At 37.6% G+C, this 132981-nt stretch overlaps 15 protein-coding genes and 4 long non-coding RNA genes across 28 annotated transcripts; 12 read left to right on the top strand and 7 right to left on the bottom strand.

The window, feature by feature from the left end:
* Nucleotides 1–1668: 1668 nt before the first annotated feature.
* LOC126615090 (uncharacterized) lies at nucleotides 1669–2972 on the bottom strand. The gene is made up of 2 exons (XR_007620650.1): nucleotides 2235–2972; nucleotides 1669–2039 (listed from the first exon to the last, which is right to left on the bottom strand). It is a non-coding gene; the product is annotated as an uncharacterized LOC126615090 (long non-coding RNA).
* A 5887-nt stretch (nucleotides 2973–8859) lies between these two features.
* LOC126616161 (uncharacterized) lies at nucleotides 8860–17062 on the top strand. Of its 5 annotated transcripts, none has more exons than XM_050284170.1 (10): nucleotides 8860–9172; nucleotides 9677–9751; nucleotides 10635–11189; nucleotides 11503–11607; nucleotides 11702–11787; nucleotides 12581–13002; nucleotides 13474–13649; nucleotides 13842–13924; nucleotides 15315–15448; nucleotides 16237–17062. In XM_050284170.1, exons 3-10 carry the CDS (start codon nucleotides 10824–10826, stop codon nucleotides 16728–16730), a joined length of 1866 nt encoding a protein of 621 aa, XP_050140127.1. In that variant the 5' UTR covers nucleotides 8860–9172; nucleotides 9677–9751; nucleotides 10635–10823; the 3' UTR covers nucleotides 16731–17062. The 5 variants fall into 5 exon arrangements, with proteins under 5 accessions (XP_050140127.1, XP_050140130.1, XP_050140132.1 ...); XM_050284171.1 differs by lacking the exon at nucleotides 8860–9172 and adding an exon at nucleotides 9192–9253; XM_050284173.1 differs by lacking the exon at nucleotides 9677–9751.
* A 2321-nt stretch (nucleotides 17063–19383) lies between these two features.
* Nucleotides 19384–21369, top strand: LOC126615263 (ras-related protein RABA1f-like). The gene is made up of 2 exons (XM_050283075.1): nucleotides 19384–19857; nucleotides 20593–21369. Exons 1-2 carry the CDS (start codon nucleotides 19640–19642, stop codon nucleotides 21023–21025), a joined length of 651 nt encoding a protein of 216 aa, XP_050139032.1. The 5' UTR covers nucleotides 19384–19639; the 3' UTR covers nucleotides 21026–21369.
* An 850-nt stretch (nucleotides 21370–22219) lies between these two features.
* On the bottom strand, nucleotides 22220–27444 carry LOC126615262 (probable E3 ubiquitin-protein ligase ZFP1). 2 transcript variants are annotated; one of them, XM_050283074.1, is made up of 8 exons: nucleotides 27272–27444; nucleotides 27014–27073; nucleotides 26218–26415; nucleotides 24282–25163; nucleotides 23374–23768; nucleotides 23121–23213; nucleotides 22739–22906; nucleotides 22220–22626 (listed from the first exon to the last, which is right to left on the bottom strand). In XM_050283074.1, the coding sequence occupies exons 4-8, from the start codon at nucleotides 25126–25128 to the stop codon at nucleotides 22480–22482; spliced, it is 1650 nt and encodes a 549-aa protein (XP_050139031.1). In that variant the 5' UTR covers nucleotides 25129–25163; nucleotides 26218–26415; nucleotides 27014–27073; nucleotides 27272–27444; the 3' UTR covers nucleotides 22220–22479. The 2 variants fall into 2 exon arrangements, with proteins under 2 accessions (XP_050139031.1, XP_050139030.1); XM_050283073.1 differs by lacking the exon at nucleotides 26218–26415.
* An 8309-nt stretch (nucleotides 27445–35753) lies between these two features.
* On the bottom strand, nucleotides 35754–42362 carry LOC126615772 (uncharacterized). The gene is made up of 8 exons (XM_050283670.1): nucleotides 42144–42362; nucleotides 40903–40940; nucleotides 38201–38269; nucleotides 37990–38073; nucleotides 37876–37910; nucleotides 36877–36962; nucleotides 36136–36201; nucleotides 35754–35998 (listed from the first exon to the last, which is right to left on the bottom strand). The coding sequence occupies exons 1-8, from the start codon at nucleotides 42208–42210 to the stop codon at nucleotides 35964–35966; spliced, it is 480 nt and encodes a 159-aa protein (XP_050139627.1). The 5' UTR covers nucleotides 42211–42362; the 3' UTR covers nucleotides 35754–35963.
* A 2618-nt stretch (nucleotides 42363–44980) lies between these two features.
* On the top strand, nucleotides 44981–48249 carry LOC126617157 (uncharacterized; the record flags this gene model as incomplete). The annotated part of the gene is made up of 8 exons (XM_050285198.1): nucleotides 44981–45170; nucleotides 45266–45353; nucleotides 46105–46186; nucleotides 46308–46416; nucleotides 46605–46693; nucleotides 46767–46831; nucleotides 46922–47003; nucleotides 47742–48249. Coding segments are annotated over 8 exons (876 nt in total), but the record flags the coding sequence as incomplete, so codon positions are not given.
* Nucleotides 48250–49267: 1018 nt separating this feature from the next.
* On the top strand, nucleotides 49268–51427 carry LOC126615681 (transcription elongation factor 1 homolog). Of its 2 annotated transcripts, none has more exons than XM_050283552.1 (5): nucleotides 49268–49370; nucleotides 50054–50185; nucleotides 50468–50538; nucleotides 50985–51006; nucleotides 51122–51427. In XM_050283552.1, exons 2-5 carry the CDS (start codon nucleotides 50073–50075, stop codon nucleotides 51180–51182), a joined length of 267 nt encoding a protein of 88 aa, XP_050139509.1. In that variant the 5' UTR covers nucleotides 49268–49370; nucleotides 50054–50072; the 3' UTR covers nucleotides 51183–51427. The 2 variants fall into 2 exon arrangements, with proteins under 2 accessions (XP_050139509.1, XP_050139510.1); XM_050283553.1 differs by having other exon boundaries at nucleotides 49272–49370; nucleotides 50059–50185.
* Nucleotides 51428–52481: 1054 nt separating this feature from the next.
* LOC126615680 (protein SAWADEE HOMEODOMAIN HOMOLOG 2-like) lies at nucleotides 52482–58928 on the top strand. Of its 3 annotated transcripts, XM_050283549.1 has the most exons (10): nucleotides 52482–52704; nucleotides 54793–54878; nucleotides 54956–55001; nucleotides 55147–55309; nucleotides 57122–57197; nucleotides 57327–57378; nucleotides 57556–57699; nucleotides 57831–57950; nucleotides 58208–58312; nucleotides 58402–58928. In XM_050283549.1, exons 1-10 carry the CDS (start codon nucleotides 52651–52653, stop codon nucleotides 58759–58761), a joined length of 1206 nt encoding a protein of 401 aa, XP_050139506.1. In that variant the 5' UTR covers nucleotides 52482–52650; the 3' UTR covers nucleotides 58762–58928. The 3 variants fall into 3 exon arrangements, with proteins under 3 accessions (XP_050139506.1, XP_050139507.1, XP_050139508.1); XM_050283550.1 differs by lacking the exon at nucleotides 58208–58312 and having other exon boundaries at nucleotides 52483–52704; nucleotides 58390–58928; XM_050283551.1 differs by lacking the exon at nucleotides 58208–58312 and having other exon boundaries at nucleotides 52486–52704.
* Nucleotides 58929–59415: 487 nt separating this feature from the next.
* LOC126614292 (uncharacterized) lies at nucleotides 59416–63584 on the top strand. Its single transcript, XM_050281874.1, has 7 exons — nucleotides 59416–59816; nucleotides 60569–60796; nucleotides 61575–61648; nucleotides 62159–62318; nucleotides 62452–62571; nucleotides 62682–62790; nucleotides 63101–63584. The coding sequence occupies exons 1-7, from the start codon at nucleotides 59589–59591 to the stop codon at nucleotides 63280–63282; spliced, it is 1101 nt and encodes a 366-aa protein (XP_050137831.1). The 5' UTR covers nucleotides 59416–59588; the 3' UTR covers nucleotides 63283–63584.
* A 6542-nt stretch (nucleotides 63585–70126) lies between these two features.
* LOC126616230 (uncharacterized) lies at nucleotides 70127–72700 on the top strand. The gene has a single exon (XM_050284245.1). It carries the CDS (start codon nucleotides 70320–70322, stop codon nucleotides 72534–72536), a length of 2217 nt encoding a protein of 738 aa, XP_050140202.1. The 5' UTR covers nucleotides 70127–70319; the 3' UTR covers nucleotides 72537–72700.
* Nucleotides 72701–73895: 1195 nt separating this feature from the next.
* LOC126614600 (uncharacterized) lies at nucleotides 73896–74998 on the top strand. The gene is made up of 5 exons (XR_007620452.1): nucleotides 73896–74116; nucleotides 74309–74369; nucleotides 74486–74574; nucleotides 74755–74872; nucleotides 74978–74998. It is a non-coding gene; the product is annotated as an uncharacterized LOC126614600 (long non-coding RNA).
* A 1-nt stretch (nucleotide 74999) lies between these two features.
* Nucleotides 75000–75949, top strand: LOC126614601 (uncharacterized). The gene is made up of 2 exons (XR_007620453.1): nucleotides 75000–75102; nucleotides 75494–75949. It is a non-coding gene; the product is annotated as an uncharacterized LOC126614601 (long non-coding RNA).
* A 15002-nt stretch (nucleotides 75950–90951) lies between these two features.
* On the top strand, nucleotides 90952–91935 carry LOC126615325 (uncharacterized). The gene is made up of 2 exons (XM_050283143.1): nucleotides 90952–91119; nucleotides 91273–91935. Exons 1-2 carry the CDS (start codon nucleotides 90952–90954, stop codon nucleotides 91918–91920), a joined length of 816 nt encoding a protein of 271 aa, XP_050139100.1. The 3' UTR covers nucleotides 91921–91935.
* Nucleotides 91757–101295, bottom strand: LOC126615324 (uncharacterized). 2 transcript variants are annotated; one of them, XM_050283142.1, is made up of 5 exons: nucleotides 100747–101295; nucleotides 100076–100294; nucleotides 92726–92751; nucleotides 92509–92642; nucleotides 91757–91888 (listed from the first exon to the last, which is right to left on the bottom strand). In XM_050283142.1, the coding sequence occupies exons 1-5, from the start codon at nucleotides 101134–101136 to the stop codon at nucleotides 91869–91871; spliced, it is 789 nt and encodes a 262-aa protein (XP_050139099.1). In that variant the 5' UTR covers nucleotides 101137–101295; the 3' UTR covers nucleotides 91757–91868. The 2 variants fall into 2 exon arrangements, with proteins under 2 accessions (XP_050139099.1, XP_050139098.1); XM_050283141.1 differs by lacking the exon at nucleotides 91757–91888 and having other exon boundaries at nucleotides 92246–92642; nucleotides 100747–101294.
* Nucleotides 97134–98196, top strand: LOC126615327 (uncharacterized). Its single transcript, XR_007620768.1, has 2 exons — nucleotides 97134–97377; nucleotides 97953–98196. It is a non-coding gene; the product is annotated as an uncharacterized LOC126615327 (long non-coding RNA).
* An 813-nt stretch (nucleotides 101296–102108) lies between the features above and the next one.
* Nucleotides 102109–103680, bottom strand: LOC126615323 (uncharacterized). Its single transcript, XM_050283140.1, has 2 exons — nucleotides 103064–103680; nucleotides 102109–102830 (listed from the first exon to the last, which is right to left on the bottom strand). The coding sequence occupies exons 1-2, from the start codon at nucleotides 103595–103597 to the stop codon at nucleotides 102402–102404; spliced, it is 963 nt and encodes a 320-aa protein (XP_050139097.1). The 5' UTR covers nucleotides 103598–103680; the 3' UTR covers nucleotides 102109–102401.
* Nucleotides 103681–105895: 2215 nt separating this feature from the next.
* Nucleotides 105896–107493, top strand: LOC126615322 (UDP-glycosyltransferase 79B6-like). The gene has a single exon (XM_050283139.1). It carries the CDS (start codon nucleotides 106013–106015, stop codon nucleotides 107393–107395), a length of 1383 nt encoding a protein of 460 aa, XP_050139096.1. The 5' UTR covers nucleotides 105896–106012; the 3' UTR covers nucleotides 107396–107493.
* Nucleotides 107494–107944: 451 nt separating this feature from the next.
* LOC126615326 (E3 SUMO-protein ligase MMS21-like) lies at nucleotides 107945–111081 on the bottom strand. The gene is made up of 7 exons (XM_050283144.1): nucleotides 110870–111081; nucleotides 110707–110778; nucleotides 110336–110446; nucleotides 110127–110237; nucleotides 108730–108869; nucleotides 108426–108505; nucleotides 107945–108340 (listed from the first exon to the last, which is right to left on the bottom strand). Exons 1-7 carry the CDS (start codon nucleotides 110957–110959, stop codon nucleotides 108207–108209), a joined length of 738 nt encoding a protein of 245 aa, XP_050139101.1. The 5' UTR covers nucleotides 110960–111081; the 3' UTR covers nucleotides 107945–108206.
* A 6075-nt stretch (nucleotides 111082–117156) lies between these two features.
* Nucleotides 117157–117883, bottom strand: LOC126616726 (homeobox-leucine zipper protein ATHB-52-like). The gene has a single exon (XM_050284818.1). The coding sequence runs from the start codon at nucleotides 117798–117800 to the stop codon at nucleotides 117291–117293; it is 510 nt and encodes a 169-aa protein (XP_050140775.1). The 5' UTR covers nucleotides 117801–117883; the 3' UTR covers nucleotides 117157–117290.
* Nucleotides 117884–132981: the final 15098 nt, after the last annotated feature.

Here is a 132981-nt window from a genome sequence, read left to right as displayed (position 1 = left end):
ACAGTGCTTTCAAAAGAAGTAGCTTATTAAAAAATCCGGAACATTAAATATGTTTGGTAAAATAAAAAAAAAATTGTTTTTTACAAAAGTACAATTTTTGCCCCTGCATTATTGTCTTTGACAATTATTATATTACATTAAATACTATATTTTTTTAGGTATTTAACATATTCAAAGCAATTTATATAAAAGTTTACCAAATACTCATACGCTGTTTTTTTATTATTATTAAAATCACTTTTAAAAATGTTGATGCACAAAATCAATGGGGACTTTGGTACAACAGAAAATGTTAAGTTTGTGACATTCGCTAGATTGCTCCGGTCACTAGTGTGGATAAGTATGTAAATGGATAGAGACAGGGAAGCAAACACAAGATGTACATGGTTCACCCAGATTGGCTACGTCTACAGAGTATATGAGTTCTCATTAATTATGAAGGGTTTACACAAGTACATAGGTTCAAGCTCTCCTTTTGTGAGTACTAGAGAATGATTTAGTACAAATGACATTATGACATATTGTGGGAGAATGATCTCCTTTTATAGAAGAGGATTTCTAGCTTTGTTCTAACATTGACACGTGTCGTGTTGTGATTGGCTTCCGATGTTGACACGTGTCGCGCTATGATTGGCTTCTGATGTCGACACGTGTCGCCCTGTGATTGGCATCCTGGTTGAAGGGAAACTCTTCTGGGTCCTTGACGGTATAACGTTGACCGGTGCTCGGTAGTTTTGGGATTGGTCAAGTATGGTACAAACAAAAAAAAACTTTACCGAACACTTAACAATTTTATTTTAAAAATGTTTATTCTCATAGCACAACAAAAGTTTTTTTTAAAAAAGCACAGCAATACCAAACTAGCCCTTAATGAAGTAAAGATATCACAAATCTGCGGTAGCAATATTAAACTTGGGACTATTGATCTACTGGGTTCTACTCCCGGTGGCGAAAAATCTCTAAAAAAAAAATTAATTATCAGTATATGCCACACACAAAATGACACATCCCAACCGAGATCAAGGCATGTTGGCCGTCACGTGAGAGTGACGTAGCCATGTGCACAGTGCAGAATCAATAATGATAAGAAATATGTGAATAATTAAAAACCGAATTACTAGAGTGCACTACTAAACAGGAAGTGATAGGAGTTAGTTACAAAAGTAAATACTCCTAATCAGAGCATAATAAGTCTAGGTGCAATCCAGTAGGACAAGTACTAGTTATACAGTACCATAAGATGTCCTACAAGAATTTAGATATGTCAGAACCGCCGAAGTCCTCGCACTCAGCAACTGCAAACTTATCTAAAACATGAAGGGGGTACAAAACAGAAAACGTGAGTGGGCAAAAACAAATGTTTTACAGAACCATTTCATTTATCAACATATCTAACCTCTCGCTTTAAAACATGTATAATTTTTCCCATAATCATGATACAAGCATATACATAAATATATATGTAATTATATCAATTCAATTCATGCTTCACATAATCACATTCATATGTAAGTCATGCCAAGATATAACAGAGTAAGCAATTCAGGTAAGAATAATTCCATAGAAATATAACATGATAGCCGAAACCCTTGCAATAGTCTGTACGGCTGAATTTGTTTATACCATATTTAGGGCCTCGTATTTAGATCTCGTACAAATACTCGGAGAACTTAAATGTAATTATGTGATAAAGGAATAGGCAAATATGTAATAAGTGAGGAGTCCTTATTCTATAAAATGACCCATTACCTTCACAATTAGGGGAGGCCAATTCTTAGGCCTTCTCACCCCCTCTCAAAGCTCTCACTCTCAGAGTTATCTCTCTCCCTCTCAGAAATACAATATCAGTGTGAACGTAACCCAAATCTTAGGGTGAACCACGATACATCTTGTGTTATTTACATTTCTTGCAGATTCACAGTCGGATTTACGTTGTTCCAAGACCTCCGGTTTTGTGCATCAACATTTGACGCCATATGTGGGAATCAATACGAAAAGTTGTGTCGGTTCTCTTTCATTTTTTCACCTCCACTGTGAATCTGCAAAATCACAAAAAACTCATAAACCCAGTAACCTTTCTCTCCCTCTCCCTTCAGTCGTAGTCAGTACTAGCATATTTTCCAATCTAAATCCATACTTGGGGGTCAAAGAAATCAAAACCCCAAAACCAATTGAGAGAAATATAGAGAAAGAAAGAAAGAGAGAGTGAGAATGATGAAGTCCAACCCCTCAACCTTGGTCAAGCTTTTACTGATAGGATGTCTTTTAGTTGTTTGCGTTGCAGAAGATTTTGATTTCTTCTACTTTGTCCAGCAGTAACCCAAATCATATTGTGACACAAAGACAAGTTGCAGTTCTCCAACAACAGGGAAGCCTGCAGCTGATTTCGGCATTCATAGGCTTTGGCCGAATTACAATGACAGCTCATATCCCTCCAACTGCGATCCTAGCAACCCTTGTGATCAATCTGAGATTTCAGATCTAAGAAGCAGCACGCAAAAAGAATGGCCCTGACTCGTTGATTCATGAGTGTCAGGGAGACAACCTCTGAGTAATAGCTTCCTCATCCATGGCCACGCTCGCAAGGACCCTTTCTCGCTATCTACAAAGTAAAGTCCCAGACTTTACTCTCCATGCGCTTCTACACCACCGGTGCCTCCTCCTCCAGCAGCGACAGCTCTGACTGAGACGAGTCCAACCCTCTCAACACGGAGGCAGAGTCAGCCCAGGGCGACGCCCCCCACAGCCGTCTCCGTCCGCGTTTTCCAAGATCTGTTCCCATCTTAGGCAACAGTCGAGTCTCAGAGATTCTGTCAGATGGATCCAAATGCAGAGCTCCACAGATATTCAACTTCGTTCTTATTTGGAAAAGTTCAACTGGCCAATATCATTGTTGATATGATGGATTGGAAGAGACAAGCGAGTCCGGTGTACTTGCGACAGTGGAGCGGATGCTCCAGCAGCATAGGCTTTTCGCCAATGCACCCTCAGTCCCGGCTCAATCCATTGACCACCGGAATCTCCACCATCAAATGAAATTAAAACTTTGCCGCTAAAGCTGCTGCTTGATGGCTAGCTCAGGTCATGGCTTCTCAGTCCATCGCCGCCCGATGAACACCACACAATCCTCTATTTTAATCTCTGACACAAGGAAAAAAAACCCAGTTCGAATTTGGATCGGGAAAGTGTGCGTCCTTGAAAGACACAGTAAAACGCTAAGATCGCACTCTTGAAAATGGCAGATCGTCATCCCAAACCCTCATCACACTAGTAACACAGCTCCCGTCGTCTTCCTTCTCTTTCTTCCAAATCACCGACTTCCAAATATGGCTGAGGTGGCGAAGGTTCTGTACATAGTGGTGGTGGACGGTGGGGACAAGACAGAGAAAGGGAATGAGGCATTTCAGTATACTCGTCCTGCTTTGGCAAAGCTGTCTGCAACTCATGGGTTGCAAGCCCCACCACGCTTTCTAGCCACACACCCCGATAAAGTAGGATACAAATAGAGGAGCATCTTTGTGCTTCTCAGTCGTTGGATCCATAACCAAGCTGACCAGATTCACCATACTTGCTTTCTTGCTTCAAGGAGTATCTTCTTTACAGGGTGGTAGCCATGTGAAATCACATTCTAAAGGCCCAGAGGATATATCTACTTGAGTTGTGAAATGGGTTAGGAAACAAAAGCAGAAAACAAAAACGAAAGCAAAGCGAAAGAAATCGAGAAAAAAACAGAAAGCAAAAACAAGGAATAAACATCCCACCAGAATGATGTGATTTACTTTTCTTATTTTTGAATGATGTAAATTATTTTTCTTATCTTTCGGAAACATCTGTATAAACCCTATCAGAGGGTAATAATAAAATTTAAAAAAAAAAAGGCAAAGCCCAAAAATATATGGGCTGGCATGTTGTGGAGGGCGAAGGCCCATAAGCCCAAAATAGCTCTAACCAGGTGATCAAAAGTACGCCCAGTACTCCACAATTATTCGGTAACCTGCCCCTATTACCACCAACCAGGTGATCAAAAGTACGCCCAATGCTCCACACTTATTAGACAACCTGCCGCTTTTACCACCAACCAGGTGATGAAATGTACAACCCGTGGTGATGAAATGAACAACTCGTACTCTAATATCATTTGGCAACTAGCCATTCATGCCACCAACCAGGTGATGAAATGTACAACCCGTACTCTCCTTCATGCCACCAACCAGGTGATTAAAAGCACGTCCAGTACTCCAAATTATACATGAGCATTACTCATGTCATTCATACATAAACATTCATGAGCATCACTCATGTTAACATTCATGAGCATCACTCATGTCAGTCAACATAAAAATTCATGAGCATCACTCATGTCAATCAGCTTCAAAAGCTTCATTTACAGAACTCTAGCTTCAAAAGCTTCATTTATAAAGCTCTAGCTTTAAAAGCTTCATTTATAGAGCTCTAACTTCAAAAGCTTCATTTACAAAAGCTCCAACTTCAAAAGCTTCATTTGCAGAGCTCTAGCTTCAAAGCTTCACTTGCAAAGCTTCACTTACAAAGCTTTAGTGCAGGGTATACAAATACCGCTTCCGAACAACCGCCATTTCGGCTCATACATGGATTCAATTTAAAGTCTCCAGCCAACAGACTCTATTGACCGAAGACTTGGGGAACTACATTATGTACCATATATTGGGCCTCATGAAAAATACTTGGGGGACCTAGCCCATCACTTATGTATTGAGGAACGAGCTCTTATTCTATAAAAGGGACTCCCTCACCACCATTAGAAAGCATCGCCGCCTACTGAGCAACCGTCTCGCCGCGAGCATCAACTCTAACCCATCATTTATGTATTAAGGAGCGATCCCTTATTCTATAAAAGGGACTCCCTCACCTTCAACGCCACAAGCCGAGCCAACCAAGACAACATAAGCCACGAGCTGAGCAGCCTCGCAACATGTGCTACTTCTAGTTGAGCATCATTTTAGATTGAGCACCGCCTCATATCGAACATCAGTTAAAGACAACATCTAGTTACTTCGGCCCACACATGGACTGAATTTCAAGTCTCTAGCCAAAAGACTCTATTGACTGAAGACTTGGGGGACTACTGTTTATACCATATTTAGGGCATCGTATTTAGATCTCGTACAAATACTCGGAGGACTTAAATGTAATTATGTGAAAAGGAATGGGCAAATATGTAATAAGTGGGGAGTCCTTATTCTTTAGAGGACCCCTCACCCTCACAATTAGCGAAGGCCAATTCCTAGGCCCTCTCACCCCCTCTCAAAGCTTTAACTCTCAGAGTTCTCTCTCTCTCTCTCTCTCAGAAATACAATATCAGTGTGGACGTAGCTCAAACCTTGGGGTGAACCACGATACATCTTGTGTTATTTACATTTCTTGCATATTCACGGTCGGATTTACGTTGTTCCAAGACATCTGGTTTTGTGCATCAACAGAATTTATAGCTCAAAAGTCAATTCTAGCCGGAGTCACTACAATGACCTATACGACAATATACTGCACAATAGTCGGAACCAAATGAAAAGGTCTGTACGACAATAATATGTGTAATATAATCATACTCAATACTATTCTCACATAATAGTTGGGCAATAAATTGCTAGTTACTTACGAGTCGGAACCATAAATAAGGTCTGTACGAGAATATTGTGCACCTAAATTGGATCTAATATGAGCATATGGTGCGGAAGGTGACATAATAAACAGGCATATACCATAACTCTGACTAAATCACAATCACCATAAATGCAGTTTTATGAGCTCAACATTATTCAATCACATATCACATTATCGACAATTCACATAACCAAATATAACTTACCTGAGCTTACCTGAGCATCCACAGCACCATATTTATATATATATATATATATAAAGCATCACATACCAATTCATATATGAATTATAAACTTATATGCATGGCATTTATGGCATACTATCATTTAAACATATATTTCTGGGAAAATATCAAGTATATAATACATAAACCAAAAGCCCACTCACTGGTATGTCAAAGGGTCGTAGCCTTCGAGTCGTCCTTGGATACGCTCGTCATCGGGATAAGTCTTACCTATATGCGAATTAACTATAAAAATGTTATTTTAGAGCACATAGACAAAACTAGCTAATAACTTATCATACAATGCTCAATTTTGGTATTTGAATATACCACAGTGACCTACACAACCTCAGGATCATCCCGAAATTTTTAGAATAATTTTTGAACCCCTCACGAGCCGTCACGCGCCGGCACATGCCAGGCACACTAACGCCGTCAGTTAACGCCGTCAGGAATATTCCGTCAAATCCTAGCATATACCGTTAGCATATTCCGTCAAAACTGACGGAATATTCTCTGTCTTCTCCGGCGAGTCGCCGGTCGCCGGTGACTTCGCCGGTTTCTGGAAATTTACATAATTCGTCCTAACTTCTTCATTTTTGCACCATTTTCAACATAATTGGTACCATTTTAAAGATCTCAACAAGACAAACAAAACTATACCTGCCTCGACTTCCAACTCGTCAGAAATTCGCCGGAAAAAGCCTAGACAATTCCGGCCAAATTTGAAACTCTTCGTTCTCATGATTCCAACGTCCAATTTCTTTAAACAAAGAACTCCGAGCTTCGTAAGAACCTCCTTAAGCTCCCTATGAGCATGAAATTCCCTGAAACCAACATATTTATGTCCACATGAACAATGCTAAATTTTTAGGTTACGGGTTCTAGGTTTTTCGAAGTATTCACATCCAAACAAGGGTACTAATAAACTCAGGAGGTTACAGTGAGCAAGAATCTTACCTTTAAAGCTTCGATCCGTGCCTGGAATGGAGAGTTCGAAGGTTGTCTGTACAGGAAAGAAGAGAGAAAGAGTCTGAGAGATGAGAGAGCACGGGAGAGAAGAGAGAGAAGGAGGTTTGTGTGTGTGAGAGTTCCATGTAGGTCACCAACCAACCAAGGAAATAACATCTAAGTCTCAATATGTCACACATACACATTACAATTTCCCCATCCAAGGATAAAACTATCATTTTACATCACCGATAAATGAATTTCGGGACGGGCTGTGACACAAAGTGTGAAACATTTTTTACTTTTGTTTTTTAAATTGAAAGAAAGAGGAAGAGAGTGAAAGCGAACTTGGGAGAGGGGAGCGGGGGAGAGATGTTTGTTTTTTATTTTTATTTATTTTTAATTGGAGATGATACAATCAGTAAAGTAAAAAAAAGCAAAATTTTATTTTGTGAAATTATGTTACTGTTCTTATTTTTTTTTTGTTATGATAGAAGACAAAAATATTTTTTCACCCTCTTTTAATTAATAAAGATGGTTTCATTAATATTATAGCTCGTTTACTAATCTGTAATCAGAATTGAATTGAGGAAAAGTTGAAATGAGGTGGAATCAGAATCATATTCATGTTAACTAAAATTTCTTGGAATCGAAATAGAAATCATATTTATCCATATAACTTGTTTACTAAAACACGTGAATCGGAATGAAAACCAATATGATTACCAAAATGCCCATGTTCTAAGTAATTCTTTTTGTATTTTTAGTATAAAAAAAAATTATTTTTAAAACTTTTTGAGAAAGCTTAACTTTTTATTGTATGGTTGTTTTTTTTTTCTTTCTATTTGCTGAAAATATATTTGGTGGTTAAGCTTAATAAACCCATATGTCCCCAATCTCCCAATAATTCTTCTGACTCGGTTACTAATCTGTAATAAAAAAAAGAGGAATTGAATTGAGGGGGAATTGGAATGGTGAAGACTTAGAATCGAATTCCTGTTAAAGTTATTTACTTTAATGTCCTAGAATCGGAGTTGAAATGATATAAGTTGTTTACCAGTTCATTTGAATCGGAATGAAAATTAATATGATTACTAAAATACCCTTAATCTAAATAATAGAAAAATTCATAACTTTTTAATGCAATTTCACATTAGGGTTGGGAAATTTTGCCATAAACCGATTCACCGGCCGAACCATACCGGTCGGCTCATAATGGTATGATATAGTTTTGGCATTTTTTCATAATCGGTTGGCATTTTACCGAACCGACAATTAATGGTATGACTTTGGTATATGCCGATGGTATGACATACCTACCAATATATATTTATATATATATATATATTTTTTTTTATTTAGATATTTTAGGTATTTTTTACATGCTTGTGACTCCTCAGTTTTAGGATTTAGAAAATAAATGACTCCTTAGTTTTAGGGTTTAAAAAATATATGTATATGTATATAATTCATGCCACAATAAATATAGAAAATATTGTTAACAAAATTGATAGCATGATGATTACTGATACTATATATACACGTACATATATATTATTTTGAATGTATATGCGTTGCTTATGTTTAGGATGGAGTCTAGCCAATCAACCGCTAGTGCACAACATGAATTAACTCAAAATGAACCACACAATGCAACTGAACAAGCACCCAAATTTGAAAATCAAATTGAGCCCTTGGAATTGGAAGATAGCGAGGAAAAAGTGGAAACCACCGGTTGTGCCATTTACCAACCGAACCAGCCAATAATTTTAGCTGAACCAATTTTTGGCAACCACAAGAAGACGGTTGACTAATGGTAACTGATTTTCGGTAATTATGTATATGTGGCCGACAGGTGGCACAAAGAATTTGGCATGGTTTGCCAACCGAACCCAGCCCTATTTCACACACACACACATATATATGTAGTTTTATTACAATCTTAACAATTCTGGCTTTCAAAAAAAAAAAAAATCTTAACAATTCCCATATATTTATTTTTAATAAAACTTGAACTTTTTTTTATTTCTTCAATAGTAAAAACCTAATTCAACAAGGAAAAGAAGTAAAAAACTCGAAAAAAAAAAAAGGGTTCGGGAACCTCTACGGTTCCACCACAAATCTCTCTGCTCTCCCTGTCTGCATCCGTATACTGTTTTTGCGATCATCCTCAAGCGCCAACTCTTGCCCATCCTGACCTTGCCCGGTTCTATCGGTCTGAAGATCTCCTTTTGGCGGTAAATCATGAGCTCCTTGCCTGCGGCCATTCTCGGATTTCTCAACCATTCGCCGGCCGCTCAATGCTTTATGTTATGCTCTCTGTGAAAACGTCTGCAATCAAAATTCGATCCGCAGTGGGTAAGTCTTTTTCTTTTATCTCAATGCTTTATGTTATGCTCTCTGTGAAAACGTCTGCAATCAAAATTCGATCCGCAGTGGGTAAGTCTTTTTCTTTTATCTATACTCATCTGCATCTCTCTTTCCCCATCTGAATTTGGATCTGTGGTGTCCGGAATTTGTTTGTAGAACTGTTGGGGTTGGTTGGTGATAGGTCTTGGCAGTCTGGGACGTGGTGCGGTCGTCTGCGTTGGTTAAGGGTGGGGATGGGTGTGTGTTTTGGGTGGTTGAATCGTGGGAGGCAGATGGGAGGGGCAGGGCAATTTCGGTAGAGAAGTTTGATTCCGGATGTTGGCTTTCTTCCGGAATTCAATTATTTTTACACGACAAACCTTCCTCCCGATATCTTCCTGCCTGGTCGTCCTGTTCTTTTCCAATTAAAAATCTTCTGCGAATTCTCCTCACCAAGCAGCCACTTTGCTCCAGATCTTTCAAATTGAAATTCCTTTCCTTCAACCTTTGCAGGTTGAATTTCACATCAACAGCATCACCCTATAACCTAGGAGCTTTGTTCGGATTCAAGCTTTCCTAACCATCAAGGTTAGTCTGAAACGATTCCTACCCTATTGACCTATTGCATGTCAAAATCTGCTTCAAATTTGTGATTTAATATAATTGGGCTTTAGAAATTTTTTTCATGATTTTGTCTAATCCAATTTAACGATTAGAAATTTCGCATGGGGACTGCAAAATAGATTCTTTTTAATCTGAATTTAGAAAATTATATTCGAATTTGTTTTACATCTGATTCGGTTGGATTTAGGGGTTGTGTTTTAGTGTTTCCTGGCCTGAGTTGTATATAAAGAAAAAAAAAGTGATTTTTTTTTGTATGGCAAAGAGTTCATCATGAGCAAATAAAACATATGATAGTGACACCACCACTGCATTCAAAATAAACGAGTCTGATAATATCAAGATGCGGAGTCCTCTTGCATTCATATAATTACATTTGTGAGCTGCTTTTCTGGGTTTTTGTTGGTTTTGTTTGCTTATCTGGTATATTCATGAAGAGTGACACCGCCACGAACATTTTCAATTTATACCTGAAAAACGTAATACTTGAGCCAATCTAACCATTTATTTTGAGCACATCACCTGAGCAAAATAATAAAGCATTTTACAGTGGGGTTTTCTCGAGTTAATTTTTGTTGGCATGTTGTTGTTCGTTGATTAATAAATGTGATTGTTTTTGGCATTTTATGACAAAGAAGAAGAATAGTATGTATACTATAACATTACGAGTGTAACTTTTTGATATATTGTTCATTACGAAACAAAGAAGAATAGGAAGAAAGTGTAATATATGATCTCTAACTATCCAACTTTGTTCCAAGCAATATTGTTTGGTGAAATAGTTGTGTTAAGATATTGGAGAAAATTAAAAATATTTAAAATTCATTGTGAGGTGATTCTCATTTTCCAGGTGAAATCCGGATAACAATTCTGAAGATCAATGGTGCCACAAGTGGCATTTGAAGCAGGACATTAATTGTTCAAAAGAGGCCAACAAAACTCCAAGCAGCCCAATTCTAAAAATCCCAAAACCCTCCCGACTTAAATCCTCTGTTTTTTTTTTGGCGACTTGGAACTCTCACTCTGCATCGCTGCCACCATGGCTGACACGCTCTCACCAGACCCCGAACTCTACTCACCACAACCGCACCAAAACACTCCAAACAGTCCAAGCAAACCGAACAGCCGTAAAAGAAAGTCCACCGACGACGATGAAGCTCACCCCGCAGTGCCTCCCCACGTTCAAAAACTCCTCAAACGAATCGTTTTGTCCCTCAGCAAGCCCTCCTATCTCCTCGGTGTCGGCTCCACAAGACCCCGAGCCGAGCATCGCGCCCGGCTCACCAAGCTTCTGCAGAAGCTCATCAAGCAGCGCAACTGGGTCGAAGCCAGCGGAGCCCTGAGCGTGTTGTTGGAAGGCAGCCGAAAAGATAGGTCGCCGGTGAACAACAGGTTCAAGTATCGGGTAATGAGATTAAAGTTTGAAGCTTTCTAGCTTTAATTGGTGTTCGAAATCGAATAGTAGTTAATTAAAAGAGATAATTAAAAATTTTATTGAAAAACACTTTGAAAGCTCAATTAGAAAAATAAAAATAAAAATCCGTCATTTATCCACTTGTCATGCTCTAATTGAATTCTTAGGTGGGTTTGTTCTCATAAAGTATTGAATTTGAAGTGCTTTTATCGAGGGCGAAATAGCCCATTGAATAATTTGATTTTTTTAGAATAACCCTTTAGCAGTGATAATTTTATTGTTGGTTTTTGGTAATGTGTTCTAGGTTCTGATGGAAATGCTTGGGCATTTGGATTCCAATGCTCATAAGGTTATGGAAGCTTATGCTGTTTGGGAGGGCAGGAATGCAATGTCAGGTTACTCGCCTGAGGTTTGTTTTATATTCGCTATCATTTTACCTGGCTTATGCATTTAATTTCGGTATATGTTATACTGATTACTCGTACTTTCTTTTTGTTGAGCAGTACCGGTATGCGCTTCAATTGGAGCGTATTACTTTGTTGATTACTGAAGGAAATTACGATGAGCATGCCCATCACTCTACCGTGATGTATGTATGATTCTTATATTTTTGCTGCTTGGCAGCTTTCTGCATATGGTAGCAATTTCTGTACTGTTATCCTGTTGAATGCTGTTTCTGCTAGTTCATCATTCACAACATTGAATCAGGAAACCCATGTGTTATATATTTGAGTAATGCTGACATTTGCCTTGCATTTTTATGACTTCTCAAGAAATTTTTGGCCCTTCTTTATCTTTACTCAATAGAGGCAATGAATAGAACAAGCAATTTTTTACCAGGGTATCATCCATCCCTTTGACTTATGATTCTCTTGTTTCCTTTTGACAACGTGTCGTCTGTGTCCAAATTTTTTAAAGTTACATGTTGAGTTTGCTACTTTTAGAAATAATTTTCTGATATCTAAGTTTTCTCTCTCTTTTTTTTAATTGTACTTGAACTTGTTATGTAAGTAGGGAAATGTATACTGTTTTTTTGTGTCCCCACTATGTCATGCTCTATTTCTAGAATTTTATTTTCCTGTCTGTGTTGTGTCTCTTTGCGTCTCACATCTGTAATTCATTTTCATGTAGTTTTTATATCCTTGATATTTGTTATAGGTGGACTTTCTCTGCCACTTTTATTTGGCTAAGTACAGACTCTAACAAACAAAAGACAAAATTGGCTTGTTGGTTAGCAGAAATGAGTCTTTAATTTTCCGTATTAGTTTTGAATTACCTTTTCCTTTTTTTATCTGATTTAGGCTGCAAATATGGCGGCTTTTAAGAGATGCCATATGCAAGACATCACCTAATCAATTATATTTGTTTTTTTTTTTTTCCAGTCTCACGCAATTAAAGGAGTTTGGAAATGAACCACTGTTAATGATGATTGTAGGATTGGCATACCAGCAACTGTGGTATCCCAATCTTCCAAATGAAATGAAATGGAGGGAGTCTGACCAGTTTTACACTGCGAGGGAATCAAATGAACTACTTCCACACTCAGAGGGGCATTATGCAGGTAATACTCATGAGGCTGGTACTGGCATTCAATGTGGTTCAGAGACCTCTGTAATGAATGATAAAGTATCATATATTGGTGATGGTGGCATACATAGAGATATATCTATTGGGGTTGATGACATGGAGATAGAAAATTCTCAACCAAACTTTGGGACCCAAAGTTTCTATGCAGACCCTGATGAAGATACAGAAAATGAAAATGATGGCGAAATGCAGTATGCTCCCGTTTTTGAAGCCCTTGGTGAGTAACCAGTTTCCTGCATTCTCTCATTGATGTTATGTGTTAGGCTTTCAATCATTGAATTTCTTTCTTTGTATAAGGAAATATAAACATTGTCCCTTATCTCATCCATATTCATGATGAAGAGCTTCTGTAAATGCAGTTGCTATAAAGGGGAAGGTATAAGTTTTATAATCTAGTTCCAGCTTATTTAAATTAGAACAGTTCAAAATAGTAAATGCGTTGTTTAGTCTGCTAGTCTTGACTACAATTACCAGATACTGGTTGTAACCAGAATGCGTCCATTACTCAACATATTGTGTGTGCGTGTTTGTAGTACACATCTGTTACTTTTACTAACAATTAACAAATCATTGTTTCCATTCACTCTGTATTTTCTTAGGTGTTTATTAACTTCCTAAGTATATTTTTGTTCTATTCGTTACTGTGGACATATATGATATATACCTGATTTATCATTCATTATTTCAGAGGGCTTGGAATCTCTGTTACTTCCCATACGATTGCCAGAATCTACAGATAGGGAGGATTTCATGACTTCACAGACTACAATTTTTAATGACACTTTTAGGAATGCAGTGAAGTATTTAAGGCTAGCTCTTCACTCCACGCCCCCAGTTTTGCAGGCCTTGCTTCCTTTGGTACAGGTAAAAATTTGTTCTAGTAAAGTAAGAACATTATCTTAATATGATTTTTATAAAATTATAGCTGCTAATGTTATGGCAACCCTATTATAATTTTTTATTAATGTACTTAAGTACCAAGTGATATAGTTGTAACTTATGGTACCCTGCCAAAACTCAAGTACTCTCTTCTCAGACTTTTTCTTTTTGTGGCAGCTGTTGCTGATTGGAGGTCAAGTAAAAGAAGCCCTAAATGAGATTGAAAACTGCTGTAGTCCAAATACTGCACTGCCAATTCGGTACTGATTTCTTTGGCAAATTTCTTTTTATCTCTGATTGTGAATGTGAATTGAATATATAAGTTAGAAAGCGCACCAGATGAATGGAAATGAAAATGAAATTCTACTAGATTGATTCTAGAAAACATGGGATAAAAGGTGAAATGATATTTTACCTTATAGGATTTGACTGTAATGATTGCTGCAGTGGCGGTTGGTCATAGTAGTGAAGTTGGAGGTGGTGATATGAGTAATATGTTGATAAATGAGTAATTGGTGCTAACTTGTCACTAGGATGAAGAAGTTGAATGAAATAACAATGACAGCACCGGAAGAGAGTGATTGCAAGAAATTGAAAATAAAATCAAGGAGCTTTACAAAAATCAAGGGCAGAAATGTCTCTTTGTCTAGGAATAAGTCACACTTTATTTGGAAAACAGCATTTACAATCTCAAAATAATGTTTTCTTCAAAGAAGAAAAACGGAGTAAGCATACTTATTTGACTCCGGACTGGTTTCCTGGTCTTTGTCAATTAGTTGGGTAATGGTTTTCTAAGTTAAGAAACTGGCGGCAAGCTGGTTCAGAGTTAGTCTGGTGAGACAAGTCGGGTAGATCTGTTTTTCTGAACAGCGCTAAAAGGTCAACATTGGCTTCACTACCGCAGCTTTGGTAGAAACTAGATCCTAGGAATTCCTTCTTCAAAAGTCTGACAATTACTAACAGTTGTGTTGTTAAAATGATGGCTTTTCAGGCGATGCTTGTTTTTTTCTGCTATGAGACACTTTATTAACATGTTATCGTTTAAGTAATCTTGTTCTTGAGCATTATAACTTATCTTGAATTTTGGTTAGATCAGTTGAAACAAAATATGCTGTCTGCGGACAGCAGTTGTAAAACAAATGACCATGTATTAGAGTCTGAACTTTCTGGACATTTTTTTTTTTTTTTTTTTTTGCAATTTTTACCATTCAACATTTTGATAGTTCTGCATGTGAAAGTTCCTATATTGGACCATCATAGGTGAAGTTGGATCTCTTTTTGTCAATAACTAATGACGTAGGGTAGTGTATGGTTGTTGAACTGAACTTTGAATGGATGGAATCATGATTACAAGAAAGACATCGCTATCAACCATCCTTATGATGGAGTGACATTGTATAGCAATGCTCATTTGTGGTTTTGGTTTTGGTCAACCAAACCTGGAGTATTCTTATGGAATATGGATGCACATTCTATTCCAAGGTTCATTCCAATAATTCAAATACTACCTCATTTCTTAATATTGGCTTAACTTTTTGTTGCTTTAGTTCTGTTTGTGAGATGTGGATTTATTTCTCATGCTAGTTATTGCTCTATGGTCTTGTCACCAATCACACGACAGTAAAGATTTAATGCGTACACGTTGGGCAGATTAAGGGCTACACTTTTGGAGCAATTTGATCGTTACAACAGCGCCCTTCTTTCTACCTGTTTTGAGGATGTCTTAAAGAACGATCCAACCTGTTACGATTCATTGGCAAAACTTGTTCAACTGCATCAAAATGGTACGTGATTTTTCTCAGCTTGTTCATATATGCCCATTATTCTTGCAAACAGACATAACACTAACATTACATGCTGATCATGTAATTACTATATATATTTCACATTCATGTAATTAGAAAAGATATATCATATGAGGAGCGATCTTATAAATTCATGGGTTCTAACTTCTCTCTAGCTAAGTTAACGGAGCATATCAAGAATTCTTCAGTTCTCTTAAGTCAGACAATTCTCTTAAAGAAATAAACCTAAAGAATAAAATCTCTCAAGATGCAAAACCCCTTATCGGGGGTTTAGAAATTTTTGAAGTTACTTTGAGGATTGACATGACTACATCTCCTTAGCTAGAACTTATCGTTTTACTAGTAAAAGGTTTTTGTAGAACAGATAATTTTCTTTGTTGCTGTTCCAATTGTTAAAATCCATTTGAACCTGTCTAATCCCACTTTTCACTTTGAATCCTGGAAATCCTTTTGTGTGTGTCTGGCTTTGGTCTTTTTGGGCTATATATTTTTAGGAATTAATACACCTCTTCTTGTTTATGTAGTTTATCTCATTCTTTTGAAAAGACACTGATTAACTTTATTTTGACACTCGCGAACAAAATAGTTTGTATGAACTTTTTATAATTTAAGAGAAACTATTGTTTCAAATCTTTATATTTTCAAAAATTGCATGGTTGTAGAAGCAGCTAACATTTGGAAGTCCTTTATAACAAGAATTTGAGCTGAAATTTTGATTTTTATAAATTATTAGCGGTTTCTTATTGCTTTCTTATGACATTTTGCAGATGAATATAGTCCCGAGAGTCTACTGGAAATGATAGCATTGCATCTTGATGCAACCTATGCAGACTACAACACCTGGAGAGAGTTTGCTTTATGTTTCCTGAAGCTTTCTCAGTATGACGAGGACCGAATGTCCGTGTGGCTGAATGGAAATGAAGGGGAACATAAAGAACACTACTCCGTTTGTTTCAATAGGACCCCCAAAATGTTTATAGAGGGAAAATCTGGAGAGGGTTGGAGATTTCGCTGCAGATGGTGGCGTACACGTCATTTCAGCCACCAGACGCTAACCTCAGAGATTGCAACGGGTGATTTGCAGCTCTTAACTTACAAGGCAGCGTGCGCGGTGCATATGTACGGGTCAGAGTTTTCGTACTTTGTGGATGCTTATGCCTGTTTAGCAAGAGAAAATGAGAGGGATTTGCTCATGTTTTTGCAGACCAACATTCAAAATTCAGTTAGAATACAATCAAACTTTGAACAGAGAAGTAGATGAGTTTGTGGAGACAAAGCATGATCATATTTGTAACTCTTTTGTTTCCTTACATCTCAAGCAATCAAAATCAATATATATCATCTGTAGGACTAGAAAGATGAGACCACGGGACACAGGTTCAAGGTTGAAAGGAGTAGAGGTAGACCTAGGAAGACTTTAGAAGAGACTAAGAAAAAACTTAAGAGTATTTGGATTTAATAGAAGATGTGGCATAAAATCAAGCACAATGACGTTTTAAGATTTATATAATTGATTTCACTTAGTGGGAAAATGTTTTGTCGTTATTGTAATTATTTATATTATTGAAATCGAAAAGTGCATTGAATCTCCTAGTTGGGCCTGAAAATTGGAAGTCAGGACTTGAAAATTGGAATGATTTCAAAATCCACGTTGTTTTAGTACATGGCTGGAAGTCAAAAATGGATTTTTCAAATATTTATTTCATGCAAAGCATGGAAACGTTGTGAAAATTATGATCTCATTTCTTTCTTTTGAGAAAATTATGATCTCATTTCTAAGTGAAGAGTTGTTATTGTCGTTCTAAAAATCTCTACAATATAAAACCAAACCTTTTTGGTCAATACGTTTTGTTTAACTTTTATTCTTGTAAATTAGAAAAACGTAATACCAAAAATAGCATTAATGTAAATGCTGTTAGGGCTCAAAAATTGCACGGGAAGGTCCAAGCACGTTAAACGTGCATTGCTTTGTACGGTCTTAATGCCTCATGCAAATCTCAATTATATTATACCAATTATCGAAAAAATTAATAGTTAGGCGAGATTTTACACAAGATTTAATTAGTTATCATGTCATACCAAACAAGAAAATATATCACGGCATGACGAACACATTTGTTTAAGTCTAACGCATATCAAGCTCACATGACCCAAGACATGTGGTTTCACGAACTTGCTAGAACGGTTGAGGTGTGGAAAGTTACAGAGCTCCACAAGATCCATGAAAACTCTTCGACAATGGAGACTTTAGTGTACTTACGAGCACCACCGTCCAAGCCCATTACTAGAGTGATCCCACGCAGGGTAATGAAATGAGATAATTTCCGATACTTTATTTTAGTAGTGCACTATCCATGACAATAACCTAACTCCACAACTCTACAACAACCTATCCACCCAAGACATATATCTTCTCCTTTCCTGCACCAAGACATATGTTTCCCGTGAACGTATTCATGTTGCAACTCATCTCACCCTTTTATCCATAGGTTACTAAAAAGATTATCTTTCACCCTTTTAACCATTGGAAATAAGTTATTTTCGCACCTCCTATTATCCATAGAAAAGTTCCAATCTACCTATTTACCCGTTTGAAATAAGTAGTTTCCGGCACACCCTTTTACCACCAGATATTAAAGAAAAAAATAAGAAAAATTAGAGGGGGGAGAGGTCAAACTTTTGTGTTTTTGTATTGTAAAAATATAAGAGAGAGCCTTCACCCTCTATAAAAACAAGCTAATATTACATCAATAAGGGGGCGTGGGGAACCTAAGAGGGTTTAGTCTAATGGTCAGGCCCTTGGTTTGTTACCAAGAGGTTTGGGGTTCGACACCTCTCAAGGTACCCACCTAGCAATGGCTAGAGTTTCTTGCCTACCAAATGTTGTGGGGTCAGGCGGGTGGCCTAGTGAGTAGTCGGGTCAAAGACCCGGAGACACTAGATGCAAAAAAAAAAAAAGAAAAAAAAAAGGGGGGCGTGGGGAAGACCCCATAAAACTCAACCACCATGGCCAAACTCATCCGTCGTTAAAATCTCTTAGAAACCTTCATGCTAAACTTAAGCCTAGTCAACACCAAAGCATTGTCTCATTTGATAAACTTGTGGACCTTTAGCTCCCGCACTTTAAGCTCTCATGCCAAACCATTTTCGACGTTAATTAACCACCTTAAGGAAGCACGCAAGTCAACAACCACCGTAAGAACTTCGACCAACACTGAAAACATTTCAACGGAAGATCAACCCAAAATTTGGTGATTTTGGGGTGAGTTTTTTTTTTTTTTCTTTTAATGGGTGTTGCTGATATGTTGAAAGAATGATGAAAAGGCTAATTTGTCTTAAATTTTAAAAGAAGCATGGATGGAATCAGATACTGGGGGTCAACAGGCCAATTTCGAAAAGTTAAGATCTTTTTTTTTTTTTTTTTTTTTTTTACAAACATTAATAGTGGGTTAAATTGTTAAATTGTTAAATGTTAGAAAGAGAAATCTATGGATGCATATGCAGGTTTGCTTTCCACAGCTACAGGCCATATGAAAGAAATGGGTAATTTTAAGGGATCAAATATTTTAAATCAAATGATGTAGTTATCGATGATTGAGTTATTAATAAAAGGCTAATTAAGGTATTTATTTTTTATCAATTGCACATTATTTGATTTGTAAATTTGATTTAAAATTTTAATTTTTCTATCATTATTCAAAAGAAAAATATAATTCTTGGTTGAATGGCAGTTTAGCCCATCATTTTATCGGAGGCAGATTGTATGCCCTTCCATTATCATGTCCCTCTCATCCCTTCTTACGTTGTGCGGTTACGGTTAAGTCACGTTAATATTTTATATTAATTTTTTTATAAAAATAATAAGATATATTGACATGGGTTAATCGTCATCGCATAAATAGGAGGAGAGGGAAAGGAGATCGTAAGAAGAGGCAGACGGTCTGCCTCCCATTTTATGACCACCAGCACCAGCAGAAAACTCATAAAGTTGATGTCCTTCCCTTTTCAGTTTTCACTCAATCCCTCCTCCCTTGGTTCCATGTCTCCGAGTCCGAGTCGCTCTTCCAATTGAATAAATCGGCGACCCAATTCGGATTCGACCCGGAAAACCAGAACCAACCCAACCCAACCACCGAGTCAATTTTCAATTTGTGAGGGAGGAGGGCAGCCATGGCATACAGGACTGACGATGACTACGACTATCTGTTCAAGGTGGTGCTGATTGGCGACTCCGGCGTCGGAAAATCGAACCTTTTGTCGAGATTCACGCGCAACGAGTTCAGCCTCGAGTCGAAGTCGACGATCGGCGTCGAGTTCGCCACTCGGAGTATCCACGTTGATGAGAAGATCGTCAAGGCCCAGATTTGGGACACCGCTGGCCAAGAAAGGTTTTTAACATTTTCGCCGAATTCAAAATTCGATCATTTCAATCCGTTTGTATGTTTTGTTGTTCTTGTTATGGGATTTGGGTAACTGGGTGATTGAGTGCTGAGAAAATGCGGGAAAATGTGGGAAAACGGGTAATTGGGTGCTGAGAAAATGTGGGAAAACTGAAGGGAATGTTTAGAGTTTTTCGTTCGCCATACGAGTCGAGATCTGTCGATGAATTGGGTTTTTGTTTTTGTTTTCGCGTTATTGTTGCAATGCTGAACAGAATCTGATATTGCTGTGAGATCACTGCTGACTTTGAACATGTTTAGTTCTGCTTGGTTCATTGCAGAAGGACTGCTGGACATTATAAGTAGGTTATTGGTAAGTGTAAAATGTCGCCTGTGCCGGCGGATGTAAATTCAACAAGGGATTCCAATGTGGCTCTATGAATGGTGTGTTTTTGGAAATGGTATCGGTACTGAATATTCATTGCTTTCCTTATGCGAAGCGGATATGGTCTTTATATGGTCTTTAGTTTGTGCTGCAGGAGTTTTTCGGTAGCAGATTAGAAATTTGAGATATAGTTAGGTTGCAGGGCAGTTAAAACTTTGTTTATTTGATGTTGGTCTTGGTTGTGATTTGAGATATAGTGGGAAAAGGCTTTGTTGTTGTTGATGTTGGTCTTGGTTGTGATTTACGAGTGATGATTGCCTGAATGTTTAAGTTTTGAGTATTTATTTCTTTTGGTGAAGGTACCGTGCAATTACAAGTGCATACTACCGAGGAGCTGTTGGTGCTTTGCTTGTCTATGACGCCACCCGGCATGTGACATTTGAGAATGTTGAAAGATGGTTGAAGGAGCTACGGGATCACACAGACTCCAATATCGTGATAATGCTAGTGGGCAACAAGGCTGATCTGCGTCACCTTCGTGCTGTCTCTGTTGAGGATGCCAAGGCCTTCGCTGAGAGGGAAAACACCTTCTTTATGGAGACATCAGCACTCGAGTCTATGAACGTTGAAAATGCCTTCACTGAAGTCCTAACACAAATATACCATGTAGTCAGCCGGAAAGCACTAGAGGTAGGAGATGATCCTGCAGCATTGCCCAAGGGACAGACCATAAATGTCGGAAACAAGGATGACGTTTCTGCTGTTAAGAAAGCTGGTTGCTGTTCTGCCTAATAGTGAGGGCGATAGGTCAAGCTTAAGGGTGTCGTCTTCTCATTTTGCTGCCCCTAAAGTTTCAGGATTTGTTCCTGTCAACTCATGGAGTTTGTCATGAACTTTTTACTGTATGGTATTGCCTGAGTTTTTTAGGGTTGGCTTATAGTTTTGGAGTCAAAAGAAATGTCACAGCTTCCGTCTTATGTCAATTTTTTGATTAATTTACCTACGGCCCTCTCGCAAAATCTCGTGCTTCATCTTTTGTTGGTACTTTTGTTTGTTCTAGTTTAGGGTACAGTATCTGGATAATTTTTTTTGTATCGGATGGATGCTTAGTTAAATGTATGATGAATTTAGCGTTCCTTTTATGGCTCAATTAAGGGTGCAGTTTTCTCGCCACCCTCGACGGTAGTAATGCTCACTACCCTATTTGTTATTCTTGGATGAGTTTAAATTTTGAAATTTTTGTCTATCTATCTACACCACAGAACTTGAAATTTAAACTCATCTAGAAAAAGGTGGTAAGCATCACAGCAAAATAATCTCCCATTCAAGTAAATTGCCAATCGAGAAGGTTTTACACCATGACACGAGGCGGATTAAGGGATTCCGAAGTTTTACACCACAACACACATCTAAGTTCATCCAAAAAGATTTTTTCGAGTAAAAGCCAATTCTACCCTTGCCATCACGTCGATGTCGGTGTCAGTCTGTGTCGGAGTCGTCGACCAGCCTGACACCGGCCTCCTCCATCTCTCTAAAGTTGACAAGGACTCTCCCCTCTCGTTTTCCTCCTCTCCAGTTTGAATGTTCAAGATTTCATCTTTGTAGAGAGAAGAAAAAAGTAGAGAAGGAAAAAAGATGTGAGAGGAGCGGAGGGAGGGGAGAGAATCTCCATCGCTCTCAAGCACTCAAAGTAGGGTAGCACTCCCATTTGAGGGGTCGTTTGATATCATAGGGAACGTAGTGAAGAAGCTCAATTCCTATTCACAACTGAACTCAGGAAAGGAAGGAGAGAGAGAGAGAGAGAGAGAGAGAGAGAGAGAGAGAGAGAGGGTGGGATCGTATATAGTTGACGCAGCTTGGGATCAATAACGAACAATTACCAAAGACATTAAATTGTCACTCCAAACATAATCATAATTCAGCGTCGATCATTTTCGTCGACAAAGATGAATTATTGAAAAAATAAACAAATAGTTGACACCAATGAACAAGAACGTTGCTTAATTACCGAGAGTAAAACAGCAGGACGCAGAATTATAAAATAAAATAATGGTTTTGAAAAGAAAGTCTGTACAAGTTTGATAGATACATGACCAATGTTTTGGAAAGCCAACAAATAAACGAGCTGGATGGTAACAGTTGGTCGATATATATATTTTATATGCCGCTGCATATACAAAAATATATAACAAAATAAAGTTAGTTGAAAGAGCAAAGAGTCCTTTGTCATTCAACTGTCACACCTCCTATACATTCTTCTTCCCTGTGTTCAACGCTTCGGATTTGCAGATGGGGCAGACATTTTTCACAAGCAACCACTTCTTCAAGCAACTTGCATGGTACTCGTGTCCGCAGCGGAGAATTCCTATCTTCTCGCGGTTCTTATAATTATCCTGTAAAATTGCAAATGCAACGACGGTGAATAGATCAGCAAGGTCAAATCTTAAACGGTGAATACTGTCGAGATAAGAAAATATGTCGTAATTGGAATGAGTTTTATGGTACCTGGCATATGATGCAGGAATCGGCTTCCTTCTCTGGGGATCCAGCATCTTCGAGGTTTAAATTAATGGAAGATGATAAATAAGACCTTGACTTTAGTTGTTTTCTAATGGTATCCTCTGACAACCCAGTGCTTACATGGCCAATCTGCTCCCCCAATGCAAGAAGCTCCTGCAATTGAAAGTGGAGTTTTCAGGTTAAAACTTTGCTGAAGCAGCATAACTATTGGAATAACAGAATAACAGTGGTAGGAACATAAATATGTCTGAGAATCCATCGGTACAACTAAGGAACTCTTTTTATCTTTTGCTAATCTGCATGATTCAGTTATACCTTGATGTATCCATACGAACAAGTAGGTAACAATGGAACTACTTCAATTTACCTCATATGACATGTCCTCTATGTCCAACCGCATATCTCTGTGCTGGTCCATAAAGCTGCCATAAAAGTTTGGAACATCTACTATGACACCTTCCTATAAAAAAGCACCAAAAAGGTTAAGCCAAATATAATCTGAAACGTAGCTGGTAAATACTAAATAATTACACCATATACTTCCAAATAACAGCAAACAATATATATATATATATAGAGAGAGAGAGAGAGAGAAAGCGAGCGAGAGAGAGAAAGATTACATCAGCCTGAAGAACTCTGAAGTGGGGAAGGTTCTGGTGTCTTAAAGCTGCCTCGGGAATAACTCCTTGGTGTGGCCTGTATATCCTAAAGCCATTCGAGGGAATAGATCCTGGTTGCCTACGACCAATCTCCAAACCATTCTGAGAAGGATTCATGGTGCTGCGTGAGGAACTTGCAGGTAATCTATATGAAGCTGCTGTGGCACCCTGGGGGTTAAAATTAAGGTTGTGGCCTCTTAATCCTTGCATGGGTGGTGCTACGTGCTGATTATGATGGCGGTGGTTGAGCGGAGGAGGATGCCGGAGAATAGAGGAACTTCTGTTGCTAGATGAATCATGATATCTTTGCATACCCATGTTCCCGCTGTCCATAGAACCTACTGTGACATTACCCCCTGAGAGAATGAGCCACAGAGAGAACGAGCTCCAATTAATACATAAAAACCGATCATTAAATCAAGACACATACATGTGTTTCCTTTATTTGGTCATATGTTGTAACAGAAACAGAGTTTCCACAGAAAATAGGCATAATACCGAGAGCAAGTACTCGGATGGAAACTGATCAGATTTAATGTTCAAAATTGTGAAACTATGTTCTTTCCAGAAAATAAATAAATAAATACGGAAACAAAATTTTGAAAATTTCCTACAAAAAATATAAGCTTCTGCTTTTAATGCATAGGAGCAAATTGCAAGAGCAACTGAAACACCTTTCTGACATTAAATGACCTACGTAGAGATACAAATAGGAATCCAATTATTGTCGTACCCAGTGCACAAGGCTCCCGCTTTACGCAGGGTCTGGGAGAGGTGAATGTCGGCTAGCCTTACCCCCATTTATGGAGAGGCTGCTCCCAAAAATAGGAATCCAATTATAAGAGAAGAAAATACAAACAAGTACTGACCGTGCATAAAAGGAATAGTAGGAACTTGATTCCAGGATGAAGAGCTTCCATCTCCACTGTTACCACTTAAATGTTGGTCTAACCAGAGAGTTCCAGCTGGCTGAAAGCGCTGACCTGCATAATTTGCTTGATTCAGATGGTTATGGTCATGTGTCATAACAGAATCAAGCCCAGTTGTAGCTGATCTGTTCCTCATACTACTCTGAGGTCCTGCTTCCATAATTGGTGGATTCCCAGTTCCTGCATACTGAGGCAAGGCATAATTTACAGCATCCATTACAGCAACTCCATCAGGATTCCTCATATTCAAAGGAGGCACTGAAGAACTAGGGGTTGCAGAGGCATTAAAGTATTGAAAATTCCCTGGTAGGCCTTCAGGGTTTTTTCTCTTGTACGGACCTCTAGGATCATCCATTATGTGACTATTTCTATTATACTCATCTGCAGAAATTCCAAGGACTCCATAATGGCTAGAAGATGGTGAAGGATCAGAAGCCCCGTGACTTAGAGGAACAGGTAACACCCCAGTACTAGATGAAGGGGTCATGTATGAATAGTAATAGTTGGCTGGAGTTGCAACACCCAAATCAACATTATGTTGATGATGCTGAACACTGTACTGGGTCATCCTGTAGAATGCGGCATTATCATAACGCTCCGGTAAATGTTGGGCATCCAAACTAGTAGTGCTCCCTGAAGCTGTTACCATTGTGTGAACATTGTGCTGTTGGATACTAGAAGCGCCCCCAAAATGGACAGAGGGTGGGGGGCAGAGATAATCTTCCCCTTGTTGACTCATTTCCAAATCAATCATCTGACTAGGGCATAGCATATTTCTTTGCCCCATTGAAGTCACAAATAATCCCTTCCCAGCCAAAGTATCTACAAAAATCAGTCAGATGAAAAGTTAGGAGATTATAGAACATGGAACAAGTCAATAACAAAAATTTTGATATATATAGTCTACCCGCTCCATGGGGAGCAAGGAGTTCCAGGGTTAACCAATTTTTTAGGTCCACTTCAAATTGTAATTCAATTATCCAAACCGTAATTTTTTTGTGTGTCCATTTAAGGATCATCCCTGCCAAAAATAATCCAAACACATAATCATTTAACCATTACTATTATTTTAGTGTTATAGATGATCCAGTGTCCATCTAGCTGGAAAGTTGGTTGGCCGTAGAATTCATCACTCCCCGTGGAGCAGGTGAACAGGTCTACATGTTATACCCTCCAACCTTCGAACTTTAGCTCTTAATTTCTTTGCTATCCTTTACAAATGATTTAGTTATATATACAAATATTTGAAAAATAGAAATATGGTCATATAGTCTTCTAGAGTAGGAAGTTCAAGTCTTGTAACTAAGAACAATCAAGGTCACTGTTAATCAAAAAAAAAAACCATGAATGGTTCCGTACTATATCTAAATCAACCTCCCAAAAATTTGTACTCCAAATGCACAATTCAACATAGAAAGTCAGGCAAAAGATTAGTTCATGCAGCCAATGACATGATCACATTGACCACAAATACTTCAGGGGTGGAAGGAAAGCATAAAGAAAACCCTCAGCCAGGAAGAACTATCTTTAAAAAAATAGCTCTTTTCATCCACCCTACGAGATAATGTGAACTGTTTAGGTTTCTTCCGACACACAATGGAAAATCCAATTATCCTGTATCTTTCACTCTTTTAAAAGGTAAAGACAATCATGAATCCCAAATGAAACATGATGACAGATAAGCATACTTCACAAAACCAATACTCACTACTTCTCATTCTACTACTCTCTACCACAAGTTTGTAACCTTAAAAGATACAAAGCACACCCAACACCAAACAAAGGGGAAAGCACAGGTTTCACGGTTATAAACTCTTTTTAAGAAAATGTATAGTTGAATATATTTCAGTAATAAATATGACACCAGAAGCTCCACCTTTAAGAATTTACTTCCAACAGTCAAGGCTTTTTAGGAGAAAAGTTCACTCTTCCAAATTTATACCAACAATATTGCCTCCACATCATATCCGGTAAACCATACAAAGAAGTCTTATCCATGACTTTGTCGAAACAAACTCCATATGTAACCACTGTCAGACCAAGTAAAAAACTTCCCCGTTATGGATTAACCCATCTGCAAAAGAATCCCACTCCATCATACATGTTAAGTGTAGCATTGATCTCATCGTCACAAACCATCCGTTCTTTTTCAACTCTAACCTAGGATCTTTATACTCACCTCACCCTTCCCATGCCACTTGAGATAAGGTTCATGTGAGTAAACAATACACTCCAAATCAATATAGTCGGCAGCTACGTGCGAATAATCATAATTATGAGATTCTATGAGCTACGAAAATAATAAGAATGAGTCGTATATTGACAAACCTCGTGAAGAAAGAAAATCAAGCAACAGAAAATACAGTACCACCATACAATCTAACATTAACATTAAAAAAAAGTAACATGCAGATGATAACTTCAACAAACTTGGTGTTGGTTCCATAAATTCGTGTTCTATAAATATTTATAATTTATAAGTTACCCACTATTTTAGCTCATCCAGTTTAAAGGGGGGCAATTATATGTAACATATATCTAAATTTTAAGTTTTTAATGGTTTCTTTGACTTTCCTAAGAAAATCAGAAGAACCCAAATTTATTTTAATAAAAAACAAATAAATTCCACAAACTCTAAGAAATAAATTTAACACAAGTACAAGATTACGTACCTTATTATCATAAACAAAGGGATTACATTCGAAGAACCACCGAATTTCTTCAAAAAGTTCCTGCAAAGGAAAAAAAAAACCCAATTCAATAACAAGATTAAACAAACGAAATCATCCAAATTGTAATCGGAAAGAGCGAAAAATCCTAGAGGTCAAATTAAACGCTAACGGCCATAAAAGCTTCAAAATTTTCAGCAAGAAAAGATAAAATCGTGAAAAAGTTTGAGAATTTCAGAGACATCGGCGTAGAAAATAAACCTCGCCGAAACGAAAACCGATCAAAGCAAAGCGAGATCAAGAGGGTCCTCCCAGATAGAGATCAGAGAGAGAGAGATTGGGTTTTCAATATAATTGACAGAGAGAGAGAGAGAATTGAAATTCTGGGTGTTCTTCTTTATATCCAGGATAGAAGGAATATTTATTTTATATACGGTTTTATGGCTCTGAATTCCTAATTCTGACCGTTTATAATTTAAGTTTTCAAAAAGGAATTTTTATTTTTTATTTATTTATTTTTGTTGTTTTTGTTTCCAGTTTTCCTTCGGTTATTATTTTAAAATCCAGTTATGACGTGAAAAATATGGTGATGACGGTGTGCATGCTTAGGTGGTTCTGTTTTTATTAACTAATTAGGTTTATTAAAATCTAATTATTTTATTGGTTTTCCTAATTGAATTTGTATTTTTTTAATGGAGATTTTTACTTACTCGATAACAACCTCAGTTTTCCGTTTCTTGAAGGCAAGTTACACACACTTGACCTGTTAACAAACTCATGCATTCAATTTTGCACCCTTGTCTTTTTTTTTCTTTTTAAAAAAAAACGATATTATCTACATTAAAATAATGGACTTAGCCTCACAATGAGTTAGCAATAATATGATTCAAATTCACTCTTGGTGAGAATCGAGCGTAAGACCTCTCACTTGTCTTTTCATTCATTTTCAATAATATATATATAATTTGCATTTTTATACATATTTTTAAGTATTTTAGAAAAATATAAATAAATACAAAATTAAATATATTAAATTTTCAAAAAGGGTCAATTTTTTCAAAGTACTTTTTTAATTAAATAAATACTTACTATACTTATTCCATATTTTACTAACTTAGAATATTTTGAAACTAGTTTGTATTTGATTTTGTGATGCCAATATCTTGAAATCAAGGGAAGATTTTATTAGTTGATTTTTGTCATTTGCTATTGCGTTTGTCTATAAAAAATTTTGTTCAATAGTCCAACCTACTTAGTAGTACGAAAAATAGATAATTATGTCTGCCAATAAAGATAAACTACCATAACATGAATAGTCGCACCAAGGTATCAAATTGATCATAAATATTTATTGTCTTTGCATCTTGTAATTGAACCTAAGAGATCCGCTAACTGAATAGAAAAGCTACGACTAGACCAAAAATCAGTTAGAAACAAGTTATCTCATATACGAGTGCAATTTACATTTATATTATAAAATATTTTCTTAAAGATAAACTAGCCTCCATGCACTCGCTCACACGCGTGCAGAAGATATTTTTTGAATCACGACGTGTTACACTTGATTTACATGTTTTAAATGTATTTATTAATGTAGATGGAAATAAATAATAAATACATTTAATAAAAGTGGTTTTTTAACTAATCAAAGCAACTGAATCCATATTAATAAAAGCGATCTTTCAATTTTCATCTACATTTTATTGAATTTACATTAAGATTAAAAAAAATATTTAATAAACAACTGATTGCTAGCCCATTGTGAGGCTAAACACACTTCATTCCCTTAGTATAGATAACATCGTTTGTTAAAACAAATCATTTGACAACTAATTGAATCACATTATTATGCACGTGCGAGAGACTTTTTTTTTACAACTGTCACTACGCACCTCTTAAGTGTTTAAAATTTGAGAAATAATATTTAATAAACAACCACGTGCAAAAGGTATTTTTTAAATCACAGCGCGCTAAGCGCGATTTAGACATTTTAAATATATTTATATGCATGAATTGCTTCAATATTTTTTTATTTCGTTATTTTCTTTTTTTATCACCGGTGTTACGCATCTCTTAAGATGTTTTGAACATAACAATCATGATTTTTCTTAATTTTTTATTATATTTTTATTCCCCATCACGTGAGCACTATCAACTTTATCATTTGTTTATTCTTCTCTCTCTTCCCTTTCATTTTTTTATTCTTTTCTCTCTCTATCCATTTATATTTATATTATATTTTATGATGACTAAATTACCAACTTACCCCTTGCATGATTTGATATATTATTTTGGGTAGGTTTTGAATTTTTTGTTGGCGGAGGGGCAGTTTGGTCCAATTATTTTTGTCAAAGTGAGTGATACCAAAAATTTTGTTGCATGCGTGACCCTAAAGCCATTGTTCATCGCACTGCTCGCTTTATATATTACTAGCCTTCATGCAGGCGCTCACGTGGGTGCAAAAGATATTTTTTGAATCACGGCATGCTACTCGCGACTTATATATTTTAAATGTATTTATATGCATAAATTGACAACTCCTATAGCATGAGGCCTTTTGGGAACTCACTGACTTTGGGTTCCATCGGAACTCTGAAGTTAAGCGAGTTCGAGCGAGAACAATCTTAGGATGGGTGATCTACTGGGAAGTTCTTGTCTGAGTTCACATAAACAAAACCGTGAAAGTGTGGTCGGGACCCAAAGCGGACAATATTGTGCTATGGCGGAGTCGAGACCGGGATGTGACAGAATAGTATCAAAGCTACTCTGCCGTTTGGTGCGAGTGTGCCGACGAGGACGTCGAGCCCCTAAGGGAGTGGATTGTAACATCTCACATCAACCAACGGAGAGGGAGTGATGTGCCTTATATGTACATGCTCACCTCCTATAGCACGAGGTCTTTTAGGAACTCATTGGCTTCGGGTTCCATCGAATCTCCAAAGTTAAGCGAGTTTGGACGAGAGCAATCCTAAGATTGGTGACCCACTGGAAAGTTCTCGTTTGAGTTTCCAGAAACAAAACCGTGAGCGCGTGGCCGGGATCCAAAGCGGACAATATCATGCTACGGCAAAGTCGAGACTGGATGTGACACCTCTCTCTTAGTGTAGATAATATCGTTGGTTAAAAAAATAATCATTTGATAGCTTATTTAATCACATTGTTATCTGTGTGCAAAAAAACTTTTTTTATAACCGGCATTACACGTCTCTTAAAATGTATTGAATGTGTTTAAAAATAAAGAAATTGAATCACATTATTGGTAACTTATTGTTAGGTACTAATAAAAAAAACACCAAAAAGTAAATTATTAAAGAAATACTGTTAAAATGACGAAAATGTCCTACCTTATTTGATTTATTATTTTGGAATGCTTTTGAATTTTTTTATTTCAGTGGCATTTTTATCCAAATATTATGGTGACATCAAATCACTATTTACCTTTTCTATTCTCTTTATATATAATAGATAGGTAGATGCATAGTGCAATCAGAACATATAATCTTACATATATTTAAATAATTTTGGAGTAAAATTCTTTCCGACGTGACAAGACAAGTACTATTTTTTCTCCTCTTGTGTGCATAGTTGACAGCTCCCACCACCACCACCCATGGTATTGAACTATGGTCGCATATCCACATGTCAACAAAAGACAATGGACATCAATTCAACAAAATGATGTAATCCTTCAAATGACGAATGAGAATTCTCTTCGGATCCTCTTTACGAGGATTTTGAAAATTCTCAAATTGTGTCTGTTTATCGTATATTATATAGTTAGTTTTCGTCAAGTATTATTCATGTTTAATTTTAAATAAAAGCATTTAAAATAATTTCTGATCACATGATGTACAATGAACAAACACGATTTGAGGATCTTAGAATCCTCATTCTCATATGACATCGAATTAAGAAGACGGATCACCTTTTGAGAGTGGCATTAGGAATATTTAGGGCCTGTTTGAAATTACTTTTAAAATAGCTGAACGTGTCTTTTATGAAAATGTTTTTAGATTAATCTTTAGTTAAAATGAAAGTGAATTCTGAAAAAAAAAAATTAAAGTGCTTCCTACAAGAAACACGTAAATGATGTTTTTTTCCAGAAATTACTTTAAGTGCTTTTGAAACTCAAAAACATTTTATCTAAATAAAAAAAAAACGTTTTCACACATTTTAATAGCACTTCTAAACTAATCATTTGATTCACACTTCAATCAATCCCACATGGCCTAAAATAATCACTAATTACTTTTTCTTTAATTAATTTTGTTTTAACAAAAACAATGTTAAAACATTAAATCATGGGTGACTCAGTAGTTGAAGACGAATTTCAAGTCCTTATTCTTACGGTATGTCCTAGGTTCGATTCCTGCCACTGATGAATCGCACGATGGTGGCCAAGAGGAAGATGAAATGCCTCTATGAATCTTCTCAGCTTCCGAAAAAGTAAACTGTCGTGGCAAACCAATTGGTCCCTTCTAAAAAAAAATTTAATCATGAATACTTTGGTAACCAATAAAACCCACTTCCAACTCATTAACTAATACAAAATATGTAGAATTGTTGACCTAATCATCCACGAAAAGAGACGGAAACTTAAAAACAAAAACGTTATTGTTGTGCTTCTTATTCTCTATAAGTCATCCTCTTCACCAAGCCGCCGTTTTGGTTTTTAGGTCAGAAGTGTGTGATCCTATTTTACTTTCAATTTTGGTCAGAGCTCAGAAACGTGCTTTGAAATCATAAATCGTTAAGGTTTTTGACTCCCCTTATCACAACTTTTTTCTAATGTGGTATGCAAAAAAATCAGAGAGAGATATGAGAATAAATTAGAGGATACAGATACATCGTCATGTGACATCGTATGTTAATGAAATAATAATACGTGAACAAAAATGTATACATATTTTTATTTCATTGACACGAAATGTTACTGTAAATGTATACAGAATGTCACATCATTCAAAAATTTCAACAAAGATTACAAGATAAGAAAGAAATTGAAGGTTCAAAACGAAGAATATTCCTCACAATTTTTCATACGGAAATAAATTGCTGCTATTGTCATGTGGTCCATTCTCTTTTGTCATGTGGGCTCATTAAGCTTAAACTTCTTTATATCTTGTTCTTTGGTTATAATTAAGGGAAATAATTTTCGCACTCAAATTCTTTCATGCGTTACTTTTTTTTCTGTAGCTTTTGGAGGGACTAAACGAAAAAAGAACAAAGCAACAAAAATATTAAAGGGTTTGCAGAAGAAAAGTCTGTACAATTATTTTCCTGATGTTGGAGTATTAAACTATGAATTTTATGACACGTCTACTATTTTTTTAGTACAACGGTATATTTTACACTAATGGAATGAGAGAGTCGGCTAAACTACACAATAGACAACCTAATTTGGTATCGAATTCGTCATCCATGAGATTCGAATCTAAGACCTTTCAATTACAAGTGAAGATGAATACTAACAGATCGTAGTACTGAATGATTATGACATGTTTACTTAACATGAATGGAAAAAAATAATGAATTGGAGAATTTTGGAATGCGGGAAGTAAGGAAAGAAAATTAGATCAAGCAGTCCCCTCAATTGACCTTAATCACAGTTTTCAAATATTTGATTATGAAATTTAAAGGAAACCTCACACTTTCTCTAACTCCATGTGCATTAGCAAACACAGAAAACGTTAGAAGACGAAGACATGTTTATTTACGTGGTATGGAGATGAGAAAAATGCATATTGTACGACAATACTCTGAACTGATTCTAAACATCTATATTTTAGTAAACACGAGAAACTCAAGAATGAGAATGATTCCAAAACCTACTAAACCTGTTATTCATGTCATCTTTAAATTAAATCAACAACCCCATTTATAAAGATATGATTAGACTCTTTGCATAATTTGATGAAACCACCACAATTACCCCACCAATTATACTCTACTAAGATATATGATTAATTTCTAAAGATCTGTTTGATATTCAAGTATTTTTAAACTCAAAAATAACTTTCAAGTTTTAGGCTTTGAATATTTGTTTGGTAGAATTATGTAAAAAAAAAAAAAAAAAAAAAACCTAAACTCAAATATCAAAAATGAATTTTTAGAGTTTTTAAACTCATACCCAATACTTTTTTCTCTCCAAATATTTGATGCGCTCTGTTTTTTTATATTTCTTTCTCTCTACTCCAACACTTCTCTCCTATTTCTTTCTCCTTTTTTTTCTCTTTATCCTCCTCTCATTCGATGCTCTCTTTGTCTTTCCTACGATATTCTCTCTCTCTCCACTTTTTCCCATCTCTCTTTGGATTTCTATGTCCAATTGATGTTACCGATTCCATTGTGAGATGAATTTTTTTTTTTATTGTTAAATTTTAAAAACAATTTTGAATCTCATACCAAATAAGTTTTTGAATCTTAAAAAACGAATTTGAATCACATTATTACTAGCTCATTGTGTCCACCCCCTCCTCGAGTATAGATAATATCGTTTGTTAAAAAAAATATATATATTCTTAAGTGATGTTCTTAAAAAATATTTTAAGAAATAATAAATTTATTTTAATAGGATACCAAACCTGCCCTAAACCCTCTAAATTTAAATAGATTATTTTTAATCCAAACCATCTTTAGGAATTAGCTTTAAGTGGTGAAAGAGTCAAATAATGAATTAAAAATCATGATTAATCAAGTTTACCAAAACAGAACAAAAAAATCATGATTAATCAAGAGTCTGATTACCTCTACTTTAAGTTTAACCATACACAGAAAGAACACTAGAATTCCTGTCTTTTCTTTTCTCTTCCTTTCTTAGGCAGCCTAACTACTCCAAAATTTAATTATTATAATCATGTCATGAAATTTGGGTTTAAGAGTTGCATCCAAACCCATAACACTGTTCATACGATTTTTGAAGATTTTTTTTAATCCAAAATGGTCCAATCGATTGGTACTACTCGTTATTTTGGTCATTGACAATGAAAATTGATAGACATAGAGCTCGTTTGGATATGCTTTTACAATGATTGAAAGCGCTTTTGATGAAACAATGACTGAAAGCGCTTTTGATGAAAATGTTTTAAAAACTTATCCTTAGTAAAAATGCAAGTAAATCCTGAAAAAGCACTTTAAGTGTTTTTGGAACCCAAAAAGATTTTTTCTAAAAGCGCTTTCAATCATTTTAAAAGCACATCCAAACAAGCTCATAGTCTATGAGTTTGTTAACTGTAAATTATTTTAGTCATTCCGTAAAAAATTTGTCAAATATCATCGTTAAATTGTCATATGAAAGACCTCATGATCACCTTTTTAAGATTATTTGTGTCAAACCAACTCATCTACTTAACGAGAATATTGACAGATTTTTTTAAGAACCAAAGATTCACAGTAAACAAAATCAGGACTAATTCTATTGATTTTCATTGTCAAAGATTGAAGTGAGGAGTCATGTCAATTTCAATGACCATTTTAGCTAAAAAAAAATTTTTTAACTGCAATAAGTTATACATACTACATACCTATATATATATATATATATATATATATATATATATATATATATATATATATATATATATTATTAAATTAAACATAATTGTTCAATCCATGTTGGACCCTAACAAAGTATAACGTTCCACCAAAATCTTCACTAACACCTTACTAAACACAATTGAGGCTAATTATACTGATGAAAAACAAAATATAACAAGTTTCTTGTTTGTTTTTATAGATGCAATATTGACGAGGGAGAGTCAAATATGAGGTCTCAAGTGCACGAGTCAATGCTCTTAATCAGTTGGAGACAACTATAATACAACCTAAAAAAAAAAAAAAAACAGAGTAGCTAAGTCGTGATCTAGTGCTATATATCTTCTTAATGCTAGAAGAGGTTCTAAGTTTGAAATCGTCCTGTCAATCAAAGAAACAAAAAACAAAAGCATTTGCTTTCAATTTCCAACTTTCTAATTTCTAATTTCCAACTTTCAAAAAACAAAAACAAAAGCACAAACACATTCTAAAATTTGAGAGACATTCATTCATTCATTCATAAATATAATGGTTTTGAAAGGTTTGTGGATCATGCAGCCACTGAAGCCAAAACATACCAAATCAGAGATTAAGGTATCTTCCATCTTCCTTCTCCAGCCTGAAATTTGCTTAAACAGTGGTTTAGGACCAGATTCTTTCACCCTCCATAACTGAAAATCGAAGATCGAAATATATGGTGCCTGTTGAAAACCCTAGGACCACGACTTCTATGCTTTCCATTTCAATCATTTACAAGCTCACTTATCCTAAACCTCATAGATTCTTTGTTCTCACATTTGTTTAGAAAAAGAACCACCATGGCATTGATTGAAACTTAGGTTAAAAGGTTGGAGGGTCCAGAGAGAGATGTCCGGACTGCACTACTGGGTAATCCTGACTTATATCCATTAGATTGGCAAGTAAACAAAAATAGTATTTTCTCAATTCAACCATGACCGTTCCTTTCCCGTAGTCTGGATTATTGAAGAAAACTGGGCTATCAAAATACTCACTTGTAAACTGAAAGGAGCATTAGGTACCTGAAACAGCAAGTTTGCTTTGAACAACTCACCAACACAATTTCTGCAAGGCAAAAGATACAGTGAAGAGTGAGTTGAACAAGAAATAATCACAAGGGCTACTCCTTGTGTGCTCAACTCAACCTCAACCAAAACCTGTATAGCGATTATTTCGATGTCAAAAGTTTAGATGACCAAAAATGTTTTCTTTTCCCCAAACCAGGTTCCCAATAAATACGAACAAATTCCATACCCTGAACAAATACACTAGTAATGTGAAATAAGAAAGTGAAACTTTGGTAATTTGAGTTAGCTTGGGATACAGATAATACGGATAAAAAGGTCAAACATTAAAAAGAAAGCAGCCCAATTCAATTACTTGACATCTCCATAACTTTATTTCACTTGCGTCCCTCGCCTTTTTTCTGCTCTTTAGCTGAAAAAATCATAGACCATTTTCGGTAAGGAGAAAAAGAAAAAGGATTCTTGAGATTTCGAACAATTAGACAATGAAAGGCAGAGGAGTATCACAAACGGGAACAAAAAGAATAATGTTGAATCAGGGGTACACACCAGCCTTTTCCTCCTCTCGCTTCTTAGCAGCCTCAGCCCTTTGTTGGCGAATCATGGCTAAGCGTTCTGCAAGTACAATTTAAATTAAAGAATGAAAGAATGGCAACAGAGACGATGTACATGAAAATAAACTACTGGCCCAAATAGATATACAGGGTCAGACCATATTGTCAAGTGACACATGCACAAAATAAAGGTAGCAAACGTATTGAGAAATTATCCCTATATCCTGAATCTTGATGCCAGAAAACCATAATGGATAGCAAATATGGAAAATGGAGCAATTTGAGGACATTCATCTTCATAATAACCAAAAGCATTTAGAACCCAGCTGGGTTACACGATCAGATCGATACTCAACACCACCAAACTACACTGTAAGACTGTAAGTCAGCGAAAACATAGACAAAAATTCCAAAACCCTTACAAAGTTCCAGAAACAGAAGTTTCAGAGGGCTAGCAACACACAGTGGTCTCCCATATAATCTCTAATACTCACTAAAACTGGTAAACACAAGACCTCACCACCTCAGTTGAACAATCTATTCACCAATAAGTGGACTAACATATCAGCAAGGAAATATAAATACTAGATAAAATACGACTTTTCCAGCAAAATATCTTAACCCCTGTTTTGTGTATGCTAATTTAGAAAATTTAGTTGGCATATCATTGCATGCCTAATATAATTCAACTCAACTGCCAAAATGAGGCTAGAATTTGGTCAATTTCCCACATTACCTAAATCCTTTTTTGCTTGTTCTGTTTTTCCCTGTTCCTGCAACCTCATGTACCGCTCATGAGCCTTTTGCTTCTCTATCTCCTCTCTGCAACGGATGGACATTAAGTTGACGCAATATTTAACCTTGGATCACTCAAATATTTGACTCCAAGGACAACCAAATTGAAAATATTGATCATGAGCTTTCGAAAAATCAATTGTATGGAAATACAAAAACTGCAGCTAATAATTTCGTGATCTCAAGGAGGATCAACCATCAAAAGTACTATTGGGAAGCATAAAACTATGAGAATAACATCCAGTACCAATAATTACCAAAGCACACGAAATGACAAGCAGAATGCCAAAGCATGAGCCATAACATGACAAACATATTTCAATTCTTAAAATGAAAAATAAATTCACATTATCCACCATTTTCCTAAATCCTTTCAACAAAACATAACTTTTGACAAAACTATTATTTTGTCCAAGAGTGCGACTGGTGAATATAATCTACAAAACAAATTATAATTTACCCCTCTAAAGTTCATTTTTGACAAATTATGTATAAAATTCCACTTCCCCCATGGTTCAGAACACTTAAAACAAAGTGATGAGTTAAATGTTTTAAGGGCTTGATCAAAAGCTTCATACGCTGAACAAATTCTGGTGGTCTCTTTTGCCTGTGTGACATGAACACTAAAGCTAGAAACTGGAGAAAAAAAAAACCAGGTCAGCCTAGATAATGTAGGATACTTCTGGTGCTTAGAGATAGAACCAGATGCTACTATTAAAGCCTCATGCTCAACTGACAGTCGTATGAAAGATGAATTAATAACCATATATATTTGATATTAAAGAGTAATAAATATGTGAAAAGAAAACTGAAGAAAAATGGGATAGAAGAATCATCAATGAGGAAGCAAGATTTTGTTTCACAATTTAGGCACTGCTTAGATACTTGGCACGGAACTTGTTCCATATTGAATGTACAGGAGGTGAGGAACATTGCATACCTTTCACGCCTTGAGAGTTCAGTCGTTTTCTCAATCTGCAACAAGGATAACAGAAAATAATTACTATAATGAGTTCATACTGCAAATATGTAAAAATTCTCTTCACCACCTTACATCGACATTTTTAGCCTTCACATTCTTTGGTTTTACTAGATTGGGATTCTCAATTTCAATAATTCCCTGAGTGCCTTTCCGTTTCTGTTAACACAGCCAAAATTGCAGTAAGGTACAAGTAGGAACTAATAAGAAACACAGATGCTTCCAAATCAACAATGGAATAGTTCAATATAAAGAAGAATGTAATAGAAATAATGAGTATACTGACTTCGGATTCTTCCTGTTCTTCTTCTGATTCCTCTTCAGACTCTACTTCTTCCTTCTCTTCGGCTTCTTCCTGAGAATATCAAAGAAATATACCTTTAGGGCGTGTTTGTTTGACCTTCTTAGGGGTCATTGGACTAGCCTACATTAAGTGTTTGTCCAATCCGGTGTTTGTTGTCCACACTGGACTAGTTTTAATGACATTAACGGGGACTCGCCCCGACTGAACGCTTCGCTAAACGTTCTTAGCAAGGCCCATCGATTTCGAGCGGACTGCTAATCCCGTTCTCTCCCCCGCCGTTGATCCCTCGTCGTCTCCTTTCTCCTTCGCCCCTTCACCCTCTCCGTTCTCCTTCGCACCTTCGCCCACTCCCTTGGGCCTTCACTATCCCACCCAAAAGCCTAATCTCAGACCTCAAACAAAAATTGAAAAACAATCCACTGACTCCCTTCCTTTCTTCTTCGTTCAATTCACACACACACACTCTCTCTCAGCAAAATCGCCATGGTTGTGGCTTTTGAGCACCGCACACAAGCTGCACAATCCTCCACCATTCACGAAGCAATCTCAGCCCACGACTCTTGAGCATTCACGAAGCAATCTCAGCCTTTCCGAATCCACCGCTGCTAAATCCTCACTATCCTTCCCCGTGTCGTCTCTGAACCAGGACAAGCTCGCCAAGATCGCCGCAGTTACCAAAAAATGGTGAGAGCTTCTCCTTTTTTAGCTTACAGTTTTCAATTTCTCCACTTGAATTTGATTTTGATGTGGTATGATTGTGAATTCATGACCAATGAGAAAGAAATTCATTACCAAGGGAATGAAAATATAGTCATTGCTGATTGTGAATTCAATTGATCAATGGGCATGTGCAGAAGGGTGATTTGGAAAGTGCCCAGGAGGTGTTTGATGAAATGTCTGAGAGAACTATGGCTAAGTTTGGCTGAGGCTTGCTAAGTGTGATTGAGGCTGAATTTTGAGATAAATTATCGTGATTGTGATTGTGACTGGGTTTTGAATAATTTTTTGTGGAGTCAATTTTTTAGGCTTCCAGGAAAGTACGGTCAATAGATGTTGCTTGCATAATTGTTTTGTGTATTTTTATATTTTCCAGAATTTGAAACTGAGATATAAGTGTAATATGTTGTTTGAATTTGGAGTTTGGAAACTTGTTAAGGAATTACTTGGAATACTCCTATTGCTGGAAAAGTTCAAAATGGGCATCCTTAGGGAGTGTTGGATAAATATATTATGATGAAAATTGTTGGAGTTAGGCATGATAAGGTCAAATTTGGTTGAAATTTTGATGTTGGTTGATATAGCATAGGTTATTTATATTTTTTATTTTAAGCTAGTCCAGCTTAGTCCCTGAAATTAGTTCAGTCCAAGATAGTCTGATGCAACAAACGCACCCTTAATACCCAGCAATAGCACAAAACTTAAAGTCACCCATATGCGAGAGAAAGAGGGAGAAACAGTAACAGATGGGGCAAGGTAGATATAATCAACACAGCCACTATATAGCTCAATCATACGTTGCAAACAATGATATCAATGACACAAAAAAGTTCTCTTTCTTAAAATGGTAATCAAGCAAAATTACTACATGAAACTATCTATACCCATGTTATTTTAGCTAATATCTAACCATAGTATACTGATTTGCTTCTTTCAAAGTACTCTTACATGAATTGTTGGAAAGTAATCTCATATTTGGAAACTAAGCACTTAATAGTTTCCTACATTCATGGCCCACCATGTCATTCTTACTTTAAGTTTAATGTGTGTGTTTCACGGGATCAAAGACTGAAGGTCCTACTCCCAATGCCAGCCTACAATAGAAGCAAATCAAGAGAACTTATTGACTGTTTAGAGCTCGACCCCAAAAGGAGGAAAACTATAATATGCTACTCCATGAGCAATTTATATTAAGAATTCTTTTTTATTTATAAAGAAGAATATGATTTTGGTAAAATTTTCAAATTTAAGCATGTAGCTTACTAATTGTTGCAACTTCAGGACAATGAAATAATTTTGTCAATTTCTTCGACAAACTCGTTATGGCCAGATGTGAGCTTTACAGGAACCAAAATCAGAATTCGGCCTTATTTATATGAGATTCATATTAGGGACATATCTCTTATGGGTTTTCGGTCAATGGGCTGACAGCAGTCCTTAAAAAGAATGCAGCAGTCCATAACTTCCAAAGGGAGACATGCCCAAGAGGGCAAAGAAAACTTTGTTTCACATGGTAATCCTTTGAAACATGTAATGCTTAGAGGCATCCACAACAGATGCAGTCCTATTGCCTTTGGTTGGTTCAGCCATGATTCATAAGATTCTTATCAGCCAGAAAGTTTGGGTTACAGAACAACTTGATTCTGTGACTTCTGCTAAAATAACATCTTTTGATACAATGACAGATATGAAACATGATTAAGTCAATATACATGTCTTCAGTGCATTAGTTTAACATTCCAATTCCATGTAGTCTCATCAATGCAAACTCTGCATAATGAGCACCTATACACTTTACATGCATCTGTTCTGTGTACGTATGCATGTTCAAACAAAATACTATAAAAGCCTATTGAAACCCTCGTCTCTAAATTTGAGAATCATGACGGCAGCTTGAAAAGTGCGATGTCTTCAATTAAATCATATGGGAAAAGTGTAATACAAAGGGACAAGGGACAGATTATTACCCTTTTAAAACCACGTGGACGGGCAGAGGAACCAGCAACTGCAATCATGTGAAGTATAGACACAAAGGCAAGCTGAGTCAAACATAGCAGATGAAAGTTCAAAAGCATTTGAAACAACTTTACCAATTATAAATATAATTTGACATTAAGAAAAATGTCTGAGACTTAAGTGAAACCGATATTGTTAACATCACCCAAATATACAAACTCACAAATCGTTAACTTCATACAGTCTTCACGAGTACAACTGGTAAACTCGTAATACAACTAAAATATCATAAACAACAAACCTTGATTATTGATAAAAAATTAAATAAAATATAATAAAAAATCTAAATTCTTTTTTCTCATATAAACCGATAAAGCCATCCAAGAGAAACATGAGTAGAATTAACATAGTGGAGGGAAACATTCTTTCCTAGTCTGACATATACTTTAACTCAATCAACAGTTAAACTTCATATATTCTTTAATTTGGTGTAAATTTCAAAATTGTCCGTACAAACTCATGGATTTTTCAAGCAAAAGTAGTGGGGAAGTGAAATTTGACTGAGAATGTTTTCACAGGATAACCTCAAGAGGGATTCATCATTCATGCACCAACCCTAACTAGGAATTAATTACCCATAGATTCACTTATCCAATTAACAATCCCAAGTTTCAGGCGAACACGAGTGATACTCTAGCTTATATTGCAAATTCCAAGGCAAATCATTACCAATAAGCTAGAAGCAACCACTTTGAACAAGTTATCATGTTCTATTTCTTACGACAGTTATCCAATTTACTGGTCCAGATTCCAAACATTAAGCCGAGTGAAAACAAAAAGAACACGCATGCCGAAATCAACAAAATAGTCTTCAAGCCAACCCACTACCAATAAGCTAGAAGCAACCACTTAGAACAAGTTTTCGTTTTCGTTTTCTTACAGAGGTTATCCAATAAACTACTCCTCCTAAGCTGAACTATGGAATGACCAAAATATTCTTCAAAAAAAGAAACAAACTTTCACGAAAAAATTACGAGCTTTTCAAATTTACAATAAGAATTGCCTAGCCGAAATTCCACGCTAAAAATAACTAAAATGTTCACAAATCAATCTAGATCTAAAAATTAGCACAAACAACTGAGACCCTGTGCATACACATGCCCATACACATAGATATACATATAAAATCACGACGGTCAATTGTTTGAACCACATGGAGAAACAGATAGAGAAAGAGGGAGATGATTAATACCCATCTCTTCGTGAGTGGAGAACTGGCGGCGGCCGGTGGGCTTGCCCTTGAACTTTCCTCTTCCCATTTTCTCGATTAAACTTGCAGAGACAGAGAGAAGAAGAAAGCTAGGGATTAGAGAAAGGGTTTGTCCGAGTATTTATACCTGCTGCAGGAGGCAGCTGCTTTTTGGGTTTTGCATCTTTTGCACTTGAAACCTTCTGTCTCTCTGCCTTTGTGGGTGCTTGTCTGTGTGTCACTAATTTTACCCATTAAAATGGACTGCATAATTAATTACATACATTCATAATTTGATAATTTAACTTGCCATCCTTTCTTATTGGTCTCGAGGTCGGTGGCAATTCATTTCGATTTTTTGTCTTTATATAATTGCTTACATTTTTTGTTTATGTTCGTTATTTGATCTGTTAATTAGAGCTTTTATAGTTGTGGTCGCTCTTTCGTTCTATTGATGAAATTTTTTTTCTGCTCAATCTCTTATACTATAGCGACGACCGTTGTCTAGACATTAGAATGTAGTTTTTGTGATTTGTGTGCTTGTCCTTAATTTGGATCCAAAGCTAGTTAAATACTATATTGTGGATTTTACTAGGGTGAAAATGATGTTATGTAGGTTGCCACAACACCAACACCATATTCTCTTTTGCTATAATGCCATTGGGTTTATCCTTATTCATATTTAGGGTATTACTAGAAAGACCACATTTTTAGACGACAATTCTAAATTACTTGACGTGTCATTTGGTGCAGCATGTCAATTCGTTTAATTTTTTTTTTATTAATTTTGAGAGAGAATTAAAACACTTGAACTAAAAAATAAATAATTCAACCCTTAGGTCTTTCCCACCGTCTCAACCTTGACAAACAACCCTCGGCAGCAAACACCACCAGCCAACCTCTCCCTTTCTTTTTATTTAATTTACTAGGATAAAAGTTTGAAACTTTTACATAATTTAGGAGAGGGAGTTTTGAACCTAAGATACATAGATAGAAACATAACCTCTCTCTCCACTCTTTAACTTTCACCTATTTGTTTTTCTGGTACATCCAAATCTCGTCACTAGAGAAAGATGACTTTATTTCATGGGTATGTGTCCAAAATGACCATTGAAATGACATAACTCTTCACTATGATCTCTAAAACGCAATATTAATAAAAATAATAATTGAGATTATCCATCATCAATCATTTTGGTCTATGTAAAACTCCCCATCTTTGCCATGCAGTGTGCATATGCTTCCAAAGGTGCCAATAGATCCTTCTAATATTTGTCTTTACCGCAACAATTCAATTTCTTTTAATTTTGTCAAGAAATTAATAAAGTTATTCTCCTTCTTTTCTTTGTTGCTATTCGTAGAAAATGAGCTATTGTTCCCCAAAAGCATATTACTCAATGTTTATGGCAAGTTGGGTGGTGCAAGTCAAAGTAAATGTCAATGTCAAGAATAATTATAAATTGAGGGAATATATCTGGGATATGGAATCTTTACTTTTCTTATGTCCCATTGTTTTTGAACCACATATTCCCTTAAAAGTTTCCATCTTTTTTTTTTTTTTTTTTTTTTTTTTTTTTTTTTACAAATGAGATTTCAAATTCTGAATTTCCAGCATATTCATACTCATAACTAAATATTATATTTTGTTCAAACTAGATGCGTGCTTGTCACGTGAACATAGTTCTATCACATTCAAGGGTAAATACGACCTTTCACCTTTCACCAACAGCAAGGGCATAGATGGAGGGAAGACATGAACGAATGAAATTGGGGATGCTAAGCTAAGGGCATGTTTACTTACAAGGAATAAAGTGGGAAGGAGTTTGTATCATTCTTATTAATGTGTTTACTAACAACGAAAAATGAAAGAGTAGGTGGGGTTCCATATGTTTAGAATATGACATAACTGAAAAATAAAGGTATTTCATTAACATAGGGAGTTGGTTATCCAATTCTACTAATTTCTCGTTTCATCTCATACTTACTCATTATCATTCACATACCAAGTAAGTAATATGTCCTAAAATAAAAGTGTGGGTAGAAATTCATAGTGAATTAAAATTATAAATCCAAGTGGTGAATTGCCTGACAGTTAGAGCCATTTTCTTCAGCTCACTGCTTTCAAAGTTCAATCTTTCCTCCTCTCCCCCCTTAATGTGAATTTGTGTAGAATATCTTAACTAAAAAAATTGTAAAATTTAGAATTTGTCCTTGAACTTGCACCCAAGTTTAGAATTTGTCCTAAACTAAAATTCCGTTAATTTATGTGTCTGTTTATCTATCTCTTGACTCGAAATGAGAGCAGGATTGAAAAAGAATCTTAGTGTCTAGGGTTGGGTTAGGAGGGTCTCTTAACGTCTTATTTTTTCTTTTCATAAGAGGTATTTCACAAAGACTTGCCATGGTATGGAAGAAGAGAGGAACAAGCACAAGAGGAGAGTACAATACAACGAAGAGTTGTATGTTGCGTTCAGGAATGATGAATTGTTCTCAAAAAGAAATCTATTGATTATCTCCCAATTACTTGGACCGTAGGTGCAATGACTTACTAAATTGTGCACTATTTATGTATATTCACTATACATATTTTAAAATTTAAACTCATCTAACAATAATAAATAAGGTGCTGAGATCTATATTTATGCCACACCACATGAACAGAATTTTTTCCACATACGTTAACAACTAGAACCAATAGCACACATTTTGTTAAATTTAGGGATGTAAATTAATGGAATTTTAATTCAGAGATGAATTATAAACTCGGGTTCGAGTTCGACGACGTATTCTAAATTTCACTCTTAAAAAATTATAAATCGGATATATAAGAAAACGACTAAAAATGCGATGTCGTTATTTTTTTCTCGCATCGCATACTTGTGTTTCCCGGCGGCGGCAGCAGCAGCAGCAGAAGAAAGAAGATGAAAAAGAACCCTAAACAGCAGCAGCAGCTTCAACTGAACCCCAACTGGGCTCAGCTCCAACAGAAGCTCAAGAGTCATGGCTCAACAACAACAACAACAATCTTAGGTACCTAACATAAAAAAAGCACTTCCCTTTTTCTTGGGTTTTCTGAAAACAGCATAAAAGCAAAGATTTTTAATTTTTGAGAATTTGATTATCAGGGAAGCGGAAAGAGAGGCTGGATGTGGAGTTGAATGACGATTCTCCATCTCGTATCAATCCTCTCGATCCAGTTAATGATGATTCCAGGTGATTATTTGAACGTGTTTATGCTTTGATGGTGTGTTTGGTTGCTGAGAAAATGCAGGAAAACATAAAAGAACAGAACTTTCAACTGTTTTTTAGGTGTTTATTTGGGTTTTGTTTAAATGTGAATTCCGCGGACAACTAATGTTTTTGGGTTGGTTGGGACTTGGGAGGTGCAATTTTCTTCTTTTTGTTTAGGAAAATAGTGGAATTGTTTCGGATTGTCTTTGCAATCACCCGTTTAATCGCACTTGGTGTGATGGCAAGTGCCTTCGCCCATGAGCGGTAGGTCTCGGGTTCGAGACTTGGGAGCAGCCTCTCCATAAAATGGGGGTAAGGCTAGCCAACATTCACCTCTCCCAGACCCTGCGTAAAGCGGGAGCCTTGTGCATTGGGTGCGACCTTTTTTTTTTTCATCTCCATTAGACTTTTAGAGAGATCTCGAAAGCTATACCTTTTAGTTTCGTTATCATCTTAAATGGCAAAATCTCATTGACATAGAATGGAATCCTATTTGTGAAATTTTGAACCGCGCAAGGGTTTTAATTTTAGGATAATGGTAGGGAACATTTAATCTTTTGTTTCTCTCTATCCTTTCATCGGAAAATAGACATGTTTACTAGAATGAAACTGCAAGTAACTACATCACGAATTTGATATTGGTTTCCTATGTGCAAAATCTAGAGGCTCCTTTCGTTTCTCTAACTTTAAGTGGTCATAGCACTGAACTTACGAGGTATGCACCATTTGACAGCTTGACAGATGAAGTAGCCATGGATTGTGAAATGGTTGGTGTCGGTCAAGGAAACAAAAGCGCCCTTGGACGCATTACGCTGGTATTTATTTGTTCCTTTTCTTTCACTCCTCTTTTTCTGTCATGTTGTAGTTGGTATTATCTTATGCTTGGTATTTTAAATTGTTAGAATCACTGATTTCTGATGTACGGATTTTTGGCAGGTAAATAAGTGGGGAAATGTTGTATATGATGAATTTGTTCGCCCAGTAGAACGCGTTGTTGATTTTCGTACTCAAATAAGTGGCATTCGTCCCCGAGACTTGAGAAAAGGTTGACTTTTGTTTGTATTTATGCTGCAATTTGTAATATACTGAATGCAGATGTTTTTCACTAAAACTCGTGTTTGAAATTATAAATTGTTGGCATCCTTCTTAAATGGATATTTTATGTTAGCATCTTTGTTACAGTGATAGAAAATCATTCTTATAGAACGTCTCATGCATCTTTGTTATCTACAGCAAAGGATTTTCGAATTGTTCAGAAAAAAGTGGCAGAGTTGATTAAAGGGAGAATTCTCGTGGGCCATGCATTGCGCAATGATCTTAAGGTATCTGGCCTTCTAATATAGTGTTGTAGAGAATAATGTCTGATTCTTTCATCTGATAATTTGACTTAAACAGGCATTGCTTTTAAGTCATCCCAAGGGGGACATCAGGGATACATTAGAGTATGAACCTTTTATGAGGTAATTTTTTCTTTCATTAAAAATTAAAATTGGCCAATCGTCTTGAACTACTATGAGGTGTCTTCATGATATCTGTGGTTGGTGAAGCAGGGGGGAAGGGTCTAGAAGGGCGCTTCGGCATCTTGCAGCAGAGTTTCTTGATGTGAAGATCCAAAATGGAGAGCACTGCCCTGTTAGTATTTTGATTCTTTATTGATGATTATTGACCGTTTTCTTAATACAGTTCACAGAAATTTGTTTTCTTATTGCAATATCCTTACAACATCTTAAGCATTAGGATATCGATTTTAAAACCTCCATGGAATTGTGACAAGGCTTATCAGAATTCAAAGGGGACAATGCTATACAACCCAACCTCTTGTCCCAACATTTCCTTCCCAACTTAGATGACATGCTCATGTTGGGTTTTGGCCAATTGTTCTTTTAATTCAATTGTGTAGAATGAGTTAGCATTTTCATACCATTTGAGCAGAGACAGATACTTTCATCTCAAATGAAACTCGATTTTCCTGCAAATTGCTACGGCCAGGTATCTCATTTAGTGCCACGAGCTATTGGGTGGTCCAAGGAAAAGTTGATGAATGCATGATCCTTGAAAATTTTGATATTCATTTCTATCTTATATATAATTACATTCCTTTTAAAATTTAGTTTCCTTCAAAAAATAACTCATATTATTACCTGTTTTGGGTGCCATAGTGGCTGTAGTTTATTCTTCGTTCTTGATGTATTTCAGGGTTTATATTCATTAATTTCTCATGCGAGAGATACAGTTTCTTCCTGAGATTTAAAATGAATTATTCATGTCTTGCTTGTTGCTGCATATTATTTTTCATAACAGCTTTTCACGAACTTAGAACGTTGCAAATGATGTAGGAATACTTTTGTCTAACTCAGGATGTTGTTTCAGATTGAAGATGCTCGTGCTGCAATGGTGCTTTATCAGAAAAACAGAAAAGCATGGGAAAAGATGGTTAAAGATCAAATTAAGCTCAAACAAAAGCAGAAAAAACGCAAGCCCAAAAAGAAGCGGACGGAGGGAGATGATTTGGAAACGGACCATGCAGAACCAGCATCCTAGTTATTGACTTTGTGTTTACAAAGCAAGCTGGGTATGCAAACTAAGCTCAATTCACAAGGCACAGACCCCATATGGTCAGAATGAAGAACAAAATCGACGGATTACGAGACACAAATTCCTTCATCAAACAGAGCTACTCTGGTCTCACGACGTCTTGGTTGTTAACTTTCCAATTGGTCAAAAAAATTTGTTCCATCGCCTTTTTTCTCCATCGTGGAAAACTTCCATTGTTGTCAGCTGAATTATTTGTATGCACAATTTTGACCCCTTAAACTGATTTATTGGTGAAACATTGATCAGTTAAGTCTTCATCAAAGGAAATGATTGCAAGGTAGAATTGCGGACAGCCCCCGTTCTGTTACTTTTGTAGAACTTTCGGGATGCTACGGTGGTGATCGTATACCAAACCAATCACGTAGTGCAACTTGAGAAAGTTATTAATGAAGCACTTAAATTATTGAGGAGCAAATCCAACTATACACCAAAAATAAAACCAGCAGAGTGATTTGGAGCAATATGTGCATCCCAACTCTGATAAGGATCCTCACCGGATCCTGATGATATTTTAATCGTAAATCGTGCGGTTAATTTTCGTCAAGTACTATTTATATTCAATTTTAAATAAAAAAATTTAAAAAAATTTCTGACAGCATGATCAATGATGATGGGCACGATTAGAGGATTCTGACCTACTCTAGTTTGGAAACCCATGCCCTACTCAAGGTATGCTTTTAACGTTTTTATTTTTATTTTTATTTTTTTTGAGAAACCAAAATAACATTACTAGAGGGAAAAATCCCGGGAACACCCAAGACCCCCTAGAGTCAAATAAAAAAGCATCAGAAGTAGCTTGAGGTGCACATCCCACCCAGACATGAAAATTCTCTAAACCACGTTCACAGGAGGTGATGACATCAACTACAAAATTAGCTTCCCTAAAAATATGATTCCAAGAAATAGATTCAAAAGAAGAGGCCAACCATTTAATGTCTTCAATGATAACCTAATATGCCAAGGAATGCTGCACTTTCCCAAGATTGCCTCAATGACAATCTTCGAATCCCCTTCAATCTTGACCTTCTTTAAACCTCGAGATTGTGCCATCTGAAGAGCATCCCTAGCGGCCAAAGCCTCAACAGTGATTGTGTTATGACCCAACTTCCTTGACCCCTTCACAAGAGATCGACCGTGATGATTTCTAATAATAAAACCTGCCGAAGCAGAGGTACCTACAACAGGTATGCTTTTAACGTTGAACAACCTAATTTATACAGGACAATATATTATTAGAAATATTTGGCTTTCTCTTTAAAAATAAAAAGTATTTCTTACGTGGCAAAAGCCGCAAGCGTATGCCTATATAAATAGAAACCAGCCCTTATTTTTTCCGCAGGAAATAAATATAGCGTGTTTTGTGGTGCAATCATACGATTCAGCAGTGCGTCGTCTCACTCCCAGGTACCAATCTTTCTTTCTCCCTCCTCAAAATCCGTTCTAGGGTTCGTAATTTTAGGGTTTCTTTAATTCAATTCACACATAATTCTCAGCTGCTGTCAAAATTTGGGGTCTTTTCTTCCTTCATCGTTTCTTAATTTCCCCTTCTCTGACTTCAATTTTATTTCTTTCACTGTAAATTTTCTAGGTTTCTTCACCCCCTTTAGAGTTTTTCTATTTTTATTTCGTGTAGTGCGAAATTTGTGATTTGGGTAGCATGTTTTCTGCTGTAAAAATTCGTTCTTGATATAAATTAACAAGAAGCACTTCTCTTTCAATTCAAATTTTCAATGGTGTTTGGTGATTAAGTCTTGTTTGAAGACCACTAATCATCACAACCCTCAACAGATTTTTAGGGCCTTAATATCTTCGGAGACCCCGTAGTCTCCTACTCCTTGTACTTGTCATGCATTGCAAATTTCGCATCATTCCGGTAAACATTTTACCAGAAATAGTTTAACCCTCTCTACGCGTACCCGGCACACCCTTGCACAGACGGAGTGTGTGTAATTGTTAATTGGATCATGTTTCTTAAAATGATAGTGGGGATTCAACATCTATGTATGTGGGGTGCGCAGGTGATCAGGTTGCTGTATGTTTTTGTTAGTATCTTTTATGCGAACTAACTGGTGTAATTATGATGATAGGACAGAAATTTGTTGAGAAATGGGCAAGAGAAAGGCCAAGGCTAAGCCTGCAGCTAGGAAGCGAACGGACAAGCTGGATACAGTTTTCTGTTGCCCTTTCTGCAACCATGGGAGCAGTGTTGAGTGCCGCATGTAAGTTTCATTTAATCTGTTTTCTCCCCAGTTTTGGTATATATATCTTTTTAGGACGTTGAGTTCTGCTGGTTTCATTTATGGTAAGAGAATTGTGGTCTCTCATAAATGGTGTGAGAAATTGATGTATGTCATTGTGGATAATGGGTCACTGTATTACATTTCCTTTTCCATTTGTGTGTTTCATTTACGGAACTAGCATCTGATTGGGTAGCGTACTTGCACATGTATTTTTCTCTCATTTTGTCTTGAGTTGAAATAAAGTAAGTTATTTGGTTTCAGTGACTTGAAAAACTTGATTGGCGAGGCTATCTGTTGCATTTGCCAAGAGAATTTCAGCACAACCGTCACAGGTATGTCAAATACTTTACTCTCGTCTTAATTTACTACTTATGCGTAGTGTTAGTATAACAGGATGGAAAGATCATTGATTCATTATCGTATAAATCTTGGATATAGCAATTAATACTGCATACAAGATGTAGGGAGGATTAAGTAAATAATTCAAAATGGAAATATGTTTCTGAACAGACTTGTGAATGTTTTGATCACAAGGTATGGATTGTTATGGTATATGGACAGAAAAGGACGGCATTAGGAAATTTGGGGATAACTCGATTAGAAATTTTAAATCAAAAGTCCATCGACCTCACATTGGTAAACTAGATCGAAAGTTTCTTTAGGTTGTAGAAAAAAGTAATAAACTCTGATTTTAACTGATTATTTTGTTTAGAACTTCTTTTGTTCCACTTCCATAAGTATTCATAATTACTGATCTTTCTTTGGTTTGTTTATGCAGCTTTGACCGAACCAATAGACATGTAAGTAGAAACTGATGTGAATTTGTTCATATTATTTTACGGCTAGCGGGTTTATTGAAATTAGTTTCTCTTTACCTTTACCTGTTTTTGCTTGACCATAATTTTTTTATTACAGATACAGCGAATGGATAGACGAATGCGAGAGGGTCAATACTGTTGATGATGATGGTGCTTAGGTGGAAAGTTCAGTCGTATTGCAAAGGAAAGAGAGCGCTGGAAAGTATGTGCCCTTGATCCAATTAAGTACTGACGAACCTTATTTGTGCGTTGGTTGTGAACGTAGTAGTTTTGAACCTCGTAGGCAAATGTAGATTGATATCATTCTGTATTTTTTCTTCTTGAGTGGGCATATATAAATACATGTACTGTAACATAATCTGAATGTTATAAGATAATGGAATAACTGAGGTATTGTGTTGCTCTCCGTTCTCTTCAATTTACCTGTTTTTATGCTTTTTTATTATTTACTTGTCTATGTACAAAGATCCTGGCTGTGTATTATACGAAGGATAAACAACCTCCCGCCCTCCCCCGCCCCGTTAATCGCATACCTTCGACTTTAGAGGTATGAGAAGATATGAGATGTATTTATTTCTGTTTATACTCTTTTGTCGTCAGTATTCACGGAAATGAGAATCATATCCATTCCTCTAATGTAAACATGCTGCGATAGATACTTGCTGGAAGTAGATATCGATTGCGAGCACTACTTACCTGCTTGGGGAAGATTTGCAAATGACATTTTTCAGTTTGAAAGTAACCCTTGCCCCAAATAAAGTTGAAATAATAAGATTTACCAAAAAACCTAGCCATATATAATATGTGGGTTGAGAATATAATTGGTCCGGTTTGGTTTTTTATTTGGGTTGCGATAATATGATCAAAATTTTCAGTATGGTCCGATTTGGTTCCCCAGTCCATCAGAACCACTTACCGGAATTGTTAATAGTACGGTTTTGTTAGAGTTCGTTTTTCTTCCATTTCTTTCTTTACTGCATTTTGAAGAAAGTAATTCTGAGAATTGAGTTTTTACGGTAAGTGTTGAGAATTGAGTTTTTTTTTTTTTTTTAGTATATCGATACTTTTACATTAGGGGGAGTGAAAGTTCAGCTAAACCACACAATGGGCAGTCTGATTTGATAGTGAATTCGCCATCCACAAGATTCGAATCTAATATCCCTCACTTCTAAGCGAAGAGGAAGTGATATAGAAAATGAACGGCTGATATTAAAATAAAAAATTTAAAAATTATGAAAGTTAAATTTAACAACTAAAATATTTGTAAACATAAATGTTGTGTTACGTAGCATAAAAGTCATATCCCAAAAACCCCAATACTAGGAAAAAAGCTAAAAGGGCCTTGCCCCAAAGTTTGATTTTTTGGGCTTCAAAATCACACAACTCAATCCAAAAGGCCAACCTCTCTCTCTCTATCAGTCTCTCTCCCTCTAAATTTCGGTAACGTTTGTTTCTTTTCCCAGAATTTGCGAGTATAAATGGTTGGGAATTGTCTGTGGCCTGACACTCACATTACGCATTTTTCGAAAACCCAACTCTCCTGTCTCCGTCTCTAAAATAAACACAAATTTGAAGTTCTCTCTTGCTCGTTTGAGTTCCGAACGCAGAGAGAGAGAGAGAGCTGCCATGGGTAGGCCTCCGAGCAACGGAGGCCCTACCTTCCGCTTCGTCCAGTCTGAGGTACCTTCTCTTCTCCTTCTTCTTGTTCTTCTTGTTCTTCAATTTTATTCCTCTCTTGACGATTTTGTTGATTTGGATTGCTGTTTGTGCTTGGGAATCTGCTGCATTTCGAAATTAGAGGTGGAGTCTTGATGGGTATTTGTTGGTTTTTTTATTCTTTTGTTTTGTGCGTGTTCTAAATTTTGAATTGAAGTTGGATTTTTGAAAGCAGGGTATTTCAAATTTTGTGTATTTGTAAGTAGAAAGTGTCCAAATTTGAACTAAGAGTCGTGATTCTTAGATGGGTTTGTTAGATTTCAGGTTTTTATTTTTTATTTATTTTTGGCGTGTGCTTTTGATTCCTGTTTTGGGTTTTTCGTGATGTTACCACAGTTTTTTTCTTGGAACATTAAAAGTTTTGAACATTCGGAATTCAGTTGATCGATCTTCGTATTCTTGAAAAATATTGTTAAACTCTGTTTGATAAAGCTTTTCGTGGTATAATTCATACGGATCGGATGGCTTTGTCTTGCTGATATGTCTGTCAATAATGCCTTTGTGTTGACAATGTTGTCGGTTTGTAGTTGGATTTGGCGGGCTCTTTCCATGCGCGTTCCCCACGCTTTAGATACTTAATAGAAATATTTAAATGAAATGGGCATAGCTTCGGAAATCATGCATCTTTTCACAACTGTATTGCTGTTTAACAAAAAGCACAGGTGGAAAATGAAAGCATCCCTTGGTGATCCCATTGCATTTGAAGGGTTTGGGATCGAAGATTTAGAGTACATCTCAAATAAAACTTTTGTGCCTTTTTTGAATCTAATTGGAATCTGCTAATGGTGTCTGCATGGTAGGACCAAAGTCCAGCTTGGGTTGAATAACCGTTATTGGTGTTAGTTTACCATAATGAGAGCTCTGTATTAGTTAAAAGCATAAAATATAGTTCTTTTCCATTTTCCGTAAGATTGTCTTTGGATGTCAATACTGTTGAACAGATAATCATATATTTCCTCCACACAATTGAATGTTTAAATGCTCTAAAATCAGTTGCTGGAATTACAACATATGCAATGTAGGTATAGAAGTCCTTATTCATAAGGAATGGAGAATTCCTACGAAGGAAAATTTCATTTTTTAACTGGTCCTACCTGTTATGTATGCATATCCACATTCCACATGCATTTATGATTGGATTCTGACATTTTTTACTAATAGCCTCCAGTACGTGCTCCTGCCCGTGCAAAAGGCTTCCTTTATTGTCATTGTCCACGTGCGCGAAAGGCTTTCTTTATTATCTTTTTCCACGCGCACTGCGCGTATCTTGATAATGACTTTTGATGTGTTTTGAGTAGAACCTTTTTGGTGCTATATAGAAAGAAAGAATAATGCCAAGCAAAATCTAACGAATCCATCTATGATGAAATAATGAGAAATATGAAAACGTATAAAGAAACAGAATTAAGTCGTAAGTGCATGAAAGTGAATCTGAATGCTTTGCAGGACAAGTTTATAAACTAAATGGAGTAATATGGAATGCACAGTAAACGACTTAAACCACCAAAGAAGTCAAAGACTAAACCACCAAAGAAGTCAAAGACTATGTACCCGTTTTCATGTTTCATACCGGATTTAATTTTTGAAATTGGTGGTGCACTGGTGCTTGATCTTAGTCTTGTAGTAAACCCTGTTGCTGAAAATTAAGGCAACAAATTAAAATTTTGAAAAGCAAACATGGAGATTAAAGAAACGAACATCCTCTTAGTGGGTTATTGGTTGCAGTGCTTGATAAACATTTCTGAAGAACCAAAAATGAGTCTTATCAGGAGCTGTTGGGTAATTGCACTACATATAATACATTGTGGGTTACGGCACATTCTTATTTTTTTCTTTTTCCTCTGATGTTCTTATGTGTGTTGTTCAGATTTGCACATTCTGGTTTTCCTTTTTAATTTTGTTTATTTGTTGTTTATCTATTTTACAACAATACCCGTCGACACAAAAACCATTCTTCAGAGGATTATCATAGGATGATTACTGATTATTTTTCTTCAAGGTAGTTGCTATTTTAAACGTTAATGACAGCATGTACAAATTGGTGATAATTAGGTTACGGAGATGGAAGCTATTCTGCAACAATACAATAACACAATGCCATCACGTGAAGTGCTTATGGCCGTTGCGGATAAGTTCAGGTGTGCTTTGTTTTAGAATTTGAATAGATTATGTTCTCCTAAGCTTAAAAAATCTGAGACATTTTTCTTTGCTGTAGTGAATCACCGGAGCGAAAGGGCAAGATTACAGTACAAATGAAGCAAGTATGACAATTTCCATTGTAATTTTTTGTAAAGGAAAATCATTTAAATCTGCTTGTAATTTAGAGCCTGCTTTATCGGCTTTGAAATTGATTTGAAACAACATTTTAATTCTGTTTGTAATTTACAATCTTCATTGTATTTATAGGTTTGGAATTGGTTCCAAAATAGGCGATATGCTATTAGGGCAAAATCAAGCAAGGTTCTTGGTAAGTTAGACATGTCACCTATGTCTCGCGATGATTCAGCTGCAGCAAGAAATGTTCCTCAAGGCCCTCAGCAGATTGCTGCTCCTGTACATGTTCCTTCTGGTAGGATGGAACCTATCTATTTTTAATTTAATATTCTTTCTCAATTTCCCTTGGGCATACTTTTCTGGTGGTATTATATGCTCATGTGACTTGTCGGACTGTTTGTTTTGTATCCTATATTAATGGTGTTTACTTGAATTTGTTTCTTTAATCATCTGTATGTGCCATAATATCTTGGACTTCCTCGTGGCTAGATTTGTGGTCAATTAACAACTTTGAAGCTTAATGTTCTAGAAATACGTTAAACTGTATATCCTAATAAAGCCATCTTTTGGTCTTTAAGTATATAAGATGCTTCAGATATAACTTACTGTAATCATTTATGTTAACTGGTGTGTACGTTTGAGTTTATGCACATGCATGAATTGCCAAGGAGGGACATTGTAGGTTTTAGAAAAAGAATTACAGTCAAATTCTGATCAAGGAGGTTCAGTTTGAAGGTTTTAGAAAATGATTGCCTAACATATTTGACCATTGATAAGAGAAATTTCTCCCTGTACAAATGGTGTGCATCCACTTGTATGAAAGAAAAAGAGAAGAATAGTAATACTGCCGCAGTTTCTTTTACATTTGAAGATACATGAATTGTGAATAGGTACTAACCAATAAAGTAGGCATTTTGCTTTCAACTTTAGTTCTGTTAGGTATGAGTCATATCATATGACACATGAGGTGGCCTACATAATATCAACTCCCCAAATGATAACATATCATCTTTCTATAGCCCAGGATTAAAAGCAGAGAATATAAGGACGACTCCTTTCATTATCAATTTTTTCTTGCTGGTGCACACAAAGTGATTTGTATTTCGTTTCTTCTTCTTCACTTTAGAGGGAAACATATCTAATTCTTCGGTTGCATATTTGAAATTATGTCTGAAGATCACTGCTGAATGAAAAACCTTACAAATTCTAGTTAGCAAGCAATAAAAGATTACTATCATAAAAAAGTTTCCAGAGAAAGAACAAGATCATTAGCACATCATAGTTTTTGACATGAAGTACGGTGTTATTTCATGTGTGTAGATGCTTGTTTTACATCAATTTTGACTGAAAGGCGTTATAAGATAAAAAGAAAATTTGTCTTGGTTCAACCCAATGAAAAGTATGTGCTGAAAATTTGTAGACATTATGCTGATGCCTTGAACCTTTACCTGGTAAGGAACGCTGCATACTTTTTTTGTTTTGATTGACAATAAGGTACCGCATATTACCTTAGGCATCTGGTACAATTTGAGTGCCTTTCTATTATTTTCACTTTATTTGTGCATTCAAGTATATAGTCGACCCCACTTAGTGGGATAAGACTTTGTTGTTGTTGTTGTTTGTGCATTCAAGTTTTCATGTGCAGTTTCATTTTCCCTTTATGATTTGAAATATAAATAGAAATAACAGAAGTTGGGAGTTGATAAGATAAAGATTTATGTATTTCCATTTTAATAAACATCACATACTTCAAAAATTGCATATCTAGCTCTGTATCTGTTGGCCTGGCAATGCATTTATACATTTTGAATGTCATGTTGACGGTATATCAAAAAGTAGAAGAAATTTGCATACAACATCATCAACCAATTCTAAATCGTATGATTAGTATGCGCATTATTAACAAGAAACGTGACAATTTGTTATTATTCAATTATTCTTGGCCATATCAGAAGTAACATAGACAATAGAATCCCGTTTTAAACGCCCCTTAACGTCCACAATAGAAACAGAAGCTGTAGAAGGGTGTTACTTTGTATGTCCGTTTTTATCTATGTTTTTAGTATACATTGGATTTTTTCTTGCCCTTATTTCGTTTATTGACCAGTTCCAGGATCAGGAAAGGGTGCTTCTGAAAATGCTATCTTTGAGTTTGAAGCTAAATCTGGGAGGGATGGTGCATGGTCAGTATCTCGTTTCTTTTATTTTTATGAGTTCTAGTTATTGACTTGTTAATGTTTCTCTCCTTCCAATAACTAGACTCATAAGGGGATTATCATTATTCTTATGATTTCATTGTCTTTTGTGTTCAGGTATGATGTTGCAAACTTTTTATCTCATAAAAATTTGGAGACTGTTAATCCGGTAATTTTCTAAGCTCAGTTTCCTTCATTTACTGCAAGTTGTTAAAAAAGGACTTGAATATAGATTTTTATTATAATGTTATCCTCAAACATTTGCTTGAACTCAAATTGAACCGGCCTTCAATCCCATTAAATACTATGACATCTGTTGTAAAATGAATCGTGCTGGCTGTTTCAGGAAGTTCTGGTTCGGTTTGCTGGATTTGGACCAGAGGAGGATGAGTGGGTTAATGTACGAAAGCATGTCAGGCAGCGGTCTCTCCCATGTGAATCATCCGAGTGCGTTGCAGTTCTCCCCGGAGATCTCATACTATGCTTTCAGGTGGCATTTATGTCTAATGTCTTCGAAAGAACCATATTAACGTTAAAAAGAAATTCAATGGCAGAAATTAAAAGTTCAGAGAAGTTATTTCTGATCAGTTCTTGGGAATTGTATGGATTTGAATTTTTCAGGAAGGTAAAGAGCAGGCTTTGTACTTTGATGCCCATGTCCTTGATGCTCAAAGACGAAGACATGATGTAAGAGGATGTCGATGTAGGTTTCTAGTGCGCTATGTTCATGATCAGTCCGAGGTATAAGACTGCCTGTATATTTTCTTTTCCGTGTGTTTAGTCTCTCTCTCTCTCTCTTTCCTCGTGTTATTGCTTGAATTCATTTTAAAGTGTTAGTATACATCAATCCAACTTAGGTACTGACACAACAGCTGATGAAAAAGCTATGTGCTCCCTTAAATTAAACTTGAAGTTATAATGGGAAAGAAAATCATATGTTTTCTTGGCATGCTCTTATGACGAATTATTATCGTATTTAGTTCTTTTAATTTCTGAAGGTACGTTCTTTTGGTCACCAAACAGTTATTGTTCAAATGGGACACTGCATCCCCGAACAACAAGGGAACTTTTCGTTTGCACTTAATGTATCGGACACATTGACAGTAAATCCTTCTCCTGCAGTTTAACCTTTTTTAACGATTACTGATTTCTGTAACCCTTTGTTTTTGGCTCTTAACATTCATTGTGCCAGGAAATTGTTCCACTGAGAAAGGTCTGCCGTCGGCCTGAAACAGATTACAGGTTGCAACAACTTCATGCTGTGAACGAGGCAATATCAGCGGAGCAGAAAAGTATGGAGCAATATATGGCGTCTGCTACTTCTGGCGAAATGATGCAAAAGCAGCAGAATGCCGTGCCCCCAACTTTTTATGTTACTGCTTCTTTACCTACCCAAACTACAACTCCAGAGTTGAGAAGATCTGAAATCAGCACCGTCGTTAGATCAGGGAATTCTAGTGCCCCTCTAAGTAGTAGTACCGTAATCACAAGCGCGCCGGCTACGGTCGTGGCTCCCGGTGGCTCGGTCTCGACTGTGCCAAAGGGAAATTAGTAGGTTGCTTTTGACAAATTTGTGAGCCCCTTTTGTGTCAACACAGTTGTCATCGTGTGAGTTTCCCCTGTATACTAATTTCTGAATGACAAGAATGGTTGGAAAGAAGTGAGATTTTATAATTTCAACTCTAACCTTCAATTGTTCAATCCAAAAGCTTTCAACTATTTAGGGTAAATTATATTTTACCATCACAACTTTTGAACATTGCAATACCAACTTACGAATTTGTTGTAAAGTTGAATTTTTGTCTTCTTTTTCATCAATTTGTTTGTTGATGACGAGACAGGCGCGAGGCTCACTCTCTATTGAGAAATTAATTGTATTAATTAATTAAGAATTTTTTTCATTCATGTTAGTGAATATTACTCACCGATGGATTAGTGAATATTACCCGAAATAACAAACAGAAATCTTGACAAGTGTGAATTACCCCTTGTAATTAGATGAGTTTAGTGTAAATATGTCGTTTTAATAAAAGCTAACAGAAACCACTTAATACTACGATGTAGTAATCATTAGTAAATGAGAGGTCTTAATTTGATTCCCGTAAAACGAATTTTAACCTTATTATCCGAAACCCAAACAAATGTGGTCCCTACAAAATCCAACAGAACCAAGGCGACAAGACGCACGGCGGAACATAACGACCGAAACACAGACACGTCTCTCTCTCTCTCTCTCTCTCTCTCTATCTGTGATGTACTGATCTTCTGGCGACAAGACGCACTCGATTCACTTGCCACATTTACTTCACTTTCAAACATTAAAATCTCTCCTTCTCTCTCTGATGTACTGAGCTTTTGGGGTTTGATCTCAAAGCGACAATGCGAATTCTTCGGCCCCGCAGCTTCAGAGCCTCAGTCTCTGACTCCAATCACCACCTCAAGGTAAGGTTCCGGCGCTTCGTCACCAGCTGCAGAGCCGTGGTGCTGCCGCGCTTCGGCGGGCCGGAGGTTCTGGAGCTCCGGCCCGTTGTCCAAGTCCCTGATCTCAAGCCCCATGAGGTCCTTGTTCGCGCTCGCGCCGTCTCCATCAATCCCCTCGATACCAGAGTGAGTCAAATTTCACCTTTTTTTAAAAACAAATTTTACCTCTTTTTTAGATTGATCCCATTTCTAAGTTCTGTTTGTTTGCCGAGAAAATGAGGGAAATGATCATTTGATTTTTTGCTCCTCTCTCCGTTTCGTTCCTCCATTTCCAACAACATCTTGAAAATTTGTAGCAATATAATGTAATGATTGTGTTCATTTGTAGCAATATAACTTGAAAATTTCAACAATAACTTGAAAATTTGTAGCTACACACACACGCACACACACACACGCACACTTTTCTAGTTATTCAGCTGCTTTTATAATGTAATGATGCTTCTGAGTGTGTTAGTGGTATGATTGTGTTCATTTGTCTGAATAATATACATTTGCAGCTTAAATTTTTGATTAATTATATTAGGCTGATTAGTCTGAAGGATTAACTGTTACTTGGTGATGTATCAGTGACGAGATAGAAAGTCATTTTCGAACCCAAATATCATTTTTTTGCGTTCTATTGATTTAATTTTGTTAAAGCTCTAATTTTAGTTCTTTAACGTCGAAAAATGTTGCCGATCTTTTTTACATTCAATTGCTTTTTCTGATTGTGACAAACAGCCGAGAGATGACTTGAGTGCCTTGATTCCAACTCACATTGAGTTCTTTGTTTTTATTTTTGTCATACGGCTGAGGTTGCAGGTCACTAATATGGTTATACCATGCTACAAGATTATCTTTATATTCAGTGTTCTGGTTTTAATATTTGTTTTCAGATGCGATCTGGCTATGGTCGTTCCATATTTGGACCTCATCTACCTCTTATTTTGGGTCGTGATATTAGCGGTGATGTTGCAGCTGTGGGAGATTCAGTTCGAGGTTTGAGTGTGGGACAAGAAGTTTTTGGTGCATTGCATCCTACTGCTGTAAGGGGTACTTATGCTGACTATGCAATTCTTTCAGAAGAGGAACTTGCACCAAAACCAACATCAGTTACACACGTGGTAAATATTGTTGTAATTGGTTTACCAAAGAACTGTAGAATGTTACCCGTTTTGGATTTTAATGATTTGATTTCGCTCTAGTGTTCCATTATTCTTCATGCCATTGATTTTGTGTTAGCGGAAGGATCAGTTTTTAGTTGCCCAGCTGATAGTTTAATGGGTGCTAGAAATTTATAATTACCGTAAAATGTTTGCTTGTTCTTTCTTTTTCTTTTTTTTTTTTCATTTGATTACTTGTGAAATACTATTTGAAAGGTTTACTAGCTACAAAACCCAGTGAAGAGGCAAGAGAGCAACCATTCAAATTTGAATTTTCCACCTTGCTCAGCAGAAAAAGAAGAAAAAACAGTTTTTTTTTAGCTTAGATTGGTTAGATGAACTGGTGATATGGAATGGAACTCAGAGTTAATCAAGCTACAATTATTAAGCAGCACGTTGCTTTGTGAAAATGGACAGATAGCAATAAGAGGAAATATCGAATCCTTGTAGGCTAACTAAGGTCTGGAAAGGGGAGGGTGCATATCGAATCCTTTGTTGAAATATTTTTTTTCTGTTTCTGCTCCCATTGTTGTCTTTGTCGAAAAAATATTGAAAGTGGTGATTTGTGAAATTCCATGCATGATGCAATATGAACATAATATGTCATGTTATCAATTCTTTCATGATTTCTGTATACGTTAGGAATTCATGGTGATATGTAGATGAGAGTTTTTAAATTCACATTCGTTTATTGCTGTCTGACAACTCAATTTGGCTTTATCTTACTCTGTGATTCTAGGAAGCTAGTGCCATTCCTTTTGCTTCTCTGACTGCTTGGCGAGCTCTCATAAGTACCGCTAGGATAGCTGAGGGGTATGTTAGTATATCTCGGATATTAACTTCCTTCCCTTGATGTATCATGATTCTTCTGTTAAAACTGTTGTCATTTTCTTTCTTTTTTTGGATTGCAAAAGCTGTTGTCGTTTTCACATGGGGTTGTGTTTGTTCTAATCTTCTTTTGTTTATCTTTTCCTAGTTAACAGTATAAGAGAAGATTGTCTTTGTCTGGATGTTTCTTTCAGTAATGAAATTTGTTTTACTTTACTAGAGATGTTGAACTTTTCTGTCCAAAATTTTTCCATCTTCCCAGCATTTTTTAGGTAAACGCTATAAAAGAAAGTACGAAATTTATTTTTGATGCTATGTCTTTGCGAAACACAGATTGAGAGGCAGCTTAAGCTTTATAAGGTTTCAGCTGGATAGTTGTACTGTTGATAGTTGCCATGGCCAAAGCTTGTAGAGATTTGATTATTGTATCTTATCTTGGTGGAAGCTGTTATTAACAATTTTGCATCCTTTGGTTATTGCATCTTATCTCTACAGCCAACGGCTGTTAGTTGTGGGTGGTGGAGGAGCTGTAGGTTTGGCCGCAATTCAGATTTCAGTAGCCAGAGGCTGCCATGTTACAACTACATGCGGAAAGCAAAGTATAGATCGAGTATTGGCAGCCGGTGCTGAGCAGGCTGTTGACTATACTGCTGAGGTGATGATGTAATCAACTATTACCTAGCTTTTTTTTATTTCATCTCATGAGCTGAGTGAAACTCATTTAGAAATCATATGGGTATTAAAATCAAGATTGATTTCTTCCTTTAGTTAACGTGTTTAATTTACAGAGCATCGAATTCACAATAAAGGGGAAGTTTGATGCTGTATTGGATACCATTGGTGGTCCAGAGACCGAAAGAATATGCATAAACCTTTTAAAGAGAGGTGGGCACTACATGACACTTCAGGTAGGAGATGGGAACTGTTAGCAGTACTTCTCTCAAAGGGACGTTTGATGTTTCCTTTCAGAGTATTTCCACAAATGCTCATAAGGCTTTTTATCCTCGTTTTCTTGTAGGGCGACGCCGCATCTTTGGCTGATAGTTATGGGATAGCTATTGGGCTTCCTGTTGCTACAGCTGTTTTACTGAAGAAACAGATTCAGTACCGGTATTCTCACGGAATAGGTAAATCCTACATTTCTTTTCGGTACATGTTTCATCATGCTCCATACTTTAAGCTCATTGTTTGTATAGTGACATCTGATGTCCTAAACGCATGTTCTGATATTACCCTTATCATGCCTAAATATATGTTTGCAATCGGTTTGTATAGCAATATTAGGTTCTACATTCGGTAAAAACTTCTTGCATTTGGACAATAGGTGTTTATTCATTAATGTTTGCAAAAGGTTCCCATGGAAGCGTATGGAAAGTGTCGAAGGCATCTTTAGGTTGTTATTTACACAGGTTGTATTTTTTTCTATTGATGGTGCAGAGTACTGGTGGACTTATATGAGAGCCGACTCAGAAGGGTTGGATGAGATTCGGAGGCTGTCCGAGGCCGGAAAGTTGAATATACCAGTGGAGAAAACATTTCCCATCACTCAAGTAATAGAGGCGCACGAGGCAAAGGAGAAGAAGCAGATCCATGGGAAAATAGTGCTCGAACTCGACTGAAGAAAATTACCTAGCCTGTACTGGTTTTGCCGGTACACTTCGACCATTTACCGCTCTATTTGGCTTTAGCATCTTCCTCGGTTATACTTTTACCATTTGTTTGGAGCATCTTAGGCCTTCTCAATGCAATAAAAACTGGAAGTTAACTTGTGCAGGAGTTGCAAGTTTGAGTTGGAAAGATTTTTTTTACCCGGTTCCCAATATGTAAATGTTTGAGAATGTTGTGTTAGATCCTTGATTGTGATTAGAATGCATCTCCTAACGACTTAATACTTAGAATAAAATCCAACTTGTTCCATGCATTTCCTGGTGTCACCGAGCTCTTTTGTAATAAGATCCAACATCTAATAATAAGTGGTTAATAACAATATTGGTAATGTTGGTCGTGACTCTGCATAGACATATAAAATGTATCATGATATCAGAGTATATAATTCTTTCAATACGTCATGAACCCGAGTTATTAAGCTCGAGCATGCTTCTTGATGTTGGGCTTTCGAAAAGATATGTTAGGCCATATTTTAATATTTTAATGAACAGTACATGACCATATTTGCCTCCGTCTCCAACCGAAGGCCAAAGGGCCAAAGGGCTCGTTTTAGCCCTGTCACAAAAAACCTTCTCCAACCGAGAGCCAAAGGGCCATAGGGCCAAACATAATTTATTATTTAAAAACTACAACTAAAATGTTGTTTAAGTTTCATGTTGTATAATTTTTATGTTGGTTAATGTTATTTAATGTTGTTTCATATTACTTAATTTAATTTAATGTTGTATAATGGCTTAAGAAGTTATAGGAAAAAAATAGAATTTAAAAAAAATATGAAACAAATTTTGTCAAACAGAAGTGTAGACATCGAAATTGCAATGAAATAAATGTTCACCAACGCATTAAAATTTTGACGTGTCAAGGCATACATGGCATATGCCACGTGTCATACAAATTGTACACATGGTGTGTGACTCAACAAAATAAAAAGAAATACCCTTGGAGGATTACACAAGTTTTTCTTCTCATTTTGGGCAATGACAAGGCAAGCACATTTCAATCCATTGAAGATCAAAACAAGGTTTTCTTCTCATTTTGGGCAATGACAAAGCATGCGCATATCAAGTTTAAAATGATATTAAGTGGAAAATTAGGCCATAAAATTACCACTTCAAGTTTAAAATTGTATTAAGTGGGAAATTAGGCAATGGTGCTTGGAAAAGAAAAAAATATTTTGTGGTGGTGATTCATTCTCAAAGCCTATAAATAGGCTTCTACATCAAGGTATCATGAACCAATTCACAAATACATTTCTCTACTCCCAAAATGGAAGAGAATACTCCCCACACATCCAAAATCCTTGAAGCTTTGAAACTCTAAAGCTCTCAAGAAAATCCCGAAGGATCAAGAAAACCCTCTTCGTTCTTCGTCAAATCCTCCTTCAAGATCAAAGCCCCAACGGCCCTTGAAGAACTTCCTCCTTCAAGATCAAGCCACAAAGGCCATTGAAGAACTTCCACCAATTCAAGATCAAGCCTCGACGACCCTTGAAGAAAGTGCTCATCGTTCATCCTAAGATCAAGCCTCAATGGCCCTTTGGATCAACAACATCAACAAATCCGCACAATCATTCTTCAAGATCAAGCCCAAAAGCCCTTGAAGATCCGTTCATCACCATTATTCAAGATCAAGCCTCAACGGCCCTTGAAGAAACACTCATCCTCAAGATCAAGCCCCAACGGCTCCTTGAAGATCCGCTCAAATCCACCTTCAAAGATCAAGCCCACGGCCCCTTGAAGAAACTTCCAACAATTCATCCAAGATCAAGCCTCGACGGCCCTTGGATCAACGAAACATCCACAAATCAATACCTTACGGAGATCAAATCAGATGATCAAATTTGAGAGAGAGTGTAACCCAAAATCATCAAACACAAATATTATTTTATGCACGTTGTTCTTGTCTCTTTCGTTTCAGAAATTTTCCGTGTTCACAAGAAGTTATAGGAAAAAAAATGGAATTTAAAAAAAATATGAAACAAATTTTGTGAAATAGAAGTTATAGGAAAAAAATGGAATTTAAAAAAACAATATGAAATAAATTTTGTGAAATAGAAGTTATAGGAAAAAAAAACGGAATTTAAAAAACAATATGAAATAAATTTTGTGAAAAAAAAATGGAATTTAAAAAAACAATATGAAATAAATTTTGTGAAATAGAAGTTATAGGAAAAAAAATGGAATTTAAAAAACAATATGAAATAAATTTTGTGAAAAAAAAAATGGAATTTAAAAAAACAATATGAAATAAATTTTGTGAAATAGAAGTTATAGGAAAAAAATGGAATTTAAAAAACAATATGAAATAAATTTTGTGAAATAGAAGTTATAGGGAAAAAAAATATGAAACAAATTTTGTGAAATAGAAGTTATAGGAAAAAAATGGAATTCAAAAAAAAAATGAACCAAATTTTGTGAAATAGAAGTTATAGGAAAAAATAGAAGTTATATGAAAAATTTTGTAAATAAAAAAAAAATAATAATGTAAAAAAAAAAAATCAAATAAAATGCAACGGCTAGTAGCCGTTTCATTTGAATTTTTTTTTAAAAAATCCTGTCGGTTATAACCGACAGGAATACACAATTATTTAGTATATTAAATAATAACATGTATTCCTGTCGGTTATAACCGATAGGAATAACAAAACTATAAGGCCATCTCCAACCGAAGGGTCCAGAGGGCCAGATGGCCGAAAATAGCCCTAAAACCATCTCCAACCGAGGGCTAGGCCAGAGGGCTCGGGAATCTGGGAGGGCCCCACGGGATCGGAGAGGGCTGGCTGCTTTCGGCCAGCCAGCCAGCCCCGAGCTGGCTATTTTTTTTTAATGTTTCTCATTTCTGTCGGTTATAACCGACAGAAATAATATAATATACATTATTTCTGTCGGTTATAACCGACAGAAATAACAATTTGAATTTAAACTTCCAATGGCTAGCGCCACTAGCCGTTGTAAACCCTTTTTTTTTTTTTTTTATGAATTTAAACCTTTTTTTTTTCTTATTTTTTTCTATAACTTCCTATAACTACTATTTTACAAAATTTGTTTCAATTTTTTTTTAATTCTATTTTTTTCCTATAACTTATATTTTACAAAATTTGGTTCATATTTTTTTTCATATAACTTCTATTTTACAAAATTTGTTTCATATTTTTTTTTAATTCCATTTTTTTCCTATAACTTCTATTTCACAAAATTTGTTTCATATTTTTTTTAAATTCTATTTTTTTCCTATAACTTCCTAAGCCATTATACAACATTAAATTAAATTAAGTAACATGAAACAACATTAAACAATATGAAACAACATTAAATAACATTAATCAACATAAAAATTATACAACACTAACCAACATGATTTTTAAATAAAATTAAGTTGTAGCTTTTAAATAATAAATTATGTTTGGCCCTATGGCCCTTTAGCCCTCGGTTGGAGACGATTTTTTGTGACAGGGCTAAAACGAGCCCTCTGGCCCTCTGGCCCTCGGTTGGAGACGGAGACAAATATGGCCCTATACTGTTCATTAAAATATTAATATCTTGGGGAATCTTGGAGGGCCAGAAGGCTAAAACGAGCCCTCTGGCCAGCCCTCGGTTAGAGATGGCCTAAAAAAAAAAAATAGCCAGCCCTTTGGCCCTTTAAAATTCCGTGGGGTCCTCCCAGATTCTCGAGCCCTCTGGCCTAGCCCTCGGTTGAAGACGGTTTTAGGGCTATTTTCGACCCTCTGGCCCTCTGGACCCTTCGGTTGGAGATGACTTAGCTTCAATTGCACGATGGGCACGGGTTGCTTCTATGCGCTTCTCTATGCGAAGCGTGAGACTATATTACATTTGACGACATATTGTTGACCACGCTCTACCATCGTGCGTGGGTCAACGGATTTTCCACTATGGTAAATGATAATCGATATTGGCATTTCAAAAATCTCATTTTGTATTCTAAATTTTATATATTTGGAAAAAAAAATACACTTATGAGGAATGTAAAATGAAAATTTTGAAGTGCCAATAATACTTCTATATTAAATTAAGCTTGATAATGGTGATGATTATGATGATGACAGTAATCGTTTCGGTCACGTGCGCTGCCTTTGGATTCTTATCTGTTTTTCACGACCCGCCATGTGATCTCGATTTCAGAAAAGGCCCACCTTTTTGGCATCTAATATCAAGATTGCCCCTGCGTCCTTGTCATCTAGCTGCTGAGGGAAGGCAAGAAAAACGGCCTGAAGTAGTGAGAAAAAAATGGAGTGAAATTGGTGATTTGATATTTCCAAGACCCACCTGTCTCTCTCTCTCTCTCCCTCCCTTCTTTTTATTTTTACTTTACTTTTACCGGAAAGGGATCATTTTCGGACAAGGATTGTTTGCCTTTCACTTCCTGTGCTTTTTTCGTGCCCTTCTGTTTTGTTTAGTCACGGTTAAATCACGTCAACATTTTATATTATTTTTTTTATAAATATAATAAGACAAAAATAAATAGTAATATAAAATGTTGACGTGACTAAACTGTGGCCACATAAACAGAGGGCACGAGGAGGGTACCGGAAGTGGAGGACAGACAATCCTTGTCCATCATTTTCGGATACTTTCCATCTAATCCTCATGACCCATAAATCTAGGTCTTTGAATTTTGATCCATCTAATCCTTATAACTTTTAATAGAGCTTTCTATTTGTAATTGTTAGATCAAATTTTAAGGGTCCGGTTTTGTAGGTCATGAGGCTTAGGTGGAAAGGGATCCGAAGAGGATCCTTTTCCACTTTTACTATCATCTGTCCACGTTGCTTGAGGATCCCTTTTTCAGGAAAAAGATCCTATTTGTGGGATTCGGAAGATTAATCAATTATATTCGTTTATCGTATATCATGCGGTCAGAAATCATTTAAAATTTAAAATTGAACATAAATAGTACATAACGAAAACAGACCGCACGATGTACTATGAACGGACATAATTGATTGATTCTCTGAATTTTCACAAAGAGGATCATGAGAGGATCCTTTTCACACTCTTTCTCCGTAAAAAAAAATGTCCCTCCATGGAGGTGGAAGAGTGGTGAAGAGATTTTCTGCTATGGGTATGTTATTGGAACGGTATTTTAAGTTTATTATGTTTATCGAGTCGGAAGTTGATATTATGTTGTAGATAATTAGGGGTGAGAAATTTCTCTTTTAGGGGTTTATTATTCCTTTGTATTTATGTTGAGAATGTCAATCTCATGTTGAAGAATTATAGTCTTGGTCTTGTGTTTCTCTATCCATTGCCACTCGATAATCGGTTGAGTGATCACCTTCTAATAGTTTAAGAAATTATTTTCAGCACTCTCTCTCTCCAAATCGATTTTAACTTGAATGCTCAAATTCTAAATGAGTACCAAACTCTATATCTACAATATGGATTCGATAAAAAGAATTCAGATATAAATTCAATAAAAAGGTATAAACCAAGAATCCATTGAGTTGAAAAAGTTGTAACGACAAGCACAATCCACTAACATATTTAGACAATATAAGCTATCCACAGGACCACGTCCAACCAACAAATCTCACCACTTTCTAATAACTTCATGACAAATAGTTGTCGAAATGCTTTGTGGAATTATTATTGAGATTATAGTAAATGAGTAATGTGGCTTTTTATAAAAGATGCTTATTATGTTACTTTATTAGAGTAAAGTGGTAATACCATTAATCAACATGAACTATGAGGTACGTACTTTTCATTCCCCCCCCCCTTTTTGATTTGTTTGGCGGAGGATGATTCTTTTTCCTTCTAATCTTTCTTCCATTCTATCTCTTTCTACTTGAATGGTTATGATTAAGTCACGTTACCATCTTATATTAATTTTTTTTTAATTTTTATAGAAAAAATAAGACAACAAATAAAATGTAAAAAGAGAAGAGAAAAGGAATAAGAATAGGAAGGGATAGAAACTTACTCGTTCTTTCGCCTATCTTTGGTGGACTCTCTTTTCTTTTCCTCGACTTTCACATTTGCATACCAAGATTCTCCACCTAAAGGCGAAATCTAAAAAGCTAAAACCCCGTGCATGCTGACTCCAATTTTTTTTGGGTTTCTTAATGGTTAGGTTTTAATTTTTGTACTTTTAAATAAAAATTTAACGATTAAAACATCAAAAATACTACATACTCCTACTATTCATTTACCGACACACAACACATCATAACACTTGGATTGATATTCTATGAGAGTTTAAGTACCTCAGAGTTGAAGTAACCCAAGTGTTAAAACACCCCAACCTATGAAGTACTCCAACTATCCATCTACCTACACACTACACAATACATCGTAACATCTAAAGTGATATTCTATGAAAGCAATATTACACTTATAACATATTTGCTTCGCAATTTTTATGAATAATTTATTTACACTACAGAGAGAATGTATTATCAAACTATCGTCTATAAGATTCAAATTCAAACCTTTAACTTATAAGTGAATAAAAAATAACTAAATGACATTTGTACCACATTTTACCTCCTCACCCTTATTCACACACTCATTTTACCTCCCATTCTTATTAATTTTGGATATTGATTTTCTTCAATTAATTTAATCTAATGATTAAAAATTTATAAGAATGTGTAAGAAGTAAAAATATGAGTAGCACTACCCTTTATATGGTGTAAACAACACCAAGGGTATTATTATGATGTAATTATAACGCATGCACGGCAAGGAGAGGCCCAACGTAACCAGATCCTTACATTACTCGGTTACATTATGATAAAGACAAACTCCATTCTGTCACCCTTCCATTACCAATAACTCTCTCTCTCTCTCTCTCTCTCTCTCTCTCTCTCTCTCTCTCTCTATTCTCTGCAGCAGCATAACCCACCATACAAACCAAACAAATCTTCATCAATCATAACCTCACCTCACCTCACCTCACAGCCAATCGTCCTCTGTTTATGCTAATGCCACATCCACAGCTCAGTAAAAAGTTAGAATGAGTAGAAACAATGGAGTCAGATCAGAGACCCCATCGCACCAAAAGCAGCAGCAGCACAGCTAGTACATCCACCAGCGAGCTCTTCATCTGCTTCACCACATCCCGCCTCTCTTCCTCCTCCTCATCCATGAAGCTCTCCTCCAAGTCCCTCCTCAGCCCCTGCCACGCCAGAGGCGGAGACCCTAACTCCCAAATCTCCCTCTCCTCTTCCCTCAGCCGCCGCCTCAAAACCAGCGGTAGCATCAAGGGTGGCCAAGCCTCTCCGATGTTCCCGAATGGCGGTACAAACAAAAAACGCGGGTGTGGTATCGAAAACCCAGAACCCTCCTCCCCTAAAGTCACGTGTATTGGACAGGTGAGGGTGAAGACCAAGAAACAGGGCAAGAAAATGAGGATAATTACCAGATCCAGACGCAGGGGAAGCGAGGCGAGTTTCAGAAGAACAGAGAGCTCCAACAACAACTCAGCTACTCAAAGTCAAGATCTTTACAACAACAACTTCCAAGGTTTGCACTTTCCGAATCACCAGATAAGTAGTAGTCATAGTAAAAATCAGCAGGAATGCTTGAGGCAGAGGAACCAGAGGTGGGTTCATCTTCCCCTGACGATTTGCGAGGCCCTGAGGGCTTTTGGGTCGGAGTTTAACTGCCTGTTTCCGAACCGGTCTTCGTGTTTGGCGAATGACAAGGAGAAGGAAGAGAGTAGTAGTAGTAAGGAGGTGAGGTCAGAGGGTGGAGGCTCGTCTTCTTGCGGTGCGGTTTTTGCGCGGTGGTTTGTGGCGTTGCAAGACGGGGACGGGAAAGGGAGGGAGATTGAGCTGGTGGTGGAGGAAGATCAGGAGAGGACGGAGAAGGATAGCGATAGTAGCGGCGGCCGTAGCCAGCGGAGGCAGTTGTTTGAAGGGATTGAGTTCAAGGAAGAGAGATTCAATGAGGGTGGAGTGGAGGAGGAGGAAGGAGGAGGGAGAGTGAGTATTTGTGCGCCTCCGAAGAATGCTCTTTTGCTCATGAGGTGTAGATCTGATCCGGTTAAAATGGCTGCTCTTGCTAATAGATTCTGGGAGATGCCTGCTGCTGCTGAGGAAAATGAACAAGAAGATCAAGAGGAGAACAATGAGGGTAGTAATGTAAAAGCAGAGAAAGGTGCTGGAGAAGTGGTTGAGAAAATGGAAACTGGGTTGGAGGCGGAGGCGGAGGCGGCGGAGCGGGAGGATGGAGAGTGTGAGGAATGGGTTACAGAAGGCAAAGAGCATGGAGAGTTGGAAGAACTAGAAAGTTTGGGTTTTGAAGAAGACGAGGAATTGAAAGAAGATTTGGGTGAGAACCCAGAAAAATGTCTGCAAATTTTCGACGAAGTGCGACAGATCGAAGAGAAAGTCGAATGCCAAGTGGAAGAAGAGTTTTTCGAACAAGATGAGGAACAAGAATCGGATGCGACAGGACAGAGAGCAGTGTCGGAAGATACGTGTTCGACTGAAGTTGTCGTAGATCCGGAAAATATGGAACTTGAAGAACAAGCGCAGCAAGAACAAGAAGAAGATGAAGAGAGAGAAGAGGAGGTGAGTGAGGCGAAGGTTCCAGAATCTTCCATTGACTCTGTACAGTCGGAAGAACTAGAAGAGAAAACAGAGGCTGAAGTTGCAGAGGAGTCAACGGAGGAAGAAACAGAGACAGTGATGGTAGATAGACCCGAACCCGAACCGGAGCCAGAACATGAACCGGAACTCGATAACCCGAATACCCAACTGGGTGCCGGGTCCAAGAACGCCGGTCAAAAGTCGGTGTTACCGGACTGCCTGCTGTTAATGATGTGCGAGCCGAAGCTGTCGATGGAGGTGTCGAAGGAGACATGGGTGTGCAGCACGGACTTCATCCGGTGCCTGCCGGAACGACACGTCAAGAAAATCGACGGACCGGATAAGGCGAAGAAGCGGGTGAGCATCGACTCGAAGCCTCCTCTGGCGCCGGTGGTTCAGCAGCCGATAACGATGCAGCCGCCTAGGTCGTCTTGTTCATTTCCGGTTCAGTCGATGGCGACGATGATCGGGCAGAAGCTGGTGGGGTCCGCTGCTTATGAGCCCTTCGTGCTGACCCGATGCAAGTCCGAGCCGATGAGGTCGGCGGCTAAGCTTGCAGCGGCGCCGGAGACGTGTTTTTGGAAGAATAGGAAGCTGGAGCCGCACAGGCAGGCTGCGATGGGAGTCGGCGCGGCTGGGGTAGGGTTTTGAGCCGGAGGTAATTAATTTGGATTGTGAAAAAAAGAAAGAAAAAAAAAAAAGAAATGTATGTAGGAAGTTTGCACTCTATTTTCGTTTGTACATTTTTATGTAGTGATTTTGTATAAATTCATTTTTATGTTTGCTCTTATAAATATAATTTATGATTTATTTTATGTTTGCCATTCATAAAAGTTACAACCAATGTGTTTTGGGAAGCTAATTTTGCAATGGATGCGTTAACTTCTAAAAATTATACTGAAGATAGGAGTTACGATGCACCTGCATGGAATATGTTTATCCTATAAAGGTGTCTCCAATCACCATATTCATCATGATCTTCTTTGTGAGAATTTTGAAGATTTATGAATCGTGTCTGTTCATTGTAAATTGCGCGGTTTATTTTTGATCGTACGATGTACGATAAATGGACATGATTTATAAATTTCTAAGATCCTCACAAAGAGGATCCAGAGAGGATCCGGATACCAAGGCTATGTTTCCATAGAGAGTTTACATATGGTCCTAGTAGATTGAGACCCTACGATGATGACAAATTGTGATCTTTCGCTTGTCGAAAGGCCTTTTTCTTGTAATGTTTTTCTTTTTCTTATTGAAATTACAAACTACAACCAACACCAATTCGTTAGGTGTTAAACTCCCTCGCTCAAATCACTTTGTAAGGGCGACAAATTCTTATAAAGTGAGTAAATTTTTTGATACAAAGTCTTATAAAGTGAGTAAATATTTTGATGGTGATTAATACAAGACAATGAGCTACAATTATATTTTTACTCAGAAACTCCAATATCTTGAATCCATCAGCACTCTATGTTTACGGTTGACATGGAAATATAGGAAAATAGTTCAGCAAAGCTTGTAGCTCAAATGATTAAAAAATTATTATTGCACGTGATATTCTAGGTTCGAAATTACGGAAGAATTTTTTTTTTTATAAAGGTTTATTTTTTTGGTAAAATTATTATTTTTCTTTGTTGGATTTTTGTGCGTAAAATTAGAAATTTGGTGTGAGGCACATGGAGCTTCTATGAGATTAGGGGCAATTTCCAAAAATGACCCTATGAAAATGCCAAATCATTAGCGCAGAGCGTAGTTAACGGGCTTATTATTAGATACAAAAAGGTCAAAGGCCCAGCCCATTTAATAAAACCAAAAAACCATAAAAAGGCCGGAGGCCTACAAAAAACATTTGAAATAATAAATAGGGCACGGAGCACAAAAGAGAGATAGCCGTTAGAGACAGACCATCGAGACTTTTCGGTAGTATTAAGATCCGACGGTCAGGAATTAGTAGCCGTTATATTCAAAACGAAACGAGCACATGCCCCTCTCCCAAATTCCCTTTTTTCAAAATTTATTTTTCCTTTTCTCTTCGAAAATGAATCTGATTAATGCATAAGAACCCCTTTTAAAGAACCCAACAAGAAACACAGAAGCACACAGAGAGAGAGAGAGAGAGAGAGAGAGAGAGAGAGCTGCTCCTATGCCTTTCATTTCTCTCTCGGGAATTTGAAGATTCAAAGCTTTGATATTTGCCTTACTTTGATCAAGTCCCTTGATTTCTCTTCAAGGTTTGTGGGTTTCTTTCGATCTTTCGGTTTTTTTTTTAAATTTCGAATGTTCTGGGTTTCGATTGTTTCAGATTTTCGGACGTTTTCTTATTGTTCTTCGTGTTCTAGATCATGAGTTTTTCTGATTTCATTCAAATTTTAATTTGGGGTTCTTTTTAATTTCTGTTGTTTGATGGTGATTTCCTATTGGAGGTGATCGAAATGGGATCAAAGGAGAACAACCCAGCTCTTGTTAGGCCTTCAAATTTCCAAGGTAAGAGACATAGCAGAACCCCAGGATGCAAATTTAACGTAATTTTCAATTTCTGATTTTTTTTTTTAAATTTATGTTCCTCGTTTGCATTTATTTTCTTTGAAATTTTGGAAAAGGTCCGAGAATTTGGGGTGGGGAGGTTGGGCCGAATCATCGACCAGCGCCTGAGGGATGTCCATAACATCACCAGAAAAGAATGTCCTAGGTTTGTGACGTTTTCTTACAATCTGATGAATCTCTTTCCATGTTCATGTTTTAATATGTTTGATTCGTTCTTTCCTTTACATTTGGGTTTTTCGGCCGATCACAAGGATCTTTTGTTTACATTTTGGTTTTTCGATTTTAGTTCGAATTACAATTTTTGGTATTGGTTACATGTAATTAGGAAACCAAGGAAGTGTCTGTGAGTTCATTTGCTGCAAATCCGCAGGCTGTGAGTTCATTGAGCATGAGGCTTGTGATGCTCATGTGCCAATGTTTGTTACGCACACCCAAGTAGGATGGTATGGGTGTCTTACTGTCTAGTACTAGTAGCAGTTTTCTTATTCAAAAGTTGCCATCTTTAAATATCAGAAGACTAACTGGGGACCTTCTGTTGATTACTGCAGGAAGAGGATGAAAATGTGGAGGATGAGGACCCCATTATGGATATCGACAGCAGCGGCTCTAAGGATCTGCTTAATGTTGTTGAGCACATAGATGACATCTACGCTCACTCTGGGAAAAAAATGAGGTATATTTTTCAGCTATTGAAAGCATATACAATGGTATTACTATTAGATGGATCACTGAAACCAATGTAGGAACTTAGTTCTGCTCTTGAGGGTTAGAAATGAAAGGCATAGATGTTCAAAAGAGTTATAATCTCTCAAAATCCTAATTGAATACACTTTGATTTCTAAAAAGAATTATAATCTCTCAAAATCTCAGTTGAATACACCAAAAGCCAGTGTATTTGCCCAGACCTTTCTGAATTTATTTGGTCATATTTTCTGTACCCTGCCATGCATGTGTCCAATTAAACTACAATTCTGGAATCGGAGAAAAAAATGCATCCCTATTGCAAAAATGTTGAACTATATGCTCATATGAAATCCTAACTGAAAGTTTATGCATGAATCCAGCAAAAATGTAAAGCTGATGAAACTTTGGACTAACCGGACTAGCATAGTGGACATTTCTGCATTTGGACCCCCGATCTGTAGGAAAGTGTATCTAGGAATTTTAACGTGATGTATAATTTATGGGGTGGGAGCGAGTTGAGTGGAGTGAGCGGGTCCAAATGCAGAAACTTCATCAGAATTGCCCTGGTATGCTTTCTAAAACCCCCCTTTATAACTGTTGTTTGCTGTGGAGGTGATTGGAAAAATACCTAGGATGTATCTTTGCTAGATATTCAAGTTTAGGGATAACCTTAGAGACATAGAATTAGCATGAAATTTTTGTTGCTTAAACTGCTAAATTCTCTTTGGGAGCAGCCTCTCCATAAAATGGGGGTAAGGCTAGCCGACATTCATCTCTCCCAGACCCTGCGTAAAGCGGGAGCCTTGTGCACTGGGTACGACCTTTAAACTGCTAAATTCTCTACCAATTGATAATGTAGAACTGATGTGGTTGATGATAATGTAGACTTGCTGCTGGATGCAGATCCAGTTTTACCTTTCTGTATGTGCACTGTAGCTAAAAGTCGGACCCACCTTGTATGTTTTGTTTGCTACTTGCAAAAGCCCAAATTTTTTTAATCCATGACCTATTTAACCAACCCAGTTCTACACAGCACAATATGAACACAAACTGAATTTTTGAACCAAGTGTTTTTGAAAATTAAAAACAGAATGTAAGACACAAAATTTAAACTAGAACTAATTAGGAAAGAAACAAAGTAAAATATTGAAAATAAAATAACATAAACCTTACGGAAATAACATCTTGAAACTTAAATAAAAAACTTAAACAAAGTAAGGAAAAAGTTAAATAAAAAATTTAACGTCTATAGCTAGACACAGCAAAAGTCAGGTAACAATCATTGGATCCTTCAGAGTCAATGACTCGTAGGCGAACCTTAGTAACCACATATGGCCCATCGAGACTTTAAGTCTTGTCCGTGTAAATCCTTGAACTTTGTAAGCCTCATTATGAGTTTCTTCAAGCTCATTCAACTGTAACTTGTGTTTTTCATCCGCTAAATCAAAGTCAAAATTTAGCTGGTTAATAGCCCACCTTATGCTCTAGTTCCATAGGTAAATGACATGGTTGCCATACACGAGCCGAAACAGGGACATCCCAATCGGAGTGTCAAATAGTGTATACCCACAGAGCATCATTCAATTTCAAACTCCAATCCTTGCGAGTGGAGTTGACCGTTTTTTCTAGGTTGTGCTTGATTTCCCTGTTGGAGACTTCAATTTGCACATATTCCGTATTCCATAGCCACTAGAATATATTTCACTTTTTAAAATTACGTATTCCGTATTCGTAGTTTTGACGCATTTATATTTATGGTGTATAGTTTTTTTGACAAGTAAATGGACGAAAACACCCTTAATGAACTAAACGGGATTATTCGTCGACATATTTGATCTTTTCATGATTTGTCATATTTCTTTACATATTTGGGTAGTATGTGTCGATGCGATCGCATGGGCGCAAGCAAATTCAAATTTGGAGATATAACGAAGATTTTACGAAGCTTGGAAACCGAAGGAATTTTTGGTCTTTTTAGATTAATGTGGACATGTGAATTTCTTGCCTATGGGTCTGTTGGACCCACCCCCCCTATTTTTCTAGAATTATCTCGGCCCTCTATTCTCTTCCCGTCTCTCACTTCTTTCCCATCTCATTCTTAAATTGTCTTCCTCACCGAGAATCATATCACACAACCATATTTTCCTGGTGAGTCTTCTAATACAAAACCACCATCAAAACTTCCCTATCGTCCCTACGAACTCGATTATGGCGTTTGTTCCTTGAAAATTCGTGCACATACACCATTTCAAGGACCTGCATTTGAGCTGTGACTTTCCCGTCAATTTTAGATCGTTTCTAGTCATTTTTTGGACTCCAAACAGGTATAATTGTGTTCTACTGTTCTCAAGCTTCGTTCTGATATATCATAGGTCAAATTTGGTTAAGAAACAAGTGAGTTATAGCGATTTGAAAATCACCCAGATTTTGACCAATTTTCCAGAAACTGTTTGGTTTTCCTGTGAACTAGGTCGACCCGACCTGCGGCCCAGCTACATAATCAGATTGGAATATGAATATTCTAAGGGCCTTGGGGAATATGTCGTCGCTGTTGAACGTTGACTTTTTTGGGTTTTATTAGCTAAAGACCCCTCTAAGGTTAGTTTCGACGTCCTGAATCCATTTTTAACATTCGTTAAGTGAAAATATGATGTTTTAACATAGTTTTAGAATTGATGGCTAGTTAACCGACACTTGAAATTGCGATATGCAGAGATCTGATAGTCGAATCGTCATAAAATTTTAATATGTTGTTTTAGGAGCATAATGAGGATTTTAGAAAATTACGGAACGGAAATCCAATGTGCGGATCTTTCAGATCAAGTTACATGGGGTTGTGAAACTTACCGTTGCCAGTTGATCGAGGGTTGACTTTTGGTGTCAACGTATTTTGAATTCATTTAGAATGTCCCTAGAGGACGTGTACAAGTGAGAATTAAGTGTTTTATCGAAAGAATTATAAAAAAAGATGTGTGAATTGTTCTAGGCGACGATTGTATAATGGATCCACGTACAATTGTTGCCTATAACACATTTGTACAATTTATTTGTAAAACCAAGCCATATATACACAAAGAATCCACGTACAATCGTCGCCTAGAACAATTCACACCTCTCGTTTTAGAATTCTTTCGATAAAACACTTAATTCTTGCTTGTACACTATGACATTCTAGAAGAATTTGAAATGCGTTGACCTTTAGTCAACTCGCAACAGTAGGTTCCACAACCCCACGTAACTTGATTCGGAAGATCTGCACATTGAATTTTCGATCTGTAACCTCCTAGTTCAACATTGGATTTTCGGATCTCCAGAAATCGCAATTTCAAGTGGCGGTCAACTAGGTCGTCAATACCGAAACTACATTAAAATATCAGAATTTCACTAAACAGATGTTAAAAATGGATTCGGGACATCAAAATTAGCCTACAAAGGTCCTGGGTGGACCCGGTTCATTGGAAAACAAAACAGTTTTTGAAAAATTGGCCGAAAATCTAGGTGATTTTCAAATCTCTATAACTCACTTGTTTCTTAACCAAATTTGACAAACAGAGCTAGGGAATAGTAGAATAAGATTATACCTATTTGGAGTTTAAAATATGACTGGAAACTATCTAAAATTGACGGGAAAGTCACGGCTCTAATGAAGGGCTCTAATGAAGGTCCTTGAAATGGAGTATGTGCACGAGTTTTCATGGAATTAGAGTTTGTTCGGATGAAGTTTAGGGGTGGTTTTGTTTTAGTAAACTTGCCGGGAAGGGATGGTTGTTGTTTGATTTGATTCTCGGTGAGAAAGCGAGTTTGAGAGTGAGATGGGAAAGAAGTGAGAATAGAGAGCCGAAAGAATTCCAGAAAAATGGGGGGTCCCACGTGGCACACTACCATAGGCTAGAAATTCACATGTCCAAATTAATCTAAGAAGATAAAAATGCTCTTTGCTTCCGAGCTTCGTAAAATCTTCGTTATAGTTCCAAATTCGATTCAGCTTGTGCTCACGCGTTCATATCAACACGTACTATCCAAATATATAAAGACATTTGGAAACTCACGAAAAGATCAAATATATCCACGAAGAATTCTGATTAGTTCATTAAGGGCGTTTTCGTCCATTTTACTTATAAAAAAACTATACGTCGTAAATATAAACGTGTTGAAACTACAAATACGAATACGAAATACATAATTTTAAAAAGTAACTCCCTATAGAATTTGAGCTCAGCAGTAAGCTCCACAAGCTTAAAACCTTTGCAAAGTGCTTCGACAAGGCGGAGGAATCATCGCCTGAGATGAGGGGTACACGAATGATAAAATCTAAAACCATCATAGAGGCTTTTCCACTTCTCTCAACAACATTTTGCATAAGATCTGAGATAAGCCTTTCTTTAGGAAGCCCTTCCATGCCCAATGCTGAATCTGAGTCCTAGCTTTAAGGAGTATTGTGTAAGCTGGTGAGCCATACCATGAGAAATTACCGCAACCTCAAGGAGTTAAGTCACTAGTCTACAACCAGAGTCTGATAATCAGTCTTATTCCCTATCATTCTCCAAGAACGACTTGACCAAGTTGTTGGAGTAGCAACTGAACATGGCCATAGACCTTTGTTTAAGGCACCGACGTATATTGGAAATTAAACATTCCCACACGCAGTTCAACATCCTTAGAGGCAAGAGCAGCAGACTACCAATCCAAGCTCTCCTACTCGTGATAAGGAAGAAAAGGCATTAAAAATAGGATTAACAAATCTCATATTTAATCTTCTTCTAATTGATCCTCATCCTAAGATATTATCTTCTACTTAATATTTTAGGATAATTCTTTCCACAATCCTATAGATGAATCACCTTTGGCCAATAGGAAGCCGCCACGTGTATGGCAAAACTCTACACTTAGGTCGGCTCCCTCCCTATAAATAGCTCATCTCCATCAAATTTTTCGTAAGTTTTTGCTATGCATACAAACCCTAAACACTTATTCTTTTCAGAGATAGTAACTTAGGCATCAAAGCTCTATTGACCAAACCCCTTCACTTATGCGTGCGTAAGGCTTTGACCTTTGACCACATATGTTTATCGTTTTGTAGGTACAAATGCGTTAAGATTGAATATGGACCATAAATTGGTGGTGTCATTGAGAGCCCTATTAAATGCTCAAGAAAGGCTAGCATTTGGGTTTTGAATTTTTCCACACGTTCCTACTCTTAGAAATTTTTATAGGTTATTTGGGGAAAAGATACAATGGCAAATTTTTTTGAAACCATGACAAACAAAGCGTCCTACGTTTAAGGATATGGATGAACGATGAAGGCCTTGAGGCTCAGCACAGCGGCCATAGCAAATTTTCCATTGTAGAGCACCACCGTAGGCACGATAGTGGCTCGTAAGATAGCTCTAGGCATAGCCTAGATTGTCGCCCATTCAACAGCAGCAACCTAGTCGCCGCTGTAGTGGCCTGTGAGTAGTGGTGAAGCCATGATTTGTCGAGGGGAGGGGCGAAATTCAAAAGTGTGCAAAGTTCAACCAAAGCGACAATATTCATAGCAGAAAACACTCTATCACCGGAGCGGTTGTAAGCGGGAGTAATATTAGGGAGATCGAAATTTTAAACCAAATTTGCAAAATAAATGATGTGTCACCAATAGGAAACAAGCATGTTAATCAACGCCTAACTAATAATCCAATCATCATTTGGTTTAAAAAATTTGGTTCATCTAACATTATCCTATAAGCGGTAACATCAAAACCAATGTAAGAAGCTTAAATTGGCTAAGATTAAGTTCTAAAAGATGTTAGGGTGCTAGTTGGGGGTGGGTTGTTGTCTAGCGCCTAGGCGAGATCTAGATGAGAGCCTAAGCAGACCAGACGAATTTAAATTAATTTAATAAAGATTGTATGAATAAACATTAAATAGTATTTATGTTATTTTTTTAGAATAATAATACAATATTTATATATAATGTGCAGTTTAAGGTAAATACGGTGGAGATTTTAAAAGAGAAAAGAAAAAAGAAAATGTAAAATAAAACTTACAAGAATAAATAAAACATTAGTAAAAAAGGGTAAAAAAACAAAAAAAAGGTGGGGTTAGAAGAGAAGAAAAAAAAGGGGGAAAAATGGGTAAACGAGAAAAGTTAGGGTCATAAGAGAATAGAAAAGTGAAAAATGGGTAAAAAAAAGAGTGGGGGTCAGAACTTTTGCCAAACGACGCCGTATAGGAAGCACAAGTGAATGCTTCATCTTCTTCGCAAGTTCTGGTCTGCCGCTTTGCAACTATTTTTTTTTTCAGATTCCGTTCATCAAAAATTAAAACACAAGAGCCATCAGCTCACCAGTGCAACGCCGCTGCACAACCAAACCTAGAAATTTGTCAAATTTAAAAAGCAGAGGGGCGGAATCCTTACTCTCGGTGGAGATTTTCGACCAGCGGAGGGGCAGCCGCCCCTCATTACCCCTGTGTAGCTTTACCAGTGCTTGTGAGACAACTTCAATGTCGTGCAATAGACCAGCAGCCCAAGTCGTTGCAGAAGCAGCTGAAACGGCTGCTCAAAGTTATACTGACACGCCTCGATCCCTATGTTCGACAAACAATGGGATGGCCACGTGCTGGCCGACACCTGATGGTGACGCAAGACATTTCATGAATACATATGCCGAGAACATGTAAAACGTCCATATAAATTTTGTGCGTAACAACGCAGTACAGTAATCAAGTACAAACTTTAATAACATATAATATTCAACTGCCAACAATTTAAAAGTGATAATGCATGACATGTTCAGAGCATACTACTAATTCGAAATACAAGTGGAAGGAATATTAGAAAGTGCGATTACAAGAGATGTTATACGCAGAGAGTAGGACACAAATTCACTGATATGGGAATGCTTCGTAACCCGTGTCGTATGCCTTGTTCCTAAGTCCTAAGGGGGGCGCAAAACAAAACATGAGTGGACCAAGTTTATATATATGTAATATTGAAACAATTATTCTTCAACGTACTAACCCCCAGGTTTAGAAAACTCATATAACATAATAGTAATTGGTTTTCCGAAAACCCTAGCATATCATAAAACCTTCGTAAAATATATATCATATATAGTGTGCTTAGTAGTGGTATCACAATCGTCCGAAGGCATATATAAATATCTTCCGCCTGAAGGCACTACATCGCCTGCTCGAAGGCACATATGTATGAATATCCATTAAGTAAGCACAAAAAATCATGAACATAAACTTTCCAAAATATATCTCATCGGAGCTCAATAGCTCAAACATCATATCATAAATCATATTCATAAATATCTCATTAACGTAAATTCAATAAAGCATGATATTTCATAAAGCGTAAATCCGATAACTCAATAAATGTTTCATAAAACGTAGTCAGAACGTTTCATAAAACGTAGTCAGAAAATCATGCTTTTCATGTATGCATTTCTAGTAATAAAATCATGCATTTTGGAAGAGGTCCACTCACAGATACTTCGTCCCTGAAGAGTTGTTCGAACTAGGAAGGACAGAAACGCTATTAACAAACACACCTAAGCACATAAAGGGATTAATTAATAAAACTCTACTAAAATGATTGAATTTGGGAAAATGGACATCGTAATCGGATTCAGGACGTCGAAAAACCTAAAGGGGGACCACGAGGTGACGGCCCGGGAGGCCACGCACCATCGCACGTGCCAAGATGGGTCGTCGGAACATTCACTGGCGCCACCGTTGTTGTCGCTGTGGATGGCACAATACCTCCAGCGTAGGTGCATGTGCTCCATGCACCAGCCATGGCTGTAACACGCATAGCCTCACGTGCCTGTGTATAAAGGCTACTCGCCTTCCTCGCGAGGCCTATAACTAGTCGGTTTTTAAGCTCAATTTCCCGAGTTTCGTTTGAGCTCGTTTCTCAACCATTTTCGATGTTTCAAAAGCCAAAATGAAGATTGACACGAGGATAAGAGATTCATAGTAAGTTGGGACCGAGTGGTGGCCGGAGTTGGCCGAAAAATGGCTGCAAAGTGGCGGTTCTTGCCGAAGAATTGGGGAAGCTTTCCCCGTGGGTTTCCTACATCCCAACATCACCGAAACTTCTCAAAACTACTCCCAAACATACATCAAAGCACGATCTACAACTTTTGGACGAGGTTCAAGGCTTACCTTCGCTGGAGAACGTGGAAACTTGCCGGAGAGCTACGGTGAACAGTAAGTTCACTGTGCAGCGAAGAATGAGAGGTTTTGGGGTGTTTCTCGTTCGTTTCTGGGTTCAAAAATAGGGTTGTTCGGTGGTGGGAGGTGTTATCATTATTGTTTGTTGTTGTTGTTGTTGTATATGGTGCCCTTAGGGAGGGCAGTTCCAGAGAGAAATGAGAGAACCAAGAGTAAGAGCTTATAGAGATAGAGAGTTTTTAAGAGATAGATGTATATCAGAAATGGGAAAAATGAGAGAGGGGCCACTGGGAAAGGGAGAGAGGATGGGGGACAATAATCCATTGTGGACCCCAGTGGCTCACACATTAAGGTCACTAAAGACAAAACACAAAATATCTGAAAAACGTTTGACGTTTCGTAACGTAAAATCTTCGTTATAACTCCAAATTCGAATTCGTTTGCGCCCACACGTTCATGGTGATGAGTACAATAAGAATAAACTAAGAAAGTTAGTCATACATGTTACATTGAGACAGTCAACAAAAGTCAACATTCATGTTTCAAGGTTAATTTTGTAATTTCATATGTTCGATACAATAAAATACGGCAAATTTAGGACGGGGTATCACACAGACCCAAGCATACGCTGCAGCTTAACTTACCCAGAACCATGGCCCAGGAGCCTAATGTGTGGAGCCTCAAGGACCCACGACCTGCGACCCCCGAACCGCGAACCACGACTAAACCCGGCCTGTCCCAATGGTTCAGCCAACTCCCATGGCCTAGCCTTCACTCCAAATCAGTTCCAGATTGGTTCAGTCAAACCGATTCTTGGTTCCTCGATCAGTCCCAACCTAGGTCGGTCTGGTTGGACAGACCATCGGACTAGCGATTGAACCAGGGGTATTTTAGGCTAATTTTCTCTTGTTTTTCTGTAGATTTGACTCGTCTAGGCTTAAATTTTGTACCTAGAGTCCATTACACTTCCACTACTCATGGAGATGCTACTATCTAAACTCTTCCACCCCAAATGACGATCAACACCTGTCCCGACATGTTCCAACGCAATAGATGACCTTGGTGAATCAACTTTTTGAGCACATTGAGACACAATGACAATTGACGACGTTTCTTTCTAGCAGCATCTCAGTAAGCAGCCACGAACTGAGAGTTGGGGCAATGTGCACTTCCACATGGTTCCCTAAGGTAATGTTTTCTTTCGCCTTAGCAGGCAGACATAGTCTACTTCCGACTAGGTCCATGGGAAAATATGCATTCATGGTTGGGCTCATACTCTTACGAGCATTCCAAACCTAATTCTAAGCGACGTATTGGAGAGGCAACATATTAAATGAAGAAAAGAAGTAGCACAGTTTGGCTCGAGTTAATTAGCAGCCCACTGGGCGGCTGTGGGACCATAATGTTCATTTTCCCGAAATAATGAACGTTTAAGCTTACTCCACTGGCTTCAGCCCGGAGCCGAGACAGTGCCTCATACCCCTTTATTGAGAGATGATACAATCAGGTGACTCATGGTATAATCATATCTATTCGCGGAGTGAAACTACTTAGGGAAGAGTGAGTCGACTTCGACAACTTAGCTATACCAACTGCTCCCAATAGATACTAAACTTCTCTGTCCAATCTAAGCAGCATTCACTCAACCATGTGGGATGTCACGCCAGACTGACTGGTGTAGATGATACTATGCCCTTATTGTGCAGAGAGTAGGCGACCCTGCTTTGGATAAAGGGCATGTCTGAGTAGACAGGTCTTGCCACTAACCCCCATTTGTACTGATGACTCTGAAAAGTGTTAGAGAGCCCAGACTAACTCCTCATGGCTTATAAATAGGTGAATTGACTCCTCATGCGGGTTAGACACTCTAAACGCTCCCCAATATGTAGGTCTAGCAAATGGGTCGTGTTTGCCGTGTTCGTGTAACACCTGTTATCTTGACGGGTCAAACATCTTGACGGGTTGTGTCGAGAAATTATAGATGGTAAGCTGTCAACAGTCTTAATTAATCAAGAACACAAATTTCTTTTTCCATGTTAGTAGATCGATTATTGCTTGCAATCATTATCAAATACCAAGTGTTGTAGACTTGTAACCAAGTAGAGAATTGAGAGTAATGAAATTACTCATTTTATAGTGGATGAAATGTCGAGTTTGTGATCTTATCATTTTCTACTAAGATCAAATTAAGCAGGTCCTAAGTCCATAGGTTAGGAGACACCTCACACCTAATAGGTGGGTAACATTGACACGCCCTGACCCTAATATTCCTAGAATACCAGGATAGACACGTGATGACCGACACCCGAGAGTGACGAAAGCCATTAATTGATTACAAGAGAATTAGGAGAAAATATTCACAATTAAACATAAGAATTTAAGAGTAATAAACAAAGTTTAAGGAAGTGTCTAGAGTGCACAGAACACAACAAATTCGAGATTTACAAAAAGGAAAGATCATTACAAGATATCACACAAATGGGTGATAGATTGCTACTGGTAGGGGAATGCCTCGTACGTCGAGTCGTAGTCCTCGTTTCTATGACCTGAGTGGGGGGGGCAAAACAAAGGTGAGTGGATCAAGTTCATATATACAATAATAATAAAACAATTATTAAAGTACTATCCCCCACAGTTTAATAATGAAAACTACTAGCATAGTAAATGATGGATTTAATCAAAATCCTAGCATGCCAAAAATATCACCAAAGTCATATCGCGGAATAACATCACGAAAATCAAAACAATAAACGTATCGTAGATCATCTCGTAAGCGCGGTGTGCTGCTAGAAAGATCACTGAATAAATATAACTCCCGGCCCAATGCCTGCTCCGTGGTCTCTGCGCCCGTAGCCAGAGATTACCAACTCCCGGCCCAATGCCTGCTCCATGTCTCTCAGCCCGTAGCTAGGGATTATTTCTCCCGGCCTAAATGCCAACACCAGATCCTCGCCCCAGGCGGCATAGTGTCCTCTAGGTACGCACAAATAGTTACGCCTCTCATAAATAACCACTTAATAGTATAAAGTCATCCATCGTCTATACTATAAAGAGGGGTTTCTAAAACATGTTCTAGCATCCTATCGTCATCCATCAGATAGTCTACCAGATCATGGTTTTTATAGAAAATACGATATATTAAAATATAGCTCAATATAGGCTAACAATTGATTCCTCACAAAAAACACGAGACGAAAATCAATATATTTAATAAACAGGCTTCACATAAATCAAATCATAAACTCGTAGGCATGCTAATCATTTATGCAATTAAACTATAAAATCATGTAATTTTAGAAGGGGTCCACTCACAAATATTCCTTAGCAGAAGAGTCGTGCGGATAAGGATTAAGAATTTCTCCACTAGCAACTTTACCTAAGCACAAAAAATGTAATAAATAAATAAAAGGATTTTCTAAAAGATTTGGGTTTGAACTAAATAAAAATAGGGGATTTGGGTCAGATGGGTTAGGGTCTAATGGGTTTAGGTAAAGGGTTTTTGGGTTAAAAAGGCTTTAGGGTGAAGAAATGTGGTTTGGGCTTAAGCTTAAACACACACACACCACCCAAGCACACACACATGCACGACATGCATGACATGCATACACACACACACACACATACACACACACAGCCCACAAACACACACACACACACACACACACACACACACACACACAAAGGTCGGCCTTAAGGCTTCACAAAGGGCTGGGCTTTGAGCCCTTTAATAAAAAACGGCCCAAGGCCCTTTGGGTATTTAAAACAAATAAATAAAAATAAAAAGGATGCAGGCTGGGGTTTTGGGCTGAGACATAATGGGTTTAAGGCCCGTGGGGGGTTTCTAACGGCCTGAATGGGGTTTTACCGAAGAAGAAGGCCGGAGCTGCTACAGCTCCGGTCACCTGAAAACAAGGGTTCTAGACCCCGATCTAAGTATGAAAATGAGGAGCAAGGTGAGAGGAAGAGATTGCTACCCTCAAATAGCCGTGACACGGCCGAAGGTGACTGGTAATCCCCTCGAAGCTCACGGGTTCGTCGGAAAATGGGTGTGCTTAACCCAACTCGATTCCAAGGTACAACCTACGTAAAAAGGCAATGATTTAACTCAGAAAACACCACCAATCATCACACTAACGGAGAGAGGGAGAGATCCGCGACTTACTTAACGGAAAAAGGGAAGGGTTCAATGGAGCTTTTGCTCCCGTGCCGTCGAACTCACAGGGAGGAGGTCATGGGCTCGCTGCGAGCCTCCCTTGGTGGTGACAGGGTCCTAGTGTCCAGAGGAAGAGAGTGAGGCGAGAGGTTGAGAGAAAGAGAGAGAGATACGTGAGAGCCGAGAGAGAGAGAGATAGATGAAGAAGAGAGAAGTCTCGGGGTTTGGGGACAGAAAGAGAGAAAAGAAAGGGGAGTTAGATGACTGCCACGTGGCAGTTTGGGGTGAAAATATTATATGACATCAATCATTGGGGATGTGACAAATGGTATCAGAGCCTAACCTTGGCCGTGGTGTGCCGATGAGGATGTCGGGCCCCTAAAGGGGGTGGATTGTAACATCCCACATCGCCCAGAGGAGTGATCCTTAAATGTATATTCCCATCCCTACCTAGCACGAGGCCTTTTGGGAGTTCACTGGCTTTGGGTTCCGTAGGAACTCCGAAGTTAAGCGAGAAGGGGGTCAGAGCACTCCCAGGAAGGGTGACCCACTGGGAAGTTGCTCGTGAGTTCCTAGAAACAAAACCGTGAGGGAATGATAAGCTCAAATCGGACAATATCGTGCTACGGTAGTGGAGCGGGCCCGGGAAGTGGTTCGCCCCGGACCGGGATGTGACAAATGGTATCAAAGCCTATCCCTGGTCGAAAGTGTGCCGACGAGGACGTCGGGCCCCTAAGGGGGGTGGATTGTAACATCCCACATCACCCAGGGGAGTGATCCTTAAATGTATATTCCCATCCTTACCTAGCACGAGGCCTTTTGGGAGCTCACTGGCTTCGGGTTCCATCGGAACTCCGAAGTTAAGCGAGTTAGCGCGAGAGCAATCCCATGATGGGTGACCTACTGGGAAGTTGCTCGTGAGTTCCCAGAAACAAAACCGTGAGGGCGTGGTCGGTGCCCAAAGCGGAAAATATCTTGCTACGGTGGTGGAGCGGGCCCGGGAAGTGGTCTGTCCCGGGCTGGGATGTGACAAACATACCATAAATGATGTTACTTAAGGAGAATGACTTTTATGATACGGGTACACTATTATTGTGATATTCCGTGCCAATGATATAACGCACATGTCAGTTTCTCTCTACATGGCGTATGTTTACCCACGAGTAACATACCATAAATGAAACCACTAATACTCATGTCATGTAAGTTGTTCATCAAATATATTATTTAGACCCGTAGCCAACTACCACTAAGCTATGACAGTTTCTCTCCAGTTCCACATTGGTTCTATTTCGATGCTCGTGAAGCAGAGTCTTTATCATATTGGTTTATCTGGTTTGATTGAATATTAAGTACCTACTTAACATAAAACACAGCTGGCCCTTGCAATTAACGAAACTTGGCACTGTCATGTCGCGTGTAGTCGATGGCTTCAAAGTGCTGATGTGCTGGGGCCAGCCTAACAAATTGGTTACATGTAGCTCAAAAGCCACATATGCCACTTTTGTAGTAGTGTCCAACTCCAACCACATAAACTAGAGGTGTTGTTTGGTCTCTGTGCACATGATGATGTAAACGGAATGGTGAAAGGTGGTGAAACACTTTTGGATAGGGATTCCAGCTCCACCTTGCAATTTTTGGGAAATTTTATTTCTCTCACTCTCCGACGTTCGTATTTATCTCTCTTGAATGGGTCAGATTATGGGTCTGTAAACTCTGGAGTGTGACATCCGGAGAGAATCTCAATCCATGGTTTTTTACTGTTAGATTTCAACGATTAAGATCTAATAGCAACTTTTCTTTTTTATTTTATTCTTACCTCCCACACTCTTGTTTGTCTTACTATACCTCATGTATTCATCATTTGTGTCTCTCTCAATCCTACTTCGTCAACTAGGTTAAGAGAGACTATTCCGCTGATATGGCAAGAACTCTCTGGTTTTTTCAGCAATGATAATGGAGATAGGTCAAATGAATTGCGAGTTTTAATGACAAATTGTCAATCTTCGAGAGGTTGAGCCAATTTAGGATAGTCATGGAGTGAACTTGGGGTAATGTTGGCAGGGATTTGGTTTTTCTCTATTCCAAGGTTGTTTTTGCTATTTCATATATTTCTAAATGTGAAAATGGGTTGGAAAGTCGAAAGAGTCTTTGTCTCGCCAGTGAAAGATGGATACATTGAGTAAAGTGAGACATAACAGAGTAAACGGGATAGTGTGCGATTTTGTAAGAGTACATGGTTGATTTCAATGCTACGTACGTAGCACTCAATGTTACATGTGTTTTTTTAATGTATGTAGTACTCAACATTACATGTGTTTTAGTTGTTAGATTTAATTTTCATAATTATTAGAGCATCTCCAATGCAAAGACTCAAATCTTAAAACTTGAGTCTGTGCACGAGAAAACATTGGACTCAAAATTCATATTTGATTTATAAAACAATTTGGTTATGTTTATTGAAGATAATTGGACTCAAATCTCATTTTCTTGGTTGAATACCATTTTTTCTTATTGGCATGGGCTCCAACTTGAACACAAATCTCATATTGAAACTCAGTTTTGGGTCTCAACTTCGTCGGAGACTTATATATGAGTGTGCATTAGGAAACCTTAGACTCATGTTTAGACTATATAAAATTTGAGTTCAAATCTTTCGATGCATTGAAGATGCTTTTTGATCTTTTATTTTCAAACTCAACTTTTCATTTTTAGTAACACTCAATGCTACATAGTAATGTTGAAGAAAAGTTGAGAGCTATCCGAGACAGTTGTACCACCATTACATCATTTATCAACACGAGTTCATTCGATGGTTTAGGGTTTAGGAATACAAATATAAAGACCTTTTGTACTAAAATCCCACACCTGACGGATTGTGCTAGTGGTAATTACCAAGTTAGAGACAGTATTGATGTTGTTGGGAGTGATCCCTTAGTCCGTCTCTTTGATAATTCGACATGCTTGTCCTTCAAACCAAATCCATATCCTTCATGTTTCTATTTTGTTTGAGAAAGTCTCTTGCTTCAATTCACTTAGATGAGAAATGCTAACAACCTACTTGCTTGAATTTTCTTGTTCTACCTTCTTGACTCTTTTTCTCATTTAGCAATATTGCAGGATGGTCTAGATCACTCTTTAAATATCTACTCTACTAAAAATCAACCAAATCCGAGATGGTTTACCATGTGGCAAAATTGTGAATTGTGAACCAAATTTTGTAGCCTTATAAGCGCGTACAACTTCCATTTCCATGTGAAATTGTTAAGCAAAAGTATATGTTGCATGGTATTTCTTGTCTTGTTTTTTTTCTTTTTTTTTCTGACTCGTATTTTATATATAAGTTGTAAACATTAATTTTTTTTAATTAAAAGGTCGGTCATCTTCAAAACTAAAGCCAATTTTATCTACCAAATCCACTACACAAAACTAAAGCCTCTTTGATTAAAATTTAAAAGACCAACCTAACCCAATAATTAATTTGTTCATTTTTGTAGAGAGAGAGAGAGAGAGAGAGAGAGAATGGTTTGGAAGAAGGAATACTTGGATTTGATCTTGGTTCCAACTGGGCTGCTAATCATGCTTTGCTACCATCTTCTCCTTCTGTATAGGTACCTAAGACATCCTGAAACTACAGTCATTGGCAATGAAAACCACTGCAGAAAAGCTTGGGTTGAGAGAATGTTGCAGGTATGTTTATAAGACTTCACTTTTAGTCTTCACTTTTCTTAGAATGTCGGGTGCAGATTTACAGTCTGACACTATAAGCGTTTTTTCTAACAACAAAGTCCGGCAAGAGAAAACAGAGTCAATTAACTCTATTTGGTCTTTAATTAATTGCAGGTTGATGCAAAGGACAGAGGTATGTCCCTAACTGTAATCTCTAGCACCATAACAGCAGCAAATTGCTTAGCCTCAACCTCTCTAGCCTTAAGCTCTCTCATCGGAGCATGGATTGGAAACACTTCGCACAACACCTTCACGAGCAGTATTACATACGGCGACACAAGTCCTGCGCTAGTTTCAGTCAAATATATTAGCATTCTGACCTGCTTCCTGCTGGCCTTAGCTTCTTTTTTACATTGCATAAGGGACTATGTCCATGCCAATTTCCTCATCAGTATGCCAGACAGTGATATTCCTCAGGAGCATGTCGAGAAGGTGGTGATAAGTGGAGGTTTGTTCTGGACATTGGGGCTCAGGGCTATCTACCTTGCCACTACTTTGTTGCTCTGGATTTTCGGTCCAATTCCAATGTTTGTTTGTTCAGTGACTATGGTGTTGGTTTTGTACAGACTTGATTCAAATTCCACTCCATTGCATCAGTTCCGATCAGTTGGGAGCCGTGATAATATGATAAGGAAAATTGGTGAAGAAAACCACAGAATAGAAAGGGTCACTGAGCAACATGAAAGATCACATATGCATGGAAGCAGAACTCAAGAAGCACCACCAACAACTACGAGATTAAATTCAGAGGCAACAAGTTAAACTCTATGAGAAGATTTTCGAGTATTAACACGAGAGAGAGAGAGAGAGAGAGAGAGAGAGAGAGAGAGAGAGAGAGAGAGAGAGAGAGAGAGAGAGAGAGAAGGGGGGGGGGGTTTGGAAAATCACATGTTTTGTATTCTAATTCTTATCTTAAAATTTTCGTAGCAAACTTTGACATGATGCAATTTGATGATTTTGGTAATTGTAATCATTGTTACACTTTTTAGCATAGGAGAGTGATTTTCGCACTCTCATTTTCTCCTTTCTATCAAAATAAATGAGCAAAGATACACAAACATTAATGGCAGCTATGAACAATTGCATCTTTGACAACCATATGTTAATATTGAATAGGAGATTGAGTGCAGATTGATCACAAAAAATGACAGGGTGAGAAATGGCACAGATTTCATTCAAAGATATATTTACATTGAAGTAAGTTGAAATGATAAAAAATGATGCTTTTGCGCCAATGTTGGTTTCTACTCTATTGTGTTCCATCTGAACTTTGATCATCCCTATCACTGTTCTCACCACTATTTGCGGGGCTCTCAACTGTTGAATTGAATGAGCCTGACTGATCCTTACCTTGAGTCTGAGTTTCTTCATTTGTATCTTCCATGATGGAGTTGATGGCGAGCTGACCAGCATAAAGGACTAAACCCACAGCATTGATGCCGAACACAAATGTTGCAAGGTAGCACAACCCATTTATAATGGTCCTGCCAACAGAAGGTTAAAGGTGATCATTCTTCCGATCAATTAAAAGCAAAGAAAACCGGAAGGAGTTAGTAGTAGGAGCTACCTGATGGTTATTGTAATCTGACGAACCTGAAAAGTACAAAACAAGTAGATTGTTCAGAAAAGAGGATGAGTATCTTGAGTACAATTTTTCTACCACCACATTACATAGCAAACAAAGAGTAAGAGCATTTCATGGTTCAAGTTGTGTATGATATCACCGGTCATAGCCCAATCTAAGAATTTAATAGCCCCTTTGGTATTCACTTGAATTCTTAATCCTACTGTTCTATTCCCAGTGGATTCAGAGTACACTGGCTAATCCCAGCATACAACAAATGAAGCAACATAAATTAAGAGGCGGTTAAAGTGCAAGAGAATTTACCCTATAGGAGTACGAGTAGCATATATCCAAGCTATAAAGGATATGTATGAAGGAGCAAAGACTGCCGTAAGAACTCATGAAGGACAAACCGAAAGCTTTCCCATAACTGTAGGATTACATCAAGGCTCATCCTTAAGTCCTTACCTTTTTACGTTGGTAATGGATGAGTTAACAGGACATATTCAAGATGATATTCCTTGGTGTATACTTTTCGCAGACGATATAGTGTTGATAGATGAAACTCAGGAAGGGGTAAATGCAAAGCTTAACCTTTGGAGAGAAGTGTTGGAATCTAAAGGTCTTCGCCTAAGCCGATCAAAGACAGAATATATGGAGTGCAAGTTCAGTGCAAATGGAGACCAAAACGAGTTAGGGGTGAGGATCGGAGATCAAGAAATACCAAAGAGCGACCGTTTTCGTTACCTAGGATCTATCTTGCAAAAGAACGGAGAATTAGATGGAGATCTCAACCATAGAATACAAGCTGGATGGATGAAGTGGAAGAGTGCATCCGGCGTGTTGTGTGACCGCCGTATGCCACTGAAGCTCAAGGGAAAATTTTATAGGACGGCAATAAGGCCGGCGATGCTGTATGGCACAGAATGTTGGGCGGTGAAGCATCAACACGTACACAAAATGGGTGTAGCGGAGATGAGGATGCTTCGTTGGATGTGTGGGCACACGAGAAAGGATAAAATTAGGAATGAGGACATCCGGGGTAAAGTAGGAGTAGCCGAAATTGAAGGAAAGATGAGAGAAAATCGGTTACGGTGGTTTGGACATGTGCAAAGAAGGCCTACTGACGCTCCGATTAGAAGATGCGACTATGGGACAGAGGTTCAGGGCCGAAGGGGTAGAGGAAGACCTAGGAAAACTTTGGAAGAGACTCTAAGAAAAGACTTAGAGTACTTGGATCTGACGAAGGACATGACACAGGACCGAGCACAATGGCGTTCTAAGATTCATATAGCCGATCCCACTCAGTGACTTGGATTTTCCAAGTCTCCAACCGAGAAGTTTTCCTTACTCGGGAAATTAAGGGAACACTACCCCAACCTACATGCTCCACTCAGAAAGCTTCAACATACAAGCTTCAACAAAAGAAAATTCAAAGAACTTAGCAAAGAAGGCTTTGGTGTATTTAACACAATACATTGAAATGAAGGAAAACTTATTTATTGATATCCCCGATAAGCTACAAATATGTACATATACATGAGTCAAAATAAACAAACAAGAGGGAGCCTTCACAAGGGTTGCTTAGGAGAAGTCTCAGCAGTCGGTAGAGCCCTAGAAAGAGAAGGCACCGGAGGGGGATCATTCGGAGCCTCAGTACTGGACAGAACCCTAGAAGGAAGAGGCATCAGAGGTTGATCATTTGGAGCTTCATTACGCGGTACAACCCCAGAAGACGAAGGCAATAAATGCCTTTGGAACAAACCCACAAATCTCTGATGATCAAGTAAAACCTGACCATCAGTTTCCTTCATCTGGTCAAGCTTCCTCTTCATGTTTGTAGCATAATCATGTGCGAGCCGGTGCAACTGTTTATTCTCATGCTTGAGCCCTCTAATCTCCTGTTTGAGACTCATCACCTCAGCCGCCAATGATTCAACTTGGCGGGTTCGAGCAAATAGGCGTTGGGCCATATTAGACACAGAACCTGCACACTGAACACTAAGAGCCAGCGAATCCTTAACAGCTAACTCATCAGACCGTTTGGAAAGTAGTCTGTTATCTTTGGTAGTGAGAAGGTTCCTGGCCACCACCGCAGCAGTCATATCATTCTTCATCACGGAATCCCCAACGGTAAGAGGACCAGTAGGGGAGACGAAGGATGGGCGCCATATGTTGTCTGGAGAAGGCGGGGCTGCCTCTTCAACAAGGTTCAAGTCAAAACGACGGTCGGAGGGGCCAGACATTTTCAAAGGTGTTGAAGAGAGAAGAGGTTGGACAAATCAAGATCTTAGAAGTGCAAGAATGGAGCTTCTACTGGTGGAGATTCAAGTGTGCTTTGGAACTTAATGCCAGCCCCTATAAAAATCTGCACACTCGACGGAGCTTCATAAATCGAAGAGGCGTTTGCTTTCTCAAAAGCTGGACTGCTTAGAGACCACGAGGGTTGATCTCAGAAATCGAAGAGGCGTTTGCTTTCTCAAAAGTTAGGCTGCTCAAAGACCACGAAGGCCGATCTCAGAAATCGAAGAGGCGCTCGTTTTCTCAAAAGCTGGGTTCCTCAAAGACCACGAGGGCCGATCTCAGAAATCGAAGAGGCACCTACTTTTCCAGCCTTGTCAGCACCTGTCACACGCACACTCAGCTTTGCGGAAATTATGGGCATTCTGTCGAAGACTTCTGGGGAAGTAGAAAACACATGAATCTTACTGTTCAATCACCTACTTCCCACACGCAACAATAGCTCATGGGTACCACAGATAACTTTGCCAAAGTTCTCTGCCAAAATTGAGCACGTAAAGCTTGCAACTCCCACTACATCGCTCTGACCAAGAAAGGTAAAAGAATAGAAAAGAAACAGCACTAACAAAGTTTAGACCCATAAATTTTGAAGGTCTAGCTACCATATTATTACCCACAAGGGTAAAGGAACAGTACCACTGCTGGATAATTGGAAAGTCCCTGTGTGTCAACCTCTGTGCTTCGTGGCAAGGTAGACTAGCAAACATGCCCAACCTTTACTCACATTCGAGAAAACACTCCCAATAAGATTGCTTGCTCCAAAATCGAAGAGGCACCGTCCTCCGAATCTCGAGAGCCAGACTCCTAACATGACTACTTTCTCAAAAATTGAAGAGAGGGTAAAGGAACAGTACCATTGCTGGATAATTGGAAAATCCCTGTGTGTCAACCTCTGTGCTTCGTGGCAAGGTAGACTAGCAAACATGCCCAACCTTTACTCACATTCGAGAAAACACTCCCAACAAGATTGCTTGCTCCAAAATCGAAGAGGCACCGCCCTCCGAATCTCGAGAGCCAGACTCCCAACATGATTACTTTCTCAAAAATCGAAAAGACACTGCTCCCCGAATCTCGAGAGCCAGACCCCCAGCATGATTGCTTTCTTAAAAATCGAAGATGCATCGTTCTCCGAATCAATCGAAGAGACGCTCGCTTTCTCAAAAGCTGGGTTGCTCAGAGACCACGAGGGCCGATCTCAGAAATCGAAGAGGCACCTACTTTTCTAGCCTTGTCAGCACATGTCACACGCACACTCAGCTTTGCGGAAATTATGGGCATTCTGTCGAAGACTTCTCGAGAGCCAGATACCACATACCACTTTTTCAAAGTGCTCTGACAGAGTTAAAACATGTGAAGCTGGCAGCTCCCACTACCGTGCTATGACCAAGCAGGGTAAAGGAATAGCATTACTACTTGTTGTTAGGGAGACTCCTATATATGTCGACCTCCATCCCCAACGGACAGGCAGACCTGAAAAAATGCTCAACCCTTGCTCATATCTGAGAGGGCACTCCCAACGAAGCCTTTCGAAATATTCAGCTTTCTTTCCCCCCGATAATACCTCTGCAAACAAGCTATACTAGAGCAAGAATATCTCATATCATCAGGGTTAAAAGCAAGAGTATCCCATATCATGCTTTTTCCCTGTCTTTTCCTTTGGCCTTGTTTTTACCTGCAAGACAAGGAGAAAGAGAGCAATCAGTCAGCACTTGGAATCAAGCTTCCAGCCAGGAACTGACTGCCTGGAACTAGGGGTGGGTTCAAATAACCGAAAACCGAAAAAAACCGAAAACCGAACCGAACCAAGGCCGAAAAAAACCGAACCGAAACTGCCAAACCGAACCGAACCGAATCTGGCTGGTTCGGTTTCGGTTTTTGAGGTTCAGAAACCGAACCGAACCGAAAAAAAATATATATATATAAATACAAAAAAATATGGCAGCATCAGGGTTTGAACCCCTGACCTGTAGGTTGGTTTTTGATGCTGTCAGCCAACTTGACTGTAGACTTTCTATTGTTATAGTTGTACCAGTATATTATTTATAGGTTTCTTATATTGAATGCTTTATAAAAAGCTTAAAACCCTAGCCGTCTCTGTCCCATTCCCATTTCATTTTCATTTCAGATCTCAAAGTCTCTCTCTCCCCGCCGCGACTTCCTCTCTGCTTCCTCAGCTCTCTCTCTCTCTCCCTCTCCTTCCTCTCTTCCTCCAAATCACTCTCTCTAGTCTTCTCTTGTCTTCCTCGTGATTTTTTTTTCTCCAAACAATGATTTTCCCTCGCCCTTTTCGAGACCCGACGAAAAGAGGAATTGTAAGAGCTTGCGACGATCACTGCGATATCGCTGCAGCAAAGGTTGTGGGTTTTATCTATTTTTCAGTTTATGGGTTTTTAATTTTATGGTTACCCATTTGAAATTTATGTAATTTAAGGTGGAAAAGTTTGTATTTTTCTCTGAATATGTTTTGGAATTTTCTAGATCTATTGTGGACTTGACTATGAATTTGAATATGGGCACTGGGCATGTGATATTGGAGTCCGATTATGGCATTTAGACGAACCCATTTGCTTTTTTTTTTATCTGCACCAGTTAATTTGTTGAATTATTTCCTGTTTTTCGGTTTTTTTTGGTTTTCGGTTTCGGTTTTGGATTTGTGTATTTGGATATTTGTTTCGATTGTTATTTGGATTACTGATGGATCCAAATACTGATGGATTTGTGCATTTGGTTTTTGGATTCGATCTCTGCATGCCTGTTTAGATCTGATGGATTTCGTTATTAGGTTATTCATATTTCCATTTTTATTATAGTTTTTTCAGTTTGGTGCCTAAGAAAATTGACGAGAACTAGTTTTTTCAGGTTATTTTTCTCTTTGAATTGTGATTGTTAATTCATCAGCTGAAGGAAAATTATGTTTGTTTGTGCTCAGGGGTTGTTAAAAGCAGGAAATCATGATTGGATATCGCGATTCATGGTCTTCACCTCTGGTGTTTGTTGGATTGCTGGTACATGGTCGCCGGAGCTTGCTTCGACGGCGGCAAGGGAACTTAGCAGCTAGGGTTTTCCGTTTTTTTCTTTCTTTTTCGGGCTCAACCCTTGGGTTGGGTTGTTTTGGCCCATTTTTTTGTTTGTGTTTAGTTGTGGGCTTTTATATGTATGTAAGTTTAATGAAAGTTTACATTTTATTTAAAAAAAAAAACCGAACCGGACTGAAACCGAACCGAAAAAAATCGAACCGAAAAAAAACCGAACCGAAAAAAACCGAAAAAAAATTGAACCGAATCAAACCGAACCGAAAATTCGGTTCGGTTTCGGTTTTGGCAAAAAACCGAACCGTTTCAAACCGAACCCAGCCCTACCTGGAACCCCTTACCTGATTACTTACCTGGCATTGCTCTCGAGTACTCATCTTCAACATCTTATGTTTCTAGGGAAGATACCGCATCTGCTTGAGGAACAGATAGGGCAAGTGCGAAGGATACAAGGAAGCATGTGAAGACAAGCGTAACAGCACACGTGCCGATACATCCATTACTCTGTCAAAAGCAAAAGTATCCCATATCAGCAGGGTCGAACGTACTCTAGATTTGATGGACTTGTTTTGACCCTCAAATTCTTCAGTCGGCTCTGGAGGAAACCAGAAAACCCTCCAGCTCAGTTCAAGAATAAGCCTGTGGAAAGTTACTTCTTCAAAAGAAAAAGTATCCCATATCATCTCTTCTCATTTTTCTTCTCTTTATCCTTCATGCTGCTGCAAGATGGGGAGAAGGTGAACAATCAGCCGGAGCTCTGATTGCTTACCTTGTCTGTCACCTCTTTCAGCAGATCCCCTAGCTCGGCGACTTGGGGGACTCCTACTACATGGTTTGTATCGCGCTTGACCAAGCCTGAAACTACAAGTAAGCTTCAAGTGAAATTGATACATTACCTTGTGCATCTCCACCAGTTAAAGATACCACCCCTGGATGGAGGAAGAGTACTTCCAGAGAAGATGCCACATTTACCTATGAGACAGATAAGGCAAGTCAAGACGATACCACACTCCGATACTTAGAAGTTTCGTGATTACGAGATCATTCTCTCACAATATTTCCTAATGTCATTTGTACTAAATCATTCACTTGTACTCACTAAAGGAGAGCTTGAACCTATGTACTTGTGTAAACCCTTCACAATTAATGAAAACTCTTCTATTCCGTGGACGTAGCCAATTTGGGTGAACCACGTACATCTTGTGTTTGCTTTCCTATCTCTATTCATTTATATACTTATCCACACTAATGACCGGAGCAATCTAGCAAAGATCACAAAAAGCGACCGTTTTCGCTACCTAGGATCTATCTTGCAAGAGAACGGAGAATTAGATGGAGATCTCAACCATAGAATACGAGCTGGATGGATGAAGTGTAAGAGTACATCTGGCGTGTTGTGTGACCGTCGTAGGCCACTGAAGCTCAAGGGAAAATTTTATAGGACGGCAATAAGGCCGGCGATGCTGTATGGCACAGAATGTTGGGCGGTGAAGCATCAACACGTACACAAAATGGGTGTAGCGGAGATGAGGATGCTTCGTTGGATGTGTGGGCACACGAGAAAGGATAAAATTAGGAATGAGGACATCCGGGGTAAAGTAGGAGTAGCCGAAATTGAAGGAAAGATGAGAGAAAATCGGTTACGGTGGTTTGGACATGTGCAAAGAAGGCCTACTGAAGCTCCGATTAGAAGATGCGACTATGGGACAGAGGTTCAGGGCCGAAGGGGTAGAGGAAGACCTAGGAAAACTTTGGAAGAGACTCTAAGAAAAGACTTAGAGTACTTGGATCTAACGAAGGACATGACACAGGACCGAGCACAATGACGTTCTAAGATTCATATAGCCGATCCCACTTAGTGGGAAAAGGCTTTGTTGTTGTTGTTGTTGTTGTATTGTTTTCTCTATGGAAATTGAGAGAAACTGCCAGTGTCAGAAAACTCATAACGAACCATTGTGTTAGTTAAACACGAATATGGCTAGAACCGAAGATTAAGGACATGAGCACTGAAGGGACTAACCGAAAAATTATCAGAAATAGTTTGGCGGTTGAGAGATGCTTCAATTGTAGTAGTGAACTTGTAAAGAATAAGCGCAATGACACCGGCTGATATTCCACCCAGCAAGGCCTGAACAGGTGAGGGTGGACCCTTTGCTTCAACAGAACCTGTAGAAAGTGCTTTCAAGCTATCCAAAGCCTCATCCTTCAAGGACTTCTTCACTCCAGATGACCTAAATTTCTAGGCACCAAAATCACTCTATCAAACCCACAAATTGGCTCACAGTAACACATAAAAATTTGTAATTAAAGTGAATGGCAAATTGTATCCCAATTTCTCAAAATCCAAAATTAACCACAATGGCACATTATCTTGCAATATTTAAGTACATATAGTCAATGAACATCATTCCGGACAAGTGGTGGATTGCCCTGGTGGATATGGCTTCGTCTTCAACCAACAACGTTCTGCATTCAAACCCTCTCCCTCACATTGGTGTAACTTAAGAGTAGTAATATTGTTTGTAATATAATTAAAAATCATTCCCCAAAATCCAAAAAAAAAAAAATTTTAATTGAAAATAAAAGGAATTCCCACCAAAACCCAATTCCTAAAATTCCAAACTTCAGCAATACCAAAACACAAAAACAGTAATTTGTAGACATAAATGAAAATAAAGCTACAATCTTTACCAGTTCTTTAGCACGCTTGGCGCGGCGTCGCAGGGAGCGAAAGTGGAATACAGTGATGGCTCCGGTGAGAAGAACACTGGTGGCTACTTGGAGAGATGAAGGGTCGTCATTGGTGGCAAACACTGGAGAAGAAGACGGTGGCAATTCTTCGGGACCGTCTGGAGCAAATTCCAAGGGTGTGTATGGAGTTTCGTTCGTCGGTTCTGGAGCTTCGGCAAGCCATTGTTCGAGGCCGGGTCTGGAATGGGCTGAGACAGGGCAGAGATTGGTGGGTTTGTGGAAAAAATTGAGTGGAGGAGGAGAGAGATAGAGAGGAGAGAGAAAGTGGGTTTGGGGATGAGAGAGAAATATGGGGAAATTGGAACGGAGAAGGTGTTGGGTCTGCAACATTTGATGGATTTTAGATAGGGAGAGAGAGCGAAGCTGCTGAGGAGTTCAGTTATGGCTCTGTTTTTTGGATTTTTTTCTATCTCGTCAATCGAAGATTTTGGTGGGGCTTTTGAAAAATCTCTGTTATCTGGTTATCCCCCCAGATTTTGAACCACATTTCATGTGTACATTGCAAGCCGTCTTTTTTACAAGCTTTTATTTACAACAAAAAAAAAAAATGCTAAGCAGATCATCTTTTTAAATTATATTTTGTACATTAGATGACGTGACGATAAAGTAAGATTTCATATTTTAAAAAATTTAAGAAGGAAGCCTACCCGTCAACAAAATGTGGTTGAAAAGGAGAAAAATGCAAGACAAACCATGTTTTTAGATCATATTTTGTAAACCATATGATGTGGCGGTTGATGGTTAGATAATGCCTTTAATTATTTAAATAAGAAGTCCACAATTAATTGCCACATTATGTTGTTTACAAATTATAGTTCAAGTAGATGGTCTTTCTATGAAAAGAAATGACTATAAATGTAAAATTAGAAACATTTAGGCTCTCATTGGTAATGTTTTACAAACAGTTTTTGAAAAACTATTTCGCAAAATAAAATCGGCAAATAATACATATCAAGTGAAATCATACAATAGAAACTCGAGTATCACATGAGAGTGGATCATTGAGATTAGACAACAGCAACTCCATCTCCCTCTCTCTATCTCACACATGATTTTTGAATTTGATGATCCAATTGGATCATCAAAGTTATTGAATTTGATGATCCAATTGGATCATCAAAATTATGTCTTTAATTATTTAAATAGGAAGTCCACAATTAATCGCCATATTATGTGGTCTACAAAATATGGTTCAAGTAGATGGTCTTTCATGAATATAGAGATGACTATAAATGTAAAATTAGAAACATTTTGGCTGATTTGGTATCATTTTTACAAACAGTTTTTGAAAAAGTATTTCACAAAATAAAAATGATAAATAATACATATCAAGTGAAATAATACAATAGAAACTCGAGTATCACATGAGAGCGGATCATTGAGACTAGACAATTGCAACTCCCTCTCCCTCTCTCTATCTCACACAGATTTTTGAATTTGATGATCCAATCAGATCATCAAAGTTATTGAAGCGAATCAAATTGGGTTGGATTAATTGGTTTGAATGGATTACTGGATGTTACTTTTTTTAATACAATCAGACTACATAATCGATCGGTATGTAAATCAAGTTAAATATCACAAAATAAAATTCCCTAGCGCACATTAGAAGCCACAGATCTAGCCCAGAACTTGATCTGTGCCTTCATGTCTTCAGCAGACTGAGTTGCACCCAAATTTGGAGGTGGCGGGGCTGCGCTGCTTTGCGCCAGCCACACCTCAGAAAGATAAGGCCTCCTAACATGTGCCGGGTTCAAATCTTCACTTCTCTTCTTGTCTTGCAACCCAGGAAGTATGTTCACCACACTAGGGGTCAACTCTTCCTTGTCAAATGTGAACCCCAAGTCCTTGAACCCTTGCAGTTCTTCAATTTCAAGATCACTTAGGCTCTTTCTCGTCGTCAGTTGATTAGGGCATCGGCGCCTCATTTCCTTAATTCCATTCGTACTAATCATATTGCTTTCCCCTTCTGTGGTTTTTGAGGGTCTATATCTTGGAATGCTAGAACATTGTGTCATGAGCCCCTGCAATAATCAAACGTAAGAACATTGTAAGATAACGACCGATTAACTATACCGTTGTTTTCTTAATAGTGAGCTGTTATTGATGCTCCAGAAAAGTTATTATCCATAAATGTATAAGCGAGTGAATCAGAGGAGTGCAAGGAGACTTTTCTCAAACTATTAATCCATAATTATGATTAAAGTATGTTTTTAAAGTAAAAACTAAAAACATAATGGTCATAGCTAGCTAGTACCTTGTGTCTTTGTGGAACACTTTCTTGGTTTCTCTCTTCTCTTCCTAGGCATGGTGGCAAGGAGGGTGTCCTGAGCAAATTGTGACGCACCGGTTGCCCATTTACTTTACTTCTTCTGATATCACTTTCTTTATCCTGAACTCCTTCTGTCCTCCTCCCAATACAAACCGGCGGTTGGGACGTTGTTGTCTGCAGCATCTTCTGATGCGACGTTTGCCTTGTCAATTTTCTCACGCCACTCTTACCACCACTTTGCTTCACTTGAACATTCTCCTGCCTCCCTATATGAAGCGGCAACGACGGTGTCCGAACCAAATTTGGACCGGAAAATCCACCGCCTTCTTTGGCCTTATTCATCTTCACTGACATTTCTTGGCCAAAATCTGATGAGTTGCTATGAGGATCAGAAAGACACCTTAGCATCTTCTGTTTCCTGTTGAGCAAGTTATCAAAAAACCAACATTCTTCCAAAAGATCATTGGCTTCTTCCACATTGTCTTCTTTCCTACTTGGGTCATCACCAACAGGCTCCATGGCTCCACACAAAAGTAGTTCCTCTCGGATTTCAACCAGTAAAAGACACCCATATTTTGGCCTTTAAATTAACCTGCAAAATAGTTATATATAAAAAATTTAAAAAAAAAATTATGATCAAACACAGCTAGCTGTGGGCTGACTTGGGAAGCCATGTGGGGGCTTGGAACCATGTTCTTGTAAGACATAATTTTCGGGATAAAAGCATATTTTAATGTGGAAATACATGCATTTGGACAGAGAGGAACCATGATGTGCGCTAAGTGGAGAGACGAGATAAGATTTCAAAGCAGGGAGTGTGGCACTTAAGTTCATACAACTAAGAAATATGGAGAAGGGTCAACAACTTATGTCAATGACAGGGTCGATGCCAGCACACTCTCCATGTGGTGAACTTTTGTTTATAGAGAGATGCACATGATGTTTTTGCGTATAATATTTATGACAGCTAAGGTACTAGGTGTCAAAATAAATACAAAGAAAACACTTCTCTCTGACAAACAAAGTAATATGGAAATTGGCCGTTTTAGAGATTGACATGCGTATTTGAACTTAGTGTAGATTATCCTATGTATTCAAGATCGAATTTTCATTTTTGTAGTTTAGATGAAATTAGTGCAGATTATCTTATCGTTTGTGAAAAAAAAAAAGATTGACATGATGATTGAGGCGGAACAAGTGACAGTCTAAAACACTCATATATATATATATATATATATATAATAGATATTGTTGATTGGGTAATACTAGGGAGACCAAAATTTTAAATCAAATTTATAAACAAAATGATGTGTCACCAATAAGAAATAAGCACCTCAATTAATACTTAAGTAATGATTCAATAATCAACAATCACATCATTTGGTTTGCAAATTTGGTTTAAAAAATTTGGTCTTCCTAGCATTATCCTTGTTGATATGATGTTCATAACGTTGTCTATTATTCAAATATGCAAGTTGTCGATGTCTGTTAGACAAGTAATTATCCTTGTTGATATGATGTTCGTAACGTTATCTGTTATTCAAATGTGCAAACTGTCGATGTCTGTTAGACAAGTAGTCTGTGTATTTACAATAGTATTGATTATGGCAATGTACAATACTCCGTATGGAATTTGTTATTTTTTGTTATTTATTTGAAGTGTGAATCTAATTACATGACAGGCCTAGTAACCCCAATACAATCTTCAAGATGGCTCAAAGTAATGAAAAGGGATGAGAGTCCAAAAATGTTCAACCCAGATCAAGTGTTAGGTCACAGTTCTAAGCCCATCAGCTTCAAAATTCCCTTCCAATTTCCATGGGGAGATAGAGTTGACTAGCTTAAACCAAGAACAATAACGGATGGTAACCTTAATTACTTTACTTTCACGGTGCAAGACTCATGCTCTTCAATCTGCTGACTCTAGCCACGGCGTGCAGAGATCATTCTTGGCCAATAGCCATGCATCTGAAATATGATTAGTTACTGATGAGGAGCTTGATTATCCTAACAAATATCACGGACTCCGCGACATTAATTGATACTAATATTAACAACCGATCCTAATCATACACAGAAAAGTACGTTAATGGTAAGGAGATTACTACAATATGTTGCCAGGGAAACTATATTTTCGTAGCACATTTATATACTATTTGATGCGTAATTACCACTTCTCATTAGATGTTGATTATACGTCAAACTTGCATGTATATGCAGACACGTTTGATGTCGGAAGAAAATAATGTCTGAGGTTCCTATACAACTTCCGCAACCACAAGTATTGATCCGTGATCTTCATTATTGCTTTAGAAAAAAGAGGTGCCTTGTTTTTTGGATTAGAATTCACCACTAAATTAAATAATAAAACGGATATGACAAGTAACATCGTAAATTTTATAAAAGACGAGTAATGCTACACTTATTAAATTTGTACTATCTTTCTTATAAAGATAAGACCCACCAACATATGTGATTCTCAGCTATATTAGAAAGGTGATACAAATATGGTATGAAAAATGTAACAAGAGTAACATTTTTTTATAAAAGAAATCTAAAGAAGGGGTAACTGAAGTTTAATTTTCATCGAAACCAAGAACTTGTTTTGGTCAACTCTTTGTTTCACCAAGTTGTTACTTGAACAAATTCGTTCACGCATAGTAAGTTAGTAACCAATGCAGTCTTTGAAAATTTCAACGTTTCCCTTTAGAAACAAGTCGAGTTATTTGTAGCAATTGGGCCAAAGTTTTCACCAACTTTCGCGTGGTTGCCAACAAACATAAACGCTTATAACCAACGATCCGACAAATTTTGCAAATAAATCTGAGATTTTGACCAAACAAACGAGGTAACATCAAACAAGATCTCACTGCATGCGAACTGTAGTTCACCATACTTTCCAAGAGCTAGAGAGCTAGCCGTCTAACCCTAAAAATGGCAGAACCCTCAAGCTTTCACTTAGCCATGTTCCCATGGCTTGCCATGGGCCACATCACCCCATACGTTCACCTCTCCAACGAGCTCGCTGCCAGAGGCCATAGAGTCACTCTCTTGGTGCCCAAGAAAGCTATCCTTCAGCTCGAACATCTCAACCACCACCCTAACCTCATCACCTTCTCTCCAGTCACCGTCCCCCACTTCAACGGCCTCCCTGAGGGCACCGAAATCGCCTCGGAAATCCCCATTCACAACATCCATTTTCTTGCCGCTGCAATGGACCTCACACGCGACCAAATCGAACACTTCCTGAGCGCAAACAAACCCGACTTTGTATTGTACGACGCTGCACATTGGGTGCCGGAGATTGCGAGGAAAAACGGCATCAAGTCCGTTTGTTACAATGTTGTATGCGCTGCGGCTCTCGCTATTGCGCTTGTCCCAGCGCGTCAGGTCCCCAAGGACCGGCCTATTACCGCGAAGGAGCTAGGGGTCCCACCTGCTGGGTACCCGTCAACGACTGTGGTTCTCCAAGGACACGAGGCCCGGTCGTTGACGTTCATAACGGAGCCGTTTGGGGACGGGATCAGATTTTACGATCGGACCATAATTTGTATGAAAGAATGTGACGCTTTGTCCATTAGAACGTGCAGAGAGCTGGAGGGTGATATGTGTGACTATATGGAAGATCAGTATAAGAGGCCGGTGCTTTTAACCGGTCCTGTTTTGGGTCTGGGATCCGATAACAACACTGAACAATTAGAGGACCGGTGGGCGAAGTGGTTTGCTGGGTTTGAGGCTGGATCTGTGGTGTTTTGCGCATTCGGGAGCCAATGGGTTCTCGAAAAAAGCCAATTTCAAGAGCTCGTGTTAGGGTTTGAGCTAACTGGGTTGCCATTTTTTGTGGCTCTGAAACCGCCGTTGGGTTGCGAGACAATTGAAGAGGCATTGCCGGAAGGGTTTGAAGAGAGGGTTAAAGGGAGAGGGGTGGTGGTTGGGAGCTGGGTGCAGCAGACATTGATTTTGAACCACCCAGCAGTTGGGTGCTTTGTGAACCATTGTGGGTTTGGATCAATGTGGGAGTCTTTGATGAGTGACAAACAGATTGTGCTGGTTCCACATCTTGGTGACCAAATCTTGAACACCAAATTGCTGGTTAAAAAGCTCGAGGTTGCTGTGGAGGTGGGGAGGGAAGAGAGTGGGTGGTTTTCGAAGGAGAGTTTGAGCAAAGCTATTAAAAGTGTGATGGATAAGGAGAGTGAGGTGGGTGTTATGGTGAAGAAGAACCATGCAAAGTGGATGGAAACGTTAGCAACTCCTGGGTTTATGAGTGGATATATCGATAGGTTTGTTCAGAAGCTGAAAGAGCTTGTAAATTAGCTTCTACCTTTTTTTTTTTTTTTTTTGTGTAGTTGCACGTTTATTGTTTTTATTTGCTTGTTTTGTGTTGAAATCTAATGTTACGTTTTAATTAGGCTTCTACACTGTAAGAAACATTATTTGTCTTAATATGTTGGGGTTGGAATTATTTTTATTAATACGTGTGAGAATGTGAGAACGAAGTCTCACATTGGTGAAAGACCAAATTATGCAAGGACTTGTAAATGGTTGGATTACTTCCTATACTACCAATTGATTTTATGGTGGAACCTCAACTTTCTTCATGGTATCATACCAAATTGGCTCACATGTGAAGCCCAACAATCACACGTACTTAACATCACCCATTTATATTATCTACATGTGAAACTTGAAAATTCATCACACATAAGAGAGCTAGTACAAAGAATAGGTAGTTACTCAAACCCAATGGCACAGCCCAAAGAAGTTGTGAGTTCCAACTTTGTTCATTGTACAACTAGGTTAACTGGTTCTTTCACAATTACTCTCTAAACCACTTCAAATATAGAATAATGAGATTTAACCGAGTAAACAATTTGAATCAGGCAATCCAACTGAATGCCTCATGTTAATGCACTTGTCCAAATGCAGTCTAAAAGAATTCAACAGAGAGAAGGAACTGGAAGTGCTTTCAACTACTAGTACTACATATGCAATATCATAAAACCAGGTCACTCTATACAAAACCATAATACAGAATACCTGACTACTTCACAATGACCTAAAAGATGTCGAAATAGCTAAAGCTGTAATGTCATTTAGAAACTTTTCACATCCCGAAATCATCCAATCACTCTTCAAACTCAGTGACGTCCATCACATCAGTCATGACATTCTGATTCTGCGTTTTACGCAATTCATCAATATCAGCGGCTAACAGTGGATCATCCTTCACTTTATCTGACTTCAATTTCGCAGGGCAAGCTGATAGGAGGAAAAACCAAAGGGGTTTAGCAATCTCACCAAAGTATAAGTCCAACTGATGTAGGGGAACAAAAAATAAATATACCTGCAACAGGGCATCGTGTGTTGTTTTCCCGTAAGTAATGCATGATATGTCCTTTGTCGTAAACATGCTTGCATACGACACTGCATTTGGGGAAAAAATACACCAAGAAAAAACTTTAACATTAGAAAGGTCTACAACAGTCTAGTACGAGCTAAAGTAAATATAAGAAGGGGCTGGAAACGCATAAACACACATAAATACTCAATGCTAGAAGTCTATGCCACACCAACATTCAGCAAAGACCGTAAATTCATATTTTCCCAACAAAGAAAAAGATAAATGTCTGAAGAAACTGATACATCACCTGCGAACTGGATGCTCCAGTTCAGTGACAGGCTTTCCACTTAATGGACAAGTGACATTCAAAATAGTGCTTTGGTTGCTCGTCATTACAATGTCCTCCTGCTCTTCACCTGGCATAGGTTCTCCTGCGTGATGGACTTTCTGCAGAAAAATATTAAAAACTCCAACTCAGAAATAAAAACTTGAGACAAGCAAATAACATACATCCGTGGTAGAATATTAACAATAATAATAGCTTCCATTCCTTGGTACGATACAGACACTTTCAATTTAAACAATACTTTCTCTGCTCCTCGGCAGATTTACTGCTAAAGTTACACTAAACTATAAACATTTGCCTAACAAACAAAGAACACTATGAACAAATAATTTTCATAAGGAACTTACTTTCCACTACTTCCACTGTACATTTTCATAACAGAAAGATTGCAATCATCCCTTAACTTCAGGTTTACAAAAATATAAAGAGGATTAAGCATGAGACAAAATTATGAGGTACAGAATGACGGAGAAATGAAACATGCAGCAAAAGAAGGATTTGAAATCCAAACATATGTAGTAACCTTAACAACAGTCAACACAGATGACTGATCTTACAAGTTTCAAAATGCATCAGACGAGGTATAATTTAGATACCAATGAAGCACTTAATATTCCTTCCCAAGCATGGAGATACATACCACAGAAACAATTGTCATAACAAGATATTATCACAGAACTATCATACAACATAACCTATTGTCATAAGCGGAATTAAGCCTTTATTTGTCAACAGAGGCCAGCATACACGCCCACCATAAATGGTCTTTCTACCCTTAAACAAGAATAAGAAAAACTACAATAAACAGTATCTCCGCAGATCATATTCATTCGGGAAAAGATATAACACATAAAACTATCAATTCTCTTTGAAGTAAGACCTGCTACACTCTAATAAGTGGTTTACTTCTCCCAACACTATGCAGTTACAATTATACTCATATACTGGCATGCAGCACCAAGGTTACAACGGCCATTTAGTCTAAGGATTGGCAAACAGTAGTCAGAATAGAGCTTAACCAGAAAACTACTTGCTCAGTTAATGTAATTTTATACCCTTTTAGCCATAGACATAAATAACATTCCCTTCAACTCAAGAAATAAAATAATTAGACAAACTATTGCTAAGTTAGGCAGAAAAGTGCTTTTAACAATTGTTTGGTTTCTAAACTAGTTAGCATCATTCCAGCTGAATTTGCCTGTCATAAGAAAGGCGAGGTAAAGTTTATTACTAATAACAAAATAAGAAGCATTTATTAATTCATTGTGCTTACTTTAGTATTGTCCAACAGCATCGTCGAAAGTCAGCGAAAATTTTCAAAATCTTATTCTGTGCATTTAAAGTACAAAAGTTCATACCCAGACAACTTCCCGGAATTGACGTATCAGAGGATGGTTTTGGGGAACTGAAGATGAGTTTGCCTTCAGCTGTGCAACCTCATTCTTGAACAACTTATCGAAATCAGTAAGCTGGCCCATAAACAACAAATAAGTCAATCGAGATCGGAACAAGAATAAGCAAAGTCATTGAATGAGAAACAATACATGAAGAAGAAAATTCCTAGCACCTCAGGCCCAGGTTGGTATTTATGTCCAACAGATTCAATTGCTGACGAAAAATGTGAACAGTCTTCATAAGTAGCCACCAATTCAACAACGGCATTTTCGAGCTCCTTCACCTGTCACAGTTTCGAGTTCTCATATCTCGAGAAATAATTCATATCTTCAATCTATGATCTATGATGGGCCAGTTTAATCACAGTTACAATTCCATTTTATCTTAACAGTTTCTAGCCAAACCATATCCAAATGGCAAAACATTAGATAAACCCAAAATTTCAAATTACTCAAAAATTTCAGAACTTTGCTAAAGTTCCAGGCTTTTAGCAGCACCTACAAATTTCAGAAATTAAAACCACTTTTCGTTTAAGGACATTACCTTCTCAAATTGCTTAGCACTCTCGAAATCGACTGCAATTTCCTTCATCAAACTGAAAGCTTTCCCAATATCCTGAAACCACAGATAATCTTCCATAAGAACAACAATAAACTGCTATTTTTTTTCCTACAAAAATAAAAAGGCATAAAAATTAACAGCTTACGGAGATAAGAGACTGGTTGTCCTCGTGGAGATTGGCCGTGGCGGTTCGGATCCGGCCCGTGACGCCATGAGTGCGAGAGGTCGAGGCCATGGAGGGATGACGGTTGTATGGGTTTCCGACAACCTGGTTCGGGCGAACCGGTTGGCCGATGGGCGGGTTCTTCGCTGGTGGGAGCGAGGGCAACAGTTCTCGAGATATATGGGCAATTTTGGGAAAAAACTTTTAATTATAACGGAACACAAGTCATATACTACATATTTTAATAGAAGTGATGACAAATTTTATTTTTTAAGTTATTAATTTTTTTAACTTACTATTTATATAGTAATACATTGTGTACCATTTCGTATGCCAATCATATTAAAAAATCTCTCAAATTTTGGAGGGAGCGCGGAGTAGAAAGAACAAAAAGTACGAAACGACATCGTCCATTCTTCTTCTGAAATGCGACGAGTCGTATATCACAAGGCCAAAGCGAAACATATCCCATTTTGATCTTAGCCTTATACAAGATTCATTGGCATGATCCAACGGTCGAGGTTTCAATATATACATAGAGTCATTCTATTCTAACGTACCACGGTAACTAGCATACTGCTGCAATCTTGTTCCAACTCCATGTATATGTCGATCCTAATATTTAGCCGATATGTCAAAAATATCAATGAAATATGTTGATTCTCATTGAAATTTCTATCATATCGAAGAAATTTCAAACACTACTCTTAAGTACTAAGTGGTAGTCCTAAAATACCAACTAGCTATTTATCTAATGTCACTTCTATTTCTAATGTTATATCCAACTTCAAATCTCTCACGCCATTAATAAAAAGAAACTGATTGGTAAGATAATCGCTCATTCAAATAGTCATGAGTTTGTTATATCATGTTCATGTCGCAACCATAGTTTCGAAGTCGCTCACAAATGCACTTGAATTAAGTTCGATTTGAAATTTTATGTACTGTTTTTGGACTTTGTTCCCTTCTTTGTTGCCAACTTTTGGCTACTATGTAGGGAACAGGGTTCAATTATATAATATTATGGGTAAGTTTGTATTTTACATGACATTATATATTGAATTGGAACATAATTTAACGATAAACTTCTTTCATATAAGTTTTTCTCTTAAATTAGAACTAGGTCACGAGAACGCCCCTATACAAATGGAAGAACCACCTCATGATGCAACGGTCCGATCACGATGGTCGTAAATGGAAGTCAACAACATTTTTGAAAGAGAGAGATCGAGGGCCGAGAACCATTTGCATTCCTTGTTGTTTGGTTTGAAATAGAATATAAACTTGGACTTGGAGGTTGCATTACTAAAGCAAAGGGAGATGATTAATATGGTACATGATACAGCGAGGAATAATAATTAGAGATTCAAACAGTTAATTGGGAACTCAAACTCATTACTAAATGTACTATAAACTCTTATGTGTATTACGTGTTATATTAAGAATGAATGACTTTATGATTAATATGTTTAATTTTTAATTGCATATTAAAAAAATTTACCTATTATAATTTGAATAGAATAGTAAGATCCCATAACTGTGTTCCAATATTGTTGACTCTAAAAACTACTTAGTCTACGTGGTGTGCAACCTGAAGAGCTAATAAGCTAATTACATCATTTGGTTGAATGCAGGGTGTGGTTGCCCGAGCTCGGCTGGGGAGTGAATTAATATTGATGTGGCATTGGGCGCGCTAATGACTTCTGAATCTTGCGACTACGGTCGAGGAAGGAACATGTTTCGACTTTCGGGTTCTAGAGCCTGAAGACAAGGTTGCTAATTTTGCAAAGTTCAATAACAAATTCAGCTTTCAATGTGCCAAATATTGTAACCTGGTAACACCTTACTTCGTCGAGAAGGTTAATGAGATGACCTCTTCCAACAAGGACTTTGAAATCCTTGCTGACCGAGACTTGGATAGATAATTAGTCGGTCTCGAAGTAATGCTGTTTATCCAACTGAAGGTGCTCCTCGGTCAGTTGATTCTACGGTTCCAGTGTTGTTTATCCAAACTAAAGATGTTACCGGTTTCCAACACAATGTTGTTTATTCAAACTAAAGGTTGTTAGCGGAAAAAAAGGGTAAAATAAAAATCTCAAGATGTTTGAGAGGTTTCGCGTATAGCGAGAGATTGCGCAGGGCAAATTTGTGTATTGATTTGGAGGGGTCTTGAATGATGTATGTTTGTACCATATTTAGGGCCTCCGTATTTAGATCTCGTATAAATACTCGAGGGACTCAAATGTAATTGTGTAATAAAGGAAGGGGCAAATATGTAATAAGTGAGGAGCCATTGTTCTATAAAAGGACTCCTCACCCTCACAATTAGAGGATGCTAACTCTTAGGCCTGAAGCCCCCTCACTTTCTCACATCCCCTCTCACATTACGGAGGTTCTTTCCCTCACAATTCCCCCAGAAATACAAAATCAGTGTGGACGTAGCCCAAACCTTGGGGTGAACCACGATACATCTTGTGTTATTTACTTTCTTGCAGATTCACGGTCGGATTTACGTTGTTCCAAGACCCTTCCGGTTTTGTGCATCAACATTTGGCGCCGTCTATGGGAATCGATACGAAAAGTTGTGTCGATTCTCTTTCATTTTTTCATCTCACCACCATGAATCTGTAGAAACCAAGAAACAAACACCTGCATTGCAAAACAAAAAAAAAAACTCTATCTCTCTCTCTCGGTCTCTGCCCATAAAAGAGCCCCAAAGATTCTCTTTTTTTCTTCTGCTTTTTAAAGTCTTCATTCTGCCCAGAAAATCCCAAACAAATGTACTAAAACGACCTCGTTCTTAGATGCCCCCAGTCTTCACTATCTTCGGTACTCACTCGAGCAGTAGTCGTCGCAATAGTCTTCACTATCCTCGGTACTCACTCGAGCAGTAGTCTTCACTATCCTCGTTTTTAAAGTCTTCATTTGGGAAAGAGAATGCCAACTTATGGTGGCATGAAAAGTATTTACACTGCAAGGCCCTTACCAATTGCCTCGAAAGATTTTGTGGTGAAGTTGGCCGAAAATGATGGTCCAGGAATCTTCGTCCTTCCGATGGCGGCTCAAGCTCACTTGCCACCACCGATGGCTCAAGCACCTGCTCCTGGCGAGCCGGCGCCAGCACAAGCATCCTCCAGCTCGACGACCGCTCCGCCACCATCGTCGTCGAAGGCTGTCGCGTATTCGACGAGGCTTGGCTATGGGAAGTTCGGAGATGTCAAGGCCAACCAGTTGATAGTGGAGATTGCAGCGGTGAGAGACCAACACCACTACGATGGTGGTCCTTTTCGCTTTTTCAAGCCTACTGCTTGTAAACCTGAGTCGTTCATGACGTTTTTGGACCCTGTATTCCCGGGAAGCATATTCGCAGCACCGGCGAGGTCAGAGCTTGAGCTCGACGCTGAAGAACTCCGATGAAGGCGGCCTGGATTTCTTCTAGAAAAATCACCTAGTGTTGCTCCGTGTTCAAGGCTGTGCTCGCCAAGGGTGTGATCTCGACCGACAAGATACTCAGTTCCTAGCTCATCCTGCAGATTTCGAAGAGCTACAATGCTTCATATGTGTTCCAATCTCCTAGGAAGCTGCCCTCAGTGTCCCAATCTCCGAGCTTTCCAATGATAACTTCACGCAGGAGAACATGCAGTGAACAGAGAGAGAGCAAAAGCAAAAAAGAAAAAGAAAAAGAAAATGAGTAAGAATGGATGGGCACGACCAGGCTGTCCAAGAAAAGCAAGTGTGTTTGCAAAAGATACCTTACAAAACAACATGGGTGGACAGAGAAGGAGCGGGGAGATCAAGAAAAGCAGAAAGCAAAAGCAGAAAGTGAAAGAAAAAAGAAGCAGACATAATTGCGGTAATGATGGCATGTAGAAAAGAGAATTATGAGCGTGACCCATTGAGCAGAAGGTTGGATTTATTTTTGAATGATGTAATTTATTTTCCTTATCTTTCGAAAACATATGTATAAATCCCATCAGAAGGTAATTAAAAAAAAAAAACGGCAAGCCCAAAATAATGGGCTACAATGTGATGTGAAGGGCAAAGGCCCATATGCCCAAAAGAGTCAGGCCCTCTATTACCACCAACCAAGTGATTAAAAGTACGTCCAAGTACTCCAAAATTATTTGGCAACCTGTCACTATTATCGCCAACCAGGTGATTAAAAGTACGCCAGTACTCCAAAATTATTTGGCAACCTGCCACTATTATCGCCAACTAGGTGATCAAAAGTACGCCTAATACTATAAAAAATTATTTGGCAGCCTGCCGCTATTATCACCCACTAGGTGATCAAAAGTACGCCTAGTACTTCAAAATTATACATGAGCACTACTCATATCAATCATACATAAACATTCATGAGCATCATTCATGTCAACATTCATGAGCATCATTCATGTCAACATCCATGAGCATCATTCATGTCAATTAACATAAACATTCATAGGCATCACTCATGTCAATCAACATAAACATTCATGAGCATCACTCATGTCAATCAGCTTCAAAAGCTTCATTTACAGAGCTCTAACTTCAAAAGCTTCATTTACAGAGCTCTAGCTTCAAAAGCTTCATTTACAAAAGCTTTATCTTCAAAAGCTTTATCTTCAAAAGCTTCATTTACAGAGCTCTAGCTTCAAAGCTTCATTTACAAAAGCTCTAGCTTCAAAAGCTTCATTTACAGAGCTCCAGCTTCAAAAGCTTCATTTACAAAAGCTCCACCTTCAAAAGCTTCATTTACAGAGCTCCAGCTTCAAAGCTTCACTTGCAAAGCTTCACCTATAAAGCTTCAATGCAGGGTATATAAATACCGCCTCCGAACAACCGCCACTTCGGCCCATACATGGATTCAATTTGAAGTCTCCAGCCAACAGACTCTATTGACCGAAGACTTGGGGGATTACATTATGTACCATATATTGGGCCTCAACTAGGCCTCATAAAAAATACTTGGGGGACTTAGCCCATTATTTATGTACTGAGGAGCGAACCTTTATTATATAAAAGGGACTCTCTCACTTTCATTAGAGAGCACTCATTATTCATGTATTGAGGAACGAACCCTTATTTTATAAAAGGGACTCCCTCACCTTCATTAGAGAGCATCGCCGCCAGCTGAGCAACTGCCTCGCCGCGAGCATCACTCCTAACCCATCACTTATGTATTAAGGAGCGAGCCCTTATTCTATAAAAAGGACTCCCTCACCTTCAAAATGTCACAAGCCGAGCCAACTAAGGCAACATAAGCCACAAGCAGAGCAGCCTCGCAACATGTGCTACTTCTAGTTGAGCATCATTTCACTTTGAGCACCGCCTCATATCAAGTATCAGTTCAAGACGACATCTAGTTACTTCGGCCCACACATGGATTGAATTTCAAGTCTCCAGCCAAAAGACTCTCTTGACTGAAGACTTGGGGGACTACTGTTTGTACCATACTTAGGGCCTCCGTATTTAGATCTCATATAAATACTTGGGGGACTCAAATGTAATTATGTAATAAAGGAATGGGCAAATATGTAATAAGTGAGGAGCCCTTATTCTATAAAAGGACTTCTCACCATCACAATTGGAGGAGGCCAACTCTTAGGCCTGAAGCCCCATCACCCTCTCACATCCCCTCTCACATTACAGAGGTTATCTCCCTCACAATCCCTTCAGAAATACAATATCAGTGTGGACGTAGCCCAAACCTTGGGATGAACCATGATACATCTTGTGTTATTTACTTTCTTGCAGATTCACGATCAGATTTACGTTGTTCCAAGACCCCTCAGGTTTTGTACATCAACAATGTACTTTCATCTCTATTTATAGTAGCAATTCCTCATGACCGAAGTAGAATTCTACTCAGACTTCAAATCATTGATCAAATCCAAATAGCCTTCGACCAGTCCTGGCTCATGTGGGATTCTAAACCCTATATATATATGTTTGAGCACTATATGATCTTATTCAACAATTCATACAACATTAACTGTACAACAAACTGATTGTCTCACCAAAGAATCTTGATTGACAGCCAGCAAACCACCATGGAAGAAATAATTTAAGACCCAATTATGAATCTAATTAATCTGATTGAATCATCTCATGTCATGAAGATCAACTTACACGATATGTCAGTGTTCAAAATTAATAAGAAGGATTGCTATACAAATTGACTTATATGTTCTTTCTTCATTGTCTCTAAAAAATATGTACTGGCTTGCTTGTATGAGTGAGCAAATTAATTGCAATGTAATTAATTAACTGCCGAGTACGAAAAATAAATTCTAAGATGAACATCAAAATTAATTAGAAGCATTTTCATGCAGAATCAACGTACATTAATCACATATAACCCCATAATATTAAACATTAAACCCATTAATTACCAATAGAAAAAAAAAGATTAAACCCATCACTGCATGCCAATCAAACAAGCATAGAGCTCCTCAAGTTGCTTAACATCATCATCCTCATGCGGCTGCAGGCTAGAACTCCCAACACCCTCATCACTACAGTTAGAAGAATCAAATACTGAACAAATCACAGGATTATCAGGAAACGCTTGTGATTGTTGGTTCAAGGCTAACACAATTTCATGAGCCTTCTTAAGCTCGCCTCTAAGTCTCTCAATATCTTTCTCAAGCCTCCTCTTTTCAGCTAGGGTACTCTCCAACTTCGCTTGGATAGCACTGTAGTCAAACTCGAGGCTTTGTGTCTTCCACCGAGCGCGCTTGTTCTGGTACCAAATCGCAACCTGTCTCGGTGGGATTGCAAGCTGCTTGGCCAGAAGGAGCTTGCGCTCTGGTTCAAGCTTGTTGTTGGAGGCAAAGCTTCTCTCTAGCAGCTTCACTTGGTCTTGGGTTAGCCTCTTTTTGCTGTGTTTGAATTGGTTTTTGTGGTTTGAGCTGTGGAAAAAATCCATGATTTAGTTGATCTTGCTATCTCTAGCTGGCTATAGAGTTGTATGATAAGCTTGGAGATTTCTGAGATGATCTCAGTTGAATATATTTATACTTAATTATGTTCTCTAATTTATAAGTGTTTGAAAACCTGAGAGAGAGAGAGAGAGAGAGAGAGAGAGAGTTCATGCCCCTGTGGGCTTTCACGTGGGATATAACCCCACCTCCCTACTTCTGCAATTTTAATATGTTATAATTATCTTATATATACATGACTTTTAAGTTTGTGTTAATTAAAATCAAATAATATAAGCATTAATTCCCTTTCCATATTTGTAGTGTTCTAGAATTTTTAGTTCGCGTGTGACTGTGATTTTTGAATGAGTGTATAAAATTGACCTGGTTGTGATTTATTTAATTTTTTTTTATGGTGCAATCCACACATTTATTTTTAATTTTAATGTAAATTTTTTATTTTCGACCATTAGATCAAATGAATTAAAGAATATCAAAACATAAAAATTAACAAGAGGTATATGAGAGATAAAAACAAGTATGCAAAGAGCACTTTTTTTTTTCTTTTCCAATTTATGGGATGTTCCCTAAGGAACCATTTTTTCTTTTGTTACAGTGCAACAAACACTTGAAGCTAACCTATATTGTGGTTTGTTTATTATTGATCAGGAACTGCTTATCAATTATTACTACAACTTTATAATGCGACTTTCTCAATTTCTCATTTGATTTTTGTTTTATTTTTTGTATAAGACCTGCTTTGATTTCTAGAAAAAGACAGGAGAAGCACTCCTGCTGACTTTAGACCGATTAGCCATAAATAGTACCTCCTCATGTCAAAATTCATGGACGACGGGGTTACCAAGTTGTTATAAATTAGCCACCATGTCAAATCATGAAGACTGCGAAATATCTCCTTCTATTCTACTCCAATTTCTGTTTAGTATCTTTGTTTGGATCTAATTTTTTACTTTTAAAACTAATAAGTAACCTTTTATGGGTTACATGAGTACAAATTTGCTATATATAGTGGATCATCAATTTAATCAAGTTTTATGAGTGTTGTGGAGGAGAATTTCGAACTTGGATTGTATTATTATTATACGGTTTAGTTGGGAAATGCTTTTATACGACTAAACATGCTTTTAGAAAAAATATTTTTGAAACTACACTTTAGTAAAAATGCAAGTTAATGATCTATGAATAGGAGATGTTGTGCGAGTATCTTCAGGACCTTAATTATCAACTGGCTCTCCAAGAACGTTGAAAATTCGTCCTAGAGTCGCTTCGCCAATTGGAACACTTAGAGCAGCTCTAGTGTCAATCACTTCCATTCCTCTCTTTAGACCATCTGTAGCACTCATAGCTACATCTCTAACTCGATTATTTGTTGTACTTCACAAGTCACATTAATTTGTTGACCAACAACATCTCGACCCCTAACTACTGGAGTGTGTAAATATTAGGCATTTTGCCTAGTGGAAAAGCTACATCCAATATTGGGCCAATGATTTGAGTGATACGCCCCAAGTTAAGTTTTTATTTTTTATTTTTATTTTTAGGGTTTTGATCACAAAAGGTAATTGAAATTGACTCAACTTATCATTTTTTTTGCGGCAACGCCGCACCACCGCGCTGGCCTGAAGCCTAGCTGGGTGGGGAAACAATGTCATATTTACACTTGGACAAGGCACACAGCCCTTTAGGCTCACTACCCTATTAGAAACCAACCACGCTTTGGCCTGGGTTGCATAACCTACAGGCCTGACGCCCCGGTCCAACTTGAGCCCATAACCCACAAGCCTTTGACTTGTTGGGCTTGCTACCGCCCTGACCTGTATGTACCACAACCAGCCCTACATGCTAGGCTTATCCCATAGTCCAAAGAACCAGCCCTAGTTTCGGCTAGGCCTTGCGTGTACTGACCAGCTTCGGCTGGGCTTGCTCCCGCGCACCCTTTGGCCCAAAAACGCTAGCAACTTACTGTTGGGCTACCTAGTCCCTCAGCCCGTGGCCTGCAGCCAAACTTGAGGCCCAAAAGCCCTCTAGGGCTTTGCCCTACTCACGACACCCAATCCTAAATGCTATTGGGCTATGGTTTTTCGAATCTAATGCTAATTTTTGGCATTTTAAATAATTTAACCCAAATGTTATTATTATTTTTGCTTTCACGATCGATCCCATATGGTCTTGATATATTGAATTAATTAAAAGTGACCAGCAGTCCATTAATCTGACAAGAAATCCAAAATTATTGACCTGAAGATCACTTTTGGACATGAATGATTCAATAATTTATTTCTCTTCTTTGAATCGTTGACATCCTTTTGTAGTCCCGAAACTCTCACACTTGAGTTCCTGAAGCAACTCAAATCCACTACACTTAAATCAGCATATTGCATTATGTGTTCTTCCAGGAACCTATCTTTTATGAACTAAACATTCATAAACTAAATTGAACCTGTAGTTTTAAATTTAGTGCATTTGAAATCTGAAGTTTTCTTAAAAGAAATACACCCATGAAAACCCGACGTTTTTATGAAAACCATGTCTTAGAAATCCAATGTTCTAACTTTCTTATGGATGATTCATTCTCATAACACTAATCACAATCTTGTTCCCTCCAATTCAGTGGATTGTCGAACCGTCACAAGTTCGATTTTTCTGATTTGGACGTTTCTAATAGAAACCACTTTATGTGGGGTACAAAACGTGAATCTCCACTTGACTATCAAGAAGCTGAGAAACTATTGAAGCCAATAATGGCAAGGAGGAGCCGAAAAAGCCTTTGCCACAATCTTCATTCAAAGACTTATGCCTGAAGCATTACAAACGGAAATACCTCATAAACAAGGATTCCATGGCTCTTTGGCTCGCTTTTATGGACCTTCTAATCATGAAAAACATTTCCTGAAGCACACCATGATTACGTCCATGAATGAGTATAATTCTGAAGTTTATAAATCCGATCGAATTTTGACTGGAGAATACTTTTTCTCGTCCTTCCATGTTTCTAACTCACTCCTGAAGTAGCAATGTAGAAAGTGGAAGTTTACCAAATTCTCGAACCTGATTACTACCACAAACATGAGAGAAAGGGATAAACCCAGATTCGGTTGGAGTCTACCGAACAGTATAAACTTAGTTTGGCCGGAGTCTACGGAATGATATAAACTCAGTTCGGCTGGAGTCTACCGAATGGTTTAACCCAATTCGGTCAAAGCCTACCGAATGATGGTGCCCTGGTTTGTCAAGGATGCACCGAAAGGTATGCTTTGCTTCGGCATAGGTGCATCAAATCCACCTTAGTAACCTTGGTTTACTTTGTGAACATTTTTCTATGTTCTTGGAATCACATTTGGTGTTTGTTTTTCGTTATGGATAATCTTATTGATATTGTCCTCAAATACGAGTTAATTGAATCATGTTTCTTGTATACATGTGACCTAATTCAATTAAACACGTGATTAGGTAGGATTGTAGGAAAGTTAGTTGTTTGGATGAATGTCATACTACGCACACTAACTTTACACCTAAATCACATTTCTAGCAATGACTTCAGGTCTATCCAACCTGATTAAGAACATTGGCACACTCCTGGTTGTATGAATGATATTGAATTACCATGTTAGAGACTTTATATTCTCCCCGTTCCGGAAGAACGTGTGGAGTTTTAAAGGATATTCAAGATGACAATGATCATGATTGAAACCACTGAAGAAAATAGAGTGGAATATCTTTGCACCACCTCCAAAAATGAGCCTAAAGCTTTGCTTTAGGGCCAATGGATTGTCTCCTAACTGGAAACACGCCACATGTGGTCGGCCTAGAGCCGGGTGATCGAGCAGTTTACTTGCTTTGGCATGACTTTTTGGGACACTTAGGTCGAACAATGATGCCACAAAGCATCTCCTTACCTGAAGTAAGGACCTTGTGCCTACAAGCACACTTTGCCAAGCTTGCTCATTGGGGAAATTGATTTTCTAAATCATCCCTCGCAAAGATACGACATCTAGGGGTGGTTCGGGTCGGGATCCCGAACCGAAACTCCTTTCCCAAATCCCAAACCAAAACATTTCGGGATGAGATTTTATATCCCGAAACCGAACCGAAAATGTGCATTTCCCGAAATTCGGGATTCCCGAAAGTGTTTCGGGATTTTCGGGATACTTCGGGATTGGGCCTTGAAGCCCAAAATGTTGGGCTTTTAAGATTGCAGCCAGCCACTGCCCAAAAAAAAAAATTAAGGTTACAATCACTGCCCAGCCCACCTGTTTCAATTTCACCACAAATATCACAATACCACATGTTTCAATTTTCATATAAAGGAAGCAACTAACAAGTCTATCTACCAAACTATTTAATTAAAAGTGCATGCAACAAAAATGAAATAAGTTAAGTTTTACAAACCAAACTTCCAAATTGTCTACCAAACTAGTTAATTAAAAGTGCATGCAACCAAAATGAAATAAGTTAGGTTTTACAAACCAAACTCCAAATGAATTTAGATTAAGTTACAATCCAAAAGCAAAACATAGTTTATATTATAAGCAAGAAAGTGCATGTAACCACAACCAAGCTTAAATTCATTCATTCCCTTTAGCTAAAACCCTGCAATTCCAAACAAAACCAACCTGAATTACATGAACCCATAAACCAAAATAAATGAAGTAACAAGTCATTGTGGAAACTTGAAAATCTGAGCTAAAAACAAACTGCCATTAGCTAAAAACAAACTGTCATTAAGTATCACAAACTGCCATTAGCTAAAACCCTGCAATTCCAAACAAAACCAACCTGAATTACATGAACCCATAAACCAAAATAAATGAAGTAACAAGTCACTGTGGAAACTTATCAAATACCTTGCGGGCAATTAAGAACAAAGCAAATGGAATAGTAACATATCACTGAGGAAATTTATCAAACAACTCACAGGCAATCACAACACTCCATGGACAGAGAAAACCAAACGAACAAAACGATAAGAAAACACTGAGGAAATTTATCAAACACCTCGCAGGAAATGTGGACACTCCATGGACACATAAAACCAAACAACCGAAACGATAACAATACACTCAGGAAATTTATCAAACACCTTGCAGGAAATCACAATTCTCTATAGACACCTATAACAAAACACTATGAAACTTTATCAAACACCTTCCAAGCAATCACAATTCTCCATTGACACATTTAACAAAACAAAAGAAATAATAGCAGGGCATCAGAAATATCATCGAACACCTTACAGGCAATCATAATTCCACACGAAAATAAAACAAAACTCAATAAACAAATCAAAGATCAGGAAATTAGACAAACACCTTACAGGCAATCACAAATAACTGGTGGGATTCAAACGAAGAAGAAGACGAAGACGAACCTGGACTTCAGCCGGGAGAGCAAGTGCGAGAGGATAGCGTCTGGAAAGGACCACGACCGAGCGTGAGAGGACACTACGTCTGGAGAGGAAGGAGACAGCGAGAGGGTTCGCTCCGACTAACTGTGTGAGTCTATGAGAGAGGGACTGTGAGCGAGAGAGTAAGAGTGAGTCTGAGAGAGAAAGAACACCCACCTAACAAATGACCTAACCTAACTCAATGGACGGTTGGATTTGATTTTAACAAATCCAACGGTTCAATTAATTTATAATTAAAAATTAAAAATAAATATATATATAATAATCGGTTCGGTTCGGGATTACCGAAAGCTTTCAAAGCTGTGGCCGAATCCCAACCCGAAACTTTCGGGACGGGTTCGGTTTCGGGTACCGAAGGTTTCGGGAAATTCGGTTCGGGATTTTTTCGGGAAAATTTCGGGACGGGATCGGGACGGTTCGGGATTTTCGGGAAAAAATTCCACCCCTAACGACATCACCCCTTTTTCACAATGGATTCAAAGGGAATATATGTGGACTAATCCAACCAAAATGTGAACCATATAAATACTTATGGTTTTTTGTTGATGAATCGACAAATTGGTCACATGTTTATCCACACACATTGTTGCTAAACCTCCTGGCTGATCTTAAGGATTCACCATCCTACTTATCCTTTAAAGTCCGGTATATTGGATAATGCCGGAGAGTTTATATCAACGGTTTTCGATAAAGTATTGCATGTCTTTTGGGTTTATAATTAAACATAAAATTCCCATTTTCACCCCAAATAACCTCACATAGTGATCATAAAACGCAATTTAAATGATCGCCTGGACCTTGGTCAACGTACCAAGTTTTTGGTTTGTGCCTAGAGCTATGCAATCTTGTACACAATTATGTTGGTCCACCTTGAGGCCCATTGCCACCCACCATTTCGACATTACAGTTGGTTACTAGGTACAAACCTGACGTTTTTCATATTTACGCATTTGGGTGTGCATTCTACGTGCTATGTTGCATCGTCGCAACGTACCAACACGGGTCCTCAATGAAGGATGTGAATCTTTGTCAATTATGATTCTCCTTCACACTAGCTCTTTTAGAGCCCTTGCATGCAATCTCTTTACCGTTCATTTATGGGTTGTCACTTCAATGAGACAGTTTTCCCGCCGTTAAAGGGAGATAAAAACATCAATGTTCTTATAGAACGGCGCGAGTTTGCGTGGACGTTGCCCACTATGTCTCATCTCGATCCCTATACCGCACAAGTATGATAAGCAAGTGCGATAAATTCTAGCTTTCAGAATGTTGCTCCAAACGCATTCCTCTTATCTAGGTAAAATGGTGAGATAGCTGCAAACATGCATGCAAGGTCGAGTCAACATCCTTGGAGGGTGTGCTGCCCCTGTTGGACAGTCCGGTACACCGGCAGATAGCCAATCAATTTGTCTTGGCCTGGAGCATGATATATCACTCGGTTCATAGGATTCACTTCCCTAGAAGAGGAAGGTCACGACATAAAAAAATGAATCTATACTTGATCGCTACCTCAAATAATTTCCATCTCATGAGATTAATCCATATTACTTCCGAGACTTAAAGTTCTTGGTCCAGCATACTAGTTTGGATGAGTTAATGGAATTGAATGATGTTTTCACTTATATGGTACCTACCGACATAAATGAAAAACGACAATATTGAACCGTGTTTCGTTGATTAAGTGACAACGTATAGCTGATTGGACAACCAAAATTACAATCCAGGTCAAATTCCTTACCAAAGTGTGTTTGGACCTATCGTTCCTACATTGCCCAAGGTAACCCTGCTATGTTACATGTGGGAAAGAAAGCATAATGAGATGAATGAAATAATGCAATATGATGCATATTGTACGGCACAAGGTTTCTCTCAAACGCCATGTGATTGATAACAACATTATGAAATGTGGTTAGTGTTTTCTCCATGGGGATATAGATACAAAGATTTACATGTAAGTTCTCGAAGAATTACATGGATTGGTTCAAATAGTTCCAAATCACGGAACACCATTTTAACTTGTTTGATGCGTTCACTTATGGATTAAAGCAATCTGACAGATGTGGTATACCCGTCTAAGTGATTATTTGATCAGTTAGGGATATTAATGAATGCCCTTGCGTGTTAAACTATGAAGTCTTATTCCGAATTGCTAGAGTTACAGTTTATGTCGTTGACACGAATCTCACTAAGACTTTAGAATAACTTGAGAAAACTACATCACACCTGAAGATGGAATTTGAGATGAAGGATCTTAGGAAAACTCATTTATGCCTTGACCTGAAGTTGAAGCATTGTTCTGATGGTACTTTGGTCTACCAGTCGAACTATACCCCGAAGGTGTTACCTTTTAGTATACTTACAATCTTCCATACGCTATATGCAAATGAGACTCTTGAAGAGATTATGGAATCCAAAATTCCATATCTAAGTTCAACTTTGCGTTTCGTTATACTTAGCTCATTGTATTAGACATGACATCTCATTCATTGTTGATCTATTGGTAAAGGTGCAGCACTGCGCCTACACGCAACCACTGAATTAATATTAAAGACGTACCCTGAAGGTACTATGAATTTGGGCAAATCCCAACGCATCTCGAGAGGATTCGACTTCCTGATCCTCAGAATCATGTTTGCCTTATTTGTTATGTTGATGCTTGTTACTTATCAGACCCGCACAAGGCAAATCCCCGAATGGTTATGTCTTCACCGTTAGGGATATCGCAATATCTTGGAGGTCCATGATATGACCTTAGTTGCGAAATCTTCGAATCATTCCAAGACTCACCTTACTTCACTACGCCACACGTGAGACATGGTTAGGAGTTCTTGTTGAGTATATTCGAAGTACTTGTTGTGTTTTCATCCATCGTTGAGTCCCAACGACGATCCATGAAGACTATGTCGCATGTATCAACCCGACCAAGACATGATACATCAACGAAGTCAACACCAAGACATATTGCGTCTACATCACATCAGCAAAGCATTAGGAGATTGAAGGCCTGCAAGCTGATCCCATACAACCTTGCTGACCTTTACATGACGTCACTGCCGAAGTCAACCTTCCAAAAGCTTGTCTGAGGAATTGGTATGCCTAACTATTCGTATGCAATGCTTGTAGTTCTCATTTAGAAGTTCTGTCAAACTTATGGGGAGTATCCAGAAGTATACTCACTTGATTGTAATGAACTCTTTTTCCCTATGATTAGGAGCATTTTTCCCATTGGGTTTTTGCTACCTAACTAGGTTTTAATGAGGCATCCATCCTGGGTTGATCATACCCTTGTGAGCTCTTCTACTTACGTCTAAAAGACATTTAGTTTTGACTTAATGCAACTTCTCACTTTTCTCCTTAGTTTATGGGTTTTTCTCCTACCTTGGGTTTTACCATAGCGAGGTTTTGTGAGTTTTACCTTTTATGCATTTTTCCATTGATCTGAGACTCGCATTTGCTCATTGTGCCGACGACTTCATCAACTGTACTTACTTCATCGTTGGAGATCTGATGAGCCATTTGTTTGAGTATTTACACACTCAAGGGGGAGTGTTGCAATCCTATTAGATTAGGAATGTGATTGTGTAAATCCTAACATATCTAGGATATATTAATGAGATTCTACCATATCTCTTAGATTAGATATTATCTTATTAGAGTCGTAATCCTAAAAGGGTAAAGAATTAACCTTTCCTACTACTATAAATAAAGGCACAATGGGGTGGAATAGAACACACCTCACAATTACACATTTATCTCTTTCTCTCTATTATTGCCACACCCCTTTCTCTCTGACCTCCATAATTTTTCAGTAAACTATGGCTACAACATATTTCATTTTTTTTCCTATTAAGCTGGGGTATAAACTTATCTGTATGAGAATTAATTAGAGTTATAATTAAACAATTTTCAAAATTAACACTCTATAATAACGGTGAACAATATCATTGTATGTGGATTCTCCCGTATGTATTTGAAAGTGTTAAGTCAGCAAGTGGATTAATATTGTGATCTAATTGTCCCAATAGCATCACCCATTAAAATTGTTTTATGTTTTATTATTCAATCATAAACTTTGAGACTTCTCCTTTATTTTTTGTGGATTGCAATTTAGTAATTTTAAGGTTATTTTTTTAATCAAACCCTTCTTACTATCACCTTGTTAAAGATCAACACCAACCCATTAAGCTCAGTTGGTTTAAAGAAACTAAATTTTTCTAGTTCAAACATGCATGGGATTCTTCTGAAAAATTCATGCATAAGATTTTACTAGAATTGTCTAGCATGCAAAATCGGTTGGCTAGCCTAGAATTATCTAAAGCTAAAGTAGTTTGTAGAATATACTAGAAACTAGCTAATATGTAGCTATTATGCAAGCCTAGGTCGGTGATGGTGCTGTGCATGATCAATGCACTAGAATGTTCTAGCAATGTTCAATGTCGGCAAATACGGCCTATAAATATGGGTGTGGTTTTATAAGCAAATATGGCCTATAAATATGAGTGTGAGTGTTTTAGAGTGTCTCTAGAAAGTAAGAGGTGTCATAACTTTTAAAGTGTGTTTTTGAGAGCACCTTATGTGAAATCTAGTGCTTTTCCCAGCATATTGAAATCTCATGTGTGAAGCGTTTGAACAATTCCTCATGTATTTTTCTTGTATGTGACGAATTTTGGGTGTCTCATAAAATTTGGTCACTTATTTCATATATCTTGCAGTAGTAGTGAGTACAGATCAAGAAGTACACTATAAGTAGAAATTAAACAACTTGTTTTTTCTGGAAAAACATAAAATATCTTACACGTACATTGCCTCTAAATCAGGATATTCGAGAGCTTGAAAAAAAAAAAATTAGCCGGCCGCCTCCGAGTTTGGATCGAGCTGGATTTGACCATCAATCTCAATTAGCAAAAAGAAGATGACCCTTAATTTAGTCTTTACCTGCTGTCAATTAGCAAAAAAGAGATGACCCTTAATTTAGTCTTTACCTGCTGTCAATTAGCAAAAAATAGATGACCCTTAATTTAGTCTTTAACTGCTGTCATGATCTATGGAACTAGCGACAGAAGATTCTGAGGATGACGAGTTAGCTAGTGACAGAAGTTTAAAGGACATGAAAACATAGATAGTTGCATCAAGACATGAACAAAATTTATAGTTACACTAAGCCTTGAAAGTAATGGACAGTCCTATTTAAGCCATATACACCTCTGAAGAAAGGTAAAGAACTAACGAGTTCTACAAGTTTCTCAAAAGTTCATAAGCTATTGTTTGTTTACGAGAGATGTGCTCAGAATTTATTTCAACAAAAGTGGAGACTAAAAGTTACTAAACGAAATATAGTCGTTGGTAGGTCTGTAATATCACAGTTTTTATCGCTTCTGCAAGTTGTTCAAGTTGATCATAACATGGGTTTGGTTGAAATCAAACCCTTGTATGTTTCTTCTAATTTGTGGTGCTTCGGTTATAGATATGGGTACTATGGTCAAGAGGCTCTCCACGGCTTCTGGAGAGTCACGTTGTTTGACTTGAAATAAGCCTGTCGTGAAGCCAACATGTGAGAGTCTGATGGATACGTCTTGATCTTAAGTGGCTCTCTGAAAATGGCGAGACCATGCAACTGGATTGCAACCTAAAATAGGAATTTTGACCAGCATGCATGCATCTTCAGTAAATTATTGTCCTTTTGATTGCACTATCATCTCTAAGTAGGGTCATTTAGGTTTGAACCTTATGCCATATATGGGGATGGGATGTGATTGATTGATAAATTCTGCTTGCATCTCTATCTTTTATATATCTCTTTGTTACTTAATTTGCCTCCACATTTGAGAAGTTATCCACTTGTAATGTCCCTCTCAGCCTTCAAGTTAACGTGAGGTTTATCTACATAAAGATGAGATTATTTTATTAGGAAAAATTATTAGTATTCTAAAATGGTTAGGGTAATGATAGGGAGAATAAATTTTGTAGACTAAATTTGCAAACTAAATTATGTGTCACCAATAAGAAATAAGCACGTTAATCAACGGTTAAGTAATAATCGAATTATCAACTTCTATGTCATTTAGTTTACAAAATTTAGTCTCCTTAGCATTACCCAAAAAGATTATATGCACTTCTCTCGTCCTTCATGTGTAATTTGTATCATAAATTGTTTATGTTTACAGACTGCACGATGAATTTTTTGTTGTGTTAGTAACAACTTGCAATTTTTACTATAAAAGATAACACACATTAGTTCGTGTTTATATATGTCCAAATTTCTTATTACACTATTATAGACTGTCATGCATGAACATGATTGCATTACAAAATCATCGTTCAAATTAATATGTAACGATACACACTATGTTCAAGGGTACATTAGAGTCTCACCCAAAACCAATTGATAATAGATAGGAAAACTCAAGCAAACAAAATTATTATATTAAGTGTTTTATAGTATCATATATTACAAAATATGTGTTTTAAAAGTATCATTAATCCGTTAGAATATCCATTCGTAACCAATTGATAATTAATAAGTAGAAAAACTCAGCCAAGCACAAATTATTCTATTGATTGATGTTAAACACGTCAAGTCGTCGACTATATACACTTCAACATCAATTTAAACGTTTTAGCATTTAAATTAACCCCAATTGACAATTAACAAAGAAGTTAGAATATATATTTCACATATTATGCCATAAGCCTTTGATCAACTTTATATTGTAGTGACTTTACATGGCTTTATAAAGAGTTGGGTTACTTGTCATATTGTCAATTAGTTTTATGGTGTAACCTCAACTTTCTTTATGCACTGGCAGAGGGAGTAAAGGACCTGGGATTGCCTGGGCCTATCCTGGCTTTCTAAAACAAACATATATATATATATATATATATATATATATATATATATATATATATATATATATATTAGGGAATTATGCATCTTTCTATTGCTTGCTTTCTAAAACAAATATATATATATATATATATATATATATATATATATATATTATAGGAATTATGCATCTTTCTATTGCTTGCTTTCTAAAACAAATATATATATATATATATATATATTATAGGGAATTATGCATCTTTCTATTGCTTCAAGTCCTGCTTTCCAAGTTTCAAGCATAACCCCATCTCCCAATTAGCTTTAATATTTTATCTAGCTATCTCCTTAACACAAATTAATAGCATTTAAAATCAAAGCAATATTTCGTCTTTCTTTGAATAGAAAACATTCAATTTAATTATGAAAATTAAAAAAAAAAATTCCCCTTTTCTTTTTGAAATCTCATACATTTTATAATCCTAAATTCGAAATCTATTCAACAAATAAGTTTTAAATTTCTTTGTTTCTCTATTGTTTCTTCTCTATTCTACATATTACATGAGAGTTATGGTGCGTAAAGTTTTTATTTATCTCATTGAATTTAATAGTATAGGCAGCGGGGTTATAATAATACGATTTTAAAATATAAAAACTCGTCAAGGACAATTATAATTTTTGTGTGTATGTAATATTATATGTGCATATGTTGTTTTGAACATTTGATTTTGATATATATATATTAGCCTTGTAAATACCATCCGCTTAAAAAAATTAAAGAAAAAAAATACCTTTATGAGAGGCCCCTCCTCACAAAAAATTCTAGCTCTGTCAATGCCTTTATGGTATCAAAGAAATTTGTCTCGCATGTGAAGCTTAACAGCCACATGTGCTTTATGACATTCAATTTGTGTTGTTTACGTGTTAAGCTTGAAACATGTGATGAGTGTATTGAGAATAAATCACACATTGATAGAAGGAAAGACATTGTATGTGCTTCATAAAGTTTAGAAACATGCATGATTACCCATTATCGAGAAGTTTGACAATGTTTACCAAAAATTGGATGAGTAAATTCACATTTAGACCAAATTAAATGAATAATTCAGCCGAAAAATCATAAATAAATCTTCCTATTGTATACGTTTTATCGATGTGATTCTGTCGTTTGGAGGGTTACAAACTCTTCCCCACATCTCTTTATATTATGTTTTTTGGTGGTTGGAACTTTATCCCCGGGCCTTTTGTGATACACCAACATCATGATTAGGGTTTTAAGCGGAAACATTTATTTGTATTACGACTTACGTCGCGAATTCAATGTTTTAATATCTGATTCTGCGTGTATGCATGAACTTTGGCTAGCCGTCACGCCACGACACTGTTTTGACCCACCAGGGCCACCACAACCCACCCAGCCCCCACCTTGATTTCTATATTTTTGTTTTGTGGGTAGTGGTCTGTTCTTGGCTAAACCATTGATTTGTAGTACATGCACTCCTCGAGTCAGGATGGATTTAACAACTTATATGACACAAGTATACTGTTATAGTGACGTTTTGTGTTAATAAAATTAGGATGTATACACAAAAATTTATATGGACATGGAATTTACTCATGTATACCGCTATATGTTAATTTTTATTACATTCACATGGGACGCTACTGTGACGGTGTACTCATGTCATATAAGTCATTCTGTGTCATCGAGGGCATTTGTATTGTGAGAAAGAATATATGGACAGGGAAGGAGAGGATTTAAAACTTAGAAAACATAGTGTTGTGTAGGGATGGGCAAATACCCATCGGTTATGGGTAACCGCGGTTATCCGCCCATTTAAATTTCGCGGTTACAGTTACGGGTAACCGTTTAGATAATTAAATGGTTATGGGTATAACCATTTACTCGTAAAATTTAAATGGACGGTTATGAGTATTAACTTGGATTATAACGGTTCTTGTTTACCCGTTTATTTTAATAGATATATAAAATTAAAAAACAAAAAAAAACAAAAAACCTAATCTGTAAGACTGTAACCTATTTGTTCTCTCCGCCAGGAGGCCAAGACTAGACTCCGTCTGCCGCTTGTCTCTCTCTCCTCGCTGCTCCCTCTCATCTCCGCCACTCATCTTTCTCCTCGCTTGTCTCTTTCTCCCCGCTGCTATCAAAGGCTTGTCATCTTACTATAGATTTGACATTTTGGGCTATAATGGTGGGAGGCAGATTGTCTGCCCTCCTGTTACTGTGCCATTCCCATCCCCTCCTATTTGTACGGTCATGGTTAAGCCACGTCAACATTTTATATTGATTTTTTAATAGACATAATAAGACAAAAAGCAATAGGAATATAAAATGTTGATGTGGCTTAATCGTGACCGCACAAATATGAGGGGATGGAAAAGGCACAGTAACAGGAGGGCAGACAATTTGCCTCCATAATGGTGATGTGCATCATAGTAGCTAGGTGATGAATTTGACTGGTATGTTTAATTCACTTTTAAATTGCTGCCATGGGAACCGGTTGTGGACCTGTGGTACAAATACGATGTATAATCTGAGGTCACATTCACTCGTTATACCTTACTTAATGCGTTCTCTTCTAGTTGTCCTTTTTGATCCTTCATACATATTTCCTCCTATATGCCAACACCTTTGATTAAAAACTTTTGGGATACTAATTTAATTTATACATTTCTTTTGTAGGCCTCTTTTGGTGACAACGAGTCGATGAGACTTTGTGATTGAATGTGCTTAAAGCATTAGTGTTCGAAAGTGTTTAGTTTTGATATATTTTGGAGCTCTGAATCATCTAGTTTTCAAGATAATGAATACCTTGAGTTTTAAGAAGCTTTACTTTGTAATCATATGGATGTTATAATTGAATACTTGCTTGGTATAGAAGAAAAATGTGTCGAAAATACATGAATTTTCTTTCCAATATGC

The sequence above is a fragment of the Malus sylvestris genome, chromosome 3, assembly GCF_916048215.2.
Source record: "Malus sylvestris chromosome 3, drMalSylv7.2, whole genome shotgun sequence".
Taxonomy (NCBI): Eukaryota; Viridiplantae; Streptophyta; class Magnoliopsida; order Rosales; family Rosaceae; genus Malus; species Malus sylvestris.
This window is presented reverse-complemented; position numbering and strand designations above follow the sequence as displayed.

Bases quoted from the DNA above. Each gene is read 5' to 3' on its own strand.
- LOC126614292 (XM_050281874.1), top strand. From the start codon at position 59,589: ATGCGAATTCTTCGGCCCCGCAGCTTCAGAGCCTCAGTCTCTGACTCC. The intron at 60,797-61,574 runs GTAAATATTGTT...CTGTGATTCTAG, and splicing joins CAACATCAGTTACACACGTG to GAAGCTAGTGCCATTCCTTT. The intron at 61,649-62,158 runs GTATGTTAGTAT...TTATCTCTACAG, and splicing joins ACCGCTAGGATAGCTGAGGG to CCAACGGCTGTTAGTTGTGG.
- LOC126615325 (XM_050283143.1), top strand. From the start codon at position 90,952: ATGGTTTGGAAGAAGGAATACTTGGATTTGATCTTGGTTCCAACTGGG. The intron at 91,120-91,272 runs GTATGTTTATAA...AATTAATTGCAG, and splicing joins GGGTTGAGAGAATGTTGCAG to GTTGATGCAAAGGACAGAGG.
- LOC126615322 (XM_050283139.1), top strand. From the start codon at position 106,013: ATGGCAGAACCCTCAAGCTTTCACTTAGCCATGTTCCCATGGCTTGCC.
- LOC126615681 (XM_050283552.1), top strand. From the start codon at position 50,073: ATGGGCAAGAGAAAGGCCAAGGCTAAGCCTGCAGCTAGGAAGCGAACG. The intron at 50,186-50,467 runs GTAAGTTTCATT...ATTTGGTTTCAG, and splicing joins AGCAGTGTTGAGTGCCGCAT to TGACTTGAAAAACTTGATTG. The intron at 51,007-51,121 runs GTAAGTAGAAAC...TTTTTATTACAG, and splicing joins TTGACCGAACCAATAGACAT to ATACAGCGAATGGATAGACG.
- LOC126615263 (XM_050283075.1), top strand. From the start codon at position 19,640: ATGGCATACAGGACTGACGATGACTACGACTATCTGTTCAAGGTGGTG. The intron at 19,858-20,592 runs GTTTTTAACATT...CTTTTGGTGAAG, and splicing joins GACACCGCTGGCCAAGAAAG to GTACCGTGCAATTACAAGTG.
- LOC126615324 (XM_050283141.1), bottom strand. From the start codon at position 101,136: ATGTTGCAGACCCAACACCTTCTCCGTTCCAATTTCCCCATATTTCTC. The intron at 100,295-100,746 runs GTAAAGATTGTA...TTTGGTGCCTAG, and splicing joins CCAAGCGTGCTAAAGAACTG to AAATTTAGGTCATCTGGAGT. The intron at 92,752-100,075 runs GTTAGTCCCTTC...TGTACTTTTCAG, and splicing joins CTATTTCTGATAATTTTTCG to GTTCGTCAGATTACAATAAC.
- LOC126615262 (XM_050283074.1), bottom strand. From the start codon at position 25,128: ATGGGGCAAAGAAATATGCTATGCCCTAGTCAGATGATTGATTTGGAA. The intron at 23,769-24,281 runs GTCAGTACTTGT...TCATTCTCTCAG, and splicing joins TACTATTCCTTTTATGCACG to GGGGTAATGTCACAGTAGGT. The intron at 23,214-23,373 runs GTAATCTTTCTC...GCTTTTTTATAG, and splicing joins TCAGAGTTCTTCAGGCTGAT to GAAGGTGTCATAGTAGATGT.
- LOC126615323 (XM_050283140.1), bottom strand. From the start codon at position 103,597: ATGGAGCCTGTTGGTGATGACCCAAGTAGGAAAGAAGACAATGTGGAA. The intron at 102,831-103,063 runs GTACTAGCTAGC...TGATTATTGCAG, and splicing joins GTGTTCCACAAAGACACAAG to GGGCTCATGACACAATGTTC.
- LOC126616230 (XM_050284245.1), top strand. From the start codon at position 70,320: ATGGAGTCAGATCAGAGACCCCATCGCACCAAAAGCAGCAGCAGCACA.
- LOC126615772 (XM_050283670.1), bottom strand. From the start codon at position 42,210: ATGGGAAGAGGAAAGTTCAAGGGCAAGCCCACCGGCCGCCGCCAGTTC. The intron at 40,941-42,143 runs GTATTAATCATC...ACATGATTGCAG, and splicing joins CTCCACTCACGAAGAGATGG to TTGCTGGTTCCTCTGCCCGT. The intron at 36,202-36,876 runs GTAATGTGGGAA...TTGTACTTGCAG, and splicing joins ACAAGCAAAAAAGGATTTAG to AACGCTTAGCCATGATTCGC.
- LOC126616161 (XM_050284173.1), top strand. From the start codon at position 10,824: ATGGCTGACACGCTCTCACCAGACCCCGAACTCTACTCACCACAACCG. The intron at 11,608-11,701 runs GTTTGTTTTATA...TTTGTTGAGCAG, and splicing joins TGTCAGGTTACTCGCCTGAG to TACCGGTATGCGCTTCAATT. The intron at 13,003-13,473 runs GTGAGTAACCAG...TCATTATTTCAG, and splicing joins TCCCGTTTTTGAAGCCCTTG to AGGGCTTGGAATCTCTGTTA.
- LOC126616726 (XM_050284818.1), bottom strand. From the start codon at position 117,800: ATGGATTTTTTCCACAGCTCAAACCACAAAAACCAATTCAAACACAGC.
- LOC126615680 (XM_050283549.1), top strand. From the start codon at position 52,651: ATGGGTAGGCCTCCGAGCAACGGAGGCCCTACCTTCCGCTTCGTCCAG. The intron at 55,002-55,146 runs GTATGACAATTT...TTGTATTTATAG, and splicing joins TTACAGTACAAATGAAGCAA to GTTTGGAATTGGTTCCAAAA. The intron at 57,379-57,555 runs GTAATTTTCTAA...TGGCTGTTTCAG, and splicing joins ATTTGGAGACTGTTAATCCG to GAAGTTCTGGTTCGGTTTGC.
- LOC126615326 (XM_050283144.1), bottom strand. From the start codon at position 110,959: ATGGCCTCGACCTCTCGCACTCATGGCGTCACGGGCCGGATCCGAACC. The intron at 110,447-110,706 runs GTAATGTCCTTA...AAACTGTGACAG, and splicing joins GTGCTAAGCAATTTGAGAAG to GTGAAGGAGCTCGAAAATGC. The intron at 108,870-110,126 runs GTATGAACTTTT...ATTTTTCTGCAG, and splicing joins AATTCCGGGAAGTTGTCTGG to AAAGTCCATCACGCAGGAGA.